This window comes from Oryzias latipes, chromosome 21, assembly GCF_002234675.1.
Source record: "Oryzias latipes chromosome 21, ASM223467v1".
Lineage (NCBI taxonomy): Eukaryota > Metazoa > Chordata > Actinopteri > Beloniformes > Adrianichthyidae > Oryzias > Oryzias latipes.
The window spans coordinates 8,874,745-9,015,024 of record NC_019879.2 but is presented as its reverse complement, the minus strand read 5'-3'; the positions used below and the strand labels follow the sequence as shown (position 1 = coordinate 9,015,024).

The 140,280-nt window shown below is 39.7% G+C and overlaps 4 protein-coding genes across 13 annotated transcripts; 3 read left to right on the top strand and 1 right to left on the bottom strand.

Annotated features, from left to right (window-relative positions):
• The first annotated feature begins 26,566 nt into the window (after positions 1-26,566).
• Positions 26,567-47,363, top strand: col8a1 (collagen type VIII alpha 1 chain). Its single transcript, XM_004081468.3, has 3 exons — positions 26,567-26,673; positions 43,431-43,734; positions 43,911-47,363. Exons 2-3 carry the CDS (start codon positions 43,440-43,442, stop codon positions 45,836-45,838), a joined length of 2,223 nt encoding a protein of 740 aa, XP_004081516.1. The 5' UTR covers positions 26,567-26,673; positions 43,431-43,439; the 3' UTR covers positions 45,839-47,363.
• Positions 47,364-48,095: 732 nt separating this feature from the next.
• On the top strand, positions 48,096-51,343 carry LOC101164850 (protein jagunal homolog 1-A). The gene is made up of 3 exons (XM_004081467.3): positions 48,096-48,197; positions 49,910-50,004; positions 50,103-51,343. Exons 2-3 carry the CDS (start codon positions 49,922-49,924, stop codon positions 50,563-50,565), a joined length of 546 nt encoding a protein of 181 aa, XP_004081515.1. The 5' UTR covers positions 48,096-48,197; positions 49,910-49,921; the 3' UTR covers positions 50,566-51,343.
• Positions 51,344-52,978: 1,635 nt separating this feature from the next.
• tfg (TRK-fused gene) lies at positions 52,979-77,278 on the top strand. Of its 3 annotated transcripts, none has more exons than XM_023950745.1 (8): positions 52,979-53,145; positions 56,959-57,172; positions 57,273-57,356; positions 60,147-60,293; positions 63,394-63,558; positions 63,640-63,786; positions 75,974-76,060; positions 76,160-76,581. In XM_023950745.1, exons 2-8 carry the CDS (start codon positions 56,989-56,991, stop codon positions 76,579-76,581), a joined length of 1,236 nt encoding a protein of 411 aa, XP_023806513.1. In that variant the 5' UTR covers positions 52,979-53,145; positions 56,959-56,988. The 3 variants fall into 3 exon arrangements, with proteins under 3 accessions (XP_023806513.1, XP_023806514.1, XP_020568570.2); XM_023950746.1 differs by having other exon boundaries at positions 52,986-53,123; positions 76,163-77,278; XM_020712911.2 differs by having other exon boundaries at positions 52,986-53,123; positions 76,160-77,278.
• A 2,404-nt stretch (positions 77,279-79,682) lies between these two features.
• On the bottom strand, positions 79,683-115,838 carry LOC101170798 (target of Nesh-SH3). 8 transcript variants are annotated; one of them, XM_011489329.2, is made up of 21 exons: positions 115,578-115,838; positions 105,648-105,827; positions 105,503-105,571; positions 105,266-105,398; positions 102,931-103,121; positions 101,819-101,862; positions 101,429-101,477; positions 100,198-100,263; positions 99,958-100,035; positions 97,930-98,052; positions 94,996-95,064; positions 89,575-89,637; positions 88,825-88,947; positions 88,572-88,661; positions 88,273-88,485; positions 84,397-84,502; positions 83,775-83,854; positions 82,126-82,155; positions 81,892-82,050; positions 80,532-80,654; positions 79,683-80,453 (listed from the first exon to the last, which is right to left on the bottom strand). In XM_011489329.2, the coding sequence occupies exons 1-21, from the start codon at positions 115,651-115,653 to the stop codon at positions 80,338-80,340; spliced, it is 2,181 nt and encodes a 726-aa protein (XP_011487631.1). In that variant the 5' UTR covers positions 115,654-115,838; the 3' UTR covers positions 79,683-80,337. The 8 variants fall into 8 exon arrangements, with proteins under 8 accessions (XP_011487631.1, XP_011487632.1, XP_011487633.1 ...); XM_011489330.2 differs by having other exon boundaries at positions 97,930-97,983; XM_011489331.2 differs by lacking the exon at positions 94,996-95,064.
• Between the last annotated feature and the right edge of the window lie 24,442 nt (positions 115,839-140,280).

The following is a 140,280-nucleotide window of genomic DNA, read 5'->3' as shown; positions in this document are numbered from 1 at the left end:
TGAACTCAGGTATGTCCTTTAATTGACATCACAGCTGTTTTCAAACCCATAATCAGTCAGTCTGCCTATTTAAAGGGAGACAAATAGTTACGTTGCTGTTTGGTGAAAAGGTGTGAACCACACTGAACATGGACAACAGAAAGCCAAGGAGAGAATTGTCCCAGGACATTAGAAACAAAATTATAGACAAAAATTGTTACTTTAAAGTAAAGGTTATAAAACCATCTCTAAGCAGCTTGAAGTTCCTGTGACAACAGTGGCACATATTATTCAGAAGTTTAAGACCCACGAGACAGTAGCCAACCTCCCTGGATGTGGCCGGCAGAGGAAAATTGATGACAAATTGAGGAGACGGATAGTTGGAACTGTATCCAAAGAGCCCAGAACAACCTCCAAAGACATTAAAGGGGAACTCTTAGATCAATGTGCATCAGTGTCAGATCGCACCATTCGTCGTTGTTTGAGCCAGAGTGGACTTTATGGGAGACGACCAAGGAGGGCACCACTGTTGAAAGGTAATCATAAAAAAGCCAGACGGGAATTTGCAAAAATGCATGTTGACAAGCCACAAAGCTTCTGGGAAAATGTCCTTTGGACAGATGAAACAAAACTGGAGCTCTTTGGTAAGGCACATCAGGAATGATGATTGAATGCTTGGTATATATTGTAAATCCACACTGGATCATTTATTTTAATTTTGTAAAAATGAGAAAATCTGCAGCCTCTAACTTGGACATATGAGAGTTCAAGATGTAAAAGAAATTAATATGGAAAAACGTTTAATTTAATTGGAGTAAAATGACATTTAGTAAGATCAATATGTAAATTTGAGTTGTATAAACAACTATTGAGTTGGACAGACATAAGAAATTAGGCTGAATAAATTTAACTCATTTACTTGTTACCAATTGGATCAGTTCAAGTTTTATAAGTTATAATTTAATTTGAAATAAGATCAGAAACTTGTGCGTAACTCTGTCCGTTATTTTTCTCCAAGCAGAAACTCTTTTTTTTTTTTTGATGATGCAGCCGTATTACTTTTTTGATGGGCGTATAATCTTCGTACGCCATCATCAAAATCTCCGACTCCGTCTCACTGAAGTATAGCGCTCTCTTTTGTTCTCCACGCGTTTCCATGGTGACTTGGGATATCGGCGATCCATTGAGAATGCCTTTATGTACTTGCTGTGCACGCGCATTGACCCAGGGTTACCAAGTCGAGCGTAATTACGCCAACTCGTATCCGGTTTTAGCCAAGGTTCAGGATTAGGCAAGGCAAGGCAAGTTTATTTGTATAGCACAATTCGTACACAAAGTAATTCAAGGTGCTTCACAAAACAGAAAAACGTATTAAAATCACAATACATCATAGAAATAATCAACGTCATATACACGGCTAAACAGAAATGTTTTAAGTCTAGATTTGAACATGAACACAGAAGAGGCCTGTCTTACGACTTCAGGGAGGCTGTTCCAGATTTTAGCTGCAGAATATTGAAACGCTGATTCCCCTTGTTTAGATCTGACTCTGGGAATCAACAGGAGGCCGGTCCCTGAGGTCCTCAGAGTACAAGATGGTTCATATGGCACTAACATGTCAGAGATGTACTTTGGTGCTCGGCCATGGAGAGACTTGTACACAAGCAGAGCTGCTTTGAAGTCTATTCTTTGAGGTACAGGGAGCCAGTGCAGAGACCTGAGCACAGGACTAATGTGATCATACTTCCTGGTTCTGGTCAGGACTCGAGCAGCAGCATTCTGGATGTACTGAAGCTGTCTTACAGCTCGTTTGGAGAGGCCGGTGAGCAGGCCGTTACAGTAGTCTAACCTACTGGAGACAAATGCATGAATAAGTATCTCCAGGTCTGGCTTTGACACTATGTTTTTTTATTTTGGCAATGTTTTTCAGATGATAAAATGCCGCTGATGTTACTGACTTGATATGGCTGTTAAAGTTCAGGTCAGAGTCCATGATTACCCCTAGATTTCTGACTTGATTTGAGGGTTTAAGAGACAGAGAATGAAGGTAGCTGCTGACACTTTCTCTTTGTTTCTGTGGGCCAAAAATAATAACTTCGGTCTTGTTTGAGTTTAGCTGGAGAAAGTTGTTTTGCATCCACGCACTGATCTGTTGGAGGCAGTGGCTGATTAAAGTCGGGATATTTAATCTAGCTTTCTGGAATACTCTCCAGATCGATCATTATTGTTGTAGTTGTTGTCCTCAAGTATTTATTCACTTCTTTAAAGCAATGGGCACTTCAAGGTAAACAACCCATCAAGCAGATGCTTGTTATGGATGGAAAGATCTGTCCTAAGTTATAGTCTTCCACGTTAATGCATCAAACCTTCAGCATCTTCACAGATTCCACCTTTGGTTAAACGCAAACAGCCAGTAGAGGATATGGAGTTTATTGGTCACCTAGATTAAAATACAAACAAACGCACAGATCTGAATATTAAAGTCCAAACTCAAAGAGAAATGTTATTCCACTCATTTTTTATCTACTATAAGCTAAGAAGCACAGAAGAAGATCTTTTCATCGGCCTTCTTCTCCTCCTCCTCTTCCTCTACATCCATGCCTCTGTGTGCGATCCTGTTTCCACACTCATACAGAGACATGGTGGCTGTGGCGCAGGGTGGATGACCTCACCCCAAACACATAAAAGAGCTGATCTCCGACTTCAGGAGGACATTGATCTTCCGCACATGGGCGGAGACACCAGCAGACTGCTCAGTCCGCACTGGGAACTACTCAACATGATACACCAAAGAGCAGTTGAAGGAGACCCAAAAGAAAAGGAAGATAATCCAGGACATTAAATATTCATATGCATAGAACATAAGAGCAGTTTGTATTCAAATGCAAAACATTACAAGTAATCTTACTAAAATAGGTAATTCAGGAACTAAAATGTTGTGTTTGCTTTGCTTTTACAATCTAAAATGACTAAATGTAATTTGGTTTATGATCTATTTACTGCCTTCAGAGAACTAAAAGCTTCAGTAATTCCTCTAGCTGTAATGGAGTCGTGTATATGTCAAAGTCAGCAGAATTCATTTTCTCAGCACCATTAACTGCTGTGTAATGTAATGTAGCGCCGTACAATCTAATGAGACACTAACACCCATAAATGAACAGGCTCCAGAATAGCCCTTTGACCCCCCACCAAGGTGTGGTGCTGATGGAGCACAGCCTCCAGCCAGAAGGGAGGGTGACCACCTACAACGTTCCCCACAAAAATTATAATCTGTTTTTAACATGTTCTTGTGGCATTTTTTCTGATGATGAAGGACATATATAAAGAAAATTAAACTCAGAATTGTATTTCTGAGTATTTATTCAAATCACAACGCTCCATTCTGATGCATCCACTTGTATACAAATAGAACTATGAACATCTTTGTTTTCCTTGCCCGGGCTGACATCTTGCGCACCATTGTTATTGCACTGGTTGTAGGAGTCACATTGAGTGATTTGTCCTGTGGGTGTCGCTATGTCATCTTTGATGTCAATTATAAATGGAGGTCGATTAGCTGACCTCAGACAGGTGGGCAAAGGCAGTTTTTGACTGCAATTATGGTTAAATAAAAGGGGGGGGAGATGAAAATTAATTCCATTTTTGAATATGTAAATAATAATTTAAAAAAAAATTAAACTTGATCAGAGTGCAAAGACTTTCATTTTGTTCGTCATACAGGAAACCAACGGTTTAGTCTGCTTAGTGGGTCAGCCAGGTCAATCTGACATAGCTCGGTAGCTTCAAGTTCTTGACTTGTACAGGTAATGTTAGGTTGGGGGTGTGAGGGGCTGTAAGATAGGTGTAAATCCTGTAAACAGAGAGCTCTCAGTCATGGGTGACGGGAAAGAAGAGTGGGGTTGCTCTGCGCTAATGATCCCGCCTACAACTCAGAGGTGAAATTCTAATTATCTGCTGCCGCTTTGCAGAAACTGTGTCCTAGAAAACAACACATTTTTCTTTTTATTTTGGCTAAAAATGGTATGATCATAATTAAGTTCCACTAGGAACACTTTAAAAAAGATCAAAAGATGATTGGAGTTGGAGTTTAAGGAGTTCCCCCATTTATGGAACTGATAATTCAACCAAATGCCTTTCTGAGATTTCATAAGACTGTTGTTGTACAGTGTCTCCTTACCTGCCTGCTATCCTGGATGTTACCCCAAACGTGAGAAAGCAATGCCTTTTGTTGATTTTGGTCAGGAAAGACTAAACAGAAGGACATGCATAAAGGCTTTTTGTTGCACATTTCTGAGTGAATGTTCTGGAATCATTCATGCAAATCGCTCTGCAATACACCCTCTCTTGGCGGAAAGCTCCAAACTGATGTAACCGTCACAGTGGATGTAACCAATGGTAACACACGCAACACCAAACAGTTTTGAGCCTGCAAGCTTCTGAGTAATATTCTGGGTGACTGGAGAGTGGTTTTGTCCCCCCTCTGAATGCACAGGCCTGTCAGTGCAGACTGTGAGAGCAAGCCAGCATGACTACAAGGATATTTTCCATTTTTCCCCCATGCACACCCCTCAACTCTTATTTCACACTTACATTTTCCATCTATTCTTTTCTGGTTACAGAAGGGGGGATTCCACTATCATGATAACAGTCAGAGAGACATTCTCACAAATGTCCTGCTTAACTTCCAAGTAATACTACAAAAAAATGCCTTCTAATTTGACCCAGTAGTGTCATCCACCAACAACTGATAAGAAAATTTACAAACTATATTTTCATATTAGGTTAATTAGAGTGGCATAAATGTCTTTTGAGCTCTTTACATAGCATTCCCAGTGGTGTTTTTATTATGATTGTGTTGTTTTGAGCAAAAAAAACCAAACATAGTTTCCGTGGACAGGCAGTGTTTCTGAGTTGTGGGCAGGACCACTGCAATGGAGCAACCCCGCCCCCTTTCCCCTCCCTGTTGGCGAGAACTCCTAGAAGGGAGTTTGTGGCCCGCCCAGCATATTGTCTACGTCACAAATACAATCTTTTTCAAACTGCATTTTTCCATCTGCTGTTGATTCACAATGAGTTGAATAAAGAAATACTCAGAAATGAAATTTTGAGCATAATTTTCCTTCTATGTGTCCTCTATCATCTATAAAAAAGGCCCCAAGGACACGTTAAAAACACCAAAAACACAATTTTCTTTGGAGTGGGTCTTTAACCTTCTTAGACCCGAGCTGTTATTTGAGCTAACCCTCAACACAGAAATAACTACTCTGGTAATATAACCCAATGTAATGTCCATGACAAGTCCTAACAAAACTATAATCAGGCCCGAAAGAGTCAATTAGTTCAGTCAGGCAACGTAGAAAAATGCAGAAAAGCGGCTGGATTTTATAGAACTGATTGATCTGAGGATTCTTCTTTCCAAGCAAAAAGTCACTCACTTGTGCTAAACTCTTAAGGCACTAGAAAGGCATGTGAAGCTACAAACAATTCTAGTCCTTTAACATACAAAACAGTGTTAAGGGGCCTTGAGTTAGCTAAATCTCAGTGCTCATTGACCAAAACCAGCCCATTGACTGTATGTGAGAACTGGAGTGAGTGAGTGTGACGTCACCCATAGAAAATGACCTACTTCCAGCTCCAACCAAATTTAGTCAATTCAGTGGCAATTTTTTTCATGATATGGACGTTGACTTGTTCAAGTCAGACGACGGAAGCAAGCAGTGATTGGTCCAAATCGGTCTTAGTCAATGTCTCTATGGCAACCACTCTTGTATGTCAGGTGTGGTTTTTTTTTAGAAGGCCACACTCCTACCACTGAAAGTGGGCTACAAGAAATGTGTCAATTGAACATTTTGAATGTTTGACGTGACCTACTTTTAAGTTGCACTACGGACAAAAATATAAAAAAAATTGGATTATCAAGAACGTGGAAACAAAATGTATCAGATACAGAATGGTTATTCTGACAGAAATAAGGACTGAGTAACAGCTGTTTATCTCTCTAAAGAAGTCTATGGAATTTTGGCTTCTTGGAACCAGCGGGTGCTTCCTGTTTGGAATGCCAAGAGGGAGGGGTCACTCAGTCCAGTTCTCATTTGCAGTCAGTGGGCCAGCTAAATAAGCAAAAATGTTAGGAAACCATCGTATTTACTGGATCAGTGTATGCACACGAGTGCATAAGTTCAGGTGAGTCCACAATTTACCTGAAAACAGACCTTAGGATTTACATATAGAATGAAGAACCAGAGAAAACAGGAGGAGACAAGAATGTATCACTGACACTTAGAGGTACACATAAGAGAATCAGGCTGGAGTTGAGAAAAATGTGTGGTTTTGAGGGAGGTTTTTGTTTTTACAGATGATTCAGAGATGACTGGATCAGCTGAAGGACTTCTTTTTAACAAAACGGCCTTCAGAACTCATTTCCAAAAGTGCGAGTGGGTTTATGTAGAAATAGCACACGTTGCTCTTTGTGTCACATCACATTCGTAACAATACATTGATGATAATTGCATAAATAGTGGATTAAAACTGTAGTTTTGTATAAAAGAAGCTGTTTGGGTCAACATAGTCGTTCATTGATTTAGCACAGGGGTGTCAAACTCATTTTCACCGAGGGCCACATCAGCATAGTGGTTGTCCTCAAAGGGCCAGATATAACTTATACATGTAACTGAATTTTAATGAAAAACAAATGTAACTACTCCTTAATGTTAAATAACTCATTTATTTATTTATAATATCTTTTTACAGTGACAATTACAGTTGCATAGAAAACATGTGTTTGCTTGTTACTAAAGCATAACTGGACTAACTATATGTACTATAACTACATAATATATACTATTATATAATATAAATAATCTATTATATAAACATATACTACTATTTAACTATATTATATAACTTTAACTATATGAACTAAAAGACATTGTTGCTGGTGTTGGCTCAGATTAAAAAACAGAGGGAAGAATTTTAATTTTGTTAAGTATTTATTACTATTTGTATTTTATTTTGGAGCTTTTGTTTTGCTAAAGTTGTTTGTGTAAATGGAGGAAAATGTTCATCTGCAAAACGCAGCCGAACATATTAAACTTTGAATTTTCCAAAAATGAAAAGAGAAGCACATAAATCCATACATGGTGGAAATTGAAACCCTTGACACCAGAATTTATTTCCATCCATTGAAGAAAAAACAAATCACGTATGCTTTTGCTTTCAGGTAGAAGGTAAATTAAGGTCATTTTGAAGTCAAACTGCTTTGATCCTTATTTACGTCAATAGATGTCAAGAGGTTAAAATGGAATTATATGTGCACATTCCCAAATTTCAGTTTTAGATTTATAAAATATTTTGTTAGAAAGTAAAAAAGGACAGGAAGCTGAAGCAACAAGAGATCAGTGTTGGTAAAAAAAAAAAAAAGGAAGAAAAGAGGTGGCAATACATTATATCCACATATCCAAATAATCAATAAACAATGTCTTTTTTTTGGGGGGGGGGGGGTAATATACAGAAATGTTTTTACCCAATTTAAAAAAAAATCAGAATGACTTTGCTGTAATTTATGCCGTAAACACCCTTTTTTTCCAGCCATCTCTGACTTTTCTGCCTCTAAATAAAAGAACCAGGAATCACCTGTCATTGTTGAAACACAGAGTATCTCGAGAACCTGAGTTAGCAGACGTTCAACTAAGTGATTGAATGCTGTCCTCTTGTGGCCAATTCTGGTTAGTTCCTGAAAAGATTTGTCGTTCACTTCTTTGGATGTTTGTGCAGCTCACACACTCTCCTTCCATTTATGCATTTTCCTCAGTAAAGTGGCAGCATTGAAAAAAACAAAAACAAATTTTGATTGCCTTTCCAAGTAATTCTGTATTGGATAATATTGAAATTGATAACTAAATATCAAATATTGTAAAAATGTATCTTATTTTGAATGTACTGTTAGGGCATCAGAAAAATCAAACTGCTCAAAATGAGTGAAACGGCACATAAAGCCACTAAAAACTGTTTTAGTGGCTTTATGGTAGATATACTTAACACTATGCTATACAACTAGTCACAACATTAATAGGTAAAATCACAAAGGACTTTGTAGCGAGATGGTTTTTTAATATCTTCTAAATAAAGTAACTGTTTTATTTTTTAAAGATTCTATGCAAAATATTCTTAAAAACAAATTCAGTTAAGGGTTTTTCTTTAATATCACTGATTTAATTTAGAAAGATATGAAAGAAGAAAGAGGAGAGATTTAAAAAAAAGCAACAAAACAAAACATTTAATTAATTAAAAATAAAGAATCGTAGATTACAAAGTATCGGTAGAACATTTGAGTAAAAAACACCTAGCTCTTTTTTTTCTTAGATCACCAAGTTTTAAGACTTTGATGTTCTATAAACTTTCACACCCTTTCAAAGACATTTCGAAGACATTTTCTTAGTGGATGTTATGTTTTTTGATTCCTTAAAAAATAGGTTACATGTCATGCGACCTATACGGCATTTTAAGAATGTTTATTTTACTAACTAAAATCTTCATAAAATGTACTTTGGAGTCAAAGATTTTTTTCAATTCGATGTTAGTTTTCTTATTTGCCATTGCATTTTGTTATATGGAGTTTTATTTTTTATTTTTTTTACCTTTCTTTGTTTTTTTTATCTTTTTCTTTTTTTCTTGTTTTTGAAACAATTCATAATCAAAAGACGTTTTTGGCTAAAACACTAAAAAACGGTTGTCGGTTTTACCTAAGCAAGAATTTAATCATGTAGCTTTCAAAAAAGAGAAATATTTGCCAATTTGACCAAAAAAAAAATCACATTTGAATATCTGTGATGTCTATGAATGTGTCCACTTGGAGTCAGTATAGAGTCCAGAAAAAGGCCCGTCAAGTTTCTGCTTTTCTTATAGTCGTTTAAAAAAAAAAAACATCAAACATTTTAAGTCCAGCACATTTCAGTGTGACTGATTCGACACAATCAACTAAATGAATGACAATGAATTTTGTAAAGGGGTTGTGAAAATGTAGAAATATTAAAGTCCCGCTCCAGTGAGAGATCCTCAACTAGAAAAGACTCAGGGACCCCCCCCCCACACACACACACACGCACACACACCCACACACACACACACACACACACACACACACACACACACACAAAGGCAAAAGCACGGTTAAAAAGCCAAAACAATCTGTAAAAAAAAATGGGTTAAATACTTTAAAGCAACAATAAGAATATGCTATTAAAATAATAGGCTTAAATAAACAAAGGAAAAGAGAATTTAAATCACACCAAAAAAGTGAATTAATAAATAAATGAAACACAAGTAATAGCTAAGGTCGAATAAAAAGCAGTTTCTTCAGCCTTGAGATATTCCAGCAGAGTTTTAGTCATCATTGTTTGGGATAAATCAAAAACCATCAGAACTGGACAAACTCAGACTCTGCAAGGTCTCATAATTAAAACGCATTACAAAAAAACAGACTTTTTTATACTGTAATCTATCCATCCAAGCATAGGAGAAGGAGGGGGAGGGGGTGTCAATGCAGCATTTTTAAAGCTGGTATGATGTGTTCCCACTCCGAATGGAGTTCTGAGGTACTCGTTGGTTTGAAATAGAATTTTGGGGAAGAGCAGAGAACTGAACAGTGCATGACAATCTGGTGGAAAGAAAACATGCATCAACACCTCCACGCTGCAGAGAGAAAGAAGTTGGCAGACTTTGGGAATTTTTAAGATGATAAAAACCTGTTTTACAGCATTCCGAATGTGGGTGATAAAATTCAGCTCAGACAAGAACAACCATGTTTTTTGACACACGGCGAGGGTTCAGAGCTCTCTAACCCTTGTTTACTGTCAGTGACTTTATATCCAGGATACCCTAAAAAAATTACAGTTTCTGGGTCATTAGGACACAGTGATGTAAAGTTGTGACATTTATTTCCATGTCTCCTGATCATCTCCCAAGTAGCCACATCTGTAGATTCAAATGTATTGGGCCTAATACTGATCCATGGGGAACTCCACACCCAATTTCATGAATTTCTGGGGAGCATTTATCTCTTCTTACCTAAAATCCGTAATACAGGGTTAAACCGTTGACTGTATATGAGACTGCAGTGAGTGACCTCTCTCTCCTGGCATTCCAAACAGGAAAGAGCCACTGACTCCAAAAAGCCAAAAATTCCAGATTTTTACAGTGAAATCAAGAGCCATTTCCCAGTCAGTGTCTTTTGTCAGAATAACCGTTCTTGATCTGATACCTGTTTTAACATGTTCTTGCTAATCCTCTTTTTTTTATTTGATTTGATTTATTAGTTTAAAGGAATGTTTTCTATGAATATGAATAATTGTAAACAGTGCAACAAAAAAACAAACAGATATTATCAAACTCATTTTTAGAAACAAAGCAATGCCTGACTGAAGCAATTGACTGAAAAATAAAGTAAACATAATAAAAATGTAAGAAAGAAATAACTGTATTATTACTCATAATAGTAAAAAGAGTTTTTTGCAGTTAGGCATAAAATGGACAATTAGGCCACATTAGATTATTTAAATATGATTATTAGCTAAAGTCAAGTATGGTTTAATTTATTGATTGAAAAGAAATGGTAAGAAACTAATTTATATAATCCCAACCCTACTGAGTTATTTTATTTCACATTTTTGTCTAGTTTTCATAATCCAGTTCTGATCAGATCAAGTGAGATTTTTTTGTCAAGTAAGAAAACCGAGTGCTTATTGGTTATCCTCAGCAAATATTCTTTCAGAATTTCCTCAAACAATATCATGCATTGCATGTCATGTAGCAGAAATGTGATACTTGTTGATTATCATGAGAAGACATGATCACATCCATTCAGAAAACATTATCACACGTCACAAATGTAGAACTGATTCATTATTTCACAATGTTCAAGTTCACACATTTGGAATGAGATCAAATGGCATTTTTAATTCCTCTTATCTTTGTAAAGTGAAACTAGAGTTTCCTTGTACGTTATCTTAAATGTATGGATATTTTGATATATAAGTTCCTATACCCCCTTGTAACCTCCTTTCATTTTCTAAAAACTGTTTTTGGATATTTTTTCAAATGCCTCAATAAAAGTATGTGGTCTCACGTTGAACATTTGAAATGTTAGACTGACAGATTCTCCGGAGCCCGCATTCATGTAGTAGGTGTGTGGACTTTTAACAGGCTCACTCCTGATTGGTGAAAGTGGTTGCCATAGAAATGCAGACTCAGACCGACTGGGAACAATCACTACTTACTGATATCTTCTGGCTGCAATATGGCCACTGAATTGACTTTGTTTTGTCAGTCGAAAGTAAGCCATTGTCTAGGGGTGACATCACACGTACTTGGTCCAGTTCTCATGTCGAGTCAATGAGTAAATGAGTAAAGCCACTGAGTCTGCGTCATAAAGTAAAGGCGTCAAGCCATAACACTTAGATTCAACAGCGCCAAGTCAGAAAATTTGCCTGTTTCCAAGTTAAATCTAAGGTCATTCATAATTCTGAAGTGGGTCTGTCCTGGTGTAAAACTGACTGATATTTTTCTAAAATATATTGTCTGTTTATTACTGGGAAAAAGGTATTCTTTATGCGTCGCCATCAGGTAGTTTGATTTACATTTTCTGGACTTTTGGCATCCAGAAGTTTTGCATTCTGTGGTTCAGGTTCAGACCTGGCACTGACTCGGCCTATAAAGTGTTCGGGAACATCATGTCTCAGTTGAAGGCCCGCGCACTTCGTTTGTGGCTGAGCTACTTGAACATGAACTGAGCTGTGGCTGCTTCGCTACCCAGAATCCTCTTCCAGACTGCGCTCACATTCCTTGTCCAGGTGTTGGGTGTTTTCTTTTCACTCTGCGTGTGCCACCCATGTAAACGTTCCGAAATGAATTTCATTCATTATTTCAGCCCACCAGCACACACTTCGATCTTTCGAGTGACAAATTCATAAGCTAGACCTTTAAATGCTTCCATTCAAACCATTTTGAAGTTAAACTAGAATCTGAGGAAGAATACACTGAATCTGAAAAAGCCCAAACAGATCCCTCTTTTCTCCTTCAACAGCAGGAGCCTGTACTTTATTTAAACTCTGACATTTTTACTGCGTGTCGGTTGTTCTGGTGCTAGTTTTTAATGGGGGGGAAGGAAGCATATTTCATGGGGGCTCCATGTTCCAAGACAGAGCAAATAAACTCTAATATCTGTCTTCTCTGAGGTTCAGAGGTCAACTCGTAGGAGGTCCCTGTGGCGTCCCTTGAACTGTATATGGGCCGTGTTAGCATGTCCACTTGAGTAAGTCCTTTTGGCACAAGTCATTGAAAGTTTCAATAAAGTAAAACACAACATATCTCTGACTATACTCTGAAAAAATGTTTATATGAATGATACTGACTTTTTATTATCTACTTTTTATCTACTTTTGTACAATTTGGCAAATGTAATTAAATGTAATTAAATGTATTCTTGCACATACTATTAGCTTAGTTAAACCAACAGCTGAGAGTGTGCAGTACCAGTTTAGAACATTATTTTGGCATAAATATTTTGTATTGACCTGTTAAAATGTCTAATGATTTAACACTGGAAGACAATGCCTTTCTTTATTTGTAAAGCAACATCACAAAGACGTTATGAAAAATTACCAGTGTTAGCTGCCATGCTTATTTTTAGCAAATTTTCAGCTTCCTTTTTCTAGGGAATGATGGGAGATGGCATCAAAAAGGAATTGACCAATACATCAAAGGTTAGTGCATTCAAAGACAAATAAAAACTACAAGTTAGCAGGTAACATTTACTTCATGTGTGAGCAGACAGACGCAACATCCCATAAAGAAAAGCAAAAAGCAGATTGGCGGGCAGATGGCACCAAACAAAGAGTGATTCATTTTGATCATACATGCAGACCTGATTTCCTTCTTACAGGGTTCAATCATCTTTACAATGGTTCTTCATATCTGGGGTTGTGTTTCTAAAAGGGTAAGCTGCCTCAATATTGAGCAGGTCACATTGTGAATTCTGAAGGCACATTTTCTTGTGGGCACCAAAATCAGGCTTTTACTGAAATTTCGGTACAGATGTGTGTTTAACAATGTGTGAGTGTGTGTGTGAAGGTCTTTGTTTTTGCTTTTGGTTTTTAAATTGAAAAATGTTTTTGCTACGTACTATACTGTAAAACATTTTATGATTATTTTACAAATAAAGTTTGATTTGATTGATGACAGAAAAGTGAGTCTACCACTCGGAAAGTACTGGTGCAGCAGTTCTGTTATTGTGATTTTTCAAGCCTTGTTTGCGTCAGAAAAAGCAACATCACTGTTCAAGATAGCAGGACATGTTTTTCCAAAGTGGAATATTCTTTCTTTCTTAAGCTTGTTTATCAATGGATTTTATTTTACACTCCATACTTTCATCCCTGAGGAGAACCGCAGAGAATGACTTTGAACTAACCATAAAGTTTTGATGATCAGTGCATAAATGGTTAATGATGCTGCACTGCCTGACCTGCTTGATGTCTTGTTGTATTTGACGAGGTGAATGTCTTTTTCCCACCTTAACCCTTGTGCTATCTTAGATGACCCCACCCTTACATTGACATGTTCTCCCTACCATGACAAAGGTGGATAAAGGTGGAAAGATTTCATGTAATCCATGGACACCAGTGAAGATCACAAATCATTAAAGAAAAAAGGTTCAGAGCACTGTCTAGTGGGTCTAGATCACCCAACTCCCAATGTTAAAGTGCCTAGGATAGCACAAGGGTTAAAGACCCACTCCAGTGAAAAATCATGTTTTTGGTGTTTTTTAACATGTTCCTGTGGCATTTTTCTGATGATGGAGGACATACATAAAGAAAATTAGACTTACATTGCACTTCTAAGTATTTATTCTAATAGCGATTCAGAAGAAAAAATGCTGTGTTTGTGATGCAGAAAATATGCTGACTGGGCCACTAGCTTCCTGCTCCGCTGCATTCTGATGCACCCATATGCAGACAAATAGATCCATGTACGTCTTGTTTTCCTCGTCTGAACTGGCATCATATGTTTAGTGAACACAACACACAATCCTCACTATTGTTCACTTTCAGCTAGTTGTAATTGTACTGACTTGATCAAAGCAAGCCGGTGATTGGGCTTCTTTTTGCTTTCATCACCATCCATCCATCTTCCTCCGCTTATCCGGGACCGGGTCACGGGGGCAGCAGTCTAAGCAAAGATGCCCAGACTTCTCTCACCCCGAACTTCCTCCAGCTCCTCTGGAGGCCAGCTGACAGACATAGTATCTCCAACGTGTCCTGGGTCCCCCTCCGGTGCCTCCGGGACATGCCCGGAACACCTCCCCAGGGAGGCATCCAGGAGGCATCCGTACTAGATGCCCGAGCCACCTCAACTGGCTTCTTTCTATGTGGAGGAGAAGCGGTTCTACTCCAAGCTCTTCGCGGGTGACCGAGCTTCTCATGCCATCTCTAAGGGGGCGCTTAGTCACCCTACGGAGGAAGCTCATTTCAGCTGCTTGTATTCAGGACCTCGTTCTTTTGGTCATGACCCAGAGCTCCTGACCATAGGTGAGTATTGGAACGAAGATCGACCGGTAAATTGAGAGCTTTGCTTTATGGCTCAGCTCTCTCTTCACCACAATGGACCGATACAGCGACCGCATAACTATGGATGCCGCTCCAATCTGCCTGTCAATCTCATGCTCCGGTCTTCCCTCACTCGTTAACAAGACCCCAAGATATTTAAACTCCTCCACCAACCGAGAGATGGAAAACTACCTTTCTCCGGTTGAGAACCATGGCCTCAGATTTAGTGGAGCTGAATCTCTTCCCAGCCGCTTCACACTCTGCCGCAAACCGCCCCAATGCACACTGGAGGTCCCGGCTGAATTAAACCAACAGGGCAACATCATCTGCAAAAAGCAGAGAGGAAATCCTGTGGTCCCCAAACCAGACCCCCTCCGGCCCCTGGCTGAGTCGAGAAATTCTGTCCATAAAAGCTATGAATAGAACCGATGATAAAAGGGCAGTCCTGCCGGAGTCCAACGTGTACCGAGAACAGGTCTGACTTACTGCCGGCTATGCGAACCAAGCTCTTACTCCGGTCACCCTCAGTAAGGCTCCCCAGACCCCATACTCCCAGATCACCCTCCACTGGATACCTCGGGGGACGCGGTCGAACACTTTCTCCACATCCACAAAAAACATTTGGACTGGATGAGCGAACTCCCACAAACCCTCCTGCACCCTAAAGAGGGTGTAGAGCTGGTCCACTGTTCCACGACCAGGATGGAAGCTTTCATCACATGAACATAAAAAGGCAAAGACAACAAAAGGAGACATGAAATCGATTATTTTCTTCCTGATCGATTGTATACAGTATCAGTTTTTTGTGGTTTTGAACTGATACTGCTCCTAGTGGTCAATCGACTTTTTCCATAAGTATCTGTATCTTTTATGTCCATAGTCAAAACCCTTTTGACAGTCTAGTGTAATGTACATAAATGTTGTACATACACTAGCATCCTGCAGATCCTCTCAATATTCAGTTTTAAAAAACGATCTTTGGAGCGTATGCTCCAAAACCAGCTATTTTCATTAATGAAACGCGACAGGTTTCAGTCAACCATCAGTTTAAATTCTCCATTCATTTCTTCCTAAATCCCTGTTCAGGGTGTGTGTTAGACCTCAGAGGTGACTGCGCACGAGGGATCCAGGTCCTAGACAGGTTGCCAGTCCATCACAGGGCCACACAGAGACAGACACGCTCTCTTATGGACAATTTGTTTTCAGCAATCCCCCCTAAACATGTAAGCTCCTCACATAGCTCAGCCTGGGATCTGAGGAAGGGTGACCCTGCTGTGAAGCAGCAGTGTCGACCACCCCACTGCAGTGCAACACACATGGTGTTTCCATTTGAGTTAGTCTTTCTCACTCTTCATTTGTGAGATGTAACTTAAGTGAGACACAACACCAAAGTTCTGGAGGGGGTCAAACGTTGACAGCAGTTTTGTTCAGCATGAGGAGAATTGGGTATTTGTGTCTTGTATTTTCATTTTACTATTGATAGTAATCCTGCTATATTTGAAAATCTGGTCTTCAGGCTTTCATCTTTGCCAGAGATAATGTATCCCAGAATGTAATCTGTTTGTCCTAGTTCAACAACGAGAGTTGTGAACATTCCTCACATATCATCACCTCTTTGCAGAATCCCCTATCCACAATGCACCTCAGCAAGCACTGCTGTTTATGCTTTCTATCACGCCACCTAACCTGTAGGTGCCTGTAACAAGTACAGAATTATAATGTGTCACAGAATGCAGCTCGTGCTCAGCTCTGACCTTTAAGCGTCTCGGTTCAGCTGTAAACGGGATGTTTTTCAGAGTCTCAGAAACTTTGGTTTTGTCTGCAGAGAACAAACTCTATGAACTGCATCCAGGATTCCACTGGACACCCAGAGTGCAGTTCTTTAAAGTCCCAGTCCAATCATCTTTGGATCTACTGTAAAGGTGTTCCCAGTGGTCCTTTAATTATAATTATGCCATTTTTAGCCTAAAGAAAAAAACAGTGTTGTTTTATAGGACATAGATTCTGCAGAGCAGCTATAGTTCATTAGAAATTTGTTGTGGGGGGGACTGTTGGCCTGGAGTACGCCCTCCCCATTCCCAGCAACTAGCTTCAGCCCCTCTCAACCCCGACCTGACATTACAAGTGACACAAAAATGGGGAGCAATATTGGAGCTGTCCAGTTTTGAGCCAGAAAAAAACACAATTTTCATCTGAGTGGGACTTTAAGAATGATTGGGTTTAAAAAAGATCCATGGAAAACTCCACACTTGATTTCATGGATTCCTGGGGAGCATCTATCCATTCTTACAAAAAATTGTTAATCTGTAATATAGTAGTAAAGCAAACAAAACCTGAGAGGCCTACCTGATTACCAAATGATTATTTACTTTTCTGAAAAGGTTTCTAACCAGGTTGATTTTCCTAAAACATTTTGTTTGCTCAAGCAATTGTCTGGAAAGTGGGTTTTCATTATGGATGGTTTTGAATAAAGAAGTACTCTTAAATGCAATTTAAATCGTAATTTTCTTTATACATGTCCTCAATCATCAGAAAAAATGCTACAAGAACATGTTAAAACATCAAAAACACATTTTTTTTGGAGTGGGTCTTTAATCAGGTAAAAAACAGGCCATGAGGAAACTACACAATACCACTGGCAGAATGAAAAGTCACTCAGTTGACTCCTCATTTGAGTTGAAGAACTTTTGATTTACAATGTGTGCACAACTTGCATTTGTTTCTTCCTTTAAACACAAAAAGTAAAAAAACATATTTGGATACTTTTTCAACATACAGCTTCTTCCTAACCTTTAAATTTAAAAAAAAGGAAGAAAAAAAATCTCTCAACAGTCAATAAACCAGCATGTGTGGTTTAGGAGCTAAAAATAATGTGCAAAAAGTGGCACAAAGCAACAAAAGCTATCATTCACATAAGTCCAGAGCAACAACGTCACTTGTGAAGTCCATTTGTGTGAATTCATGGGTATTTAGACAGGGATATTAGGGCAGAATAAAGGAAATTAAGTCTAATAAGTACATAAAACCACAAATTTAATATTATGTTTATAGGGACAAACAGGCCTAAGGTTAGATATTTAGTGCAGATTTCTTAAATCATTCAATCATTTATATTCCTTCAACCTTTACTAAAAGGGTGGAACCAGGATGTGCTGACGCCCCTGTCTACATCATGAAAAGAAGGCAGAAAAAAATCAGGCCAGACTGTAACAAAACTTAAGACCAGAACGTTGTGTTTACCTTACTGTCTGACCTCTGTCATTTATCACTCACATGTTGCTCCCACTCAGCTAAAATATGACAATAAAATTCCACAACGCGAACCCACAGACTGCCCGTCTCCAACGGACATGGCAAATTACTCATGGGATGCTGTTCGTAAGACAGTAGCACTACTGTGTGAGGAGAGAGTACATGGGACATTAATAACTTTGACTGATGAGTCCTGAGAATAATGAGCAAGATATGTGTTGCCATTAACACATAAAGTTCTTGAAGTTTTTGCTATTTGTTGTTAAATACTCACATCAGCACTTATTTTCACTTTTTTTCCAAACCAACTTTTCTTTTAAAAAAAATCATTTTTTGCAATTTAAAATCAAAAGGATTGTAACCATTTATTTGGTGGATTGTTTCTTTTTTGTAAAGCAAAAAATGTAGCATGAGCCAGTTGGACAGCCACTCCATTTCCCTCATAAATGGAAAATGACCAACAGCAAATATTTTGGTTGTGCTCAATAAGAAGGTGTTGAATGTTTCCTGTCAATGACACCCTATCATATTTCAATTATTTTATTTTATTTTTTTGCAGATTTAAAGTTTGAATTCTGAAAATGCAAGTTAATTGTCTTTATTAAATGTTAAATCTTTGCTATGAACATGGTCCAAAAGTCCAAATTTGAGTTTGTTTTGTCTTTAGGTAAAGCTGCTCTTCCCCTCCCTGAAACAAGCTTGTATAGGTTTGAATCTTGTGATTCCCTAATGTCAGAAACTTAAACCGAGACAAGCCAAGGAGACTACAGAGAAGCCATAACAGTATACATCAGGTTTGGATGTGTTGGCTTCAGTCTGGGGAAATTCATAAGTATATCTGCTGTGACGTCACAATTTCCTGGATTTATCAAGATGCAAAGAAGCTAAAATAATTGGTTTTGCTTCTTTGCATACTGTGAGCATCTCACGTGCACTTGTGCATGCGGCCTTGTGCATATGGCCTTATGCATGTGGCCTTGTGCATATGGCCTTATGCATGTGGCCTTGTGCATATGGCCTTATGCATGCGGCCTTGTGCATATGGCCTTATGCATGCGGCCTTGTGCATATGGCCTTATGCATGTGGCCTTGTGCATGCAGAATTTGCTAGAAGTCAGTAAGGAGTCGGTACTCCCACCTTACTAATGACTGTGGTGTAAGGGCATCATTGGCCAGCATCATCCTTGCATCATAAATGCATTCAACTTATATTAGCCTTACTAATACTTCAATATACGCTTACCACACGGATGACAATCAAAAGTTCCTTTTTCCATTTTCAATGAGCCTCAAGGGAACTACAAGACCCACCTGTGCTCCCCCTAAGATGTGGCCACTCTTTTCTACGACCCTCTAGGGGTCTGAACAACCCAAAAACCAGCAGCACCTGTGTGGTTGCGTGTGACTGAGACCTAAGACAATTCACAAGACCTCTTTAAAATGTATTAATTCGACATACAAACAATGGAGCCTCACGAGTTTGGTCACACACACCTGTGAGATGACATCTCATTACTCAATCAGCCTTGTGGTTGAACAATGACACAGCGTCACAAATAGCACTGGTGGGCTGATCCCATCATTGTGCAGTGGGGTTAATGAGAACAGGACTGCAAAAGGCTGTTCCACCTTCTTCACTCCCAGATTCCAGAAGGAATCTATGATAAACAGAAAAACACATGAATAACTATTAAAATGAAGGACATTTATTGTTAAGAAGAATCACAACAACAAATACGTAACTTATTAAACACCAATGAAGGAAAAAGGGAAAGATGTTTAAGAAAAACGTGCTTTAAATGTTTGGAAATGTTACTCTCATTACAGCAAAGATGCTAAAACGTGGCACAAACATGTGAATTCTCACCATGACTCGAGTCAAAAATGAAGTTACTTCTGTTTGCTGGGCTCAGGCCATTTGCAGTCATGTCTGTCTTAAAACACAAACTGAGAAGTTTGCTTATTTTGACACCATGTTACATCTTGCTGACCCATCTGTCTGAGTGCAGTGACGTCATCCCCGGATAACTTTGGGCGAGACAACCGACCCGTTGAGTGAGGCGGCAGACTGTGAGGTAGGTGGCGCTTGCAGATGTTTTCTTTTTAACACATGGAAAGCCCATGGAGGACAGACTGTTCATGAGCCTGTGTACTGCCTTGCATGTGAAAGTATGGGGGGGTTTCAGGCTGCGACACCCCTGTGTGAAGACTTGTCTGGGTCAGCACTGCGTGGAGGTGTGCGTGGACCACCTGTGCCTTCACAGCAAACTCCTAAAGCCAAACAAGACCTTTACACCCTGAGGGGCCGACATGCATGTACAGTAGGATTGTTACCAGACAGCCTGTGTCGCCTCTGCTGACATACGCCGCAGACTAAGAGGAGCCCGTGCTGTTTCAGGTCCTCATTACAAGTTATTCTATTATGGGAGTGAAACCATTGGAGCCTGAAACTTGAAAACATACGTATCTTATTTGGTGGTAAATTGAGTTAAGAGATTCGAACAAATATGGTATATTTCTAATCATTGATAGTAAATTAATAGGAGTTTGATGATCACCACCAACAGAATTGAAAAAGAAAGGAAGTCATTCAATCTTGTAAGCTCATACCTTTGTCACAACTCCACTTATGGATGGATAGGGGCTTTCTGTGGGCGAAAAATAGGGAAGCCTTTACGCGGCAGGTAGGTGACCTGCATATGAAATTTCAAGATCATAAACCACTTGGTTAACTCATAGAGTGAAAATTTTCATGTGTATTTTTGGGGGGAGGGGCATGCTGTTGGCTGCACGTCATAGTAAGCACTTATACAACACGTATTGGTACATAAGGGTGAATTAGATGAGATGCAGGTGTCTATGTGCATTAAAAGGGAGACCATCCATACATCCCCATTATATCCAAGTCTCTGATTGGTCAAAGTTTGACCTGGTTTAACTGGTTTCATGTCCATGCATTTTGTACGTAGAGCCTGAAAAAAGTCTGAAAAATGTGCATAGCCACGCGCCTGAAATGCGCATATATGCACATTTACATAGACTTTTCATTGTAAGTGGTCGCTTGAACGTGTGTTTGCTGAGGGATATGTGAATGTAGCCCAAAAACCCACTTCACTCATTTGGCTCAACTCCTACAGGTGCATATGACTAAGACATAAACGGTAACAAGATTGCTTTTCTAAAAGCTAAAACAAATGAAAAACTTTTGACCTTGTTTTTAAAAAAGTGTTTTTCGTGCCACTAGAGGACTCTAAAATGTACAGTTTCAGAAACAGAAAGGCCCCTCCCCAGATGGCTGCAGGTGTGAGGTTAAAGTGCAACACTGCACATTGTTGGCACCTTGTAGAAATAGACGGACCAAAAATGTGTTCTCATTAGGGTTAAATTTCAGAAATTGTCCATGAATATATCTTGACCGCCCATTTTATATTTATTATGTGTATTAACTGGATTATAGTGGCAGGTGGATTCCTTGACAGTGTCTCCAGTCCCAATGTCTCTCCTTCTCCAAATGACACCATTATTTGGAGAAGGAAAGCAGCGTTTTTAAGAAGTTTTCAGATTATTTCTACTATTACGGTAAGTTGATTGCAGGGTTCATGAAACACTAACGTTGTAAGCCCTATAGATGTAGCCTTGATCAGGTGATTAATGGTCATTTGTCGTGGTGCTCAGTAGTTACTAATGTCCTCTGTGTTCAAAAGGTTGTAGCTTGTCTCATCTTTAAGCAAGTTCTAACCTTCTGTTTTAGCATTTAACTAGAGCTTTAGCTCCAGTGTTGATATTCTTTTGACTATCATAACTCTTCAACCGTTCATTCAAGAAACGTAAATCCAGTAGATTCCGAAGCAAAGGACAGCAGCCTTGGGTCAATGGTGTCAAAGAAGAGAAGCTAGTCAGAATCAGGGAAGAGTTTAAAATCTAAAAGGGAAAAAGCAGATCCCAAAGTTGTTGAAAAGCGTTGTGTGGCTATAATTTACTTTTCCTCCCCTCAACCATGGCAACATCATGAAAAAATAAATCTGATTGAGAAATCAAACCAGGCCAAGAGACTTTTATTTTGAAAGTTTTTATTTTTTGTGTTTTAAAGAAAGGAACAATGTAGTTTAGTTATAAGTAAATAAACATTGTTGACATAGTGATGCAAGCTGGCAGGGCCAGCACATCATCAATGATGGGGGGGTTCTTCCAACACGTCCAAATTCCACAGCCCTCTGCGTCTGTGGATGAGGTGACCTAGATTGTTTTAGATGTTTACTTCTGTTTGCAATGCAAACTCCAGGATTGCCTCATGCTGAAAAAGGAAGGGTAGAGGAATGTTACCAGTCTTACTAAGTAGCAAAACCATATTGTCATTCAAAAATGAAACCAAGGCCAACACACAGCCTCCACCGTATGAAATTAGTGGTGTGATCGTTTGATTTAAAAAGACCCAAATAAAAAAACTAGACATATCCCATCATTACAGCACCTTTGGAGGGTGGCTGGTTCCAATGAAGCCAGAAAAAGTTACAAATGACAGTTAGGTGTCATCACGTTTGGCTAATTTGGCAATGACCCTGAAGCTAAAATAAGCTGAAGCTGGCTTTAGATTGGTCCATTTCTTTTACAGTTAGTTCCCATATGAGGTCAAATTAAATATCCAAGTAAAAATATTCTGATACTTGACATCAGCTCTGTTGACTCAAAGTACAGTTTTGATCAAATTGGTTTCGCCTTCACTAATTGTCTTCAGTAAAAGAAGCTGGACCAAAGAACTAATTTGACAAACAACTGTCCATTTTTAAACCCAGATTTGACACAAACTGCGTCCAGTCAACTGCTATACTCTGACCAAACGCTGCACTTCATCATTAAGGACCCACTCCGATCATCTTTTGATCTATTTTAAAAGGGTCTCCATTGATCTATTAATTATGATTCTGCCACCCCCCCCCAAAAAAACCTGTTGTTTTCCGGAACATAGTTTCTGCAGAGACACATTAGAAATGTGTCGACCCTTCCCTGAGAAACCCAACCTAACATTACAGGTGCAACAAAAATAGTGAGCAACATTGAAGCTATCAAACCGTACAGTTTTTTCCAGATTCCAACTCAGAAAAAGAAAATAGAGATGTACATGCATCTGTTTGTTTGCAAGTGGATGCATCAAAATGAAGAGGAATTTGTGGCCTGACCAGCCTATTTTTTATGTCACTAATACAACCTTATAAAAACTGCATTTTTTATCTGCTCCTGTTTCCCAACAATTTAAATAAAGAAATACTTTAAGAAAGAGAGCTTAATTGTCCTTACAAATGTACTTCTTTATTAGATTAATGCCAGAAGAACACATTAAAAACACTCAAAACATGATTTTCATCAGAGTGGGTTTTAAAAATAAAATAAATTCAAGGCCCTCCAATCTTTGATTTCATGTGAACATGTCAACATTGGTGTAACAGAGATACCTTTCTATTTTATGTGAACATGCATCTGATTTTCTTCAGCACTGACAATCTGAATGTGTTTTCTCAGAATGGAGAAATGAGGAAGAAGGAGAAGAAGAAAAACAAGCCGTCCTAAAATTGAGCACTGTGGAACCCCAAATTACTGTTAAAATGATCAAATTCAGATGAAACCTTAACTTTAATCTTACATACTCAGAAACTTGAAAAAAAAAGCTTGTTGCTAAACACTGAAAACACATAAATACCGTTTTCAGAACAAATTGCATTGATCCAATGAATAATCTGTAAAAACATAAGCATATAGATGCTGAAAGACTTTGAAAAAATAAAGAAATAAAAAAATCAGGAAATTTAAAGGTGGAATTTTTAGGGTTTGCATCTGCCTAAACTCAAGTGGGCTAAACGTCTTTTTCTTACAATACTGCTTCATTTTAGCTCATTACTGCCAAAATATAAGAATGAAATATGGGAAGAATTAAATAAATATTTTTGCAATATGCAATAGCCAATAAAACATTTATGGGGAAGCTCAGCAAAGTATTGGGAAAGTCCTTTAATTTGACCTGATCACAGTAAAACAACTGTAATGGGAGGATTTAATGTGAGTGAACTAAGTAGAACTTTAATTTATTTAACTAAGCACACATCAGTCATTAAGCCTTTATGTTATTGCAATTAGTTTAATGATTTTGTTTTTAATTACTATATTTTTAGAGTAAAAGAATAATCCCACATTCGGCAGTGCAGAATCTAAGCCTGTAAGATGACTAAAAGTTGACACTTGCATGTTGGAGATGCAGGGAAATATCCACGCCTCACACAACTGTGCAAATGTGGAGCAACACACTGTCTCTCACACACACACACACACACACACACACTGCGACATTAACGTTCAGCGCTCAGAGATGTTTCCTGTATCTTACAACCAAAGAGTAAAAATGAAGCAGTTTGCTGTTTGACATGAGACAGAGCCCATGCAGTGGATGAAGAGTAGACCTGTGCTGCATAGAAACCAGCGTTTTCTGAGGTGGTCTGGCACCTCCGTGCTTTCTACGCAGATCTCCTAACTGCCCTGGAAAGTGTTTGTCGTCACACACCAACCAAGGACCTTTAGGAAAAACTGCACTTTTCGCCTGTGGGAGAACACCCTGCAATCACTAAAGTTAGTGATGAGGAAGACTTTCACCTTGTTAAAAGAACACATGAAATCAGGAATGACACCAACCCACCCCACCCTACCCCATTAGTATGGTTTGCAGTCAAAGTTTTAACATTTAAGACGTTTGTAGCTTAGAAATATTTGGTTTCAAACAAACATAACTAGAGTTGAAATAAATCTATCATATGTAGTGCAGTGGAGCTTCACCTGGTTATTTAGACATAATTCACGGTTTTGACTTTATCTTTGCTTTGTTTTTGGATGTACACAATTTTGTTGTCTCTATATGTTTGATCTTTGTTTTAAAACATAAAAAAACAGCTTAATCCCAATTCTTGCAGTATAAAAAACAAAACCAAATTTACTTCTCAGAATTGCGTTTTTTGGAAAGTTTCAGGTTCACTGTGGAATTATTGTAGAAAATAAAATGAAAAATATCTGTAAAAAAAAAAGAAGAAGCTTGGGTTGTAAATGCATTGCCACAAAACTGTTTTAAAGCTAAATTATCAAAGTAAATTGTGAAGTATTTGAAAAAAAAAAAAGCTCAAAAGGTTTACTTTTTGCACCAAAACTACCCAACCGTAAAAGCAAAAAAACATGATTATAGAAAGCTCTGAAAACTTAAATTATTTTAAAAGAATTAAGAAAACATCAGATTAAATTTTATGCAAAGTTTACACAACTGAATTTACTTAAAGTTCACGTAAATATTGTACTGAATCATTTCCCAATGCTTACTCTGAAATGATTTAGCTCTCTTTTGAGCAAGAAATGTATTTTAAAGCCGTGTCACACAGTACATTTTGCGCATTTTGCACGTATGAAATTTCAGTCTGTCCTGCTACATGCGTGGGTCTACGCAATTCATAAGTGTTTCTTGCGTTCGTCATTTGTGCGCAGATGTCCATTGAGGGTTTTGGCCAATGTGTCTCTACGTGTATTCAGTTTTGAGCTGTTCCAAATTATGGTCGGTTAAGAATTACTCAGTTTACGCATATTTACTTCATTTACTATTTACTTTATGCAATTACTTCATAAATCTTATGCAATTGTGGGTGATTTTAGTGAGAGACATACGCAAATTTGTGGCTTTCCACGATTGTTCTACATTCATGTCCTACCAATGTAGAACTTTTATATCACGTGTACAGACATCACACTCAAATTACATAATTGACACACAAATTACTAAAGAATTGCATATAAACTGTACAATAATCTTGCACGGTTCGTTGTTTACGTTTATTTATGTGTGTTTTGCGTGGTTTATTCGTAATTCTTCCGTGGTTTTAACGTGGCTCATTCGTGACACATCTGTGAAAACTTAACATAAAAAGACCACAACTTTTCTCACTTTTTCCACGGATATTCATGTCTGACCAATTTTCATCCTTGCAATATGTGCAAAATGTACGTCGTGGCTGAGTGACACGGCCTTTAAGACATTATTTCCAATTACCTTCATGTAAATGTAATTTTCATAACTAATTTCAAGATTCTATTTTGTCTAAAAAGGCAGAACATAGAATTTTATTTGATGAAATCTTAAATCTACTAGTTCCATTGGCAGATTTGTTCAATTATAACAAGGAAAAAACGTCTATTTTTTTAATTTGTTTTGAGAAGCAAATTTTTTCCACTGTATTTATTCGTCTTTTTCCAATGAACTTAGATGCCTTATTTTGTCAAAAAATAATATCTGGGCAAAAACTGTAAAAATATACATGATAACCTCCGAATATTTGGTGGCAGGTAAAAGCATGGAGTGCCTGTCATTATTGATAAATACAGCTGAATATGATTTTGCTGGGACTACATTATTATTATTTTTTCTTTAATGTAATCTTAAAAAGTCTAAATAAAATGTAATAAATGTAGATGAGCTTTTTTTTCTGCATGCAGCTGTTAATCTCAGTAATGTTTCCCAAAACTCATGTCCATTATTGCAGCCGCTGGAATTTGAGTGACATGAGCGAGTTTCGGAATATCCTCTCTTGAAGGTGGTGTACACCCCATCCCTCTTATTCATCATTCATCCCTCCTTCCTCCATACGTCCGCCTCTCCCACCCACCCAACTGACTCCACCTTGAAGCAGATAAAAGCCGGGTCCAAAAGATGCGCGTTTGTTACATGCATGTGTGCCAGCGCTTTTCGTGGTTGTCCTGTCGCCTGCCGTTTCTCTTTCCTTTGGTCCTGCAGTGACCATTCCCTCACAAACGGCCTCAGGAAAAGGTAAGCCGCTGCTCCACTGTGCAGTTGATGTTGATGTTTATTTTTTTACTTAGTTTTTTTCTTTCTTTTATCTAACTTGTGCATAATTAGATACAGGGCTTTGTTTTGTCTTAATCTGAAATGTATTCACTCATGTCTATTTTTGACAAATGTTTAAAAAAAAGAATGATTCCTTCACGTTAAGGGTTAAACTTATCATATTAACCCAAATAAATCTGCTTGTCAAGCTGCTGCCTGCATAGCATCCCTGCCACTGTGAGTTATGCATGCGATTGCGAGACAGATATTGTGCTTGAGGCAAACGCTCATTCAAAGACTCCGTCTGCAGGCATGTGCAGAGAGTTCAGGCTGAGCCAACAGACCACTAGGGAGGGGAGCAGCAGTTTGGTGAGAAGCGCCAGCCGAGCAAACAGCAGCTTTTCCAAGAGTAAATCTGTCGTTTAATCAACCTAAGGAGGCTTTCTTTCCGTGACTTTAATCCCTATTTTACCTTGAATCCTTCACGTTTCAAATTTGAGGATTAATTGCTTGAACTTCTTCACTATCAGACCAGCTGTTAAAGTTTGTTGAAGGTTTATTTTGAGCCACCCTAACTTGATTCCTTAAAAAGTATGAAAATAGATATTTTTTTAAAAATCCCGGTTGAAAGAAAGGAAGAAATTAAGTCACAGGAGCCACATAATTATAAATGAGAGAACAAAGCTGCATTGTGAAAGCTGAATATGAAGAACTTAAAAAGCCTATTGTTTCAAAAAAAAGTTGTCTTATTTTCTGTCATGCAAGAAAAATAATCTTATCAAAAAAGTATTTCAAAAGCAAAATAAAGTTTGAGAAAACATGTTGTAGTGACTAGAATTTTTTTTAAATTATTTATAATGTATTAACTTATTATTATTATTATTATTATTATTATTTTGCTTATCTGAAGAACATCTACCAACGGGGTACGAATTCCTGACTCATTTCTGAGGATTTTTGCAGTGTGCTTGCATCATTTTCTATGTTTGAGTGCATGTACTAAAAAATAATTAACCATATGTTTATTTATTTTTTTCTGTTTAAGATTATACAAAAAAAACATATTTTGATAATTTAAATTAATAATGAATATGGGATCTTCTTCTATGCCTCCCTTAGACATTTTAAAACCTGTATCAAAGGGGGTGCTGTAAACTGTTTTGTTAGGTCTTCCATGTTGTGATTATTGTGCAATTTTTTGTTCTTTTTTCAGATGTTTTTGTGTTTAACAAACTGCACTTGTCTGTGTGTTTTAATACTGCTCTTTACATGTTTACGGTGTAGGGAAATTAACAAAATTAATGACAAGATATTGATTTCAGAAAGATATACTAGTCTAATCTTTCAAAGTGGGCATTTACTCAATCACTTACTTATTAAAGGAACTCAAAACAACTTGAAAAAAAAGTTTTTCTCATAAAAATCTCTAAATTTTGATGAGAAAAAACCATCCATCCATTTTCTGACCCCGTTTTATGCCTAATGGGAACCCAGGACTGCTGGAGTCTAACTGGACCATTGTTGGGCGAAGACATTGTTCACCCTGGGCCGGTCATGTCCCGAATCTCTTGTTTAATTTAGGCTGAGAAGCAATTTGTTTTTGTTTTCTCCACTGTTTGTGGCAAACCTGTTAAGTTCTATCATTTTACATTGTGTCCTTTAAACACTGCAAAAACATGGGTGTCAAAAGTTTCCAAGCCAAAAAGCTGCAAACGGGGTAAGAAAAATAATAAAATGTTTTTTTTTTATTTCAAAACTTTCTTATTAGGAATATTTTTCAAGCGAGACAGAAAATAAGAATTTTTTTCTTAAAATAAGGGTCTTTTTACTTGAGATTCCGTTTTTTATTTTTGCAGTATTTCTCATGATGTTTTCAGGGGTTTGGAAGAAACCAAAACAATCTAATAATAAAAAAGAAGAGGTGTTGGAAAAGATGAGAACTTCATCTTCTGCTGGGTCCCTGCAACCTTTCCAGAGGAGTGTGTGCTCATTCAACATTGCACCCCCTTGTGTGTGCCAGTCAGCAAACAGGAGGAATGAACGGGACAAAAGGCCAAAAGAATGCCACGAAAACCAAGAGTTATGGTCGGGTAAAGGAGAGCGAAAGTGAGGCAAACAGTTTGGTCATTTAAGCTGCACAGCTGTGCCCGTGTATGCGTGAAGTAGCTGTGTTCCATGGTATGTGGACAGGGTTTGTTTGGCGGAGGGCGTTTGTAGCGTGACCAAAAGAGGTGTTAATTTTACAAGGTGTGCTTTAGAAAAGCTGTGTTTGGGGAGGCGAGGAGCAGCATTTTTGTTTCCTTTTGCTGAGAAACCACAAGGAAACAGCAGTTGGAATTGAGTGCGTCTGTGCGGCAGAGCAGATTTGCGAAAAATTTGCAGACATGAATTCCGATTAGGTTGTATATGAGGTTTGAAGAGGGCAGCATGGATTCCCATGAGAATCCCCCTCAGCTGTCACGTCTTACAACCCCCCCCCCATGTGTGTTTGCATGGTGGCTCACAGTCTTGACCTTTGACTTCCAATGCGGCCTGCAAGCGCCCACGGGTCACCGAAGCAGTGTGTCTCCAAACTCAGGAAAGCGTAGAGAAAGGGCAAATCCCCCAGACAGGAGACACGGAGGAAAGGAATGGGGCAAACCGGCTGCAGCTCCGCAGCCACAGGAAGGAGGAGAGACTGCCAGATCAAGAGAGGAGACGTGAGGAGGGGGTGCTAAGACGTCCGTCTCGGTCTGATGCGAGGGAAGAGGAGGAATTTGTCACCGCTGAGCTTTGTGTACTCGACTGTCACATCCATCAGCTGGGATCTGCCACTGTGAGCATTTGTGTGTGCGCAATAGAAAGCCAGGACACCAAACACAGGTGTTTTCATGAGTGAAGAATCCGCGGGTTGTGATACTTCATCAAGATCTGCATTAAGATGCACATGATTGTAGCTTTTTATTTGCACCGAAGACCACTTTTTGGGTGTTGTAAAACGTATTTTTTATTTTTTGCAGCATAAATGAATGCTGTTTTAAAAGAAATTGTTGAGGCATTTTTCTAACGATGGAGGACATATAAAAATAGGTTCAGCTGAGTATTTCTTTATTCAAATCGTAGTGAATCTGGAGCAGAATAAAAAATGTCATTGGAAAAAGAGCTTATTTGTGGCGCTGAAAGTACACTGGGGGGGCTGCAAGCTCAGGTAGGCGGGGTTGCTCCACGCCAATGGTCCCACCCACAACTCAGAGGTGAATTTTTAATGAACTACTGACATCCTTCAGAAACTACATGTGTCCTAGAAAATGATAGTTTTTTTGTTTATGGCTAAAAACAAACAGCACACAATCATAAAAATATATCCTAAGATTATCAGAGTGGAACTTTGATGGTTGCAGAGCTTTTTCCCTCTAATAATAATAAATAATAATAAAAACAAAATCTGTGTAGCGCTTCAAAATGCACATAAAAACGCTTTACAACACTTAAGTTAAAACAGTAAATATAAACAAGAGCTAATAAAATAAAAATACAAAGAAGGAATTCTTTAAAGACATGTAAGGCGTAAAAGGTTGAAAGAACAAGAACTATCAGAAAGAAAAAACACAAAAAGATGAGTAAGCCTAAGAACATTCAAAGAATGTGTGCTTTGAATGTCATGCTGCAGTCCACCTTAACCTGGAATGACTTTCTCACTTTGAGGAACCAGCAATCCTGGGAAGTTGGGGATACATGGTCAACCAAAATGACATTGGTTCAAAAATGATCCTCCTGATTGTGTTTTTCCCTCATAGTTAATCTGATGAGGCGTCTCCAGGCAGGAAGTCTTATACACTGCAAAAACAGCCCCCTTAGAAATAAGTAAAAAAGGTTCAGTTGAAACATTTGAAACATTTTCTTTAAATGGGGTTAGAAAAATTGGTTTTACCATCTATTCTTATTTCAATAACAATTGTTATTCATTTAGACGTGTTTTCTCAAACTAAGGTTTCTTGCAACAAGGATATTTTTACTTTCTTAAGATTCAGTTTTTACAGTGTATTTGTTGGAGATAGTTCTGTCTAAATATGTTTTTTGCCTTTTAGTCCTTATTAAACAAATGCGTTTTTAAAATCCTGTGACGAGCTATAGGCGTCTAGTTCTGATTTGAGGATAAAGTTTTATTGATTCATAAATGCCCTAATCCGGATTGGGTGAGAATAAATTATGGATGGTTGAGAGAGACAGCTGACAGACTCAAATCTGGAGAAGGAAAGAATATGATTATAGAATTTCTGAACTTATATGGAAATTCTTCTCTAAATGCTTTGACAACAACCAATGATTGTTTCACATTTTTTACTCTTAATTATAGAGGTCATACATCCTCCTTTCATAAGAAGGAATTTGACATGAAGCTAAAGGAAGGTGTGATTTGCAGTAATTATTATAATAATGAATAAAAGTGTTTTTATCTTTTCTTTATACTAAAAAACAATTACTTCTAAAAAGCTAAAAACTCAAAAATGATTGGTCCAAAATGAAAAATCCTCTCTTCTTCGTCTAAACCGTTTGATCATTTTTGGCATCACAAGGATGCTGGAGCCTGTCTCAGACACTGGTGGGTTAGTTTGAACTCATGTTGGCACGTTTGATTGATAACATAAAAATTCAGTTTCTGGATTAATAGATGTGATCTTAAAATAATTTAGAGTTTTTTTTTAGTTTACAGAAGTTAAAGATGTTAGCTTTGTTGGCTACGTGAATCCCCTATCGTTGAGTCACAACATCATAAAAGGTGTTTATTTAATGGCACCTCTGCTTGGAAGCGCATTAACCTGCGACTTTTTCTTTGCACTTTTTTACTTTGGCAAAAATTTAAGTTTTAGACGTTTCTAGACATTCTAGACATTAGACATTTTCTTCTTCTTGAAAAAGGCTGAATCGTCCACTTTGAGTGGAGATGTGTGTGGACAAAAACATCAGCCATCAGCGCACAGCGTTTTTAATCTCTTAAAAACTCAACCTTCAGTAATTTTGAATGCAAAATTACTGGACAATTGAAACGTCACTGTTCTGTTCAATGCTAAAAAAAAAGGCCTAACTACAGTAGCCCTAAAGTTCAAATCACATCAACAAATCACTCAACGCAGAAACATTTTAAAGGTAATTTAAAAAGTAAAACAAATAATAAAAAAAGCATTACATATTAAAAATCAAAACAAAAGTAATTTCCAGAAATCAAATGGAAATGTTAAAAAATGAACAAAAGAAAAAAATGGAAAAAATACGTACTATGGGACGCCACTGATTGGATGATGACGTTAAAGTTCTGAAGAAGCGTGTTTTACCCAAACTGTGGTAGAGAGTTGATTGATTGATTGATTGATTGATTGATTGATTGATTGATTGATTGATTGATTGATTGATTGATTGATTGATCACTGAACCTTTCCAGTGAGCGTGGCTGGAAGCTTGAAGGAATATCTTCTGTCGGATGAAACCAAATGAAAAGGTGAACAAACATCATCATCCATTCAGTGACATCCCATCTCTGGAAATTACCGTACTTTTGTTTTCCGAAACGTTTTATTTTTTTTAGCGCTTTGTCTGGAATTCTTTTTTTTTTTTTGTAATTACATTTTTGTCTTCTCTACTTTTGTTTTGATTTCTAAAATAAAATACTGTTTTTAATTATTTGGTTTTGCTTTTCCACTGTCACTGTGATATTTTATATGGTTTTGTGTTGTCATACGTTGACATGATTTGTTCTTCAGGGCCACTGTACCAAACAGAGCAAAGGTTTTTCCATCTTTCTGGAGTTAACAAAAGACTTAACGCTCAGAGATGTGTGCAGCTGCAGGATCTTCATAATATTTAAACATGCAAAAACTCACCCTAGAGAACACGTATGCTGAATTCTAATCAAAGCGTGCCTCAAAGCTCATAAAACAGTAAAATGTAAATTGGCTGGAAATGAGAGAATCCTGAATAATTGACTGTTAAGTTTCTGTGAGTTTTTCCTCTAACGTCTGCAAAATATCTTTGACACCCTAAAGCTAATTCTCTGGTGTGTGCACTCCTCAAGTGAGCATTAAAGAAGTGTTCTGATCCTTCCTGGAGCCACTGACTCTGAAATAACGAAACAAAGAAATAGAGACATTCTCAGTGTGGGTGAAAAAAATTCCACTCGCAAACATGTGAAAAAGTATTTAAAATATTTTTTTTAACGTTTCTCTGAGGAAATATTAGTCTGTTTTTATGTCCATTTTTGGTCAAAAAACCATTTCCTGTAGCACAGTTCTAGACAGTCTACAAATTTCCCATCCATGGCTTTTTGATTTTTACTGTCAAAAGAAGAGGAAAAAGTCTCAAGAAGTTATTCAGCAGTTGCAGGTTTTGCTTCATTTGTTTATGATGCAGCAGATTCATTTTAACCTCCTCACACTCTTGTTTTAAATCTTCAAATGCCTTTTTGTTGTCCCCGTCCATTAGAAGCTTTTTGGATCATTCCACCCTTTGACCTTTTCTCGGGCCTCTGGTGATTTTGACAGGACTGTGCCACTGTCTGTCCCATAAGAGTCGTCTTTGAAGGAAGTCCACCTCAGTTTGATGGAGATGGAGACCAGAGGTGGTAAAGAGCGCAGAGCCTCACCAAGGTTCTTTGAAAATGAACCCACATGGTTTTAATCATTCAAAACAATGAGCAAATCAGATTAAGGATCAAAAGTTTCTTGAAAGGATTGATAATGATGTTTAAAACAAGGTTAAATAAAGTCCACATGAACAAACACTAATAAAATAATAAGCAATTTACAACCTAATCTATCACATTAAAACATAAAAAGAGCATTTTGGACTTACTGGATGGATGTGCCTAGAATGTGTAAGCATATCAGTGAATGGCATTTAGCTGGAAAACAATATAAATAAAAAAATATTACTATAAATAAACAACTAGATTTAAGACATAGTTAGATGGAGGAAGCTGATTTGCTGTGCCAAACCCTGAAGGACAAATGCTGAAAGGAAATGAAGAAGATAAACATTTTGATTCTAAATATTCCGATACATTTGTTGCATAAGGATGTTGGTTGGCTCCTGCTATAATCTACAACTACCTTAACTCTTCAACCATTTATGCAATCAATGTAAATCAACTGATTCTGTCATGAAAAAAAACGCTTTGCACTACAAAAGTCGCTTTTGTCCATGTTAGAATAAGCTGATTCACGACAATTGCGTTAACGATCAAGGAGTTCCAGTATATCAAAGAGTGTGTGGTAATTACGTGTCGCAGACGACCGATCCGGTGTTCAAGGGTTAGTCTTGCTGTGAAAATTGCCGTGGTGTTAAAACACAGTCCAAGCACTAATTTTGGCATGGATGTACCTTAGGATCCCATCTTTCAGGAAAGCATGTTAGCCACAAGAAAATCCTGGATGAAAAAAAAAATGTAGGGATCTGTTGTAGCCACTCCTCCAGCTTGGGGGTTACTGCCCCGAGTGCTCCAATTACCACAGGCACCACTGTCACCTTCACTTTCCAGACTTTCTCCAGTTCCTCTCTGAGTCCCTGGTATTTCTCGTTTGTCATGTTCCATCTTCCTGATGTTCCCATCGCTTGGCACTGCCACATCCACCGTAACGGCTTTCCTCTGTTCTTTATCCACCACTACAATGTCTGGTTGGTTAGTCTGTACCATCCCATCAGTTTGGATCTGGAAGTCCCATAGGATCTTTGCTCTCTCATTCTCCACCACTTTCAGAGTTGTTTTCCATTTTGACCTAGGGGTTTCCAGTCCATATTCTGCACACGTTTATGTATATTATTCTAGCCACTTGATTGTTGCGCTCCATATATGCTTTACCTGCCAGCATCTTACACCCTTCAGTTATGTGCTGGATTGTTTCAGGCACCTCTTTGTACAGCCTACACCTTGGGTCTTGTCTGGTGTGGTGTGGTAGATCTGAGCATTTGCTCTGGTGCCTCCCATGAGGATCTGTCCTCCAGCACTGCATCCTCTGCTCTACATTGTCTGAGACATTCACTGAGCAAACTGTCAGTTGGGGCCTTGAGCTTGATGTATTCATGCATCTTGGATGTTTCATCCTGGATAGTGGCTTCCACGCTCACTAGTCCTCGGCCTCCTTCCTTGCAACTTGCATACAGTCTCAGGGTGCTGGATTTGGGATGGAACCCTCCATGCATGGTGAGGAGCTTTCGTGTCTTAACCCTTGTGCTATCCCAGGCACTTTGACATTGGGAGTTGAGTCATCTGGTTTCTTCAATGATTTGTTATCTTCACAGGTGTCCATGGATTACATGAAATCCTCTTCACCTTTATCCACCTTTGTCATGGTTGGGATAACATTTCAATGTGAGGGTGAGGTCATAGAATAGCACAAGGGTTAACATCCGTGGTCTGTATCTCTTCCTTTGGCCATCTTATTATTCCTTCAGGGTATCTGATAAATGGCAGTGCGTAGCTGTTTATTGCCAGGGTTTTGTTGTTGCCATTGAGCTTGCTTCTCAGGACTTGCCTTATTCGTTGGAGGTATTTAGCTGTTGCAGCTTTCCTTGTTGCCTGCTCCAGGTTGTCATTTGCCTGTGGAATTCCAAGGTGAATGTCTGCTATTGTTCCTTCTGGGAGTGAGATCCCTCCTGTGTGGACTACCTTGCCTCCCTTTGTCACCATCCGGCTGCATTTCTCGAGCCAGAATGACATCCCAATGTCAGTACTGTAGATCCTGGTGGTGTGGATCAGGGAGTCAATGTCACACTTAGCATATAGCTTGATGTCATCCATGTTAGAGGAGGTGACAGATGGTGGACCCATTTCTATAGGACTTGCCGTTTGTGGTTGTTAGAGCATTGAGCTACCAGTTGCTTGGCAGTTAGCCTTCATTGTGGGTTTCAAGCATCCATTCACCACATTCTCTGCATGTAACCTCTCTGAGTAGGATTACTTGAGAAGTAGCAAATAGACATTGAATATTTTTGTAAAAATTGAGGATATGGCCACCATTTTTACAAATAGCAGCCACTTTGGATTTTTCTCGATGCCAATGTTCTTTTCTGAAACAGGGAATCCTTAGGGACGTCCATGCCGAATTTGGAGCTTGTACCACAAAATGCACAATTTATTTAAAATATCAACCTAACCGGCTCCACTACATGTTTAGTAACTGTTTTAAGGCCAAGAAAGTACCAAATGCTGCAGTTTCTCAAATGACCACTAGAGGCTGGTGTCTTAAGGGAATCATTTCCTATTGAGTCCTATGTTATAAAAAACATCTGTTTTACAAAAAATATAAATGTATCTACAGCCTGGTGCCAAAAATTTTAATAGGTACTGCTTTCGACAGAAAAACGGTTGGGGGTGCATTTTAATAATTTGTTTACAATATAGCTTGTTGAGGTTTTTTTTTTTTTTATCCCATGAATGGATTTAACAAAACTTTCAAATACTTTGTCCCACCCAACTAGCCCATTATAACATTGTTTGGTGTGTGGAGAAAACCCTGATAAATGTCTCCATTCCCCCATCAGGCTTCCTTTTAGTGTTCAGAAAGCTATAGGTGTGTGATAGATTATGGCAGGGCTGGTTAACCCTGGTCCTCAAGAGCCACAACCCTGCCTGTTTTCTAGCTTTACCTGGCCTGCTTGATGCTGACAACCTAAATCAGGTCAGCCCTTGATTATGGGTTCAGTGATCCTAGTGACCACCTCCTGGGCTCATACTCCGCTGTGGTCTGTGTTTATAAGGGGCTTCCTGTGTTTGTTGAAGAAACAGATGAGGAACTGCTCATGAAAACCCATAAGAAGAAGAAGTTTTTCTCTTTTGTAAGTGGTTCAAATCCCAGCTGGGACTTTATGTGGAATTTGCATGTTCTCCTCATCCATGTGTTGGTTTTCTTCGAGCACTCTGGTTTCTTCCCGTCCAAAAACATGCTTCATAGTGTATATGCTTGTCTATCTATGTGTGGCCCTGTGATGGACTGGTGACCTGTCCAGGGTGTACCCCACCTTTGCTTTTCAGAACCTGGGTAGCCTTCATCAACCCTATGACCCAGTACAGGAATGAGCAAGTTGAGAAGATATGCAGGTGGATGGATGGATGGTTTAAGGAAAAGAATACACTAGTGTGCAATCAGAATTCCTCTAAATGAACAGTTTTAAAGTTTTTAAAGATATAAATTGCAAAAAGAGATTGTGCTCTCTTTGTCCTGTCATGTCTGCCGTGACCTGGAGCCTGAACTCTTCATTCTTTCCGCAATCTTCCCCATCTTGTTATATTGACGTGTATCTTTCTATAGTTTGACTTGCAGAACTCAAAGTCATAAGAAGTATCATCACTATTGACTGTACAAGAGAACTGGACCAAATGAGTGTAATGTCACCAATAGAAAACAACTCGCTTATGGTTCAACAAACTGAAGTCAATTAAGTCGCCATTTTTTTGTCATATGGATGCCAACACGTCGGTGCCAGACGATATTAGTTAGAAGTGATTGGTCCGAGTTGATCAGGCATGAGTGATTGTGTTTTTAAAAGGTTGTTGGAAGTCAACACCCTACCACTTTATAAGTGGGCTGAACAAAATTTGTCAATTCACAAAATCTGTTAATCAAACGTTCTGAAGGTTTGATGTGACACCACATACATTTATAGAGGCATCTGATTAGTCAGTTTAAAACTTATAGTTTTAAGTATATAGTTTTATAGTATAGATTGCACAAAAAAAGAGGATTATCAAGGTCATAATCTAAAAGGCTATCAGAAATCCCAAACATGATGGCTGAGTAATAGCTGTTTCTCAATATAAGTCATTTTGGGATATTGGCTTTTTGCCTTCTTCCTATTTGGAACCCCATGGGGGAAGGGTCACTCAGTCCAGTTCTAATGCACAATCAATAATCAGTTGAGGTATGGAAAACAGCCTTTGCTCAACAAAGCCCTTGTTTGTGTGTGTTAAGGGGGCTGGGGAAGGTACCTGTGAAACCCATGATTTAAGGTGGAATGGGCAAATTCTAGAGAAAAGAACAAACCCTGAGAATGGGTCAATCAAAATTTCAGGTGGTTGTAAAAGCATCCAAAAGCCTATAAATGGTGGCTTCTAATGGAAAAAAGAAAGAGAGCTCATAAAACCTTTGCTGGAAAAAGCCAAATTCTGAACATGGCAAAGATGCCTGTTCTGTGAAAGAGAGAACTGATAAATATAAAGAACATAAACACATGACATACAGTACATGCAGGTCAATAAAGAACATGCATGTCAATCATTTTGCAGGTTTCTTAAGATGAAGGATGACACAAATTTACTGGTATTCAGACGTTTTAGGGAAATCAACAGGCGAGATGTAGCACTGTTTTCCGACTGGTGTCACAAAGATACCACAGACCTATTTGTCTGTTTAATTAAGACTTTGAATAATTCTGACCAGCAGAGCCGTTTATCTTTTTCTCTCAAGTTCCTTATTTCCATTATTATCAGTGATAGAAAGAATAAATAAAAACTCCAGAGGTGATCCTTAGTTTCAAAAATGGAGAGATTGTGCTTTAAAGCCTTGATTCAGGTCCACAGGTCTGAATAAATATTGCAAATAAGATCCAGAGAAGTCCAGAGAAGATTTCAGCTCTGAATGATGTAGAGCAGAGGAGAAAGAGCCCAGCCCAAGCTTCCTCTTTAGCAGCTCCTCTGATCCGGACCATATTTTTATTGAATCATATCTCCTTTTCCTGTTTCAGATTTCTGCTGTGTGCATGTAATTCCTTGTTTTTCTTTTCCTATTTCTGACGACTTTAAAATAAAATGTGTTTCTTTGGTTAAACCTGGGATAGCCCTGCGAAAATATCAATGTACTCCTTTTGTAATTATTTCATCCATATAGAAGCTGATAGAATCGATCTCACAGCTAATCGGGGTGTGGCGGTCATCTTAATGTGGCTCATGAAAACGCATCTCCCCCTGCGGCCTTAAAATACTCCAGTGGAGTGACTGCACTTACAATCTCTGTACAGTTATCTTGTTAACTCTTAAACAATGTTAAAGGAAGGACTGGCACATGGGAAACCAGGGTTCGATTCCCAGAAGACACGATGCATCATCCAGAGCAAGACCCCTCGCGCCACTGCTTAACTATGTAGCCAAAAGTGTGTGCCGGTCACTGGAGGGGCATCCGACATAAAACCACCCGTGCAAATCCCAAGGATATGCTGAAATGTGAACAACTACAAATAGACAAATCAACCTACAACAATACATTATCAGTGGTATTGTAGAAAGGCATATAGTAGTTGACTGTGAAAAGACTTTTCTGTCTACAGATTACAATAAATTATAATTATAGAGACATAAGGATTCAGCTTTAATTGAATTAAATCTGATCCACCAGTTAAATCTTAAATCCAGGATTTAATTCAAATAAATCTGAATACCTCACAGGAAACTATGTCAAATTGAATTGCCAACCCACAATGATGTCGGATACTGATTTGTAAATCAGAGGAACAAATCTCTGTCTGTAGTTGTCAACTTGGTTAATTGTAGCCAGACACAACAGCAATACTGCAGGAAAATGTCAAGAAGGGGATCAACCAAGGCTTTGAAAAACAACCCTGTAAAAAGGGCTTTATAACAGAAGAAAAAATTCAAAATGGAGTAATACCATTAAAATAATATGATTTGAAGACATTGAAGAGAAAATGAAACTGGGATAAAATGTGACTTTTTTTGGTTCCGCTGCTACCTCTAGATCTGCAAACTTCTAGAAACAAATAGGTACTTTGTGAATTTTGCATTCCTTTTTTCCTGGTCTTAAATGTTTATTGAATATTGACAGTATGGAAAGTTTGTCTGATTTATTACCTATTACAAAGCAGGGCTCCAGACTGCGAGCAATTGGTCGCATTTTGCGACCAAAATTTGAGAGTGTGCGACTGAATTTTACATCCAGTCGCACATGCGCGACCAGTAAATTTGCTTCCCCCACCCTTCGTATTTCTTATACATTAAACGTGGAAGGGGCACGTCAATGATCAATGAAATAATTAATGAGACGCAAGCGCACACGGACGCAGGCAGACACACACACTCGCGCACATACTCATGAAACGCGAGCACGTACACTCTCGCGTGATGCCTGTGTGCGAGGCGGCCACTGCGTGTGAGAAGAATAGGGACAGCCACTGTGAGTGGCTAAAATGCGTGTAGGGGGAGGGGCCTAGAGATAATCGAGTGCGCGTAAACATCTGTGGGAAGGAAACGGAGAGACAAATATCAAAACCTGATATGTGCGTCTGAGCTATGAGCAAGCAAACTATTGATTCGTTCTTCCCACCTGCGGCTAGTGTACCAGTGCCAGAGTGTACAGCAGGGGTCTCAAACTCGCGGCCCGCAGGCTATTTGCGGCCCCCAAGATGATATTTTGCGGTCCCCGCCTTAATATGAAGGTTTAATGTTACTGCAGCCCGCCAGTTTTAATGAATGACACTTTTTCATTGTCGTGCGCGAAGCTGACCAACCAATCACAGTGGGGTATATGACTCTTGGGGGCGGGACAATGACAGGGCTTGAAAGCAGGAAACCTGACAGCTCCCTCCCCGGACCAAAAAAAAATAAATAAATAAATAAAAAAAAAAAAAAAAAAAAAAAAAAAAAAAGCTCCCTCCCCGGACCACATTAAGGAGTTCCTTACTTTCCTTTAGAACGTATCTATTCGCTCGTAATTTTCTAAATACATGCAGTCCGTGCCGAACTTTTCTCTGGGCCACACAGAACCGGAGGAAGGTTTAGGTTTTGGTTACGGTTACGGCGGCGCATAAAACAGTCCTGCGCGGTTGTTACGGCAGCACACCGCTCCCGTCCCGCGGGTGTCGGGTCAGCTGAGGAGAATAAATGTCCCACACCTACATGCGTGACAGCTAACGGGGCTTGAACTTTAAACACGTGCGAGCAAAAACAACATTAGTTTTAGACACACTGAAAATACGTGGGGAAAATGCAACGATCGACGTGTTTGAGATGAACCAGCGGCTCGCCTAGATCGTTGGGGAGACCGGGGGGGGGGGGGGGGGCTGTGAGATGAAAGCGAATCTGCAGCAAGACTGAAGGAGTACAGGAAGTTGGAGTTGTCCTTAACATTCAATTTAGTTTTAATATTCTTCTCCCCCTTAGTATGATCTGTGTTATTATATATTTTATGATTATTTTAATGTTTTGTGATGTATGTAGCCTTTTTTTAATGAATTGGTATTTTAAATTATTTTAATTAATCACTCCACTACAAAAACCATCAGGACACATGTCCCATAATGCATTGTTTTGTAGTCTGTAGGGCAGCTTTCAGTCAGTTCAGTTTCCAGCTGTGTCCGGGTAGGTTTGCCCCTTGCTCCCACCCCTTTCTCGCGATATTTTGTGATGATTGACAGTTGATGTTGGAGCAAAAACAAAAATATATGTCACACACCAGGTGATCTGCGCAGCGTTGAGTTCACCTGGGTGATCTCAAACACGCTTATTGTGCATCTTGGCTGCACCTATTTGGTGTCACAAAGATAAATTTGTACTGTCATGACAGCGATGCTTTTGTTTTGTTGCATCTTCAAAAGTGCAGAATAAAATGTGACACTGAATTTGAAACAGCACATTGTAATTTCTGCATCTATTATTAAAGTATTTATTAGTAATACAGTGGAAATTAGTAGATTTGGTTAGAATGTTGATTTACGGTATGCGCCCCTAAATTTTCTGGTTGCGCCCCTAAAATTTTCAGTTAGGGGCCACTGTGCTCCTAGTGAAAAAAGTTAGTCTGGAGCCCTGCAAAGGTATCCATTAAAGTATGCTTTGGGAATTAAAATAATGTCCTGTATGGGGTTCTGTTTGTGCAAAAAAGGGGTTTTTGGGTCCAGTGTTTGTGGATTTGATCCATTGTTTCTGCTGATGGTCCACCGTCTATATTTACCGAACAAGTTTATTGAACATTTGTTTATGTCTATTTACTTCTAAGTGATATTAATAACAGAATATCTGGGGATTTTCCAAAACCCTTTAGAAAAACATTGTAATTCTGTTTTGGAAGTATATTGTATTTACTGTGGCTGGGCTGTGGTACAGTGGTAAGCACTCTTGCCTCACAGCAAGAAGGCCCCCAGCTCAAGTCCCAGCTGTACCTGTAATGCATAGATTTTCTCCGGGGACTCTGGCATCTCCCCACCATCCAAAAAACATGGTTCATTGGTTTATTGGTTACTTTAAATTGTCCCTAGGTGATCTGGAGATCTGGAGATCTTCTACCAGTCTGTGGTGGCCAGCACCTTGTTCTCCTCTGTGGTCTCCTGGGGAAGCAGCATAGCAGTCAGTGACGTCAACAGACTGAACAACCTGATCAGAAAGGCGGGTTCTGTCATTGGCTGCAAACAGGAAATGTTTGAAGCAGTCATGGAGAGGAGGTCACTGAACAAGATTGTATCCATTATGGACAACCCAGACCATCCTCTCCACCCTGTTCCGGACAAACAGCGGAGCTCCTTCTCCAGGAGGCTCAGACAGCTCCGCTTCAAAACGGCCAGATACCGGAAATCCTTCCTAACAAATACAATAACCCTGAACAATAACTCACAATGCAACAAATAACCTTTGCACATTTTTTTTTTACCTGAACTGTTTGTAAATAGCTGTTTAAATTTTACCACCTTATTCTTTACATTTATGTTACATTTTTTTTGTTTTTTATATTATTCTTATTCTTTTTTCCCTCTTATGTTTACAATGCTGTCATTTGCAATGGTAACGAACAAATTTCCCACGTGTGGGATCAATGAAGTAATTCTGATTCTGATTCTGAATTGTGAGCGTGCATGGGTGTTTGATTTGTGGCCCTGCAACAGACTGGCGACCTGTCCAAGATGTCCCCCACCATTGCCCACAAGTGGCCAGGATAGGCTCCAGTTTTGTCGCCAAAAGCGACTAAACAGCTTTGAAGATGAATTCATGAATGACTGTATTTACTGTTGAAAACATATTATCTCTGAAAATCTACCAAATGACAAAAACTGAAACGTTTACCAGTTTTAGAAACCTAAATGTTGGCTCTAAAGTATAACTTCAACTGTTGTTTAACACAAAAAGAAAATATAACAACTTTTAAGACTAAATCTATTGGATGAAATTGCAACAAAAGAACAACAGCTTACAAAATCAGTTGTCCATTTACAATTTTTAGCCAGCAGGGAGAGACAAAGATTGATCTCACAGCTGTCTGGAAGTAGAGGTGCACATAGGCTAAGACAGGGGTGTCAAACTCATTTTCACCGAGGGCCACATCAGCATAGTGGTTTTCCTCAAAGGGCCAGATATAACTTATACATGAAACTAAATGTAATGAAAAATAAATGTAACTACTCCTTAGTGTTAAATTACCCCGCTATTTATTATTCTATATTATTATTTATTATTCTATACAGTTGCATAGAAAACATATGTTTGCTTGTCACTCTAACATAAATCTTTTTACATTTGATTCTGACAGGTTAGGTTATATAGATAGTGTTTAAGTCCTAATGTATAGTTGCCTAATCCGATATTTCTAGTCCGATTCCCCCTAGATATGAATAAATACACAAAGATTTTTAAATTTTATTTTAAGATATTGAAAACTTTTATGCTCTCGTGGGCCACATAAAATGACATGGCGGGCCACATGTGGGCTAAAGCATCAGTCAAACATATCTGCAGCATCACTCAAATCATTTTCTTATTTTTTTATGTCCCACAGGCTTTGGCCATGTCTTCCCTACCTGTCCTGCTCTTCCTGAGTCTGTTCCACTTTGTCGTTCTGACACACATAAATGGTGGAGCGTTCTACGGACACAAGCAACACCCTCAGCCATACCAACCAAAGCAGCACCATCAGCACTTGGGCAAAGGCAATGGTGGCTTCCCCCAACAACAGTACCTCGGCAAGGAAGTGCCCTATATGCAGTATCCCCATTATAGGAAGGAGGTCCCCCAGATGCCAACACTCAAGGGCAAACAAAACATTCGAGATGGGGGTGCCTATCTAGGTGGACAAGACAAAGGTGAGAAAGTCATATTTTAAGTAAGGATCTGCTAATGCATGATGACATTTCCTTATTTTAAGAAAATGCACTAAATTAGTTGCTGTACTCTGCGTGCTTGACCATTTCCCACCTCAGTGGTGTGAGTTTTTACCATTTTTCCCACTTGAATTTTAAATAATGTTATTTCCGGACAGGTCAGACAATCCCTAGTGGAGTTGAGGGTGGTTTGCAAGGAGAACCATGTCCAGCTGGACCACCTGGACCGGCAGGACCTCCTGGACCTCCGGGGCATGGACAACCAGGTCCTTCAGGTCAACCTGGACCTCCAGGACCGCCAGGAATACCTGGAGTAGGAAAGCTGGGTTTGCCAGGCTTGCCAGGGAAGCCAGGAGTAAATGGTGAGGCTGGGCCTCAAGGAGGAATGGGCCCTAGGGGTGACGAAGGTCCGACAGGACAACCAGGGCCTCAGGGACCCCCAGGACCACCAGGACTTCCAGGATTAGGCAGACCTGGAGCACAAGGATTACCAGGTCAACTGGGACCCAAAGGAGAGCCTGGTCACAAGGGCTTTCCTGGATTACCTGGGTTACAAGGACCCAAAGGAGACAAAGGGATTGGGCTGCCAGGACAACCTGGGCACAAAGGACTTCCAGGGCCACCTGGAATTGCTGGTCCACGAGGGTTGCCTGGTTTTGGGAAACCAGGTCTAAATGGAGCTCCAGGTCCACAAGGTCCAAAGGGGGATAAAGGATATCCTGGTGAGACAGGACAGCCAGGGCAGCCTGGAGAAGACGGTCAGCCTGGTCCACCAGGGATTCCTGGTCTGGGAAAACCAGGTCAAAATGGCCTGCCAGGGCAGCCAGGTATGCCAGGTGGGAAAGGTCACCCAGGACCAACTGGTTTGCCAGGAAAACCAGGGTTACCAGGATTAGGTAAACCAGGATTACCTGGTCCAAAGGGTGACAAAGGGATTATTGGGCCACCAGGACTTCCAGGACCTAAAGGAGATAAAGGTCATGGTGGATTACCTGGCATGCTTGGATCCCCTGGACTAAATGGTCCACCAGGTCCTCCAGGCCTTATGGGACCCCCAGGAAGCATTGGTCCACCCGGTTCTAAAGGAGAAGATGGAGATGCAGGACCAAGAGGTCTTGATGGGGCCAAGGGTGACCAAGGTCTTCCAGGACTACCTGGAGACAATGGTTTGCCTGGGGATCCAGGAGAACCAGGACCAAGAGGTTCACCAGGAGTAATTGGTCCCAAAGGGGAAGTAGGGCCTAAGGGTTCACTTGGTATGTCAGGTCCGCCTGGGGCTCCTGGTCCAAAAGGTCAAAGTGGATTACCTGGTGAAGTTGGGCCTCAAGGTCCAAAAGGAATCCCAGGTCGAAATGGTGCAACAGGACCAATTGGTCCCCCAGGTTCTCAAGGACCTAAGGGTGATACGGGCCCCCCTGGTCCACCTGGCATAGCAGAAAATGGAAGTCCGGGTGTACCTGGTCCCATTGGAGCTCCAGGAAGAGAGGGTTCTCCTGGGACAGCTGGACAACCAGGTCAACCTGGCCCTCCAGGTCCACCGGGGCCACCAGGAGTACCTGGCTTCTCTCCTGAATTGGCTGGAGTTCTCTCTGAAATGGGTCCAGGTCTGGATGGTGTCAAGGCTGGAAGTTATGCTAAAAAGAGTAAGTATGGTGAAAATGGAGCAGAAGTGATGGGTGTCAGCGGTCTGGAGATGCCCGCTTTCACAGCCATAGTGACCACTCCTTTTCCACCTGTCGGAAGTCCCGTCATATTTGACAAACTCTTGTACAATGGCCGCCAAAACTATGACCCCCAAACAGGAATCTTCACCTGTGACGTGCCTGGTATTTACTACTTTGCCTACCACATTCACTGCAAAGGAACCAACGTGTGGGTGGCGTTGATTCGAAACAATGAACCAGTGATGTATACCTATGATGAATACAAGAAAGGTTTCTTAGATCAAGCTTCGGGAAGTGCAGTATTACCTTTGCAGGCTGGGGACACGGTGCACATCATGCTACCCTCAGATCAGGCTTCAGGACTCTATGCTGGGCAGTATGTGCATTCATCCTTTACTGGGTATTTGTTGTATCCAATGTAACACATTTCAGGCTTATCACAGGAAAAACTTAGGGAATATGTTGTACAGTACATAAACAAGAATTATTCTTAGACATAGTCAGTAAATAACAATATGGTTAACAAAGGTACAAGAAAACATCAACACTCTGAAACCTTGTAGCCATTTTAAATGGCACAGCAAAGAATGATGCAGTTTTTCTTGCAATCTAAACAATACAAATACATGGAAAGAACATCTCAATGAACCTAAGCAATTGCAAAAAGAGCATATTTGAAAATACAATTGCGCAAATATGCAACCGTTGCTGCAACAAATTAAATCTCTAGTTTTTTTACAAGTTAAAAGTTGGCAGCTAATTTAAGTCATGCAAAAACACCATGAAAAATGTATGATACAAAAATCAAGTACAAATAAAGAAGTAAATGCAAAATGTGCTCTTGTCCACAAACCTTTGCACAGATAACAAGCATAGATTTACCACCTGAAAGTGACAGCGCTGATTACAAGAACTGCATAGACATTAAAAAGTTAATATAAATTAAAGAAGCATAGACATGCTTGAAATGTCACTTAGTAGTAAATAGACATTCAAAGTTGTTTTCTTACCTTCTTTCAGCTGACAGAATTCACTCAATTGACTGCTACCATAATTAGATCACCAACAGTGGATGCAATTAAATCTAAATATGTTTGAGAAAGTGCTTGTAATTGGGATTACATTGGTGAGTGACTATAATTATTTTACACTGTGCTCATGTGGTGTTTTAATTAAACATTTTTAGTTGTCCCTTTCAGTATAAATGTACTGTTTTGAAATTTAAAATAATCTTATACACATTTTTTACATTTAAAAAAAAACTGAACTGGTTATTTTTAAGTTTTAGAATTTTTAGAGCCGAGGAATTTGTGGGTATTCTTCACAATATAAAACCCAAAACAGTGCACAAAATTAAAATGTCTGTAGTTATCAGAGTTAAAACACAAAAAAGCAACTATCTTTTAAATGAAATCCAGCATGCATGTCCAAACCCCTGCTCACATATTAAAACTTAGAGTTTAAAAACTTTGTGTTTCTGTTTATTTTTGTTCAGCTGCACACTTTTTTTGGGTAAATATTAACTAATGACTATCCTGCTATTTCTTTTATCACAAAATCATTTTTAAAAAATCCATAATTGGATAACGTTTTTATTTACTAATTAAATATAGAAGGTGCAAAAAGTCAGAATGTGATTTCAAAATAAAAGCAAGTGCAATTCACTTTAGTTGGACTACAGTATGCATGTTTTAGGGTGGTATTTGTTTGAAAGTACCTGATGTTCAAGATGTTGCTGTCTTAAAGCCACATTTCACAAGAACATTTATGTCAATAATGTTTAAAATTCACATATTTGACTGTTTTCTTACACAAATACAAAAAGAGAAAACTGTAAAGAATGAAACCATAAGGGGGAGTGACCATGGTCCTGAAAATGTATTTGTAATCAGATAATATGTGTAAAATGTTTTATGTTTGTCTGTTTGTTTGTTTTCTAAATAAAGTTGTTTATTTAATGAGATTATCCTGGATTATTATTGCACAATTTGCATGATTGAAAGTATTACTGAATAGAATAGAGTAATACGTTACAGATCCCACAATGGGGAAATGATCTTGTTACCATCACTCTATTAAAAATAGCAGATAGAAATAAATTTACACTACAGATACAATTCAGAATGTGTCCATGAGGTGTTGTAGTATAATAGCTGACAGGAAGAAAGATTAGTGTGACTTCTTTACAGCGAGCTGTTCAGGTCTCTGATTGGAGGAGCTCCTCAGTGCACCCATGGTCTCATGCAGAAGATGATGATGGATTCCAGTTTCTGTAACACCCTCCTCTCACTCACCGCTGTCACAGACTCAAGACCAGTGTGTGTGACCAGAACAAAGCCGGATCTCCACCCAGTTTGTCAACCCTCTTCCTGTTCCTGTCAGTGCATCTACCCCACTCGTAATTATACAGTATTATGAGTCAGGTCCTTTATTTCTAAAAAAGATTCTTGCATAAAGACATTTAAAAGACAATGGAAACACATGCAGATAAACGGTTTCCTTCATTGTGACATAATTGATTACCTAAAATAAGACTACTCAAGTTAAAATAAAAAATTGAAGTGACAGAATGAGATCAATGACAGTTTGAACCCAGTCAATTGAAATTGCTGTAGTAAACATATCCAGTCTGCAGATGGTTTGGCCCAGAGATGCTGATGCTGCGGTCAACAGCGCGCATGCGCAGAGCTGCAGTCATCCCTATTTTCTTTCTTGTTCTGTTCAAACAAGCAGCCTTGAGCATTTCCGGGCAGCAGGGAGGACGCGGAGGTAACATCGCCGGTGAGCCAAATTATTCTCTGTAATATTACGGTTCTTCAACGTCATCTGTAATGCTGTAAAGACGTTTTATTAACATGTTCGCTCGAAATGTGTAAATAAAGCTAGCATCAGTCAGAGGCTGAGTTACTAGCTTACAGCCTAGCTAACCACCGTGAATTCTATATGTGTTTTTTATTAGGGCGTTTACATTTAGATAAGAACCGGGATTTGCTTAAACTCGTTAAAATTGTACTATGGTTTCCAACTTCATTTATTCTATCTTTATTTTCTATTGAAAATATTGAAATTCATACTTTTCAAAGTGTCCTGTTTGTCTATTGCTAAATTAAACCTGGTTAAATAGTTTAGCATTTCATCCAAACAAATACTATATATAAAATAAAATAAATGGTCCTGAAAAAAACTCAATCAAATCACATCAGTGTTTTTCACCAAATTTCATATAATTTTGCCTTTTCCTTCAATAAACAGAACAAAAAATTGTGACATGGTGGATATTTATAAAATTGAAAAGAAAATGAAAGAAAATAGAATGTCATAACTCATTATAAAAACGTCAATATCAAAATACCTTACAAATAGTTAAAAATTCTCTGATCATCATTTTATCTATTTTAAAAGTGTTCCCAGTGGTCTTTTAATTATGATTAGGCCATTTTTAGCCAAAATCAAGAAATCTGTGTCGTTTTCTAGGACATAGTTTCTGCAGAGCGCCATGAGTTCAGTAGAAATTCTCCTCTGAGTTACTGTATGCGCAGACTTATTGGCAAGGAGCAAGTCAATCCCTTTATCCCCTTCCTGTCTCTAAGCACTCTCGGTTTATACACTTTTTCGCTAGCTTACAGCCCATCACAGCAAAAGCAGTGAGCAATATTGGAGCTGTCCACCCGTACAGTTTAGAGCAGGGCTGCTTATTCCTGGTCCTCGAGATCTACCACCCTGTCTTTTTGTCAGCTCTTCCTGCACAACTTGCTGCTGGATACCTGGACCAGGTGTGCTCATTCAATCAGAATGTGGAGACATCTGATGGAGCCAATCAGCAGCTAGCAGGGCTTGGGTGGGGATCTGGAAAACAATCAGGGTGGTAGATCTCGAGGACCAGGAATTAGCAAGCCTGGTTTAGATCCAGATTCCAGCTCAGATGAGGAAAGCAAAGACGTACATGGATCTATCTGTCTGCAAGTGGATACATCAGAATAAAGAAATACTCAGAAATGCAATTTTCATCTTAATTTACTTTATATATGGTCTCCATCATCAGAAAAATGCCACAAGAACAATGTTAAAAAACACCATTTTCATTGGAGTGGGTGTTTAATACTTAACAGACGGTTTTTCACCCACTGTAACTCCTCAACCGTTCATGCGATCAATGGGAATCAGCGGATTCTGAAGCTGGGAAAAGCGGCTTTTCACAACATATTCTTTACCCAAAGTGTTGCATATCAGCGAAAAGTTGTTTTTCTCTACTTCAGAATCCGCTGGCAGGACATTAATTGCGCAAACGGTTGAAGAGTTGAAAGAATGTCAATACTGGAGCTGGAGCTTCAAGAGTTACAAAAAAAACAGCATTATAATAATGTTACACAAAAGCAAAATGATCAATAATGTGGTTGTTCGGCTCCATTTACTGGTGTACATAATGGATGAAATACTAGGAACAGTGGCTGAAGTGCTTGTGTTGTGTTGCCATTGCTTTTGTGCGTTTGTAGTATTCTGTCATCATGGCATCGCGTGTCAGAACCGCTGGAACCAATGGAGGCGGCTTCAAACCCAAAGAGAAGGTGGCTCCGCTTTATCAGATGAGGCAAGTTTCTTAACTGGCTGATTTTAAAAACTTGATCTTCCTCCTTAAATACTAAGCTGCATTTATTTATTCATTTATCTATTTTTCACACTCTGCAGTGCTTCGCTGAAATCCGAGGTACGGAAACTGAACTTGGTGCATCTCCTGATCTGGCTGCTCGTGGCCGCTCAAGTGACTGTTAGTCATTTCCGCCTGGTGTCACATGACACCGTGTCCACGCCATACCAGTGGGAGTATCCGTACCTGCTTAGCGCCCTCCCTCTGCTGTGCAGCAGCCTGTCTCTCCCCAAGAACAATATCAGTTACCTGGTCATATCCATGATCAGCGCAGGGCTGTTCTCCGTGGCGCCGCTGATCTACGGAGGCATGGAGATGTTCCCTGTGGCGCAGCAGCTGTACCGCCATGGCAAAGCCTATCGGTTCATCTTCGGCTTCTCTGCAGTGACTGTCATGTACATCATCATGGTGGTTGCTGTTCAAGTGCATGCATGGCAGCTATATTACATGAAAAAACTTTTGGACTCGTGGTTTGATGCCACTCAGGAAAAAAAGAAAAAGTAATAATTTGCTGGACTAGACATGAAAACAAATGTAACACTATCATAAATATTATTTAGATCATTTTTATTTTGTGTTTAGTATAATGCAATACCTTGGCATCTAGTGATTTTTAACAGGTTTGAATAAAAATGGGTAGGCTAATTATTTTTCAAAGGCTTAAAATGATAGCATTTTGATGTAATATAAAAGCATTTCCCAGTGGTCTTTGAATTATAATTATGCTGTTTTTGGCCAAAATCCTAAAACCTGTGTTGATTTCTAGGACATAGTTTCTGCAGAGCGGCAGTAGTTCATTAGAAATTCCCCTCTGAGTTGTGGGTAGGACTGTTGACCCACCCCCCCTCCATTTGTAAAAAGAAATACTCAGAAATGCTATTTTGATCTTCCTTTTCTTTATCCATGTCCTTCATCATCAAAAAAATGACACAAGATGTTCATTGGAGTGGGTCTTTAAATCAGTGAAAACAGTCATTTCTTGCAAAGACAAAAGTAGCTTTGAGGTGACGATGCAATTAAGCACACTGTCACATACATACATGTCAGGTATCTGTTTTTATTTGTACATTTAAAAGCGGAATCAGGTCCAAGATGACGATTGACAATTTAAAAAAACTGCATTTATTTGTGGTGTCAACCGAATAAATGTGTCAACAGAAAAACAATGGTGTGATTACTAGTCCCCTAACTGTTTGATGAAAGGCAGGGTTTTTTATGTTGTCATGATTATATCTGCTTCTCATATATGACCATTTTAAATTAAAAGACAGTTTAATAAGAAGTTTCTGACTCATGTTAATCCTAGTTTTTTTATTCATTTCTTGAGTTTTATCCTAGCTACAATAAAGATTTCTGGAGGTTTAATTCAGTAGATCTGAACATCAATTAAATACATATTTGAGGTACTCAAGGTAACACTGGGTGTGTTTTAGTAAAGGCATCATTTTTGACTCTCAGATCAGTTGCACCCCACAGCTCAAGTGGTTTAAAAGGATAGATTGAAATCCTTAGAAGGAGCTTAAATTTGTAGCTTGTAGTAAAGGTGATTTTTTTTTGAGAAAAATTCAAGATGGGGGGGCCTCTTATTGAGGCCAAAGGTCACCAAACTTTGGTCGTGGTCTTATCCTGGTGATGTGTCTGGGGGCTCTTCAAACAAGTTTTCTTTTCCAACTTTGTGGGAAAATGTGAAATTTGTCAAATTTCACAATTTTCTACAAGATGGCCACCAAGCCATCTTTTTTTGTTTTACGGTTTCTCCTGCTGTGATGCCATTTTTCCCCGGGGAAGGGTGGATGGTTTCGCTATGTCAAAAATTCATTTTCACTAAGTACTAGGTGTGTGCAGGTTTTTGAGAATGTGGCTGGGACAACTTTTTCGCTTAAAGGCGCAGTAAGATAGAAAAATTGCAAAAATACAGGCTTTGCAAGCCAGGACTTCTGTGGGACATCAATAAATTGTAAAAACCAAAAGTTGCATTCAAGATATGCATATTATTGGAGAGGTGTTTGTATTTATTCTTAGGTCTACAGCAATTGACAGTGAGAACATGTTGTTAAAGCTTACATGGTATTATTAAAAATAAATTAGGAGCCAAACATAGCAAAGTGACTGTAACTAACATGCATACTTATGGCTGTGTTTTGAATTAGTAAAATGCAAACACGGTCGAGAAATTATGTCATGTTTAAAAAGAGACAATTTGATGTTTTTTTTTTTACGGTAAACCTCCTTGGCTAGTTGTAAAAATGAAGAATTGAACAGGATTTACACTATAAATGGAGAAAAAACGCATAATATGTTTATTTTGAGTGCCCAGAAAGGCCCCTTATAAATAAAATTATTATTATTATAAAATAATTTCACAAAAGACGATGGAGGGGGAAATTTGCTCTTAACTATATTTATGAATATATAATCAAATAACTGCGTTAAAAGGTACCTATGTACTCTTTTTTTTTTTTTTTTTTATTGAACAATTGCAACATACAAAACAAGAAAATACAACAATTATGCACATATAATGTACAATAGAATTCTGAATACAGAACAAACGTGTTGCATTCATTAAAAAATACTAATTATTAATAACAAACACAAAAGGGAATAAGAAATAAAAAGAAACAAAAAAATAAAGAGAAAAGAGAAAATGCGAGAGTAAATCTATGTCAGCAGTCCAAAAGAATTACAGATGCTAAATGTTTTTTGAGCTTTTGTATTTTTTGAAGCAGAAATTAATTTTAACTAACGCTGCAGTTCCAGTTTGAACACAAAGAAATCAGGTATTTTATTGGAAAATTTTCTTTTGTGTTTATGAAATTTAGCCAGCTATGTACTCATTTTTACAATTGACCCAGTGCTGATGTTTGATAAACTCAAACGCAGGACTTTGTTCCGCCCATCTGCGCCTGCGCGTCAGGAGTGCCACGTACTGGTTGACGTTGACAGTCTGGAGGCCACTTCCTGATGCTGCTCCCCCGGTCTAGCTAGGTTAGCTGAAAGATTTGGCTTTCGCGGCCTGGCGAAACCTTGGAAACACAGCGTGGTGAAACGTCTGGTGATAGGTAAAATACGCTCTTTTGTTAGGTAATATCAATATCTTGAAAGCACGCCGGTATGTCTGTCTGCTAGTTTGGTTGCCAAAAATGAAACTTAATGGCTAACAGTCAGTGCACCAGCCCAGTAAGTGCTGAAGCTAACGCTACGTTTATGCATCAAAACAGGTTTACAGGTCAATTCGATGAAAAGTTACGATTTGGAAAACACAATACGGCTTTTTAACATTTAACTAGTAGAGATAAATTTGAATATTTCTAACCTTAAAAAAAACTCACCTAAATGGTCATAATGTGCGGGGTCAGCATAGTTGACCCACAGAACAAAGTCTAGTATTGGACTATTAGTTAACTTAACCCAGTCATTTTTATGCTACGCTTAAACTAAATTCATATTTTAAAAAGCTATAATCCATGTACAGTTTTCCTCTGAACTTGCAAGGCTAATTGCATAATTTCTGAGAGTTTCGTTGTGAAACACCCAACCACCCTCCTGGACCGTTAACATGCTAACCACAGGTTGTTTACTAATTTACAATAACCGCACAGCAAAGCCGCAGTAAACATCATCAACAGTTTGATTTTTGGGCCGCTTGAATTGGTTTGGCGCAGCCATTCCCGCTGGGAAAGAAAGTGTCTATTGCCCTCAATTTCTCGGTGACTGAGCTAAACATTAGCTACCACACAATCCTTAGCATCTGGCTAATTATGCATCTGTTCAGGACAGCCAAGCACGAAGAATTCCCGGCATTCATAGCTGTGTATTGTTCAGCTTAGGGCATCAAGTGGTGATGCCACAGCAAAATGCAAAAGGAGGCAGTGATTAAATGCTTTTAACAATGACTGCTAAATGAAGCTGAACAAGCACTCTTATTATCTTATTGTTTATGTTTGGTCATAGTCTACTAGTAGATCTAACTGTAGACTACAGTCAACCACATCATGGGGTTAGATATGACCTGAATACTTTGGAGCTGCATTTAATTTTAATCTTTCAATGTGGGTCACTTGGAACGTAGAGAGCTACAGTTCATAGAACCTATGATCGACAAACTTTTTTTTCTTGAAGATCATTTTATTTGGAACTTAAATGGCTGTCTCCGCACCTGCCATCTGCTATCCTATGTTCTATACCAGCCGACTGCTTTAGCTTTTATTCATTTATTCTGTTTTTTCTCGAAGACCAACTCTGATCAAAATTGTGTTTTCAACATGCTCTAGTGTCTTTGACATAGAGTCTTTGTTTTCCTCGTCTGAGCTGGAATCTGGATCTAAACTGAACAGCTGCATGGCTCCAATATTGCTCACCATTTTTGGTGCACCAGTAATAATATTTTGGGGTTGTGAGGGGCTGTAAGCTAGTGGGAGAGCATGTAAATAGATGGGTTACAGGAAGCGGGCCACGCCAATTCGCAGGTGAATTTCGAAAGAACTCCCGCCGCTCTATAGAAACTATGTCATGGAAAACCACATGATTTTGTCTTTTATTTGGCTAAAAACAGTATTTGGCTAAAAACAGCACAATCATAGTTAAAAGACCAATGGGAACACTGTGGAAATAGGTCAAAAGAAGATCTGAGTTCTTTAAAATGGACAAAATCCCAAACTGTAATATTTCAAAATGAAGCATGCATTTGTTTTTTTAATCTCTTTCAATCAATGGTCTATTTTGTTACATTTTAACTTTAAAGGCTACATTAAAATTAGGGCTGCACGATATGAGGAAAACTTGCGATATGCGATATTAGTGATCAATATTGCGATAACGATAAATTTGCGGTAAATAAACAAATAGAAAAATAAACAAAAACATCATTCCCATTTCATTGCAACAGTTTAAAAATTATACTCCAATTGACCTTCATCGACATGGGGGACAAACGTCAGGGTGGCTAACCCTGGTCCTCAAGAGCCTCAACCCTGTCTGTTTTCCAATTCTCCCTAGACTGCTCGATAATGATAACCAAAATCAGGTGTGTTCAGTCAATCAGGATGTGAAATCACTTGAGTCAGCCAATCAACAGCAAGCTGGTTAAGGAGAGCCGGAAAACAGGCAGGGTTGAGGCTCTTCAGGACCAGGGTTAACATAATAGGCCTCCATCTGATTGGTGAACAATGGGAAGGCGTCCATCTGATTGGTCAAAGCATAAAGGGATTTATTTGATTCGTTAAATGCTTCAAGCTGCTAGAAGATTGTTTTAACACATTTTGGGTTTGCGATTTATTGCGATATTCGCAGTCTTTTGCGATATGCATATTGCAGAGCTGGATATTGCGATAACGATAAATTTGCGGTATATTGTGCAGGCCTAATTAAAATGCACTTTTTATAAACGATGTAAAACAAAAGCAGTGCCAGAGGGTTTGCAAAAGTTCTTTGTCTTCAATCTTCAATCGTAGAAACAAACTTAACTTTAAACATTAACTTGCTCAAATAACTTTGAAGCAAATGTTCTGTTGTTATTGCTGTAAAACTTTGGATTTTTTTTACATGTTTATAAAAAAAATAATGTTCAGAATAGAAACATTTAAATGACTGAAAAATTAAATGAATGATTAAAAAAATTAGAAGTGGTGTTTTCTGGCTGTCTCATTGACTGTTAAATTATGGTACTTAAATTTGTAGTAAACTGTAGCAGAGCCAATCTAAAGTTGTTGTTTTTTTAACTAAAATTAATCAAAAGAAGAGAATTTTTTCCCCCTGTTTAATCATGGGTGCTTTGTAATTTGTGTGAGATGCATTATGGGTACTTTTGGGATTTGTGCAGCTTTTGGAGAGATGCACATGGTTGTATTTGTGTTTTTTATTTTATTTTTTTATGAAGAGAATAAATGAAATAAAAAGTAAGAAAAATAAAGGCTGCTTGCCCAAAACATCACTACATGTTCCACCTTCAAGTTTTTGAATTATAGAATTATTTTTGTTTTCTGTGTTTTACTAAGTAGTAGACTTAGTATACCTTCATTTAACTAGGATTTTTAAAGGAGATTTTTTATTTTAAGTTATAATTTAAGATTTAAGACAGATATAGAGTCAAATTAGGATCAGCTTAAAGTTCATAAAAAACTAGAATGTAAATTTGAAGAAAATAAACAGTTTTAAACTTTATGTAAACTTGAAAGAAATATATAAAAAAATAATTATAAATTATTAAAAGATTTAAACCTAAGACTGTTACAAAAAAGTTTATATGTTTTTTCAACTCTTTCTGTTTGTTTCTTCCTCTTTACTTTCAGTTTTCTGTTTTCTGACTCAGTTCAGATCAGGGACAGATGGGAAAAAAAGTTGAAAATAAAATAAAAAATAATTTCTGGTAACAGTTTTAGGTTTTAGATTTTTCTTTTTTGTCAAGTTTTAAATTTTCAATTTTTTTTCAATTTTTCAATATTTCTTTTAAGTTTAAAATATTGTTTTTTCAAAAGTACAAATGTATTTTTCCTATTTTCAATAATTATTTCAAGTCAACTCTAATACTTTTTTTTTAAATTTACAATGTCTTGTTTTCCCATTTTTAATTTTCTCCCTCAAATTCACAATCTTTTTTTTTCATTCTCTTAAGCTGATCCAAATTAGACGGATTTATTTACACAAGTGAGCTTGTATTCTTTAATGCCATGATTTAAAAAAGACTAACTTGGAGAAGTCATAAAACATCTGATTATATTTCTAGAGCTTAAGTTGTGTTTCAGTTCAATCGTCTTTAAGTTGTTTGATGTAAATAAGCCGTGGTGGTCATATTTGTCTGTTTCTTTTCCTTCTAGGCTAAGCTTTAAACTGCTGTAGATGAAGAAAGAGAAACAAAGCTGTTATTCAGAACTTTTTCTGGGTTCTTTGTCTTCTCAGCAGTGGGAGCAGAAGAGGTCAGACGGCACCATGAACGGCCAGCTGGACCTGAGCGGGAAGCTCATCATCAAAGCCCAGCTGGGCGACGACATAAGACGCATCCCTATCCATAATGAAGACATCACATACGACGAGCTGGTGTTGATGATGCAACGCGTCTTTAGGGGCAAACTGCAGAGCAGCGACGAAGTTACCATCAAATACAAAGATGAAGGTCGGTCAAAACCCCAGCCGAGCTTTGCTTTTGTCTTAATGCAGAAAAGTGTGGTAACTATGAAATAAATCATCTGCTTTTACTTTTTGCATGTCTCCAGATGAAGATCTCATCACCATCTTTGACAGCTCCGACCTGTCTTTTGCCATCCAGTGCAGTAGAATACTCAAACTGACTTTATTTGGTAAGATGACATCTGTCTCTTGCTCCTGCCAAAGCCTTATAACATTTTTTTTTCTACTCTTAAAACTCAAACATATTAATAAAAATCTTTTTTGACAAAACATTTGAGTGATGTTACAGCTATGAAGCTGAATTTTAGCCTTTTATTCCAGCTGTTCCAGTGGCTGGTCACTAGAGGGCAGTGTTTATTAGAGCAAACTTCTCATCTCCACTCATAATAAAGGTTTTTCTCACTTCCACTGACCAATACAGGATCCATTTTTAATGTCACCTTGGATCAGCTGAATAAGCAAATAATGACGGTTCTTGGCATATTTTAACAAAATCATTTGTTCAAAATAAAGTATTTTAACTTGATTTAGGCTATTAGCAAAGGCAGTGGGGTTCAGATGTAGCTCCTAGGAAAATTAACAATCAAATGCAACATTTCTAACATTTTCAAACACTGCTGAGGTTGTGTGATTTTATAAGTATCTTTTGGAAAAAAGACTTGTAGTTTGTAAGTCATTCCAATTGACGAATCTTTGTCATCCGTGTGGAAAAATAATCTTTAAAAACCATAAACTCGATTTGGTATTCAAGCTAGGACATCTTGAAGAGTTTGTCGTTGCTTCCAGGACACATTTAGTACAAATCTTAAGCTCTGACAAAATAAATTATCATTTTTTTCTAAACTCTGTCTCAGATCTGAACTGGCTTGGTCTTTTTCTAAAAACAGAATAAAATAAGAACATAAAAAGAAAGATGCAGAAGAGAGATGAATCAATCAAGAGTTTTGGCTCAGCATCACATGCTAAGACTTTATGGAGATTATGATGTCCAATATATGCTGAGATTTAAAGGCATGCAGGATGTCATGATGGCCTCAAACGCACAACTCTGCCTGCATTTACCAGCCTTCCTTTGTTCTGCGTCCTGAGGTCGGATAGAAAAAAACTGCTGGCAAAAAGTTCTGTGTCTCTGAAAAAGTACTTTGTATACAGATGGTTTGGAGTGATTTACTCTCTATTGTGGGACAGACTCCAGGGTGCCAAAAATGACACAGAATCCTGTCAGAGAGCTTTTTTATTTGCTCCTCAAGAACTCCAACAATCTGCTTTAGCTTTTTCCAAGGAGTAGATTTATTCCAAAAATATAAACGGATGATAAGAATCGTCTGAAATCCATTAATGAGCAAAATATGCTACGACTGGTTTGTTTATTGTTTAAATTCTACACATAAATGTGGGTATAAATTGTTGGAAAACTTCAAACATTAGGCATTAAAACTTAAAAGAAATGTCAATCATCTATAAAATGACAATTAAAAATGGGAATACACAGTAATCACACCAACGTAATGAATGACCTGAAGACTTTATCAGCATAATAGTTGGTAAAGTTGATCAACACTTTCTCCTAAAGTGAGCTTTCACAGGTCTCCATTCACTGCAAAAAAGAATATATATTAAGAGGAAAATCTAGAAAATGTTAAAATGATCTGAAAATTGTACTTTACAAGAAATCTATAAAATATCAAAGTGTAGAAAAGAGGAGTTCCACAAGCGTTCATAAAGGGAAAATAGTTAACTGTTAAATAGAATTACTTCAAAGTGAATGTCATACATGTCATAAGCATTTCTTTGCCAGTTCTAAGCACATGGTTTGTATTTTTCCATGTACCTAATTGCAGTTTATTTTGACTACAGTGTCAAAATATGAGTGTAATAAGTGGAATCGACTCATTTTAGAACTAAATGTGAACAAAATGAGAAAACCATCTTAGCACAAGTTGGCCCTGTTTTATAAAACCTAAAACTAACACTTGTTTTTAAACTTACAAACTATTTTCCCCCCAAATAATGGAAATTAATACCACTCTAATATGTCAACATTAATTGAACTTTAAAATAATAATTTAAACCAAAGAATACAGCACAATTGCAGTTATTTTTGGGGACTTACAGCAAGTTTTTCTGTTAAGAGTTTGGAGCTAAAGGATTTGGATTAATTTTAATAATAATACAATTATTTCTTGATTGTTGATGTCAATCAGACAAAAAATTGCTGATTTTGAGAAAACTTTGTAAAGCTGTAGAGCAAAGAGAAGTTGAAACAACCTGTCAAATTTCTTAAATGTCTAAAAACAAAGTTTTAAATCTTTGCAAGCATCAAATAATTTTCATTGTTCCTAAGCTTTTCTTCAGGCTATTTAAGTTAAAGGGGCTTCAACTTGTTTAAATGTTACTTTGTTTTTCTGAAAACCCTTACATCCTCATGTTTTACAATGAAGTAAGAAACTTCAAAGAGGATAAAATGTCATCTGTTTACCTGTTCAATGGAAATGAGGAATGATCGGAGTTTAAAAGCGCACGAACTTTGAGTCTGGAGTCTTTGGGAGTCATCTGCCTGGGAAGATCAAATATGGACATGTTGCTTTAAATGTTAAACTGCTTAGATGTGTCTTTTTCTGCAGCATTTCCTCATTTCAGGAATGTTCAGGAGCAGTGATTAATCAAATTTAATCCAAATTAGAGAGCAGCAAACTTGACAAAGCACATGTGCTGATTGACTGTTTAATGTAATCAATAGATTGTTTGCGTGACCAAACAAGCCACATAACATCTGACTGAGAGTTGAGGGAGAAAAAAAGCAAACTCAACCGTTTCCGGTTTATTGTAATGACCGTAAAGCCAAAAAGATGGATGCAGAAATGGTTGTTTAAGATGCCTACAAACCATATAGACAGTTTTTTTTATTTAAATGTATTTGAAGTTTCTTATCTGGTTGTCATTTCCTCTTTAATCTGCAGTGAACGGTCAGCCAAGGCCTCTGGAATCGAGTCAAGTCAAGTACCTCCGCAGAGAGCTCATCGAGCTCCGAAATAAAGTCAACTATCTCCTTGACAGCTTGGAACCCCCCACAGAGCCTGGTCTAGCTGCTACTGCACCAAACGCCGGTAAGCATCTCTTCTCTGATGACGCCAACAGTCAGAGTACTTTTACTCTGCAGTTCTGAGATCAAACCAATCGCATCCAAAGACGACAGATGCTTGGCTTGTTTCTTTCTCCAAAATGAAGCTTTACCAGGAGAAAGACGAACAGGAAATAGAAGAATAAACAAGGCTAGTAGTCTTAGCTTGTGGTCCTTTAAACAATCATCGGTACTTGTACGTTAGCATCCCACAAATGCGTTTCACTAATGGGTATTAGAGCATCAACATCTGCTACTATACTGCTAATGATTTTGGTTAATGCATACCTCCCTTAAGATTCTTAAACTGAGGAACTTTCTCTGCAGTGACATTGATGGCATTAGAAGCAAAAGTTGGCAGATTCTCCCTTTAACCCTTGCAAGACACTAATGCACAAGTAGCCAAACATTCAAATCGTCTTTCTGTCTTAGCCTCAGACATTTTCCTTTTTCTGGATTCCTCACTCCTTTAGATTATGTTTTTTTTTCTTTTTCATTCTTCTCCAAATGCACGCCGCAGGAGAGCCACTTCCTCTCTCTGACTGGCTAGATTGTGGTTAACCAATCAGGGTTCACTTGAAGGTAAACTGACAGCCTCATTTTAAGGTGAACCAGAGTTGGCCTCAGTTGTGACGTTTCACACTGATCTCATGATAAAAATCTGGTTTGGATAAATGCTTTGCTATACAGTGATCCCTCGCTATAACACGGTTTACTTTTCACGGTTTTGCTACTTCACGGATTTGCATCCTGCATTGTGTTCTGCATTCTGATTGGCTAAAAAGTCACTCCGCTTCTTCTCTACCTGTGCGTCAATAACGTTGCAGTTTAATATGTACACGTACGTAAATCAGCTTGCCAAATTTACAACACGTACGTGCAAACTCTCTTGCAATTTCGAGTTTCTCTCAAACCCATAGAAAAAAGAGCAACAACAACTGTCAATCACTATGTTCTTCTCCTGAACAAACACAGCTGCACCGCGGGCTTCAAAAGAAGAAAACACTGCAGAGCGGAGTCAGGATGCAGCGGCTCAGTCTGAAGATCAGTGAAATACACCTGAGTCACTATTTGTCCAACTGTACTTTGTATTTTTTTTAAATTTCATTTTAATTTTTCTCCCGTTTAATTCAATTACTCTCGGGTCGCGGTGGGCGGGGCTAATCTCCGCGATTTGAAGCCTTCTGTTCACATTGATGATTAAAATTATTATTTGACAGTACAGTACAGAAGTTATTTGTTGAAAAAAATGTTTCTAAAGTACTTTTATTTGAGAAACAAATGCTTGAGCCTGTAAAATGGTTTGTTCTTTCTTTTCAATGTATAATAGAGTTTATAATTGTATAATACTTGTTAAAAAAATAGAGGTTTCTACTTCACGGATTTTGCCTATCACGGGTTCTTTTTGGAACCTAACCCCCGCGAAAAACAAGGGTTTGCTGTACTGTGTTCACATGATATATCGCTGTTCACCTTTCAAGGTCTCAAGGTTTGGCACATTTTTACCGCAATTTTTGCATGTAATACTTTTTCAAAAGCAGTCTTCTGCGTCCTGATTGGATGTTGACCTTGTCAATCTCCTCCACGGCGTGCCGCCTGTACAGAATGCACATTTATATTAATCTTTTATCACAAGCAGATCTTTGCTTTTTTCTATAGAACTGGACATATTTTTCCATGAAGGCTTGAACTTTGAGTTTAAACAAGACAGAAAAGTGAAAATGTTCACGTCTGTCTGAGAAAAGCGTATATGGTGTTGTGAGAAGTTTTACAGTTCCATAATCCTACTTTGCGGATTTCCCCATTCACTGATTATTTTTAGAACGAAACTCCTGTGATAAACACTTGAATTATTTTGACAACATTGAAGTCCATCATCTGCCTCCAAAGTGGGCAGCATTTCTAGGATATGAATCAGCAGAACACGTCCTCTCTGCTTGCATTTCAACTCTTGCATTAGTGCTGCACTTGGTTTTTGCCTTAAGAACCAAAATTGTGAAGAAAAACTCATAAGATCCTCTGCTAGTTTTTAGTTTGCTCAATAAAAACAGAACAAGGGGGAAAAAAACAGCCACAACTGTAAAAGCTGAATCCCATATGGACTCTGGCAGCACAACGAGACAATTTATAAGAGCAAAAAGGAATTAAATGGATGTAAAAAGAATATTTGTCTGCAAAGATGCACTAACTTTGTTACACACCACTTCAGTCCAGTTCAGCTGTGGTCGGACTCGCCCAATTCATTTCACGGCAGGCAAAACTCCCTCATCATAGACCCAAATATCAAAGACCAGAACCTATTTCAAAGAATTTTGACCATTTTTAAAGAAAAATAGTTATTGTTGCTGGATTCTATTCTGGCAATATATATTTTTTTCTCAGCCACAGATCACTGACTGTATGTGAGAACTGGACCGAGTTAGTGCAATAGAACATGACTTAGTTCAGGTTCCAACCAAATAAAGTTAATTCAGTTGCCTTTCTTTTTGTGATTTGTCGATAAGCAGCGATCGGTCCAAGTTGGTTGAGTCAGTATTTAAATGCCAACCATCTCATCAATCATTACGCATTATGGAAAAAATCCCATGAAAATTATTAGGATTAGGAAGAACGTTAAAAAATTAAAGGTAGCAGAGCAAGAATGGTTATTCTGACGAACAAAATGACAGAGTGACAGCTGTTAATTTCTATACAGAAATTATGGGATTTTGGCTTCTTGTACCCACTCGGTACTTCCTGTTTAGAATGCCGGGGGGAGGGGTTGCTCAGTCCAGCTCTCATTTACAGTCGGTGATGCCAATTAGAATGAGAATGTCATGCTTGTTTGAGCCTTCATTTCAGCAGTAAAATTGATGAAACGGTCACACCCACATGCTGGAGCCAGTCAGAGAAGAATAGTTTTAGTTTGGGGTTAAAGTCATTGTATTTGGCCTTTTGAGTTGGTTTTACTTTTATCAAAATGTTTACTTTTACTCCTTTGCATCTCAGAAGTCTAATGAATTGTTTGATGGTAACCCATTGAACATTTTGGAAGTCTTTACTGCAGTTTTTTTGATCTGTTTGTGTCCCATTTGTCTTGTTTGTAGAGTCAGTAGATGGGCGTGAAGGTAAAGTCATGGCGGCCGACCCCTCAGTGAAAGGCCCCCCCGTCAGTGCAGCCAGCATGTCGGCCTTTGACCCATTGAAAAACCAAGATGAGGTCAGCAAGAATGTCATCTCTGCTTTCGGCCTGAGTGAGGACCAGGCTCCAGGTACTGGGAGCTTCACCATCACAAATGCACAAACGCACAGGCTACAGCGATCATGTTCTGCTGTTCACCTGTCACCCACAGCTCCCCCTGCTGTTGCACCAGAGGAGCGCTCTGCAACCCCTGACAGCATCGCCTCATCCTCATCTGCTGCACCTCAGCCGGGAGTCCCCCCCCAGCCACAGCCTGCCTATGCTGGAGTACAGCAGGGACCGCCTTCTGGGATGGATGGTGAGCTGGTGCAACCTAAACCTGCTTAACCCAGTAACACCAGGGCTTTAGCTCCAGGTTACATTCTCTCGGCTACTCTTCAACACAATTAACCCATTTCTAAAGAAAAGGAAAGTGGACTTGTGCTTAGGGCTGTGACAATAACCGCATCACCGCATCACCGCGGTGATGACCTCATCACCGCGGTGATGACCTCATCACCGCATCACCGCACTTTTTTTTTTTTTTTACGTTTTGCATATGGTGCGTTTGGAACTATAATAAACACATTCATCTTTGCTGATAATTTCCTTTTTATGCTAGTCCTGTGTTCAGACTTTCTTTCTTTCTTTCAGACTGTTGTCTCCTTTTCTCCCACCGCGCGTGCTCTCAGTGTCTGCCTTCGCGCTGCAGGTGGCACGCGGCTCCGTTTACCCAAACAGGCGCGCAATTTCAGAAGCACACATCCTTATTTTACACCAGAAGTTTCCGTCTCGTGAGGAAATACGATAAATTTACTGCTTTCTAATTATTAATTTTCATTGTATTCATTTCCATTACAAGCTGCGTGCGTTCCTAAGTGCGCGACACGGCCGCCCACCGGAGGATTCTGTGTTTGGGGGGGGTGTAACTGTCCTCCTTCAATCCGTAACACCAAACAAGAACGCGCACTGTTAGATTTCCATGAAAATCACCACATGTTTTGTTTGGGAACTATTTTTTGCAGACGTTTCTGTATAAACAAAGGCGGAGCAGTTAACCGCGACACCGCGCCCCCTGGTGGTTCATCACCGCGGTGATGAAAAATTCGACACCGTCACAGCTCTACTTGTGCTGATTAGCAATACTTTATAGCAGTGAAGTGTTTACACAATCAAAATAAATCGTCTGATTCTGTTGTAGATAAAAACAGCTTTGGGCTGTTATGCATTACTTCATAAAGTGTTGTTTATAAAGTGTAGCATATCGGCGCAAAGCCGCTTTTTTCTGCTACAGAATCCATTTGGATTAACTTGTTTGTTATTTAGATGCTGCCTGCAACATCTCCAGTGTTAAAGGGTCAATGCAGTAAAAAATACCTGAGCCATCTTCAGGGTTAAACTGGCATTAGTATCTGAAGAAGCAATGCAATTCTAAACTCTGATGCCAAATGACGTGAACAGCTAAAAACCTGCACAGAGTTCAGTGCTTCTCGCATAGCAACATGTATTTAGTGTGTTGTAACTTTGGCTTATAATTAGTCAGGGCTCCAGACTAACTTTTTTCACTAGGAGCACAGTGGCCCCTAACTGAAAATTTTAGGGGCACAACCAGAAAATGTAGGGGCGCATACCGTAAATCAACATTCTAACCAAATCTACTAATTTCCACTGTATTACTAATAAATACTTTAATAATAGATGCAGAAATTACAATGTGCTGTTTCAAATTCAGTGTCACATTTTATTCTGCATTCTTTTGAAGATGCAACAAGAAGGTAAACTGACAGCAGCATCTTTGTGACACCAAATAGGTACAGCCAAGATGCACAATAAGTGTGTTTGAGATCACCCAGGTGAACTCAACGCTGCGCAGATCACCTGGTGTGTGACATATATTTTTGTTTTTGCTCCAACATCAACTGTCAATCATCACAAAATATTGCGAGAAAGGGGTGGGAGCAAGGGGCAAACCTACCCGGACACAGCTGAAAACTGAACTGACTGAAAGCTGCCCTACAGACTACAAAACAATGCATTATGGGACATGTGTCCTGATGGTTTTTGTAGTGGAGTGATTAATTAAAATAATTTAAAATACCAATTCATTAAAAAAGGCTATATAGATCACAAAACATTAAAATAATCATAAACTAGAAGGAGCTGCATTTCCAGAAGAAAATGCAGGGTTGAATGCTGTACTGCTGAATGAAAGCTGAATTAGCTGAAGAAATAACTGAACTGTACTGGAAGAACCATGAAAAGTTAAAGGTGCAAAAGTCCTAGCAGGAATAAGCTGAAAAAGTTGAACATTGTAATAGTAGAATGGCTGAAATAGGTCAAAATTTGTAGGACTTAAGCATGAAAGCTGAAATTGTTGAAAAAATGGCTGAATTGTTGAAAATTTGAAGATGTTGCTAAAATGGCTAAAAGTACTAGCATTGGAATCAGCATCATCAACTGAATCCAAAAAACACATTGTTTGAGAGTATTATATTGGTAAAAGCTACATGTTATAAGTTGATAGAAAATCCACTTTTTTCAAAATGGCGGCTTTTCTATTGATTTTATCTCCATAGCAACCATTTTATGTTTGGGTCGCCTGGAGATGAGGAACAAATCAACGTCGGTTTCAGATGAATCGGAAAAAGTAAATTTTTGGACGTCCTTAGCAACGAGGTTTGTTTGCTAACCACGCCCACATTCCTTATATGTCCAGATCCAGTGAATTTCAATATGTTCAGTTCCAGCCATGGATGAAATTTATTGCAACATTTGCTTCAGATTTTGTCAAAAAATGCCCACCAAACAGTAGGTTGTGTTGCCATCCCATAATAATTTCAAAACGTATGTTGAAGTCCAAAGCCTTGTGAGCATTTCAATGTCTGAACGGTGCCTCTAGCTGAAAGCATGTTAAAGTTGTAATGCTTGAAAGCAACAAAGGTTTTCAAGGATTCTCCATGTATTTAAATGAAGAAAAAATCTTGGAAAATCCTGGAAAATCTTGGAATATCTTGAAAAGTTCAAAGATTTGAAAGACTAAAAGTCGTAGCTGAAAGGAATAAGATGAAAGGGTTGAACATTGTAATAGTAGAAGGATTAAAATACGTGAAAGTTTGAAGAAGTTTAAAATTGCCTCACATTTTGGCACAAAATGGCCGCCAAACTGTAGGTGGTGTTGCCATCCCATAATAATTTTGAACTTTATGTTGAAGTCCAAAACCTTGTGAACATTTCAATATTTGAACGGTGTCTCTAGCCAAAAGAATGTTAAAGTTACAATTGTTTAAAGAAGCAAAGGTGTGGCCAATGGAGCAAAAACATTGGAAAATCTGGGAATATCCGGGAATATCTGGAAAAGTTCAAAGATTTGAAGGACCAAAAGTCATAGCTGAAAGGAATAAGATGAAAGGGTTGAACATTGTAATAGTAGAATGGTAAAAATAGGTGAAAGTTTGAAGAAGTTTAAAATTGCCTCACATTTTGGCACAAAATGGCCGCCAAACTGTAGGTAGTGTTGCCATCCTATAATAATTTTTAAACCTTATGTTGAAGTCCAAAACCTTGTGAACATTTCAATATTTGAACGGTGTCTCTAGCCAAAAGAATGTTAAAGTTACAATTGTTTAAAGAAGCAAAGGTGTGGCCAATGGAGCAAAAACATTGGAAAATCTGGGAATATCCGGGAATATCTGGAAAAGTTCAAAGATTTGAAGGACCAAAATGTCATAGCTAGAATAAGATGAAAGAGCTGAACATTTTCATAGTCGAACGGTTAAAATAGGTGAAAAATTGTAGAAGGAGTTTAACTGTGAACTTCTGAACGAAAAATTCTCCATGTATTATAATGGAACAAAAATTCCCGGAAAAACTGGAATATCTTAAAAAGTAAAAGGATTTGAAAAACCAAAAGTCATAGCAGAAAAAAGGTAAAAGAGCTGAACATTTTAAAAGTTGAATGGTTACAAACGGTTGAAAATTGTAGAAGTAGTTAAACGCCAAAAAACGGCGGAAGATACTATAAGATACGATAATTCAACAGCATTCAACCAATAAAGAGAAACAGGAAAACAAAGGGTTGAATGCTATACAGCATTCAACCAAATATATAATAACACAGATCATACTAAGGGGGAGAAGAATATTAAAACTAAATTGAATGTTAAGGACAACTCCAATTTCCTGTTCTCCTTCAGTCTTGCTGCAGATTTGCTTTCATCTCACAGCCCCCCCGCCTATTGTCCCCAACGATCCAGGCGAGGTGCTGGTTCATCTCAAACACGTCTATCGTTGCATTTTCCCCACGTATTTTCAGTGAGTCTAAAACTAATGTTGTTTTTGCTCGAGCGTGTTTAAAGTTCAAGCCCCGTTAGCTGTCACGCATGTAGGTGTGGGACATTTATTCTCCTCAGCTGACCCGACTCCCGCGGGAGCGGTGAGCTGCCCTAACAGCCGTGCAAAAAGCCTTTGATGCGCCGCCGTAACCGTAACCAAAACCTAAACCTTCCTCCGGTTCTGTGTGACCCAGAGAAAAGTTCAGCACGGACTGCATGTATTTAGAAAATTACGAGCGAATAAATACGTTCTAAAGGAAAGTAAGGAACTCCTTAATGTGGTCCGGGGAGGGGGCTGTCAGGTTTCCTGCTTTCAAACCCTGTCATTGTCACGCCCCCCAAGAGTCATTTACCCCACTGTGAAGGGAGACCCCTGCTTCAGTTCATTTCCTTTAAAAAAACGTCAGTGTTTGTAACATGGTTAAGTTACAAACAGCTTCGCACACGACAAGGAAAAAGTGTCTTTCATACAAACTGGCGGGCTGCAGTAACATTGAACCTTCATATTAAGGCGGGGACCGCAAAATATCATCTTGGGGGCCGCAAATAGCCTGCGGGCCGCGAGTTTGAGACCCCTGCTGTACACTCTGGCACTGGTACACTAGCCGCAGGTCGAATCAATAGTTCGCTTGCTCATAGCTCAGACGCACATATCAGGTTGTGATATTTGTCTCCATTTCCTTCCCACAGATGTTTACGTGCGCTCGATTATCTCTAGGCCCCTCCCCCTTCACGCATTTTAGCCACTCACAGTGGCTTTCCCTATTCTTCTCACACGCAGTGGGCACACACAGACGGGCATCACGCAAGTGTGCTCGCGTTTCATGAATATGTGCGCGAGTGTGTGTGTCTGCCTGCGTGCGTGTGCGCTCGCGTCTCATTGATTATTTCATTGATCATTGACGTGCCCCTTCCACGTTTGATGTATAAAAATACGGAGGGTGGGGGAGGCAAATTTACTGGTCGCACATGTGCGACTGGATGTAAAATTCAGTCGCACACTCTAAAATTTTGGTCACAAAATGCGACCAATTGCTCGCAGTCTGGAGCCCTGTTAGTCTTAGGCTTGCACAATATACCACGTAATTTATCGTTATCGCAATATCAAGCTGTGCAATATGCATATCGCAAAAGACGGCGAAATTTGCAATAAATGGTTGCCTTAAATGTGCCAAAACAATCTTATGGCAACTTGAGGCATTAAATAAATCATATAAATCCCTTTCACCAATGGGATGGAGCCCTTTACGTTGTTGACCAATCAGATGGAGCCCTATTATGTTAAATGTTTGCCTCCTATGTTGACGAGGGTCATTTAAACTGTTGCAATGTAATGGTAATGTTGTTTTTGGTTGTTTTGCTCTTTGTTTTCTTATACCGCAAGTTACCGTAATTTCCGGACTACAAGCCGCTACTTTTTTCCTGCGCTTACAGTCCTGCGGCTTATTCAGTGACGCGGCTAATTATTGGATTTTATTGGCGGCCGCCGTGTACGTATTTTTGGACACAGTGAATAGTTTGAATTCTCTAACATCAAACACAAGTCATTTGTTTTTCAACACACCTCTAAGCAGCCAAACAGCATGGACTTGACTTCAGGTCTTAGACACTTCAGTCATGGTTCAACAAAACGAAACACGCATGTCCAGCCGCATCCCAGAATCCTTTGGTGCCATTAGACCCAACGTGCACGTGATCGCCGCTACAATATGATGAAGCTTTCAAGTTAAAAGCAATCGTTAAAAGCAGCGTGAAAAAATCACCAACGGGTTTGGAAAAGCCGGTCAGCTGCGTGACGGAGAGAACAGCGCATGCTCAGGAGTGCATTTACCTCTGAGTCATAGTGACTCGGCTGGCTGCACGTAAATATGTGGCAATAATATCAGCCTTTATTTTGTCGGGACACGACTGGAAACACAAATTGACGTGGTCGTGTTAACGGTTTCTAAGGACTGAGCAGAGATTTGCATTGAAACGCTCACAGCCTCCGTGTGAGCTGGAGACTGCGTGTCGTGTGAGCTGCGGGGCCGATGGCAGTCTGAAGGCTCCCACACGTAACAACGCATCCGCTCCTCATACACAAAACGTACAGTATTAAGTCCGATTGCTCTGCACAGACACGATTTGCTCCGTTCACCGGCGCAATGGGGACGAAGCGCTCCTCCCTGTAGCCGCGCTGGCCAGAGCTGTCGGAGTAGATAGGAAGGGGAGACAAGGAGCGCGCGGGAGCGCGGAGGCGTCGAGCCATTCTGCAGGCTGCAGCCAGGGCTTACTCGAGGCGTCCGCGGAGCAAGTGTTTGTTGTGGAAGGAAACTTCTGACCCACGCGCCGCGAGGAGGCGCGCGTATCGCGCTGAGGCGCGCGCTTTTCAGTCGTCGCTGCTTTATTTTACTAGTGTGTTTTTTAAACAGCCCTGTTACTCCCATAACGCTGCCGCGACACAAGCGGAAGGAGAGCTTTACCCGTTCACCCCTCCATGCACTGCTGCTCATTCTTAAACACGTACAACAGTATGGCGAGCCGGGCGTTGGCCCCGCCTTTAGCCCCTAAGACTCATGGGAAATGGGGGATCGGGGATGTAAATTTCCTCATCATAACTGAGGGATGTAATGTTGATTATATGGTTACTGTTTGTAATTTTATGTGTGATACCGAGATTGTCAATAAGTTAAAAAAAAATAATAAAAATAAAAACCATAACTGAGGAACTTGTGAACAGAATAGAGGTGCATACTGTTTGGCAGATGCAGATAGACTCAAAGACATGAGCCTGAGGCAAAAATGACTCCACCCACTGTGTGCTAATAAATCACACTTACACTCTGAGTCAGGAAGTGATCCGTCAGGATGACAATGTTGCCTAATTCATGCGGCTTGTACCCCGACGCGGCTTGTGTATGTCTAAAATTAGTTAAACACGTGAAAATGGGTGGGTGCGGCTAAAAATCGGGTGCGCTTTGTAGTCCGGAATTTACGGTATATCATTATCGCGTTATTAATCTTTAATATCGCATATCGCAAGTTTTCCTCACATCGTGCAGCCCTAATTAGTCTAAAAGCTTATTTCTCACAATAGCTCCTCCCACTGTGTTCTGATGACGAAAATTAGGATATTTATATAAAATAAATGTACGTAATTTTTTTTTAAATGACAAATCGTTCAAATGCAATGCATTGTGGTCTATATTTGCCAATCTGATTTTTCGCAGAGACTTCAGGGAAATTCCAAGGCCTTTGACTTTTGGAAATGTAGATTCAGACAGCTCCTGCTAAATGGGGAACAGCCTATATACTGCAACAACCAGGGAAGTTACACAAAGAAGAACTTAACATCTACCAGCTAAACATCTCTGTAGGTCTCTGTTGGAATCATTACATCATCTAATAAGCAAATTACAAGTTAGGATACTAAGAATGAAATTTAGGCTGGTACAGGCTAAAAGCCATGTTTCTGGTTTCTCTTGATTTTTTTTACAGTAAATTGACAGCAATAGTTGAAAAATAATTTCTTGGTCATTACCCACAAATCATTGCAGTAGCTCCTTTGTTAAAACTAGGACTCTATCTGTTTGATCTCCTCTTTAACTATATTTTTCCATTTTCTGCTATTGCATAGGAATTTCTGTTTTATTATGGTTGCTTAAAGCTAAATTAAAGCCAATGAAGGCCAGTCAGTCAATAAAAAGGTAAAAAAAAAAACCTAAGCATATATTACCTGGAAATGTGTCCAAAAGCTTCCGTTAAATGCATGTTTATGTCGCTTTATACCATTAGAATGTTGCTGACAGGATTTACAGGGAGATGGTACCAATTTCACCTTGTTGTTTGATGCTGACTCATTTTCCGTTGCAGTTCTCGTAGCTCACCATTACTGGAGCAATTAAGCTAATTAAAGCCACCTCCCACCATCATCATATCCCCCTTTGCCCCCTGCGGCTTGTTAGCTGTCTTGAGACCACGTTAACAGTCTAAGTGCAGTTTAGTGTATAGAATGTGTAGAGTTCTATTAGGATTCAAAGCAGGCGACCTCCTCAAAGCTGATGGTCTCTATGCAACACAAATGTTTAGAGCATTAGACATCAGGCTCTAAGATTGCCTGATGTCAATGTGCCAATAAGATTGTTTTGGCACATTTAAGGCAACCATTTATTGCAAATTTCGCCGCCTTTTGCGATATGCATATTGCACAGCTTGATATTGCGATAACGATAAATATGCGGTATATTGTGCAGGCCTAAGACTAACAGGGCTCCAGACTGCGTGTCTAAGGCCAGGCTTTTTTAAGTAAAAAATGATTCAATGAGCATTTATTACCATCCACGTACAATATGCCTTAAGCTTCCAACAGGCTTTCATTTTTCCTGAGTCTCAGATGACCTAAAAGTTCCCTTTGTCATATTCACAACAATTTTGGTGCCTTCATTGTTATCAACTAGGGCTAGGTTGAAAAAAATGGATTTATCGATCTTAATCAGTCCAAGCTTTATAAATCAATAATCCGTGCATAAAAGTAGTGATCAATCTTTTATGCCTTTCCTTTTCCGGTGATCTGACGCTACACTCGTGAGATTTGGTGAGATCAAGCTTTAAAACAATCATTGTATACAATTGTAAAACTGCTAGACCGTTTTACAAAAGGCAATTGGAAGGTTCATGGAGCAGTACTAATATACTCTGATACATCTAACGGGTCATGTCAACAAGATATAAACGTTATCTGCCATATGTAACTATACAAGTCAGTCAATTTTCCTTTAATTATTGATTATATTAATTTCGCTATTCTCGCTGAAGAGGGGAAGTCTGTCTGACTATCTGACTGTGCACGGGGGGCGGGGTAGTACCAAGCAGGTAGAAGGAAGAGAGCAGCATAAGCACACGGAGGGGTCGTGTCTGCAGCCGTGAACGCCGGCAGAGTCAGTGGCGATCCCATAGGGGACATATGAGCGCCAAAAAAAAATCATTTTATCCCCCTAGACTAAGACCACCCATTTCCGCGTAAAATGAATTAAATTTGCGTCACTATCCTGTCACCTTGCTGCTGCGATGACCATATGATGCGGGAGAGAGGCGGGGGCGGGGCTAAGACTCACCACTTATGACTCCAGACCCACAACAAACTAACAGCTGCTTCCTGATAAAACATAGTTGTCATCCATAAAATTAATATAATTTATTGGGTTTACTGGATTTAAAGAAAAATAAACAGAAAGCAGTCTGCATCAAAGTGAATTTGTTTCCATCATCTTCATCATCTGAACTCTGGTGTTTTACAGACAGAAAAGTCTATTCAAGGTTGTGGAAAATGGACAAAAGATCAAAGGAAACATTACGCTCATAAAGAATACAAATAATTAAACAAATAAGTAAATATCCTGACAGCATTTTGAATCAATACAAGTATTGCCAAATGAATTATCACAATATATCGGCAAAAACATTTTTCTAACACACCTAGTGTTGCGGCTCCCTGTGCTTTTATCTCATTGGGAAACTGATCCAAATGGCTCTTTGAGAGGTTCAGGTTGCAGACCCCTGGTCTAGCACATCCACGTGCATTCCAGGGTTGTACTGTAACATTATCATGTATAAAGTAAATGTTTTGTTAAAAAAACAATGCTGTTGCATAATGAGGAAATAAAACCCTTTATGGTCTTAATTTGTTATTTATTTGTTTATTTTTCGTCCTCAAAAAGTATCGATAAGAGTATCGACACCGCAACTCCTGCTGCTTCATCAAAAAAAAATTCCACACTGTCACAACTCTATTCCAAACAGTGCCTGTAACACGGCAGCAATATGGTAGTACCAGCACTAACAGGGCTGGTTAAAAAAAAAAACATACCGGTAAAAGTCACTGAGAGCAGCAGTAACTTGGCACGCGCCTCTTGTGCACTGAAACCATGGAAGTCCTCCTCTCAGTGTCGGATTGGAATGGCATCAGACATTCTTCGCCACACTCTCTGTGTCTTCTTCGTTGTTGCTGTCAGTGTCACTCTCATCCTGAGGCAAATTCTCTCCTGAGCTTGTGCTGTCCTCTCCGTCACGCAGCAGACCGGCTTTTCCAAACCTGATGGTGGATTTTTTACACTGCTTTTAACTTGAAAGCTGTTCATATGCATCCTTGACACATATACCATATTACCATATTCCCCCTGTCTCGCTCTTTCCTTTCTGCTCGAACGCCCCTAGCCGTCGTTAGAAAAAAAATGCATAAAAAAAAAAAATTAGAAAAAATGCACAAATTAGCCGCATCATTGAATAAGCCGCTAATATGAATATCTTCAAAACATATATATATATATATATATATATATATATATATATATATATATATTATTGTTGTGTTCCTATACAAACATGTGTAAACGGTGTAAACGGTGTAAATAAAAAATTGAACCGAGTGGATCGAAAGAATAGAAAATAATCATGAATCAAATCGACGCAGGCTCTGGTGAATTGAATCAAATCGATTCTAGAATTTATTGGTGATACCCAGCCCTAGTGGCGACACCATCCAATGAGCAGTTTTTAATGGAATTTTAATTCAATTCACTGACCAGGAGCTTCATGTATAAAAAGCCTCTTTTCCTTGGAAATAAACGTACCTAAAACGTCAACGTTGTTCCAGACGGTTCACCTCTGTGCTGCACTAAAGTGGAGCAAACCCCAAAAAGCAGAGATGTCGAGCAGCCTCCCACCCCCGTTCCTGATGGAAGACAGATGATGAGAACATTGGAGGAAACCAGTTTCACACACGTACCTCCTCTCAATGAAGATGGCAGCACACTGATTAAAAGAGATAACAGATGAACACCGCATTATTTCACAAACTACACCTCTGAGTCTTTAGTTTTCAGGTCTTACTTAAAAATCCAAAAGATTTCCTTCTGTTTGTTAATTATCTACAAAAATGCAATTTATACAAAATGTTCCTATTGGCGTTTACCTGAGGGTTTCTATACGTGGTGGTTCATTTTAGTTTCTCCCGACACTGTCATCCATGAGGTCTCAATAAGGTGGAGTTTGTGCAAAGTCTGCGGGATCCTTCAGCAGTCAATGGGAGGATGCCATGAACGCCTGATAAAAGGCAACACGCACAAACGTTTTAGACATTACTGTTAAGCCCGTGAGACGATGCTGCCGGAGCTCAACAGCTTTTCCTGGAAATTTGGAAGCATTTTGAGAATTTTTCTGCAAAACTCACATCACAGAGATCAACTCCTTCCATCTGTCCACGAGGGTTTGTGGCGCGTTGCGGTCAGAGGTCATTAAAGCCGTCAAAAGCAAAATATGAGCAAACGCAGGATCTGGTGATGCAAATACAGACTCATTGTTTTAATAAAGACAAACCTCGATTTATTTGATGGTTTGCATCCGTTTTGTGCTGCCTAGCCTGAAAGCTAGTTAGAGCCTGCTTTTTGAGTGCTCTGACTTTTATGCATTTATTTTCTGGTAAACCTGTTTTCTGAAATGTCCAGATGCTCAGGTGTTTCCAGAGACTCCATCTCCCCTCTCTTTTTCACATGTGCTACAGGTTTATGGAATCATGTGTTCACTGATGTCTCCCAGCATCTTGTTCAGTTCCTTTTTTTTTTTTTCTTCCATTTAAAAAAAATGTAAAAATGTATAACATTTTCCAAAGGTTGGTCTGATTCCACAAACTCCCAGAAGGCACGATGCCACTTGTGTAACTTTTCTGGATTTGGTATCCACTATACCGCCACTAAGCTACTCATGCTAGTCAAAGACCCTTTAACACCGGAGCCATCGCTTCAGTCTTGACGCTCTTTGAATTTTACACTAATAATGTCATTCCAACAGGTTGTGAAGATGATAAAAGCTGCTTTGCACTGATGTACGTCACTATACAGTGGTGGTGTATTTAATGTAAATGATTCTAACTGGAAGAGTCTCAGCTTCAGAATCCATTAGAATTGCATTTATTGCATAAACCGTTGAAGAGTTACCATAGTTCAAAGAGCACCTTCCGGTGTTGACATATAACGCTTCAACCAGGTTTTGAAGCAGAGAAAATAAGCTTCCCGCCTTTTTGCAGCACTTTCCGGTAGGAATGTATCGGTGCAAAGCTGATACGAAAGCTGCTTTTCTCCATGTCAGAATCCGCTGATTCAGGTTGATCTTGATGATGATGACATTTATCTCGCCTTTCAGGGCAAGTGTACCAACAGTACCAGGCTCCTGGGGGGTACCCGCCCCAGCAGCCAGGCGGCCCCTCGCAGTATGCGATGCAATATCCTGGTAAGAGTCCTGAGAAATGAAAACAAGATGTGGTTTTTTTTTATTCGATGATGTGTTCTTTGCTTCTTTAGAGTGATTAAGACCTTCTTCTTTTGTCAGCAGGATATAATCCTCAGTCAGGAGCCCCCCAGCCAGGACCTCCTCAGCCTGGCCCCCCGCAGCAGCAGCAACAGCAGCAGCAGCAGTTTCAGAACTACCCTCCCCCATCCTCCCAAGCTCCAGCTCCTGCTCCAGCCCCAACCCCTGGCTTCCAGGCAGGGCAGCAGCAGCCCCACCCATCACAGGGAGCTCAGCAGTATCCACCAGGAGCCTTTGCTCCCCAAAATTTTAACTCCCAGGTCTCCCAGCCTGCCAACTACAGCATTCCGCCCACCTCCCAGCCTGGCTCAGGGTACCAGCCCCGCCCGGGGTACACCCCACCCCCAGGAAGCACCCCTCCACCCGGAAGTGCTAACCCCTATGCCCGTAATCGTCCTCCGTACGTTCAGGGCTATGCTCAACCAGGCCCTGGTTACCGGTAAAGAAGAGCTTAGCTTTCACACCCTTAAACCCCCCCACCCTGTATGTGGCCGCAAACTGATTGGAGTGGGTGCAGACACGAGACCTACCCGGGCAGCCCCCCCACACCCCCTCATTCAAATATTAAGCCCGCAGATGAAACAAGCATCTCCCCCCAGTCTGATGGTTAGTGTTTGCTGTTTCTGCAGCCCGCCGCTCTGTTGTGTCTGCCCCCCCTCCCCCAGCCCTCCCTTCTCTGGTGTACTTTAGTCGTTCTGTAAGCTCACAGCAAGCAGACACGAGGAAGAAGTTGAATGTCCTCCTCATGGTAGGGTTTCATTATGAGCATCCAAGTCCCACCTCTGCTACAGAACAGCTGTGGAGGAGCGTCCACAACACACCGTCACGTCCAAATTTCCCCTTTATGTTTGGTTTCCTCTCCTTGATCAAGTTCACCACCTCTTTGTTGATGAAAGTGCCCGATGACGGGGAACACTAACTAAGTGATGGCTTATGGGAGGTGTAGTTTTGTCTTGAAAGCAGAATCTTTATTTTAATCTCAGCTTCTTATTGTGTTTCACTTTCAGTGCAGGTTGTTTTTCCTCTATCACCGGTTTTTACTAATATATCAAATCCAATTCCACCTTGAAGTGATATTAGTTGTTTATGTATAAACTGTAACATTTTTGTTCTTGAAACTAATAAATGATTGAAACCCAGTGGCAGTATGTTGCCGTCTCTGTTCTCCTGTGTCACGCCTACGTCGTATTTCTCCTACAATCTTCATCTGTGGTCCGTGAGGTCACCTCTTCAGTTTGGCTTTCTTCTCCCACTCCACCCGGATCTGGAAAATGGCGGTAATTCTGGGAATGCTCCTGCGTTTTCCTGCCTGCGGGTTGTGCTTGGCTGGTCATGGGAGTAGTTGTTTGGTCTTTAATGTCAAACTGCTTGAGGTAAAGAATTAGGCACACATGCTTCTTAATGACAGTTTAAAGAAGCCAGTGGGAGGAACGGCGTTCCACGCAGTGAGAGCCAAACCAAAGTCTGTTCACTTTGGCTGCCTTAATGGACTGTCTGATCAGCGGTTTGCTGGACGCTTAATAACCTGCTTTCATGTCTTTGTACAGTAAATTCAATTTTAATGTCATCCACTAAGGTTAAGCAACATTTTATGGCATCACACTTCACATTTAAAAAACCGTTTGGCATGTTTGTAATGTTAAAATGAGTCTAAATGGACTTAAATGCAGGTTAGGCGATTTAATAAACGTTTGGTTCAGCTTCAGAAGCAAACTTAATGCATCAGCTGCACAAAAATGTTTTACTTTGCCCTTTGAAGGTCACTGAAGAAACCTTCAGTGACCCTTCATTTGTGACTACAGCGCGTTCCAAATTATTATACAAATGATCATTTTCTATGATTTTTCTAAAAAGTCAATGCAAATGACAGTCTGCGTAATTTTTAAGTCACTAACCATTACTGTATACATTAAATGTTATTGAACAAACCTAAAGACAACAGTTTCTCTGAGGGCGGGAGGCCGTTCACGTCCAAACAGCAGCTCTGGGAGGCTTTTCTGACTTCCTGCAAAGAAATTTAAGCAGAAACTCCAAAAACTAACAAGTTCAAGCAAGAATTGTGAAGCTGCTACAAAGAAGTGGTCATGCGTTCAAATGTAACTTGACATTTGAATATGTTTTTGATTGGAATAGCTTTGGAATTCAGGAAATATGACCACCTAGTGCAGTGAATTTAGACAATTTTCAGTTGTATAGAAATATCAAATGTTGTGTAACTCTGTTGTGCGTAATAACGTGGAACCGTGCATTTGAAGGTTTTTATTTTTGAAAAAAATAGTTATCTTTTGGAGGTTTGTTCAATTAAATCCAATTTAAATTCTAACGCTTAGTGACTTGAAAATTATGCTGACTGTTACTTGCATTGACTATATGGAAAATATTATTTGCATAAAAATTTGGAACGTGCTGTTAAATGATGTGAGGTTACTTTTTCTTGAATGAACTTTAAATTTAAGGGCAAAATAAAACATTTTTGTGTAGCTACTGCATCAATGCTTTGTCGTACACTTAAATACTTTTTTCTACATTAACCAGTCAAATGGAAATTATTCATGCCATATGTATAGTTTTTATTTTATTTTATTTAAGGTAGCATTTAAGGGTACTTTTTTGACCTGTTCCCCACTGTCAGTTTCCTAGTGCCTCCCACATAAATAAAAGCACTGAGTTCTGTTTATAGCAAGTAGAAAACTTACAGCTTGTGAAAACTTTACACATCCTTGGGGTGCATTTTTAAATTCAATAGTAGGCAAGGGGGAAAATGCTGATTTCTATTTTTTTTAACCCCAACACAAATAAAATCCACTTATTTTTTAAAGATTCTTTGAAAAAGAAAATGTGGGCTTAACACCAAACTATACATTTTGTTGATATTTTTTAAAAACCAAGCAAAAAGTCATTATGAAGCTTTGGTGCCATTTCAATGAGGAAGATCTTCTTCATCTTCACGTCTTCACTCCACACAATAGCTAAAGTGCATTATTTTTTCACCTCCAATCACAATCTTTATATTGGTGGAAGTTTTTTTTTTTTCAAGACATTTCGCCGGCCCACCTCTGCCCCGTTTTCCCCCTGGCTCTTCTCTTAACCACCATCAGCGTCTGGGCTCTCCTCACACGGTCAGAGGTCACAAACATGCAAGATGTCTCCTAAGCGCCAAAGACTATGGACTATTTCATGCTCAAATTCCTGTTTCACTAGGAAATCTTTCCAGATCTCTCCTTACTGATATCATGAATGTGTTCATTTATTTGTCTGCGTGACTGATCAGCAGATTATATTGAAGAATTTAACATGCAAACTTTACACTGATCATGCATTTAGGCATATGTAAGAAGGGAAACTCACTGCTAAAGGAACAAACCTGCAGGACCCTCGGGAACAAAAGCAAAACCTCAAAATAGTCTCCTTTAGGAAAAACATAGATGTGTCTCTATAAACCAAAATCAAAGATCTGTGGTCAGCCTTAGACCTTAAAGTTCTCTAGAATGATAACATTTGCACTCTATTCGTAGCATCAAAACATAAATGATTCATTCGGATGACGAGTAAAGCAATAGTCAGTTCTTTATTTCAAACATGTCCATAATGCAATACAAAATTATTTGAGTTCCTTTATTGTTTGCCTTTCTTAAAATAGATATACAATAGATTGACAATGTCGCAAAGTTACCTGACACACATGAAAACATTTGAGTACAAAAAAAACAAACTGTATTTCCCACTATTTACATATGAATACAAGTTTAATACTAAGTATTGTGCAAACTGCAACTGCTAAAAATCTTTTGGGTCCAGCCGAAGATCAATTCTGCATGTCTTTTGGTATCGAAGTGCACACAAAAATATCTCTAAAAGGCCCGTTGATAAATAAAAAAGGAGCAGAACTTTTTGGAAGCCAGCTGCCCTCTGACATCTTTGTGATGAAAGTATTTTGAGCCTTCTGTTTTACCCAAACCATCTTTTACCCCTGATTTTGTGATATTTCTGACAAATATAAAAGTTGTTAAAAAGTGTTGGGTTTTTTTGACCCCCAACGATCCTTTAAAACTTTCTGTGCGGAAAACTGAGAGTTCAGACAGAGGTATCGATGGTATCCATGGTAACACAAAGGGAAGACTCTGTCTTGGGGCCCACTAGGGCATCTTATCTTCCTCCTGCCTGCAGAAAAAGTCCTTATCCTGGAGCCTTGTGGGGTTTTACCACTTTCCAGGTATGGGTGTGCCACACTCATACCAGCCAACGTAAGTCACGCGAGACTTTCCTCCAATCTCTCCAAAGTTAACGGGTTCTTGTCTTAGAGCTCTGAAAAACCCTGACGTAATAAAAAAAAAGAAACAAATCAGCATTTTCTCTGTAAAGTGGCGATCAGTCAGTGGATAACAGCTCTTACCTGTTCTGCTTGGTAGCTGGTCAGCCAACATCTGAGTTCCAGTCTTTCCATCCAAGAAGGAGTCCACAAACTGACAGTGGTCCTCGCCAAACCCCGTCTGGTCTCCTATGTTGTAAAACTTTCCTGCAGTGCAGAAACAGAGTTTTTTTTATAAAACCAGAGCTTTAGATCCAGTGTTGATATTCTTTCGACTACCGTTTATGAAACTAATGTAATTCCAGTGGACTCTTAAGCGGTAAAAGCAGCTGATAAACAACACTGCACAGAAGAGAAGTGCTTACGTAATCCACGTAAATCATATTACATTAATAAAGTGATGCATGAAGCTACGTCCACACCGATCTCTGCAACACGCACTCAAGGGGAAACGTCCAATGAAAAGTCTATGGAAATACGCATAAATGAATGTTTCAGGCTTTTACCTGCAAAACTCTTGCATTCACTAGTCAGCATGTACATATTTACGACCCTTTTCAGGAACTACGTCCAAAACACGCGGCCATTGAACGCAGGTGGAAAGTTAAAGCACATCAGACTTTGACCAATAGGGGACTTGGATTTGCTAGTGACATATGGATGGTGTTCTCTTTGATTCACGGAAGTGCCAACTGTTTGCGAAATGATGTTGGAGGAGAAATTGAATATTGCAGTTTGTTCCCAGCTAGAATTATATGAGATCAAGTCTTTCATACATCAGAGTAGAGCTGTGACAGTAAAAACCTGGAGAAAGATTTGCACTGCTTCGACAATTTGCACCAAGACTCTTCCAACTGTAGATTGCGGACGTGCGATCTACAGAGGAAGCCCCTTCCTGCACTTCCATTGTGAACTTTTCTCTGTATCAGAATCAGCGGATTTACGTTGATCGCGTAAACGGTCGAAGATTTACTATATGTCAAACAGCATGTTTTATTTAGATGTCAAAGACGGCAGCTCCGGTGTTAAAGTGTTAAGCAAAACTAATAGATCTCAGACTTCCAACTAATAACTATAAGATATTTGACAGATTTTGATCACAAATTAATTCACTCTTCAGAGTAGGTTTTCTTATGACGTTTCTTAACATTATTGTGTGGTAGTACGCATATTCATTCGTTCATTCATCTTCTAAACTGTTTTGTCCCTTTCGGGGTCACAGGGTTGCTGGAGCCTATCCTGGCCTCTTGTCATCAGCGAAGGCAGGGGACATTCTGGACAGGTCGCCAGTCTGTCACAGGGCCACAATCACACGCCCATGCACACTCACATTCACACCTAGGGACAATTTAGATTAACCACTTAAGATATGAAGCATGTAGTAATAAGTAGTACGCATATATCTTCAAAAATGTCCAAATTCAGTCAGGTGATGAGTAAATACCCATTAGCGAGTCGCTCAGGTAGATTTTGTATCTCAAGGAGTTGCAAAGCTGGATGCCCACAAACTTTCGGTACCAAGTCCGCTTCACAAACTGCTTCCCGTTGCACTCAGAATATTCATCAGCCTTAAATGGAAACTGAGTCCAGATAGCGTCTTTGCCTGTTAACACAAAACCTTTGTTTGAGATGCAAAGTTTAGAAAAGCTGAATTCTTCCGTTGAGAGATATAGTTTACCTGAAGCATACTCGCTCACACGGGGATCCGCTGCAAATAGAAATACATTGAAATGAACACAAATTATTCGACTTCTATTGATAATACTTTTCACACTACAAGTGGGAATTTCAATTTTACGTGAAGAGGTTACATTTTTTTTAAAAAGGGGACAAGTCTAAGTATCTTAAAAGGCAAATTGTGATATTTGCACACTTCAATGCCGTAACACACTGATGCTTATTTAGCTTCTTGAAACATCAGAGCACTCTAGTATGATGGCTCAACATATGAACAATTATTCAGAGAACCATAAAGATCATGCTAACAAGTCAACTCTTTAAACCACTTGAATCTGTTGAATTTTTCATCCTCAGTGTCACTTTGAAGCAATTCTGCTGAGCTCATTTACACCAAGCGCAATTCGTGTGTAAAATTTGCATCACATGCCTCTCTTTTGATGTGCATCAAATTTGCTGCTGGACGCTTGTTTAAAAATGTGTTCACTGTGGTAGGAGCTACTGCCAAATTTTTTTAGCCTGATGGCTACATGGAGCGGTGTCTGTCTGTGTACATCTCATTACAATGCATTGGAAGACACGGATGATGTTGAGAGATCAGGTTAATTTATTTTTACAAAGCTCTACAAAAGCATCGGTCATCACGTCTCCATGTCTGGGTTCATTTCATCATTCAGAGACTCTCCCGGGTCGGTGATGTTCACCGTCCATTGCAGGAGCTTCGCCTGAATGACGGCTGCTTTCAGCAGTACATCCGTCTCTCTGTGACCCAGTCGACGCGCTGTCCCACATTAGCCCAAGGAGGAAAATATAAAAATGCAAATAAAACTAGGTGATCTTTTTGTTATTGTTTCGACGCAAACAAGAAAAATACCATAAAGTTCAATACAAGAATGAACAGCTTCTCCCCCATGTTGGTTTCAGACTCCACCCACTGATCGCGTCTTTTAAAACATCATGTGCCCACAGTTGAGTACCCAATTGGTTGATGCGATGCATCTTCTACGCCAAAGTTAAGAATTTTTGTACATAAATCGCACAAATCGTGCGGCTGACAGATCAATGCATTGCATCCAACGCTCAAATTGCGCCACAGGACCTCAGATTGCGTCTTGGCATTACATTGAAACTGGACACTTGCGTTTGGTGTGATCCCAGCATAAGCCTGAGCGGTGCTTCTTCTTCCGCGTTGCTCGCAGTAGCAAATACTGAAACAGACACCTATAGTGCCCTCTAGAGTTTGTTGCACAAATAGGTTGCACCTGAGTATAAGTTGCACCCCTATGCAAAACACGATGACTTGTACTCTGTTAGATACCGTACACTTTTTCTACAGCCTCTAGCCACATTGTCCATGAGAAACCTTAGGTTTTGTTTTCCATGGAATCCATATCTTCATATTACACACATTTAAGTCTCACATTTCAGTCTGAAAACAATAAAAAGCATGTTCAAATGAGTTCTTTCTTTCTTTAGTCTGAAATTATCCAAATAATTCACATTTTTACAGAAAACATTAATTTAAAAAAAGGTGTTGACTGTCATTTGCAAGACTGTAAAACAACATCGACCCATAACGAAGTCGTCTTTCCTTCCCCTTTTTAGGAGCGAGGACATCCAGGATTAGATCATATGTTTTGGAAAACTTGCCTGACTCAGTGCTGAATGTGACAGGATCACTTGAGGGCCCACTTCCAAGCTCATTCTTTGGTGTAACTTTGAATTCATAACTAAAACAGCAAAAGAAGTAAGTGTAAACATTTACCAAATATGTTCAAGTACATAATTAATTGCAAAAAAACAAAGAACAAACATTGATAAGATTCTTATCTGAAGTGCCTTAATCTCTAGAGTGTGAAAACCTTGAATCTGGACGGCCCCTGACTGTTGTGTAAGGGCTAACGTTTACACACGCATGCACACAGCAGAGTTGATTGTTATTCCACGTGCTGCGTTCAAATGTTCCAGCAGAATCCAGTGCAGCAAACCCGGCCCAGGAGAGGGCTGTGGTGAGTCTCATGACTCCAGCTGCTGGGATCTAATTACAGCCTCAGAAAACTTCTGCATCTTTAGCTCCATCTCTTCTGGAGGTTTTCTGTGTGAAAAACTGATGAGGTTTATTTTCTGGACTGTCACAAGTCGCCAGTCTCCCTTTTTGTAAATGTTTCCAACAGCTCTGCTCCATCTTTCACCTTTGTCTACATTGATTAAGGAGGTCTGCGTTGCTGGGTGTTAGGTTAATGTGTTCTGCCACAATGTCTGGGATGCATACTTGGTTGCTGGTGAGAGATTCTCCACAGCTGTGTGGGTCTGGTTTGTCGTCAGTATGGACACTTCCTTTCCATTTGGTCCGGTTGTAGTAGATACAACTTCATACTCTGAAACCAGACAGAAACATCTCAGTGAAGCCGGGAACTTCAAAAATGTCTAAATAAATACTACATACAGCAGGTAAAAAAGTATTTAAGATATTTTTCTGGATAAAATTATTTCCAATAGTTGTATAGACATAAAAGGTTTTTTATTTTAAAAAGTATGTTATTTATCGGAGTGTGCGGCGCATTTAGTGAAACAAGACAGTCAAATAGGTCAAACTTTATTCAACATATTCACAAACATCTGAAGCACAGTACGTTTTACTCCAACAGACTCTGACTACAGTACCCATAATGCACCAGAAAATTCTTAAGCGGCACAGTTTTGTAGTTTACCAAAGTCAAACATTTTAATAGTCAGTAAGCACAACCAGAATTCATACTTAAAGCGCACCGGATTGTAAGGCGGACTGTCTACTACTGAATTAAATTTAAAGATCCACTTTATAAGCTCTGATTTCAAAAGCCTACATCACAAAATCAACTTTTTGAGCTTTTAAGTGTATTTTAATGTTCATTTCTCACGAAAAGAAACTCCAAAATGGGATTTTGAACCATTCCTGCATTTCTGAGCATTCCTCTAAAAACCTGCGCTCTGACCACCAGTTCCTCCCAATCCACTAAAACGAGAGGGTCCTCATATTGTGACGACACAAAATGAGGAACAGGCCCTTCCAGAAAGAGCCTGTGCTGCCAGCTCTGCCAACCGGGTAACAAAATGCACGATATGCACATCCATCTTTGCAAAAGTTCAGATGTTGTTTGTTTTCACAGACAAAACGCAGACACGCTGCCGAGGAGAGAAAAACGGTGCCTCAGAGATCCAGTTCTCTTACTTTCAGGTAGGAAAATGAGCTGCGAAAATTACATTTCATTAAAAAATCAGTCTTTAGTGTGCCAAAGATAATATATTATCATATATACATCAGTGGTCATGTGTTAGTTATATTTTTTCCATGCATAATCATTAAATCATTCCAAATGGTCTGTCCATTCTCTTTTATTGTGTTTATGATGGCTATGCTGCTTCCAGACAGACGTATTTTCACGTTGGACTATTTAACCAATCGCATTTCAGCTGTCCTCTGTTGCCAAGCAGGGTAAGGGCCTTCACCATGAGTTGTGAAGGCCTCCTAATGAGAAATCAGTGTTGATCATTCATTTCTTTCAACCAATCAGATTTTGAGTTGGCGTCAACATGGCCTTCTAGCAGGCTTAGGCAACGTCACAGTATTCTGACCTTCTGATTGGACAGAAGTTTCAGGAAGTCACACGCGGCTTTGCCCAATTTGACACAGAGACACGGAGCACTTTTTGATCCATCTCGGTTAAAAACAGAGCTGACTGTAATGCACTCCATGGAGGATCTTGCAGGAAAATCTCCCACTGATCTCCTTGATTTCTTTCATCAGAAAAATCTGAGTGAATCGTGAAGCAGCCGTACAGATTTGTATGTCTGGCACTGACCACCCCCACGTCCACTGCGTCTGTTGAGCGGACATTTTGGGCTCTAAACTGAATTTAAACCTACGCAGAAACACAACTGGACAGACTCTGCTCTCAGCACTGGCCTTGATGGCAAAAGAAAAGGACTTCTTGACGGAACTGAAGTGCAATAATCTACATGACAGTTTGATAAAGTGTTTTTGAGGAAAGAGAGGACGATGGATTTTGTCTTCAAATAATCGAGTGAAATGATAAATATCATAATGGATAATATTCCAAACGTATTTGGTTGTTTTCAATGTTTTTAGCTGGCTGTAAAAAAAGAAAAAGTATACCAAGGCTACTTTTGGTTAAATCTAGAAGGATATTAGGAAGGAAAGGATCTAGAGCACTTAGCACAGGATAGACTTTAGAGAAAGAACACACAGCTGATTAAAAGTCCCAATTCACTTTCTGATTTGAATCCAATATTCGTCTTTATAGATATAACTAAAGATTATCCACCTGAAGATAATAGTGTATCCCTACAGAACGTGGGTACAAATCAGGATTTTGTTCAAAGTTTGACTGATTGTCACAATTCAAATCATTATACCTAACTACTAGGCCTGCACAATATACCGCAAATTTATCGTTATCGCAAAATTCAGCGCTGCACTATGCACATCGCAAAAGACGGCAAATATCGCAATAAATCGCAAACCTTAAATGTGTTAAAAAAAATCGAATGGCAGCTTGAACCATTTAACGAATCAAATAAATCCCTTTATGCATTTGACCAATCTGATGGAGCCCTATTATGTTAGATGTTTGTCACCTATGTCGACGAATGTCATTTGGAGTAGAATTTTTAATCTGTTGCAATGAAATGGGAATGGTTATTTTGCTATTTGTTTATGTACCGCAAATTATATCGTTATCGCAATTTTAATCTCTAATGCCGCATATCACGAGTTTGCCTCATACCGTGCAGCCCTACTAACTACTGAACATACAGGGTTTGTTTTCGTTAAGTGATTCCATACATTTATACCACTATAGTTTCACATCAGTCTCACCTCTATACAATAAATGTACTAATGTATTTGATACCAATTCAATCACTAAAGTAACTTAAAAGTCCTACAATGCCTGGAGACATAATACCATCTTTGGTATTGAAAGATGCAAATTGAATGAACATTTTGGATTTTATTCATTGGAACTAAAATCTCAATGCTGTAGTTGTTCCATACAGGTCAACCACCATTGACCAACACGGGCCCTACGGGTTTTTTGGGTTGTCCAGGGCTTTGGAGGGTTATAAACAGGTGTGGCTGAATCTTGGTGGTCTTTTAATTATGATTTTGCCATAATCTAAAAATGTGTGTCGTTTTCTAGAACATAGATTTTGCAGAGCGGCAGGAGTTCATATCAAAATTCACCTTTGAATGTTTGAATGTTGGCACAGAGTAAGCCTTCCCTCATTTCCCATCATCCCATCACTATTTTAATCTCAAATTATAAGTCCTCCAATGAAAAAGAAAAAGAACTTGTTAAAAACACCATTTTCATTCGAGTGGGTCTTCAAGGTGACTGCAGGTCATGAAAAGGGGAGTTACCATTGTGGTACACGTGGTAAGTGTATTGTGACGTATTTATAAGGATAATCTTAGTTATACACACTTATGATGTATGGGGGATGCTGTCATGCAGTGCCCTTATGCTGCACTCCAGTCATCAGTAAGGTGTGAATACTTACTGATCGTGCGCAAACTCTGCAATTCTCTACAGGTAGACGCACGTATGCCCATATGAAACACCTGTGTCTCACCTACCTTGCTAACCCTTACATGTTGTATCTTTTTTCTATGACCTGTCGCTTGCAACATGCCAGTAGAAAACTACAGCTCTACAGGCTCACCAAGCAGTGCATGCCCCGACAGGTTAAACCATTTTTCAGCCACAGACAGCCCGTATCCACCCATAAGGGGGGTTGTGACTACGACCTACATTCAATGGCCAAAATGCAAATTTTCCTCTAGCAAATTTTTAAATTTTGAGTTTTTGGTTTTGGTGAGAACAAGATGAACTTCACATTTTAAGGGAATTTTTCAAGAAAATGCTGCAAATTTTTAATGATATAAAGGTCACAAAAACCTTCTTTCAGCATTGACTGTATATTTGAAACATTTTATGGTTTAATGACAAAAAGGGATTTTTTTTCATGTAGGAGATTTTATATTAGTTGACTTAAAACTAACATGTCAAAATATCAAAGCAGTTGATTCAGTTCCTTCATCTGGGAGACTGGACACACATTTTTGAACACAGACACTGTCCCTTACCTCTGGTTTCGTTGTCGGATTTCTCCCAGTCAAGAATGACGAAGGACGGGCAGCCCTCCACAGTCACCACTGTGAGGTTGGAAGGTGGCGCTCTGGGAGGCCCCGTCACGTTCTGATCACCACCTTCATCGTTGTCAGGGAAGTAGGACAAGGACGAGGTGATGGAGCACGGCTCATCCGGCTTCTTATCCGTCTTGTATATCACATGAGGAGCTTTGGAAAATCACACAAAGACCTGGACTGTTTCATTTGAAGATCAGACTCTCAGAGGTGCAGGAACGTCGCTGAGGAAGTCCTACCTACAAATCGCTTCCTGCCCATGATGTCCACGTCTGATGCAGGCAGGGGCCTGAAGATGGAGGTGTTTTGGTTGGTGTCAACACGGCTGCCTGGAGAAGACAGCTGGAAGAATTCAGCTGCACGTTTCGGGCAGTTTACTTTGTTATCTTATTTTTACAGTTTTGGCTGATTTTTCAGAGCACCTGCTCTGACCAGCCCTCACTCTGCTGTGGCTCTATAAACATCACAAAAATGTGATAAATGTACTCGTACTGTTTACTGCTGGCACCACTGTGGTCGTCTGCTGCCTGTCCTCCTGCTTTGGTTTGGTTCTGTCCCAAGAGATGGGCTTCAGGAAGGACTCTTTCTCTCCCCGTTTCAGGTCCATTGGTTTATCTGCACAGAGAGATCAGTTATTCTCTGACTCACAGTCACACACAGCTGTAATCCAACTTTCTCATCTTTTCTTGACTGCTGACAGAAGAAACAGAGCTCGGTGAAAATGATCTTCGGAGCTCTTCAGTGTGGAGAGAAGAGAAACTCAGGTGTGTTGCAGCAGCTGCTTCTTGCTCACAACTGCAACTGTTTGGTCAAAGTCAGACTCTGTGTTTAAATTCAAACCCCACTGGCACATTTCCCAAAAATAAGCAAAAAAATCTGCCAACACGGTAAAAAATTGTCTTACCAAGAATACTAACTTGAAGAAAAAAATTATGGTCTCTAAGACGTGTTCTCTCAAATTAGGACTATTTGGCTATTTAAAAATGTTATAGATAAGATTATTTTTCTTGCAAGAAAAAAAATCTTTGAATTTTTAATTGAGTCTTTTGAACTCCTGAAGACATATCAGTACATAAAGATAGGGTGGGAATTTGGGTGATGAGTTATCTCTTTGTTTTCTCTTGGGTGGGGGACTGCAAACTACCTTTAAGCTTATAGCCTTTTTTTTTCTGACTGTCAAACAAGTGCAGTTGGAATGAAGCACCACAGTAGTCTGTGTACGTCCACTGCAGTTAACCTCACCGCTGTCGGACAGTTTCCCCACCAGGTTAGGTCTCTTGTTGCCGGGGACAGAAGGACGCAGGGCTGCAGGAAGTCATGGGAAATGAGAGTTTCTTTCAGGTTAAATTAATAAACAAAACTGTAAGAATTGGCCAGCACTGGAACACAGATACAAAGCTGAAAATAAGAAAAAAGCATGATGACAACAAAATGAGAAAACCTGAAATACACATACATCCTCCCACACACACAAACACACATATATACATATGTATATGTATACATATATATAGACATTTAAAAGGATGAATGGTTGACAAAATGATATTTGCTGATGAAAAGCAATGAAAAATGCAAGCAAAGGTGATGTGAGTCTTGTCAAGGTTGCTTTGTGGAAATCTGAAAACAAATCCAACATGTTTGACGAATCCATCCTAAACCCAAAGAAAAGCAGGAATGCTTTAGTGTTGAAGAAACCAGAATTTAAAGTCCCACTCTGGTCATATTTTGATCTATTGTAAAAGCATTCTCACTGGTCTTTTAATTATGATTAGGAGGTTTTTAGCTAAAATCTAGTTACCTGTGTCGTTTTCTAGGACGTAGTTTCTGCAGAGCAGCAGCAATTCATTAGAAATTCACCTTTGAGTTGTGTGCTAACAAACCCCGCCCCCACTTCCCCTCTCTGTTGCTGAGAGCTCTCTGTTTACGCTCTCTCCCGCTAGCTTACAGCCCCTCACACCACTAAACTAGCATTACCAGTGCAACAAAAATGGCGAGCAATATCAGAGCTATGCAGCCGTACAGTTTGGAGACGAGAGATTCCAGCTCAGACGAGAAAAACAAAGACGGACATGGATCTATTTGTCTAGACGTTTTCTACAAGCCCAAGACAAATTACCCTCACGGGACACTAAAGTATTTATTGACTGATTGAAGTGGATGCATCAGAATGGGGCGGAGCAAGAGCTTGTGGCCCACCCAATGTGTTTTCTACGTAAGGCATATGCTCTTTTTATAACACAATTTTTTCATCCGTGCCTGATTCATGATTTGAATAAAGAAATACTCAGAAATGAAGTTTTAAGCTTGTTTTCTTTATGCATGTCCTCCACCATGAGAAAAATGCTAAAATTTCATCTGATTGGGTCTTATGGAACTACAGAGAAATAAACAGTCAGTGCTCCTCACTAAAAAGTTAAAATAATATTGAAGCAGCAAAGTAATAAATTGACCTTCAGTCATCTCAGTCAAACTGGTTAGCTGTGATGCATTGCTATATTATTCTAAATCAGCAGAAAAAGAATTGGAGATGGCCCGTTGGAACATGAAGTTTCCTCTGCTTGTTTTCAGATCCAAGTTGCTAAGTGAAAAATATTTCAGAGTTTAGGTTTGTTGCCAAGGCTTCCCTCTCAATTCAGTTTGTCATTTCATATCTTGAAGGCTAATTAAAGGTCATTCGAGAGACAAGATTGAATATTTGTGGATGTTCTGAGGCCATTGCTCATTTCTCTTGGACCTGCTTCCACTTTTCTGGGCTGACCTGCTTCTTTTCGGCATTAATCAGGCGTATCTGGCATTTCTCACCGAGACAAAGCTGGTGAAAATGTCAAGGATGTTTGCAAGAATCCCTGATGATCCCAGAGAAACTACAATCCGAGATATAACTGCCAACTAATGGAAATCATGTGCTCACTTGTAAAGACACAAGGAATGGAAGACACAGACGTGCAAAAAAGAAAACGAGATTTTAAAGAACAACAATGACAGCTATGGTTGCCACCTGGAGAGAATGGAGCAACACTGAAATGGTAAATAAATCAAAAAAGTTCCTGGATGTTGGATTTTTGCTTTAAAACTTGACTTTGTTCAACCTTTGTAAGGACGTTTTTTTCTATCTTTTTTACATTTTAGGAAAAGAAACAGACTTTTTCAAGTACCATGTAAACTGCAATCAAGGAGTAAAAATTTAACACCCCCGGGTCAGCAAATTTCACATAAATTTAACATTTGCTGGTTCTTCACTAAAGCAAACCAAGGAAAAAAAAGAGGCCAATCACAGGAGCCAGTTTAATGCTTCCACAGGACCGAAGAGGCTGAGTTTCAACTGAGTTGTGCAATTTACCAGGTGTGCAGGCACTTCTAAAAGCAGATGTTAGTCACTTTGCTGCTCTGGAACATTCAGCAATGTTCACAGGGATACTTCCATTTAATGATTTTACAGATGCATTTGCTGCTGACCAGTCAGGAAAAGGTTTATGGAATTGTTTTATTATTATACCAAGAAGATGATCATTAAATCTTTATGATGTCCAAGTATATTAAAGACCCATTCTGATCACCTTTTGATCAATTGTAAAAGCATTCCCAGTGATCTTTTATTTAAGATCATGCCATTTTTAACCAAGAAAAAAAAAAAACCTGTGTCATTCTCTGGTTTCTGCAATAGTTCAGTAGAAATTTGCCTCTGAGTTGGTGAGTTGTGGTTGGGACAGTTGGCGTAGAGAAATCCCGCCCCCACTTCCCCTCTCCACTGCTGAGAGCTCTCTGTTTACACAATCTCACAACTCCAACCTAACGTTAATGGTGAGCACTGTTGGAGCTATTCAATTCTTCAGTTTTGAGTCAAATCTGGTCGTCTACCAGCTGACGCATCAAAATGGTTGGGAGATTGTGGCACGCCCAGCGTATTTTCAAAGTCGTAGATAAGCTACGTGGGGGGGCAGCTGTACACACAGCAACAGGAAAGCCCTGCAGCGCATAGTCAACACAGCCAGGAGAATCATTGGAACACCACTCCTCTCCCTGCAGGACTTATACACCACCCGCCTCACCCACAAAACACTAACAATAATCAAGGATGCACACCACCCTGCACACAACCTGTTCAGCCTTCTGCCCTCAGGGAGGAGGTACAGGAGCCTCTGCTCCCGGACCACTAGACTCAGAAACAGTTTCACACACCAGGCCATCAGGATGCTAAACACCCTCTCCCCTCTCCACCTACCCACCACCCATATCCCCCCATGAACAGTGCTCAAACGACCCCCCCCCCCCCCCCCCCGCTGCCTTGAGACACTGCCTTAAGTGCACTCGCACTTTTATAGCAAATTGCCTTTGTTGTATATTGTAAATTGTATCTTTTTCCTTCTTTTTACTTATTTATTTTATTTTAAACGTATACTTTGTTTTTATTTTTCTTCCCTTAACAGACACGAGAGAGTAAGAAACGGATTTTCGATTCATTGTATGTGATGCACATGTGAAGAATTGACAATAAAGTTGACTTTGACTTTGACTTTGACTTTGATAAGCTCTCTTTCAAAAGGCATTTTTTCATCATTCATAATTATCTGAATAAAGAAATGCTCATAAAAGCATTTTTGAGCTTGGTTTTTTATACATGTATGTCCTACATCATCAAAAATATTCCAAAAGAACATGTAAAAAAACACCCAAAACAATTTCCATTGGATTGGGTCTTTAAACATTGTGGGACAAACAAAAACAAATACTATGGGGGAAATCAGATTTTTGGCATGAAAATAACTATGCAGGAATGAATGGGATTCAAACACTAAACAAACCCTGATACTTTAACAGTTTCCCATCTAGAAACCAAACCAGACTAAAATAATTTGGCCTTGGTTACCCAGCACCATTCGTCACGCAGTCCACCAATTGAGCAGGAAAGCCCCATGTTAATTGTTAAGAATGGTAGTGGGAGTGTGATAGTTTGGCTCCTTAGCCAAAAATTCTAAAAGTGAATGTGGGGAGGGGTTGTCTGTTTGACAGCTAAAGTTAGATAAACACTAGATCATGCAGCAGAACAGGAACCTGAAACAAGCCAACCAATTCACATCAGAACAGCAGGAAAATTTTAAATGAGAAATTTGTATACAAAAGTAAAAAGTTAATTTATTCATGTCAGAGGCTATGTCTGATTTCCCTCACTGATCCCTAACTACCAAAATACTATATATTACAGGAAATATGACACCACCAATTTTACAAAGTGAAAATCTTATTGATATGAGCGTTTTGCGATGACCATTATGAATCCCCTGTGTTCTGAAGATGAAAACATTGATGATTTATTAAAAAAATACATTTAAATAAAAAATTTTGGCAAAAATTGTTGCATTGCATTGTAGTCTTTATTCGCCAATCTAGTGAGCATCAATGTACACTGGCTTTTCACAGGGACCTTTTGGAAATTTCCATTTCCTCGATTTTGGAATTGTAGATTCGGACAGCACTACAAAATGGCAAACACACTATATATTGTGTTATGTAGTGAGTAGCATAGGAATTCAGACATAGCCAGAGACTTATTTATTCTGCGCAGTTAAAAATTAATCTGGAAGCTATTTAGTTTTAAAGTGCTACATATTGCCGTCATTATTTCTGTTTGTTTTATTTTTAGGTATAAATATCTATAGTTTAAAAACACACTTGCCGTTTGTCTAAAACTGAATTTGCTCAACACTAAAACCCACTACGACTTCACAAAGACTTTTAAGAGTGTGCACTAGCTTTTGTCTTAGATTGATTTGATTCATTTTAAGATGAAAATAGACAATAAAAACCAGATGTCTGGGCGTCACCAGTCATAATAACTGTTACTGTTCTCATTTAGGAAAGCACAGTCTCACTGTGAAGTCTGTCCCACTCAATCGTAAAGAGGAGACAAGCTTTGCAAATGAACAACCAAACAAAATGTACGTGTGGTCACGTTTTTTTCAATTGCCCAAGCATAACAATGTGGTATTGCATGAAACCGTTTCAACTTAAGCCTTAAAAGTCATTGAAATGTGTTCATATTTTGCGACTGTAACATGCATTTTGACCAGCGTGGCCCAGACTCTGGATAAAAAAAGTATTTTTCAGCTTGGACGTGCAGAATGGAAAGCAAAAAAAAAGCTTTTCTTTCCTGTAGAGTTGCTTCCAGTGAACCTTGCGACTCCTTGAAGACCTCTGAAACTCTCCAAGTTTCCAGCAATAACATACACCAGCTGTGACATGGGACTGAAGCACAATCACTCTTCACAACTCCAAGTAAAAAAGGAGTCCAGCTGGGCGTCAGCAGTAATGCATGCCTTGCAGCACTGGTAGTTGAAATGGTTTTAATTATTCCAATAGACTAAACCTGCCTGCAGGAATGGAAATAAAGTAACAGACTGGGCCAAACTGGGAGGCTAGTCAGATCTCTGACTCCTCAGCACTGGTTGAAGCCAAGTGGTTCCAGATCTGTATATGCTATGGGCCAAACAAAACCAAATGCTGTACCCCAGAGTTGCAATAATATGCCGCTTCAGTCTCAGTCAAGTATAAATGATGATGATTTGATGTATCAGACATGAGAGGACTACAGCAAAAGCACAGATCAGAGCAGCCATGATTGACAAGATGAGAAGTTTTCAAGTTAACTTGGTCAGTCTTTACCGGGTTTTGCTTCAGATCGCACCACCGCTTTAGAGGGAGCATTGCCCCTCAGAAAAATCCCATTGATGGCTGGAGGAAGAAGAAGTTCAGTGTAAGTGACATTAGAAATAAAGAGGTCTATGACTTTACTCTGATGAAGAGAAGACCTATGGTGAATTTGTGCCAAAGTTCTTGCTTAAATGTTTTCATTTTACAATAAATGTGTCAAGCTGCTGGAAACGGCACGTTGTAGCCCTGATACTTTGAGCATTTACTCTGTGGAATTTCCTAAAGCTACCATCACACCGAAATGCACCTTCAAGTAGCCACTTCCACTGAGAAATCTATGTATTTCAGATATTCGTGTTCAAAACTCTCACACTCACACATAGCTACACAAGTTTTACGACCGTTTTTATGCTCTAAGTACAAAACACATGGTAATATTTAAAAGTCCAGTCTGCTGGACTTTAGATATCTAGTTGTAGAGTTAGATACATTAATTCTTCTCCATGAGTTCTGGTGTATCGTCTGTCCGTCCTGGAGGAGGATCCCTCCTTAACGTGGAGACCCCTGAGGTTTCTTTGTTTTTTCCGGATTCCGTTTTTTTTTAGGAGATTTTCTCACCGCGAAGGAGGGTCTAAGGGCAGGGATGCCCAGTTTAGTTTAGTCTGTTTAGTTCAAGTTTAGTATTCTCCTATTGAATTCTATGCATCTATGATCCTTTTGATTGTATGTTTACTTTACAATTACCGATATGAAGCCCATTGAGACGACTGTTGTTGTAAATTTGGGCTATACAGATAAAATGCAATCGAATTGAATTGATCATGCATTGAAAGTTAAAACAGGTTAAACTTTGACCAATCAAGGACCCAGGTTTGGTAGTGATATGGTATGTATTTGGTTTATCTGGTGAACCCAGACACAGCAACACGCCTGACGACGTCTGCATTTGTGTTCCAACCAAAGATAAACCAAGGCCACTCTGCTGGCACGATGGTCATCCATATCCGCCATTGCAAGGAAGTTAGCAAGGAACATTTCCTTTTTCGTGCCCAAATCGCTAGATTTGCACCACCTCGACATCTTACATCGAGCCTCTTCCAACTGTAGGTGGTGGACATGCGCTAGTAAACAGTAAAAAAAGAGAAAAAGATAAAGAAGCCCGTCCCTGCTTGTACAATGTGAACACTATAGGCGTTCACAAATGCACGTCAAATGCCTGAATATACATACTGTAGCATAAATGTGTCCACTGTGCTGCTTTGATTAAGTAACAGCATATTTTCTGATTTATCAATGTGGTCATGAAGTTTGTTTTTTGCTGAGAAAGAGAACCAAGTCAAGAACAGTTATCAAATAAATTGTTCTGCCCACCAGGAGTGGATGCAGTTTATTTTTCCCACCAATGCAGCTGTGAAGATTTTGCTTACTTGCCTTACTTAACAAAGGACAGCTTCATAAAAAAAGACACTATAAAGCTGGATTTGCCTCAACGTTGTTCTTTTTAAACAGGAAGGGTTCTCATTGGCCAAAAAGTAAATCTGCATGCACATCTGGGATTGTGAAAACCAGGGTCATGGCTGAACAGTGTGGACGTTTGATTGGAGATATACACAAACACTTTACAGGGATTTGTAACAAACAATAAGGTGAAAAAATTGTACTTGAAGCTGCAACAACTGACAGCCTCAACATTTTCTATGTCCGTCCACAAATTGCCCCTCACCACCAGTGGTTTCTCATGGAGAAGACAACAGCAGCTTCATATTGGCTTAAAAGGCAGTGACTGATACTGATACTGTGACACGTTTTCAAAACACTCATTTTTTTCCATGGTGTTCACACTAGACAAGCAGGGAAGGCTTCTTTTTCTACTCTTTACTAGTGCACGTCCTCCACCTACATTGGGAAGAGGTTGGGTGCAAATCTCGTGAATCTCGCTTCAGGCTTTTTCTTTCACAACTCTATTTCGATAAATGAGACTAGGTCGATTCTTGCCAGGCACAAACTGCAATTATTAATTTCTCCTGCATGATCAATTTACCAACGGTTGGCACTTCCATGAATGAAAAGGGTCATCATCCATTCATCACCACCAAATCCGAGTCCCCAGTTGGTCAACGTTCGACCTGGTTTAACTTACAACATGTGTTCAATGGCCATGTGTTTTGTACGTAGCACTCGAAGACGGCCCTAGAAACTTATGTAGTGATGCGTGAACACTAGAGTTTTGAACACAGAAGTCATTTACATAGACTTTTCATTGGAAGCGGCCGCTTGAACGCGCAATACCGAGGGCAATGTCAACGTATCTTGTGAGGTTTCACTCTGATCAAAATAGATCTGAACTCAAAAACTGCTTGTGTTCAATAAGGGAAAAATATGATGGTAGCAAAAAAAGATCACTTTGCAATAACATAGAGATTAATACTCATATAAAAGTATGAAATTGCTTTTAAACAGACTATGTTGGGATACTATGGTCTGAGTGAAGTATGTTTTTCTTGTCTGTAAAGACTTCGTGCTGTTTTCTCTTTAGAACATACACGTGTTTATCAGAGAATGTGGCAGCTGTATTATCCACAACCCTCTTGGCTTGGCATGGCTGGTTTGTAAAGTTTCTGTCCCCCGGCCAGTTGCCGTAGCCAGATTACCCAACAGGCCAACAAGAGGGATTGTAAATCAAATCAAATAAAAATCTAACTGCATCTAGGCCTTTGCAGCTCATGATGTTTGTGTAAAATGCACTCGAGGCACATGTGGCTGACTGAGGAGAGAGTGTGTGTTATGTATGAGGAGAGGGAAGTCAGAATCAGCAAGGGATGGAGAAAAAGTCTGTTGAAGATGTCTCAAGGAAGCTGCTAGAGGAGGGGTGGGTGGAAGCTTTACCACCGAGTGTGGAAGACTGAGAAAAGATGGCTGTCTTGGAGGAAGATAATTTTCGGACACCTTGATTAGTGAGACGAGGAGTCTTGGAGAGAGACAGTGTGCTGTTCCTTCCTGCTGTAGAAACAGAAGAGCTAGTGGGAGAACGAGGAACTTCAGAGATGGGTGACCTCACGACATCTGTGGCTACATGAGTAAACAGGAAGTTAGAGAGGGTTTGTTTAGCAGCCTGAAAGGGCAACCTGGATGGAACAAAGGATAACACACTGCATTCAAAGTGAGACAGATGAAAAAGAAAGTCAGCCAGGCTGCCATGTTTGGGGCAACAGGCCACAACAATTGATTGTATTTATTGGCAGGACAGAAACAAAGACTGCGGATGCTTGAAAGAACAGCATTGAATAGGTAATGGGACACATGCCCCAGCCATTGACTATATATGAGAACTGGACTTAGTGACCCCCCTCCCTTCTGGCCTTCCAAACAGTAATTCCGCCATAGAGCCTCTAGAGATTTAAAAAGCTATTACTCAGTCATTGTACTTGTCAGAATAACCATTCTTGCTCTGTTAGCTTTTTTTAACATGTCCTTGAAAATCCTAATTTTTTTGATAATATTTTTTCTTTATTGCAAGTTATTCAAGTTATAATCAGACGCCTCAATATACGTGGTCTCACATTTAAAACTTTTGATTGACAGATTTTCCCAAGCTTACTTTCAAGTGGTAGGGGCGCAGACTTCCAACAAGCTCAGTCCTGATTGGTGAGAATGGTTGCCGTAGAAACATCGACTAAGACTAACTCGGACCAATCACTTCTTACCAGTGGCGATTTCTTTAAAACTGCAAGGGAAGCTCGGCTTCCCTCATAATGTCACAAAATTAATGGTCAAATATGTACTATTGTATTAACATTTTATTGACTAAAAATGTGTTAGAAAACGTTCATCTCAAAGAGGAGTTCGTTCAGAATCAGTTACATATAGCAGGTCGGCTGACTCGACTTCCTTCTCATACAGTCCCGCAGCGTCAAAGTGCATTTCCCTATTGAAGCCCAGCGTCCATTGACTTCAATAGGGCTGCTTTGAACGTTTTTTTTCAGCGCTTCGAAACTAGACGGTCATTTGATAAACACTGTGATTATCCCGCCCACGGACGCTCAGCGTCTCTGGGGGTGAATGGGGAGTGGGCTGGCCCGGACTCCGAGCTTCTGCGTGATGATTGGAGGGTCTGTCGAAAGACTGCATCTCCTTTTGACTGACAGCGATTTTGCACTTCAGGAATCACTGAAGCTATTCGCGTTCAGTCCCATCGCAGATTTCTCAAGTTCAGTCGAAACAAAAACTGCTGCAACCTATTTCTTTGATATTTGCTTGGCAAAGTTGCTTGATTTTTTATTTTTAAATAAATACACAATTTTATGATGTGGGCCGAAAATGAGTTTCCCCTCTCTGACAAACCAGTAGCAGCCACTGCTTCTTAATTCTTTATTCAACATGGCGACATCCGTGTTGCAAAAAAAATTGTGACTGAATTGACTTAATTTGGTTGGAGCCTGAAGCAAACCATTTTTTATGGATGACGTCACACTCAGTCTGTCCAGTTCTCACATACAGTCGATGCTGCCAGCTAGGAGGCATTGACTGTAGGGCAACTAGGAGCTATGCGAAAGAATTGCAAACTGGGAATAATTTTAAAAATGGTTTTCATTCGTAAGTGGGGAGTAGTGTTTGGTTTATAAAAACACAACAATATTATTTATCCCAGTCAATTCTGGTGTAAACACCTGTAGATATAAATTAAAGCTCAATAAAACTTGACTTACAAATGGCAATGCCTCCTTCAATCTTAAGTAAATGTGTTATTTAAAATTCAAACCATGACTTTATTTAAACCTTTTTGAAGTTTGTCTTAAAAAGCAACAGCAACTGAACCTGCATCACTTCCAGCTGGGGTTGTGTTTTAGCTACACTGACCCCTCACAGCATGGTGATAGTTCATGCAACATAAAAATGAGAAAAGAATTACAGCTTTTTAATTGCCATTTTCTTTTCCATGTATAATTTTTTAAACAACCATGATTTTCTCTTTACCGAAGAGCTGTTTGGTGGCCGCAGGCACTCTGAGTCCAGGGGTCTGCAGAATTTCCTGTTTAGTAGTTGTGGCAGGAGCTGAGAAACATAGTATTCATCGTTAGTAGACCTGGAAAAGGGTTATCATTTTCTGTCCAGCTGGTGAAGGAGAAAAATGATTTCTTTAGGACAATAATGTTGAAAAGAAAAGGTAGAAATAAAGTCCAGAGTTTTGTGGTTTTTAGTCAGGAGAGACTTTACCAAGAGTTGTATAAGAAGCTATGTTCGGAGAAACAGGCTGTCCACTCCGGCTTCTGTTTTGTGAAACTGAGAAGGAAAGGAAAATATTAAAATCAAATTAATGTGTCAGCAGGGGAAAATGACAAGGATTTTTGTTAAATTCCACAACATTCAAGTGTGTGTGAGAGTGTTTTTTGCACATTATACCTAAACCTAAACCCTGTACACACATACAGATCATGTCATATATTTGGAAGTGTTTTATGGAAGTTAAAAATCACTATTTAAGAATTTCATAACCATCTGCTAAGTCTGCTGAACTTTGTATGTTAAATTTGTTTTCCCACTTTGATTTTAGGAATATTGATTAAATCATTTGCAAGATATTGATCAACGAGGTTGAATTACTAAGGAAACATAAATCCATTGCTATGGTATTACTTGTTTTGTTATTAGCAAAACCGTATTAATTTTGCAAACACCTGGTGCTGCAGATGATGGTATTAATTCTGCAACCAATCAGAAAATCCCTCTGCAGCATCATAAACTCTGCACAAGACTGTCTAGTGCAGGGGACTGCAACCTTCAACACTTACAGAGCCATCCAGGTCACTAACCACAACCCAGCAGGAGCCACAAAGTCTGACTTCACCCTTTAAAAAACAAGACCCTGACTTGCATTCATGTTACAGTTGCTATTATGATAAAAATGAATGAGCTATTGTCTTTTTCTTGTTGGGATACATAAAGGAAACATAAAGAGATATTAGACTTTCTTCAAAATAGGAAAAGGTTTAGTAAAGGTAGTAGGTAGTGTAATGCCAGCAGAGACAAAAAAAAACACATATTGCCATTTGTGGTGCATCTCAGCAAAGATGAATAAATTAAACTACCGGTAACTAAAATGAGATCAGAGCTAATTAACCCTTACTATATTTCTTTTACCTTAAGGCGCATTTAAAACCCTTGAATTTCCTCAAAAATAGTTTGAGTTCTGCTTGTGCTGACTGACTTCAAATTGTTTTCTCTGGCCATGTCTTTTATGGATGAAATAATAATCTAATTTCTAAAACAGCTGCTACAAGACACTTATTTCTGTAATAAAATTAATTAGATCTAACAGTTTAAAAACTGTTGTGCTTGAGAAGGACTGCATAAGTCAGTTAGACGTAAATGTCTCTTTATAAAGCAAAAATCAGCCTCTGATTTTTTTTGGCAAATTATAAATAGACATGTGCATTCAGGGACTCACCATGTTGTGTAGAAAATGGAACAGAGTTTGAACTAGTGGTCAAGGGTTTCTGAAAAACATAAACAAAAAGACAGGAAAAAGTAAATATTCTAACACAATCCTGTGAATCTCTCCTCTGCTTTAAAAAAGGTTTTCCTTCAAAGGGATGTTTGACAAAACTGTTTCCAGTCATGTGATAGAAAATGAGCCACTTTTTCCCAACTATTTCTATGATGACAGTTTCTATAGTGCTCTCTTGTTCGGAGTATGTTTGGCTGCTCTGATGCTCTTTCCATTCCTCAGTTTGTTTTAAAAAATAAACACACAGCTTTCAAGATTACAATCCACTGACCAAACCATTTTTGTAAAACAAATCCCTATAAATAAAGTTTTGAATGATCACCTACATACCTTAGAGTTGATGGTTCTCTGTATGGTCCTTGTGACAACCCTTTCTGTAATCATCAGAGAAAATCATCATTGAAAGGATAAACCCCCCCAAAAAACATGGATTTGTGTCTTCAAGATTAGTATTGGTCTATATCTTTTTTGTCGTTGTTGTCGTTATGTTCGAATAGTTAAAATGTGTTTTTTCAGGTTACGTTCTCTGCAAACAAATAATAAAGTACTGATTAAAAAGCATTAGATAGTATTCAGAATCACTGGTTTGGTTGCAGGGGAGGAGGCTATAGGGGGGCAGCTCCCCCCCAGCAAAAGAATTACACCACAATTTTTTAAGTCAATATCAGCATCATCAATGACAAAGGTTAAAAACACATCAATACACATCTCTGAGCATTGTGATTTGCTACGCCCCAATATTTTGTATAACGGCCCATCTCGGCTGTCAGTACCCTGGCCTTAAGCAAAATCTGCACAGAAAATCAGTATTTTCATACCCAATTTGATTTGATTTGATCCTATTCGATTCAATTTGATTCGATTAGATTCGATTCGATTTGAATCGATTCAATTCAGTTTTGATTTGATTTTTAAAGAGTAAAATAGTTAGTCACAGCAAAAAAACATAACACAATAAAGTGCTCAAAGAAGGCATTTTAACAAAAAGAAGTTAAAATGTATTAATCTCCCCATCTCACCACATATTACACATACATGTTTATACTCTAACAAAGATTATTATTTACCTAAAAACAAAGGAATTGAAGACAGAAAATTACTACATTCTGACAAAAAGCATTTAGGCCGAAAAACAAATCCCAGTACATTTGATTATTAATAAAACTGTTCTCATATGTACTTTTGATCCTTGCATTTACAATGGCCTACCACTTTGCTGTTGTCATTTGTGCTACTGCCCCCATATAAAATGTTGAAGATCTGCCCCTTTTTGGTTGTCAAAAATTTTTATATTTTGACACAAATCTGAATGATTAACAAATATCCGTCTATTCCTCCTCTATTACAGCAACGCATAAGAAATGAGCATATACTGTAGATGAAAGACAAAACAACTACCCATTACAAGGCTTAGACTCCTGATGCAGAAGAATCAAACGTACCCTGTAAGCTTAGGCCACTGATGTTGTGAGTGACCGACTTGCTCCAAACCCCGCTGCCATCTTTGGAGTTGGGCTGCACGCCAAACTCATAGACCGTGTTTGGCTTCAGATTATCAATGACCGTGTCACTGGTGTGGCACGTCTGATAGTTCCACTTCCTGTTCCTCTCACGATAACGAACCACATAGTGCCTGAACCCAAACAGAGCAAAACAAAGGAAGTATATCCTGAGAGCAACGGCGACAGCTTCACTGAAATTACCAGATGTGAAACGTATCTGGATTTAAGCTGTCTAATCCATTTCGAATTTCATAGTGATTAAAATCTGGGTTTTTTCCTTCCCTTGGTTGGATTTTTCATTGAACCTGTTTGTGGTTTGGGTGGTTCTGACAGTAAGCTGAGAGCCTCCGGGGAGTCTTTGACTGTATATGCACAGCAGACACACGCGTGGATGCATTGGATCCAGACACAGTGACCTAATCCTTCAGCTGTTTCCAGACTTACTGTTACAGCCAGACTCAGAGAAAAGCAAGGGCTGAAGAATAAATTTGCAGGTTTCAGTCTCACACTTGCATTGCTATAAATCTATGATCCCAATTATTACCCTGAAGGGAAGGGAACTTGCTGATATGTTTACATAGTACTCTTTACATTTGTTCCACCAAGACTGGATTCGTATAACTCTTATATTACCCTGCCATTTACAAACGTATCTCAAAGGTCTCCAGATAATTTAAAATACAGCAATTTTGGCAAGACATTTATCAAAAGACTCTCTCTCATTTTAGCTTTACCTTAGTTCAGAGTTAACCCAATATTTCCATTCATATCATATCTTATACACACATTTCTGAAACCCCTATCTCATTATAATGATCAAACCTTTTCTAATAAACGCATTGTTTGAAACTTGGTTCATGTTTTCTGCCCTGCAGCTCATCATCATTCCACTAGAGGCAGTGGAGGGGTTTTTCACTACCTTCATTTCAAAATGGCTGCCCTCATGAAATCTCAAAAACACTTGGCGGGAAAAAGTTTTGCTAATTTTCCAAACATTATGGTGAGACTAACACATCTATTGTTATACATTTTTTATGACTGATGTCTGTATTGAAATTGAAATGCTAAATGTGTTGATAAGTAATTCTTAAAAATACAGTTACACCATGTTGAAAATGTGTGGATCCAATTTGGGACATGAGGTGTTTTTGCTATTTCCTGAACACAATTTTGCATCTTAAGCTAACATTGTTGTGAACAAAAACCTAACAAATCCCTCGTGTTTTAACTGATCACATCTCATACAAATAATAATTTGCAATGTTTTGTATTTGTGGATTTGAATTTTCTGTCAATTATCCGATGTAGTGGGCTTCACAGGGCTAAGTGAAACTTTTAAATGGACTACAACAAACATGTGTGAAAGACTTTAGGTAGCACCTGTTGTTTCTAAGCCATATCTCATTTCAACTGGTGGTCACTTTTGGCTAAAACCTCTCTATGGAAACCTTTAGTCGACCTATAGGTTATTAATTAAAATATGATTACAATATTTCAAAAAGTAACAATAACTTCTCAACAGATTAAATGCCAATGATTGGTCATCCATTCAGCTCCATACAATTGGAGGGATGGTGAGAAGCCGGATGGGTAGGGGAAGAATTCGGATTGGGCCAAAGTCTTATTTTCTCTTTTTTTGTTGTTGTTGTTTGTTTGTTTTTGCTGTAATGCTGCTTTAATGCTACCTAAGTTGCTTGTACATTGGAAAAGTCCCGTGATTTTGGTTTGTGCTATTAAATTTTACTCTTTTTTTTTCGGTTAAGTACACCTTCAGAGAAAAATACCGCTGATGTTGCTTGTCCTCGGCCTATTTATTAACACACCTTCATCTCCACACTCTGTGGGATTAACTGTTTGAAAACATTTCCATGATTTAAGTGTTAGGTTAGGTCTTTAGGTTTGTACTGAGTTTTTTCAACTTGCAGTAAACATAACTTTTTCTGTTTATTCTCCTTGCTTCACTTATGCAGTTGCCCCTCTCTGGATCATCTATGAAGCGTTCAACACTGAAGTGAACTGCACCAGGGTTCACTTGTAAGTTAATTGAGACTGAGACCATGGCTTCTTTGCTCCACACCAGAGCTCAGGTGAGCTTTCACACTTTTCAAATGAAAGGAACTCTCTAAGTCTTGTGAAGATCAAAGCTGCTGGTGTCGATGCAGGTTAAATGACAGGATTCAACCCTTAACCAGGGGGATCCATGGGATCCATGGCCCCACCATCAGAGCCATCTCTGCTGCACATCAAGTTGTTGACAGATACATTTCCAGCTCACCCATCTTCTAGACAGTCATTCATAATGTTGCCCTCATAGGGGGTTTTCAGCAGCATCCCCCACGACAGAAGAACTGAGTTTGGAGTCACTGATCCAATGACCAAGTGCAGTGGCTTCTCCATCTGCACTTTACCTGCAAACATAGAATTTTGCTTTGATATTAAATTGACTAATGTCCAAAGCCAAAGAAGGACTTCTGCCGCATTAACATAGTACAAAACATTTTTACAAATATACCTGTGCATGTCTTTTTCACTTCATTGGCAGGGATTGGCTGAACAGCGATGAGGTACTTTGGCTCTGCATCTACAAGCCAATCAACAAGCAGATGATTGTAAATCGCTGCTTGACTTTGGAAGTACACATAAGTTACTGATCTTACCAAACTCAGTCTCATAAGGTTGTCCATTGTCAGGCAGCTGGATAAACTGCTTGTGGAACATGCTTCTGCCGTAACCCAAGATGTAGCCCTCAAGTTTGGTGTCAGCACTGGGATGCAAAAATTTCATCACAATAGTGTCTCCTGTGGCGCTGATGCGGACTTTGATGTTCTGACGCCGGACTGAGGAGACAGGAGAAAGTACACACAGCTTCAGTTTTCATCATTTTTGTTATACATTTGGCGATTTCCATCTTTATATGGAGAATAAAAATGTTTGAAAGAGTAGAGGATAAAAAACTTGTTTTAATTGCACACATTTAAACTTGTTATGGTAGGGGCGGCCGTGGTGAAAAGGTATAGAGGTCAGCCTCTGATCAGAAGATCCCAGGTTCAGCTATCCCCCTGCCGGCCCATATGCCAAAGTGCCATTGGGCAAAACACTGAACCACACATTAGTCCAGGTGGTTACAGGTTGTTGCCAGTGTTTGGCAGTGGAGCTGCCATCACTGTGTGAATGTGTGTGCACATGGATGAATAGGACTCTCACTGTAAACCCCTTTGGGCCGTCTATGAAGGTAGTACAGCGCTACACAAGCACATGCCATTTCCATTCGTAAAATAGTTGATCATAACAGAATTTTTCATTGTCATATTAAATAAACACCAACTGAGAAACCATGTAAACATTTAACTGACTTATTGAGTACACATTTGTGAATTTGGCTCCATTTATTTTGTATTAATGCATTTTTTAGCATTGGTTATAGTGTAAACAGTTCATCAATGGGTTTCTTCTCAGCAAGTCTTTCCGGCTGTTCAAAGGTTTATTTACTGATAAATAATCGTTATGTACATTTTATTTCTTACAATATATTTACATTTAGATGTTAAATGACTAATCATAATGTTGATGTTCCTTTATGCATTAATGAGTGGCAGTTCTGGAGTGAGTGCGGTTTTGGGGCAGCTGCTGCTCTAGAAAGGGTTCTGCAGGACAGATGGCGCTCTAGAATGTGGGAGGCTGGTAGAGATAAAAATCCAAGTCCACTTCTTCGAATAGATCTAGACTACTCTGCATGTGAGCTTTGATGTTTTCTGCTAACGTGGCGCCAACATTGTGTCAGTTTACAACCTTTATGGCACCTCAAATAACCGAGATGAGTGGGACTAAGTTTAAGTTAAAGGGATGAGTGCTGCACATGTCTACGGTGGCCCAGAAGGGTCACAACACAACACATTAACTTTATACACAACACACTAACTTTACACACAACACATTAACTTTACACACAACACATTAACTTTATACACAACACACTAACTTTACACACAACACATTAACTTTACACACAACACATTAACTTAACACACAACACAATAACTCACAACACAACACAATAGCTCACAACACATTAACTCACAACACAACACATTAACTCACAACACAACACAATAGCTCACAACACAACACATTAACTCACAACACAACACATTAACTCACAACACAACACATTAACTCACAACACAACACATTAATTCACAACACAACACAATAGCTCACAACACATTAACTCACAACACAACACATTAACTCACAACACAATAACTCACAACACAACACATTAACTCACAACACAACACATTAACTCACAACACAACACATTAACTCACAACACAACACAATAACTCACAACACAACACAATAACTCACAACACAACACATTAACTCACAACACAACACAATAACTCACAACACAACACATTAACTCACAACACAACACATTAACTCACAACACAACACAATAACTCACAACACAACACATTAACTCACAACACAACACATTAACTCACAACACAACACAATAACTCACAACACAACACATTAACTCACAACACAACACATTAACTCACAACACAACACATTAACTCATGGCCCAGAAGGGTCACAACACAACACATTAACTTACCTCACAACACATTAACTCACAACGGAAGTAAAGCAGCAATTGAAGTGCTTTTATTCGGAAATTTCTACTGGGCTGAGCAGCTAACTACCTAACAGAAAGTAATGTCACAGTGAGCTGTGGAGGGAGCATGTTATTGCTACAAGAGAAGCTAGCAGCAGTGTTGCTAGAAACTTTGTCTTTACTACGGTTCTCCTTCCTCTAAACACACACAATATGAACGCACACTCCTCCCTCCGTCTTCTCACACAGGCACGTGCAGTCCCCAACACACACGCACACACAGGACGGAGCGGAGCGGAAAAAAGAAGAGGAGAGGAGCGCGCGTGCAGCAACAGAGGGGGGTGTCAGAGCAGAGTTTAAATGTAAGAACCAGTAAAATCATAAAAAGCTCTCCTATTGAGGTGGGTTTTTTAAAGAGATTTAAATACTGGTAGGGGCTCAGGGAGCCTGATCTCTTCAGGGAGACTGTTCCAGAGTGTTGAGGCTCTTACAGCAAAGGCCCTGTCTCCCCTGGTCTTCAATCTAGATTGTGGGATTGTTAGAAGGCCTTTTGCCGAAGATCTAAGATTGCGACCAGATACATAAGGAATGAGGAGATCTGCTATATATTTAGGGGCCAGACCACAGAGTGCTTTAAATACAATCATTGAAATCTTAAAATCTATTCTAAAACGTACTGGGTGCCAGTTCAAAGACGCTAAAACTGGAGTGATATGGTCTCTCATTCTGGTTTTGGTTAGGAGTCTGGCGGCAGCATTTTGGACTAACTGGAGTTGATACACACTCTGCAGTGAAAGGCATGTGTAGAGTGTGTTACAATAGTCCAGAAAGGAAAAAATAAAAGCATGAATCCCCATCTCAAGACATTTTTTGATTGGAGAGGGCTTATCCTGTATAACCTATGTATTTGCCAGAAACAAGATTTGACCACCGATTTAAAATGGGTCTCCAAATTCAAATTGGTATCAAATATTACTCCCAGATTTCTGCAGCTTGAAGAAACATTGTTAGACAAGGACTCCAATTTCTGAGCCACACCATTTCGGGCCTCAACTGAGCCAAAAATAATTACATCAGTTTTGTCCATATTCAACTGCAGAAAATTTTGGGCCATCCAGGTTTTAATATCAGCAATGCAATATTTGAGATTCTTTAAAAAACCATGGTCACCAGGTTTAAAGGATAGGTAAAGTTGAGTATCATCGGCATAAAAATGAAAATTAAGGTTATGTAGGCGTATTATCTCCCCCAGTGGTAGCCTGTAAATTGAAAATAACAGAGGTCCCAGTACTGAACCCTGGGGAACGCCACATGTCATTTTCACCTTAGATGAGCAAGAATTGCCGATGAAAACATTAAAAAACCTGTCCGATAAATAAGAATAAAACCAGTTAAGAACTGTTCCAGAAAAACCAACCCAAGATTTTAGACGTTGTAATAAAATTGAGTGGTCAACTGTATCAAATGCTGCACTGAGATCTAAAAGAACTAAAATCGATAGTTTTCTTGAGTCTGCAGCCATTAAAAGATCATTCATTACTCTCAGCAAGGCAGTCTCTGTGCTGTGGTTGGCCTTAAAAACAGATTGAAGAGTCTCAAATAATTTATTTTTATTTAAAAAGTGTCCTCAGCTCATGTTTCAGCTCCAACTAAAACAGTGGTACTTTGCATGAACAGCTCTGCCAGAAACTACTGGATGCCAAGGCAGACACTGACAAAAGGGGAAGCCCTAGATTTGAAAAACACTCTCACGTGTTCCCGGGGATGTGATTCTTATGATAACTGCATTTGTTTCACATCTCCCATAAATATTGCTGAAAAAATCTCAAGAGGAAGGAAAGTGTTTTAGTCATTAAAGAAAAAAATCCGGCTTCACCGTTTTTTATTTCAAGTACAAGTAAACTCTAGCCCTACCATGTGACACCAGTGAGCAGTCCTGCCATCTGGCTCATCCATGACCAAGCAGCTGTTTGGACTTTATCAGCATTTCCAAAATAAATCAATAACTTTGAGAAGTGAACCCAGAGTCCAGGTAATCAATCAAAAACAGCATAAAAGATATTAACTGACACGCAACATCACATAGACACATCTAATCATCTTCAAACCTATGTTTAGGGATGAAAAACAACTTGTGTTTTGTTATTTCCTTAATAATTTGAATGAAAGCTTTGACGAAGATATATAGATCTAGCTACAGTTGAGTAATTTGTGTCATTAAATATATTAATTTTCTCCTTAGATTCAAAGAAATCTTATTGCACTGGTACACCTAGTAAGAAATTTTATATGAAGAATAGGGGAGGGTAAGACATATTGAGCAGCAGTGAGGGCAGCTGAAAGAGGCGTGGCAAGGGCGGGTAGTGCCTCTGGGCCATTCAATGTTTTTCATGGCTTTAGTTTTATTTTCGTGTGTATTCAGATTGGAAAAAATCTTTGTTCCGGATCGAGTCAGTTTAATTTGTTCTGGATTGAGTCCTGAACCTTGCGTTTGGTATGTATTCAGTCTGGCATCAAGCAGACCATTCTGTTTTGGACCTAAGCTTGAAAACAAAACCACGTGACTGAAGATCTCTGCAGTCATTGGCCAGGAATTACAAGGGCGGGTCAAAACAACAAGAGGAAGACAGACTTTACTATTCTTATCAGGATAATTACATTTTTTAAATTTTACATGTTGATAACCAATTTTAAACGTCTAGATAAACTTTTTTCTTACGGCTGAGGCATGCTGCGAGGCGGTTACTGGCTAAGAGACGTGCTGTGTATTCTTTAACTCAGAGGATGTTTGCAACTGCAGTGATGAAGATACATCGGATATGAAGGTATGCTGATAAGTGTTTATGGCATAGTGATTGTCAGGAAAAAAGGGTGAAAACCAATGTGTGTCATGTTAAAAGTTGTTGTAACCCTTGTGCTATCCTAGGCACTTTACCTTTGGGAGTTGGGTCATCTAGACCCACTAGACCAGAGGTGGGCACTGAGGGCCGCATTCCTGCATGTTTTCCAGCATACCCTGCTCTGGCATGTTCTAATTGGCTGGACACACCTGAACCAGGTAATCAGCCATGAGTAGGGCAAGACTATCTGGAAATCATGCAGACACACCGGCCCTCGAGACCTGGAATTGCCCACCCCTGCACTAGTCAGTGCTCTGAACCTTTTTTCTTTAATGATTTGTGAACCTCACTGGTGTCCATGGATTACATGAAATCTTTCCACCTTTATCCACTTTTGTCATGGTAGGGAGAACACGTCAATGCAAGGGTGGGGTCATCTAAGATAGCACAAGGGTTAATGAGCCTGCATTCATCCGATCACATTTTAATGAGTTGCTGTGTCTCACTGTTGTTGTTTAATTGCATTTTTTAAGAGAATTCTCTTAAGGAACTACAAGGTAGCTTTTAGGATGACATCATAGCAACACCAGTTAGGTGTATGCTGCGTATCAAGTCACAGAAAAGCAGGTAAGAAGTGTTTTCGTCTGTGTTAAAATAAACGTTATTATAAATAAACAATTTGACCCATTTTTCTGTTTGATCACACAACAATCGTTGCTTTACATTTGTCCGCAGCTCGTCTGTTGCTACATTCCTACTCTGTTTATGATGGTTACGATGGCTATTTTGGTTCAGTTGCTCCGCTCCGGGAACAGATTGCATTTAGACTGAGGAATCTCAGAGTGAATCGAAGCTCAGTACGATTGGAAACAAACCATGACCACCTCAAAAGATGGGTCCAAGAGCGGTTCCCGGTCCGCTTGTTTGAATGTTTTCAGACGGAAATTTTGTTTCGGATAATTGGCTGAAACAAACTCTAGTTCACTTTAAGCAGACCAAATGTGTCCAGTCTAAACACACCTTAAATCTTCATGTCCAGATGCAGAAAATATCAACAAAGTAAGAAAGCATTTAAGCTCAAATCAAATGAATCAATTCAACCACATATTTTTAAAATTCCCAAAATGAGCAGCTTGATGGCTGCGTGTAGGACTGGCTCATGGGAACTCAGGGTTGGTTTCCCAAGGGCCACGATGAGCTTTATCCAGTGTTGGTCCCTGGCAAAACCCCTTCACACCACTATATATATACAGTAGCTTCAAGGGGACCTAATATGTCTGGGTCCACCTGTGCTGGTCCCCAGGCCAGATAAAATACAGGGTTGTGTCAGGAAGGACATCCGGCATAGAAATCTCTGCCAAATCACCTGAGAGAATCAGTGAAAGCTAAATCACTGTGGCAACCCCTGAAGAGATATGCCAAAAGGTGAACAACATTTAAAAATTCTCAAACTATGGAGAAAAAGATCTGTCAAATAAGAGCCAAAAAAAATAAATAAACCAAGCATGTGTACGTGTGCTCTGAAGAATTCATGAGGTGCACACATTTCCACATCACAAAGCAGCTTGTCTTTAGAGAAACACGTGTGGGAGCATTGCTCATCCGGGCCCTGGAGTCAGCCAGTAAAGTTGCCAAATTGGCAAGAAACGTCTCCTTTATTAAACAGACCTCGCTGTAGTCACCCTGACATGCCGTTCTGGTCCAGGAGAACGTAGTCCAGTGGGCTGGAAAAAAGAAACATCAGCAGGCAGGATTCCTTCATGCAGCTACTTTCAGTCGTCATCATGAATAGATGAAGCTCCAAACAACAGAAATACGGTTGAACGGTCAGTTGATGTTTTCAGCTTCGCTGCAGTCCTGCAGTCTGAGTTTTGAAGCCAATCTTAAGAATCAAAAGTGTGGTCCACACAGAGGAACATTTTGAACAACTGGCATAGATTTCCGTTAGTCTTGTCTGTCTCCATGTGTTAACATGAAAAGGGTTGCACTGAGGTGTGTATTCTGAAACCATTTAAACGTTCCTACTCTTTTAAAACTAGTAAGATGCACACTTTCTTACTCTGCTGTTGAGTTTAAAGACTCACAGTAGTTAAAGTGTTTTGACGTCTGACATTCTGGCCTCTATCCTGAACACAAGGAAAAAGTCTTGGCCTCCCTGACTGTGAAAACAGACACAGATGTGTGGCACCACTTAATAGAAAAGTGATCATTTAAAACAATGAAGTGCAAAAGACTATCAAAGTCTTCTGCCAACATAGGCAGTGGGAGAAAAGCCTGCTTGTACATTAATAGGCTAAAACTGAAACTCTTACATGTTATGATAGAAGTCCTTGAAATATGCACAAATACAAAAAATGGTTTGTGAGACAAAAGGACTGGACTAGAGAAAGGAAATAATCATGCTAATCCAGTTGGGTACACTATCTATTGATAAGCCTGCAAGCTAAACAATTTGTTAGTTTATGCAAGTTTTATATTTGCAGTTAGCAATTTTAAAATACTGGAATAAACACTGTGAGCTAGCTTTTTTTTAAACTAAGGCTGTGTCAGAATTCCTTCACTACTCAAATCAAATCAAACTTTATTTATTTAAAAAAAGCACTTCTCATACATTGCGCAACTCGAAGCTCTTTAACATTTAGAACAAACAAAAACAAAACCACAATATTACATTAAACACCCAACCCACCCTTCACCCTTCCCAATCCCCTCCGTTAAAACATACGACCCATGACCCCACACACAATGAATACTGGTAAAAGTAACTACTAAAAGAAATTTATGGCGTAGCTCTGCTGTGAGGAAACAATATTTGGGAATCTCTTCATACCAGGAGCCAGCTCGGCCGTAGGAGCATCGCACACAGTGCCCACCCAGACCGGGACAGCGCTGGGACTTAGTGCACTGTGTAGGAAGAAAACTTAGAGGATTTATTTTAAAAAAAAGTTTGTCTTTTTCAATGACAAATTGTTCAAACACAATGCACTGTGGTCTATCATTTCCAATCTAATGAGCATCAATGCCCACTAGGGCTCTCCAAATTCCCGTCATACTCCCTAATTTCTAAAAATCTATGTAGTGCCCTAGATACTAATGTAAGTCAGACACATGTTCACTACAATTTTTTCAAGCAGCAAATATGACATCACAGATTTCCCAAAATAAAAATCGAATAAATATGAACATTTAACACAGATTAGTTATGAATCCACTGTGTTATGATGTAGAGGGATTCTAAAAAAAAAAGAAATTGAAATACATTGTTTTCACAAAAATCTTTCAAACACAATGCATTGTGGTCTATATTCGCCAATCTAGTGGGCATCCATGCACACTGATTTTTGCAGAGACTTCTGGGAAATTTCCAGGGCATTGGATTTTGAAATTGTAAATGCGAACACCCCCCAAAAATGTTGAAAAGCCATGGTGCACTGAATAGTGAGCACTGAAGGAATTAGGAGACAACTTTGGTTTTAAAATAAACTAGCTTACAGTGTTTATTTTAATTGTACTAACTGTAGCTATAAAGCAAAGATAATAGTGCAATAAACTTTCTGAGCTGCCAACTAAATAATGTTTTTTTTTCTGTGCTAAAATAACCCACTTTAGGCTAATTTAATGAGTAAAATATCAGCTTAAGTGTCTTTAGTTGCATCCTTAACTGGAACAACACACTATTAACATTCTAACAGCTATTTCTGGTGATATTCTCCTACTTTTCTTCCATGAAGATCTCTATACCACTGTCAGATTTGATTGCAAACAGCAGCTGTTTCCTTTTTTCCACTGTTCCACCATGTCCTTCATCCCCTTCGCTCAGTATCTGTTATTTACATTATTGACTGCCAAAGTTCCATAATTCTGCTTTCAATTTTACAGTCCTGAAAACGTATCTTTGGTAAAACAAAAAAAACAACCAAAAAAAACACATTTCTTCTGCAGCTGAATTTGTCTTTTATTTATCAAAAAGCAACTTAAATTATGTTTATAACTCATGTGATGTGGAGGTCAAGCATTGTTGTCAAGGTGATTTTTATTTTCTTGTTTCATAAGAGGTATAACTTATGAGCAATCAGACACGTTTATCTGTACAAAAAATGTACAGATAAACAAAAAATGTCATTTGTTTATTAAATTCACAAAATTTAACATTCAAACACCAAATTAAAACTTTTTATCACAGTTTTTTTTCCAAACACTGCAATTTTATAAAATACTCTGCCAAACTTTAGCATTCATTTCTTTAAAAACAGAAACAAATGCTTTATCAGGGTGATAGGGTGACAACACCATGCTTTATGGTTGCACAGATTAAATATGAGCCTAATTTTGGGGCATTTTGCAAGCTCTTTTAAGGAAATACTTTAATAGTCTTTCAAACATTTTGGGCATTTTAAATAAAAGAGCGAAAGATGTGAATCCATGTTTGTGAGCTGTGAGAGGAAAGTGAGAAATGTTTGAGCTGAGGCGACATACCAAAGCATCAAACTGTAACTCATCTGGTGGGAATAGTTCCAGGAAAGCTGTCCTAACAGGCTGTCTTACAAGACTGACCCCCTGACCCTCTTAGGGGGAAAGTTTTCACTCAAACCATTGAGCAGCAGCTGGATTATTTCACAGCCTCTTCACTTTATTTCAGGGAAACACGAACAAACCAAAGTTCTTGTTAAAGAAATAGCACACATAGTTTTAATTAAGATACTATGACATGTGATTGATAGATGTTGGGAGGAACATTGGATATGAAACAATATTTTGCAATATTTACTGTCATATTTTGCCTAATTGTCAAAGAAGATGTCATAACATTACATTTGTTGTACTGAAAACATACCACAATTATGTGTAAAATAATCAACATGTATAAACAACTGTAAAGCCTAAAATAATTTTTGGCTTTTTGTGAACTCTTAGTTTGGTTAAAAAAAAACAAAAAACAAAAGTCCCAGCATGCAAGTGGCTGAAGAAAAGCTGAAACCAGGGAAAACCCAGTCCAATAAAACCCTCTGGCACTGGTCTTGGACAATTGTTGGACGCCCGTGAGGCGAGCACTCATGAGCTTCATCATCAAAACCAAATTCATGTCATGTCACCCAGAGCGGTAAGAAGTGAAATGTACCTACCTCCATATGAAGTTAAGGGACCAGACAACGCTATTCCCACCACGAAAGTCAGGAGGACCAGAAGCTGGAGCTGCATCTTCTTTACTCTAAGGTGCAATGATTTTCTGCAGTCTTAAATAATTGAAATCTAGAAAAGGGGTTAGGTGCAGAAGCTGTTTCTGTTGGAGAAACAAGTGCAGCAGAAGCTGAAATCTGTCTAGATGCTCCTCTGAGTTGTTGGGTCTTCTCTCTGGACTGAACTTGTGGATGCTGCAGTCTTCTCCAGCACAATCTAGACCTCCACAATGGAGGGAGGAGACAAAGAGAGAGAGGCTCACTCACTCTCTTCCATTTTCCAACTGTTTCTTTTTCACTCACACACTCTTTGTCTAAAAGTCTACACATTACCTCCTAAGCAACCCTCCGTTCAGGCTTTCTTCTCCTTTTCCATTTTACTAGAACTTTCCTAGGAACCTTCCATAACTGTGATTTCTTTAGGGAATTGTTTCAATATGAAGTTAAGAAACCTTTGATCACTCATTTTGTGTTCATAGTTTTAATATAAAAATAGAATAATGAAATAGGAAGCCAGAGGTGTAAATCAAGGATTTAATGTCACATAACTTCCTGACTGTAAATGAGGGCTTAGCTTTCTTCCTCCTGATGATCAGAAGTCTGTATTTACCAATCTAGTGGGGATGCAACGCTTAATCAACCTAATCAATTAATCAAATTATTTACCAATGATCCAACCACATTGATCTGTCTGAGGCAAGTTGTTAACCCAATCAGCCTGTACCATTATAAAATCATTTCATGTAAGAAAATACCATTTGGATTGATGCACAGTAGGTTTGTTTTGCTTTTGCATAAAAAAGGCATTCTACTTCTTCACTACAACTATAGCTGACTCTATATTGCAGTGAATCAGGTATCCGTCTGTCGACTTCAGCTGGTACAGCAGAATATCCACACACACACACAAAGTCCACTGCTCCAGCTTTATCTTTTCTTCATTAGTTCTCCATATATTTAGACTTTGTTTCAAGATTCTGTTTTGAAATCATTGTTTGGCCAGCCTTGTCCCATATTATCTATCTGATCTTCCCCATCATCACACCCTTTCCCAATCCTCAAGTTTGGGAAAGAACTCCTGCTTTATGCTGAGGACCCTCCGCAGACTCAGGGATGACTACACATTTTCTGCTGTTGGTTTAAGACTATGGAACGAGCTCCCTCACCAGACTAAACATTTTCCCTTAGTTTTTTAATTCTACTGGAAAATGAAGGATTTGACCACATGGTGTATACTCTACAGTGTTTTGTTTGTGCAGTATCAAATTTCTACTGTTTAATAGCTTTGATTCTACCTGTGGTGCAACTCAAAATAAGTTTATAAATTCTTTGTCATCCCAAGACGCCATCACATTTTCCTCTTCTAGCTACAGAACACATCTCCTGAATACCAGTTTCCTCCTGGACAATAAACGGACTATAATGCATTCAAGTGTCCGTGATCTTTCCGGGTTGCTAGCATCTCGGTCTGTTTTATTTTCTCCCCTAACATGATATATCGTACAATAAATGCTTTACTTTACCCTCAACTTTTTCTTCAAATGAAACTTTGATGAAACAAAATGGAAAATGAGGGATTTTGACCACATGGTGTATACTCTACAGTGTTTTGTTTGTGTATTATCAAATTTCTACTGTTTAATAGCTTTGATTCTACCTGTGGTGCAACTCAAAAGAAGTTTATAAATTCTTTGGTTCATCAAAGTTTCATTTAAAGATAAAGTTGAGGGTAAAGTAAAGCATTTATTGTATGATATATCATGTTTGCGGTGAAAAGAAAACAGACCGAGATGCTAGCAACCCGGAAAGATCATGGACACTTGAATGCATTATAGTCCGTTTATTGTCCAGGAGGAAACTGGTATTCAGGAGATGTGTTCTATGGCTAGAGGAGGAAAATGTGATGGCGTCTTGAGATGACGGGAAAAAAACGAGTCCAAGTGCAAGATGCAGTCCAAGACGGTCAGTGGCGTATTCCTTGTCCTGTTGTGATGGGCAGTCCACAGGTGGAGCGAACCAGTTATGCTTGTCCTGTGGTGTGATATTAGCGGCTGCATGGTGAGAAGTCGTGGCGTGGCTGGAGGTCGAGTCCTCAGGCGAAACCAGACAGTGAGTTGAGGTGTGGACCCAGGTCTGCACAAATGGTGGTAGATCGTAGACAAGGACGTAGACGTGAGAAAGTAGGAGAGGGTAGGACGAAGAACTAGGGATAATTTCATGCAGTACTAGATTATCGTGAGACAAAGTACTTTACCATAGTGGGGAAAAAAATGGTGATGAATACTAGAGCAGGCACAACTTAAATAGGGGTCCCGAGCAGGAGTTCTGAGTTTGAAGTTTGAATGAAACATTGGTTTGAAGTTTTTATTTGATGATACTTGTTTTAGGCTAAGTTTGGAGAGCTTCATGTCTGCTTTGCTCATTTACAGAACAGTTTCAAAAGCTTTTCACTTGATCACGCAAAAAGATACCTTAGAAAAACTTCCATATAACAACTGGCATGAGTCCAACCCAAATTGTTTCTCATCATCACTGTTAAGACAACTGTTTGACTTGGAAAATCCAAAGACCAAAGAAATGCAACATTTCTTGGCTCTCTGAAATAAACAACACATATTTGGCATTTTGAAACTAATACATGATTTGCAACATCCTCACATGTGTTTTTCGTTGTCAGATTTGGTCAAGCAAAGGTGTACTTTATATGAGAACTGGACTAGGTGACCCCTCCCTCTAGCTGTACTAATTGGGGCTGGGTATCCCTCTGCCGATAGGGTAATCCATGTTGCACTTGTGGCGTGGAGGAGAAATTATTTTCTTTGTGTGGGTGTGCTCTTTACATTTAACTATAAGTGATGACTTTTTGACTCAATGACTACTGATGACGTCATTGAGTGCTAGTATCATGCACAATTGAAGACACTTTTTTTTTCATATCTCCCCGCTTGGAAGGATAAATGTCGGGATAGAGAAAAGCCGTAGGGGTAGGAAATGAATTCCGATTTGACGGTTGACTCAGACCCACTGCTTACTGATGATTACAGGTTACAACCATTGACTGTCAAGGAGAACTGGACTGATCGCTTGTAATGTCACCCATAGAAAATGCCTTCTTTACGGCTCCCGCAAAATGAAGCCAATTAAGTTTCCATTTTTCCATAATATGGACGTCGCCATGTTGGAACCAGATCATGTTAATGAGCAGTGAATTGTCCGAGACATTTTGAGTCAACGTTTCTATGTTAAACTAGGTTTGGTGTTAAGGTGAATATGCCAACGTAGCTAACTAGTAGCAGTGTCTGACTATGTTATTTTTACGTGTTTCTCACAAGGTGTGGAGTTAGCCTGGACTAGTCACAGTAACGTTTGCTTTAGCAGTATCAGTCTGCTTTTTTACGTTTGCAAACAAGGTTGTGAGTTGCGGGATTTGTGAATGCGCTAACCTAGCTAACACTTTTAACCCTTGTGCTATCTTAGATGACCCCACCCTTACATTGACATGTTCTCCCTACCATGAAAAAGGTGGATAAAGGTGGAAAGATTTCATGTAATCCATGGACATCAGTGAAGATCACAAATCATTGAAGAAAAAAGGTTCAGAGCACTGTCTAGTGGGTCTAGATGACCCAACTCCCAATGCTAAAGTGCCTGGGATAGCACAAGGGTTAAAGTTATGAAGATGTAGCATGTTACAAACATGTTCTAGGGTTACTGTGAATCCAGTAAGTAAAGTCTCAGTGACTGACGGGCGTATCTCTGGTTCTTTTATCTCGCTTAATGCTCCTTGTAATGCATCGTGCACTCTAGTGCAGAAAATGCAGTAGTTGTCCAAATTAAAGAATAACTAAATCACATGTTGCAAAGATGAAATACAGACTGACAAAAAAAAGACTTGTTGCCATGTGTCTGGCATCATGCTGCACGTGATGATGTCTTTGAAGTCAAATTCACCGTCAACCATTTCTGATTATTGAGACTGAAATAACTCCATGAAAAAGCAGCAAATTTTGTTTTTCTTCGTCTGTTTGTTTTGCAAGGAAACTGGGTTTTTTTAAGGTCTTTTTAATAAGATTCAGACCAGAAGGACATAAAGTGTGTGTGTGCGGCCTTCACATGTCTGCGTGTGTCTCCACCCTTCAAAGCAGTAACCCACATGTCATCACACGAGACAGGAAATAGTACTGCTTGTCAAAGGAGGGTCCTGAGTAAGCCAGAGCAGACTGCTGCAGTCTGCAATATGCCTGAACTCATTAAGCCCAGATGAATCATGGACTGCACACGTGTAATGTGATGAAAAGGCTGGGGTGCGACGACTTTGACCGCTTGGCGGACTGGAATTATTTGTTGACGTTGCCACAGCTTCCCTGAGATGAGGGGAAACACGATCCAAAGCCTTAAATCGAAGGCCAGGGTACTTCTTTTGTTGGTTTTTGAACCTGTCATCCAAGATTCTTCTTCAGTTCTGTTGGAAAACTTCACGCTCATGAGCTGCTGGTGTGGAAACATGGTGAAAAAAGAGGGTTTTGAAGTGTTTCCTTATTTTATATTGACCAGAATGTGTCCCAGTTATTTCATCTAGGAAAAATACTCTACATTCCAAGCTTTTTGTGGCTTTTGTTCTTCCTCTTTGTTCCAGCTTGGTGTTTCCAAAACCTTTGTCTCTCATTTCCCTGAGCATATTTTAGCTGTAAGTCTGAACCACATTTGTTGACCTCTCATTTATCAAGCTAACTCAATTTTTAAGCAAACAAAAAGTAGCCCTTTTGAAAAAGGTTATTGATGACTTATTGATTAGTTAGGTGGGTTTGCAGCACCGTTTTCTTGGTCTATTTTGATGTTCTCTCTCTTTACAACCAACAATTTAAGTGTTTCTGTCCTTTTCCCTATTTCTCTATTTCTCATGCTGTGTCTCTTTTCCATACAGTTCATAACTAAGTAAAAAAAAGTCTCGTGTGAGGAAAATTTAAAAAGAAAAAATGAAGGTCCAAATTAAAAAAGGGGTGTAAAGACCCTTTCTGAGGAAAGTTGTATTTTATTTTAAGCGTTTTTAACCCTTGTGCTGTCTTAGATGACCCCACCCTTGCATTGACGTGTTCTCCCTACCATGACAAAGGTGGATAAAGGTGGAAAGATTTCATGTAATCCATGGACACCAGTGAAGATCACAAATCATTGAAGAAAAAAGGCTCAGCGCACTGTTTAGTGGGTCTAGATGACCCAACTCCCAATGTCAAAGTGCCTTGTATAGCACAAGGGTTAATATGTTCTTGTGGAATTTATTTTTATGCTGGAGGACATTTTTAAAGAAAATTAAGCTCAAAATTGCATTTCTGAGTTTTTCTTTATTCAAATAGTTGGGAATTAGGATTAGACGAAAAATTTCTGTTTTTGAAAGAGCCTGTGTGTGATGAAGAAAATAGAATGGGTGGGCCACAAGCCCCCTCTTTCGCTCCATTCTGACGCATCCACTTGTAGACAACTAGATCCATATAGGTGTAAATACAGAACTCTCAGCCACGGTAGGGGGAAGGGGAAGGGGGGAAGGCTTGCTACTCGCCAACAGTCCTGCCCCACAAGTTGGAGGCAAATTTCTAATAAACTCCTGTTGCCCTGCAGAAACTTTGTCCTAGGAAATGACACAAGTTATTTAATTTTGGATAAAAACAGCATATTCATAACTAAATTACCTCTCGAAACACTTTGACAACAGATTCAAGATGATCGGAGTGGGACTTTAACACACACATGTCTGGTTTTCCCAAAAAGTTTATATTAGAACCCCAATTGTGAAAAGGAAGATCTGTGCAACACAAGAGTTTCTCAGCCTCTGTCTGTTTGCTCAGCTGCTGGACAGGCCAACACAGAAAAAAACTAAATCTCTTTTGATTTCACTCCTCCAGCACTGTCTATGTTCTGTCTTGACCTTAAGCTTGTTTTATTTTTCTTATCAGGATGGGAATTAGTGTGTGAACCAGAAAAATGACTTTGAAATGGCAACTGATAGCCTTTTTCCTGATGAGAGCTTAAACTTTTATCCCTGTAAAAGCAGGCCACTTTTCATCACAACTGAAGGAATTTTTGACAAAAAGACACCAGGCGTTGGAGCTACTTAGAAGTTATTTTCTCTCATTTTTTCTAACAAACTGTTTATGATGGGAGCATTTCTGCTTTTCCTTTTTACAAATGTTGCCTCAGTGGATTCTCTCTGCCGTTGCCAAATGACAGACCAGAGTACAGTCTTTGTTGTAATTTTTGACATTTATTAAGATAACGTTCCCCCAAGAGAGATTCTCTGAGGTGAAGAGTGCCAGTAGCCCCTCTTTCACACATGCTGCCTTTTACGAGGAGAGGAGAGTCTGGGGCTTGTTTCTGTCTGAAATTCACCTCATCCCTGAATGATCTTTCATCTCCTCATAAAAGGACTATAATGATGTTGTCTGTGAATTTGATTATGGATGACGAAGCTGGTTAACAGTCAGCTCGCTCAGGGGAGCAGCCTGTTTACTGTTTGTGTCTATGAACAAGACATCTGAGAGTAATTTGTTATTTTGGCAAAAAACTGAACGCTTTGTCATGAAGAAATGCATGGGGGTTGAGCACATAGGTGGTGAGAAGCAGCCACTTTATTCTCCAGTCTGTAATTTATCATAGCAAATAAGGGGTTGATTTCCTGTTTGCCTCTGTGCACAAGAATTAGTGCTTTGAAGACATCAGCATGACAGAGCTGCCTTAAAGTCCCTTTCCAATCATCTTTTGATATATAATAAAAGCGTTCCCAGTTGTCTTTTGATTACGATAATGCCATTTTTAGACTAAATCAAATAACCTGTGCTGTTATGTAGAACATATTTTCTGCAGAGCAGCAGAGGTTTATTAGAAATGTATTTAGTCATGGGCCATCTGCTCCTAATTCACGATTTCAATAAAGAAATTATTCTTAATACATGTCCTCCATCATCAGAAATATGCCACCATAACATGTTAAAAACACATGGGTCTGTAAACACTTTTAGCCACTAAATACAAAGGAAGATCAAATGATTCACTATGAGTGTATGGACATGGAAATCTTTCCCCTCTTCATCTTTTGTTGCTGCTTCAGAAGAACATGATCAGTCTCCATTTAACCCCACTGTGCACCTTCTTCTTCAACAATGTTCCTTCACCACATCAGCAAACGTCTTGTCTGTTCTGTCTCTAGGCCTCCTACCTGACTGCTCTAACATCAGCATCCTCCAACCCTCACAGTGTCTCCTGAATGAGCACTACAAACCATCTCCATGTGGCTTCCCAGTCTTCACAGGCTGTCCACTCTTGTTGCTCCTCATCTTTGTCTGCTAAAGTTGCCTGCCTCCACTCCTTTTAGAACCTTGAGTGTTTACATAAACATTTTGTAGGTCAACAAGACCGATGACAGTTTTAATAACCAGACCAGGGCCTTGTGTCGTGGTTGTTTGGCTAATATGGTGCAACGGTGGAGTGGCGTATGTGTCAAAGTGTCCTTAGGCAAAAAACTGAACCCTTTGTTGTACCTGGTGGTGTTTTTTTTGCTTTGGTTTTTTCGAATCCAAACTTTCCAGGGAACGGGGGGAAGGGGGTTTGCATTAAAGTCAGAAATGCTTGCTAGAACATTTTCAAACACATTTGGAGGGTTTAAGGTTGTCATCAACTCCTGTGCCATCATTCCCTCTTCCTCTAGTGTCCTCGATTCCAATTTTCCAGCTGCGATCCTATGACGGCTCCACTCTCCTTGAGTCTGGCTTTGTGAGGGAAGAACTGCAGACATGGTTGGCCACGCTGTCCTTTTCTCTGGTATTGTCATCACAGTCCTGTCCTCCCTTTGCATCATTTTACATCTTTTCACCATATCATCAGCCGGTGCTGCCAACATGCACCACTTTTTTGCCACTTAGTAAAGGACGTAGCACTCAAACAAATATTCACAGCTCTTACTTTTCCTAATTCATTTTGCGTGCATTTTTTTTTAACAACATGTGTTGGCATCCTGATTGGTTGCAAGTCATTATTAATCAGTTTCCTTCATGCTATGTCTCTTGTAAAATTGACATAAATCTTCAGTCACTAACAGATCCTTGGTTTCATTCTATAAAACTGGACAAGTGTAAAAAATGTCTCAGGTATGTCTGAAAAAAGTGTATAAAGTGTGTAGTGATGAGTTTTACAGCCTTAATAATTGTAAAAAACTGCTTAAAGTTTAAAGTTACGTTTCCGCATTTGACCCATTTCCTTAGTGAGTGGTGATCTGCAGATACCGCCATACCCAGGGAACTATAAAGTGATTTAATCCTCCAATTTGACCCCCTTACTGCTTACTATCAAACAGGAAGGACCTGAGATTCATTTGTAGAGTATTTGGTTCGATGAGACAGGGGATTTGAACTCAAACCTTCCAGTATCAGGACAGACACTTTTTAACAGGGCCACAGAGTTGGCTCATCTGCTGCAAGTTATTTTTCAAACGTAACCCAAATTAACGAAGGACCTCTGTCCATTCAACTAATCAAGTACAAAATTTAAACTTTAAGGAGTCTTAAAACCAATGTCCCCAATGTAAATCTGAGTGCATTGTGTATTGACAATAGTCTTTATAGTCCATTAACTCCAAATGTCAAGAACCGATGGTGAAGGACCCTCAAACTAGTGTGTGACGTTCTATGCCGAGGTTTTGAGGCATGTGCCAGGTAGTGTGCGTGTGAAGGGGGGGGCATTCTGTGATGACTGTATCGAGGCTTGCTTCATGTAACCCTTGTGCTATCCTAGGCACTTTAACATTGGGAGTTGGGTCATCTAGACCCACTAGACAGTGCTCTGAACCTTTTTTCTTCAATGATTTGTGATCTTCACTGGTGTCCATGGATTACATGAAATCTTTCCACCTTTATCCACATTTGTCATGGTAGGGAGGTGGGGTCATCTAAGATAGCACAAGGGTTAATATTGGAGCTGAAAACGATGACATCCGAATGCTCACTGCCATGTTACTTGAATGCATTGAAAGGCTTCAATGCTTCACAAAGCTTCATGTGCCCATCCCTAGCAGAAACTTAGATATTTAATAACCATTGAAGACTGGCAGAGTGCTATCCTAGGCACTTTAACATTGGGAGTTGGGTCATCTAGATCAGTTTTTTTCAACCTTTCTTGAGCCACGGCATACTTATCCTTGACAAAAATTCTGCGGCACACCAGCATCCAAAAATTGAAAAAAAAAGGAGAAACTCGTAGTCTGTATTGATCTACAGCCCCTCTGCAAATTCACATGCATTTATGTGATAATTGTGGCAGAAAAAGCTGGAAGTTGCAGCTGTTTTTTTTCTAAAAGATGTAATAAAAGTTGAGTTGGAAGATTAAAAAACTGTTTGATGTGTGTTCGTTGTTGTTTCAAGATGTTAAGGGGAGAGACTCATTGTGCGCCAAGACGCTGTCACTTTAACCCATTGCTTCATGGGAGATGTAGTGCAAAAATCCGCCGAACGCAGACAGACAAGCGTCTCTGAGCTTCATGGTTTTGTTCACTCGTTCCACGGTCTGACACCGGATCCCGAGGAAAGCTAGACCGCTAAAGGCCAGCTTTAGCTGGTATCTTTGTCAGAACTGAGCGACTTTATGAGCAGAGTCAGAAAAGGGAAGTGAAGACTTTAACCACTTCTTGGTCAGACTGATGACGTGTGATTAAGCCTCCAAGAATGATTGGTGGAGACAGTTAAAGGGCCAGGACTTTTCCGAAAACGTCTGAAGCTAGGGCCAAATCGCGGTACCGTCATTCTTATCAAAATGTCTTTATTAAAATCAAATAAACACAAATTTTTTCATATTCCAAACTGCTCAGTGTTTTATCAGGGCCTGTTTGGATGAACAAAGAGCTGATATCGTGGAGATGGAAAATGTTTTTAGATAATTTAATGAGGGCAATTTCCCACGGCACACCTGACCATCTCCCACGGCACACTAGTGTGGCGCGGCACACTGGCTGAAAAACACTGATCTAGACCCCACTAGACAGTGCGCTGAACCTTTTTTATTTAATGATTTGTGATCTTCACTGGTGTTAATGGATTACATGAAATCCTCTTCACCTTTATCCACCTTTTTCATGGTAGGGATAACACATCAATGTAAGGGTGGGGTCATAGGATAGCTCAAGGCTTAAACACCAGGACGAATGTGGGGTTAAGTGTTTTGCCCAAGGACACTTTGACATATGGCAAGAACATAGCAAGACATGGCAAGATCAAACCTCCAATCTTCCTATCAGAGGTTGATTGCTCTACCTCTGCACCACAGCCACCCAAATAGCAAAAGGTTGGAAGACGCCTCATGGCTAAAGGCGCCTAACAACCCTAGAAATATCAGGACTAGCCATTTTTTTTTTTTTATTACTTGTCCTGTCCAACAGCTAGGCAGGCAGATGAAAGCTGAGGGCCTCTTATGTTGGACATATTTTAGTTTAACAAGAGGGGTTGTTAATCTTCAGACAAACCAAAGGTCTGTCTGAATAAACCCCTTTTGTAATTGAGGCCAAACTTTATTAATTTCAACCATGTCTGAAAATCTTTGGTGTTGGAACGGACGGAAAAGGAAAAGAGGGAAGAAGAGGGAGGGATGTCAGAGGGGGGGGGGGGGGGGGTGATAGTGAGAGGGGGGGGTAAGACCTTGAAGCAGCATAGAGCAGACAGGTTTACTGGTTGTTTATCATTACGGTACGGTTCAAATGTAGTACAAAAAGGGCGGGGCCTGTTCACACACACACTCAAATATTATCAACACACCTGCTAGCTGCAAAAAAATGTTCACATGTCAACATGTACACAAAACAGATAGTGTTCACGAACGCATACCTATGCCTTTAAACCAACTAGTGTGAAATCTTTCATTCATTCAATCATGCAAACTATTAGTGCAAAGGTGAGCTAACACCTGTGCTCAGGTGAGTGTTTATGTTCTTCTAAAATGGATGGTGGAATGTGAAAAGAAGGAGGAGGAGCGCCCAGCCACCCCCACACCCAGACCCCCGCCGCAGCAGCAGCGGCAGCCGGAATTCCCCCAACGCCACACGGGAACAGGCAGGGAACAATCGCCCCCCGGGCGACCAAGACCGCCACCCAGGCCAGGGCCAGCAGGACCGCCGCGAGGCCCCCAGAGCCAGAGAGCAGGGAGGCGCGGAGGGAAAGAGAGTGCCGCCCCAGCCCAGCCAGGAAAGCAGCCCCCCCGCCGCGCCGGAAGAGCCCAACGCAGGGCCCCACCGGAGAAGGACGCCCACAGCCCCAGACGAGCACCCCACCACCACCCAGGAGTTCCGGGCATCCCCCCGCCCCAACCCCAGGTACGAGCCAGGACCCCCCAAGGGAGACCCGCTCCGCACTCCAGGCAGCCACCCACCCGGCCCACGGTTGGTCAAGGGAGGAGCAAGGCAGGGGCCCGCCGCCCCCGCCCAGGAGGGCGGAACCCCGGGGAAAATAGGGTGGCCCACAAGGGGTGTTATAAATATAGCCCGACCAGGCTCGGCCATGTTGGAAGTTTGGCGGGGCCCAGCGCTCAGGGGCAAGGACCAGGACCCACCCCCCAGGGACACGAACACCCCCGGCTCAGGTGTAATATGAACCCCCCCACCGTGTGGAGAGAGCACCGCCGGGCCCAGGGAGCCGGCACCCAAGGGACACGGCCGCCGTCGCCAAGGGGCCCGCACCCCCCACCAGGGAGGGGGTAGGGGACAGATGGACCCAGGTCCCACCTTCCTTGCAAGATGTGTGTGCGTGTATGTGCGTTTGAGAGGGTGTGTGTGTACATGTGTGTCTGTTTATGTTGGAATGTATATATTGAAGGGGGAGGGGTGTGTGTACTAAGGGGGGTGCAGTTAAAATTGGCGAGTAGGGCACTAAGGGGACATCTCCTGATTACTCACAGTGATGTCCCCTCACCCTCCCCACCAAGGGGCCCTAAATGTCTGAGGTGCGGTTAAAATTGGCGGGTAGGGTGCCAGGAGGACATCTGCTGCTTGCTTGCAAAGATGTCCAAGCACCCCCCCTACCAAGGACCCTACATGTCTAAGGTGCAAATAAAACCGAAAGAGGGGGGCCCCACTCCATACGGCAACCATAGGAGGGGACCATAGGACTAGCCATTTTTGTCCACTTAGAGATAGTTTGGGGCAATACTTCCCCCCAAATGAACAACTGTTGTAACTGCAGGATTAGTTAAGCCACTGTGGTCGTCCAACTATCTAAATGGATCAAAGCAAACCAAGGCTAGAAACCTCTCAGCCTTTCTGCCAAGTTGAACTCAGCCAGCCAGACTGTTCAAGTGTGAAAGCACACTTAAAGCCATGACCTAACTTCATTTTTGAGGATTTTATTACTTTCATTTTGTGAAATGTTACAAGTGTGCTGCATGAACAGGCTCTTTATTCTGCAACTCCTACAAAGCGTGATACATGAAATATTGAACTTTCGTCATCATGCAGGATCACCATAACAGCAGTTATCTTTTTATATACTCCCCCAGAAACACAGGTGAACCACAGCTGTGTTTTTCTCCACATCTTTGGAAAAGTATTTTGAAAAGTGTATAAAAGTCTGATCAACAGGTTAAAAATCTAAGTACGTTTATGAAATATGACCCCCTAAAAAAGTACCATTAGGCCAGGGTTTCTGCCACAACTAATGTGGTAAAACCTTTCCTCTGTGAGGCTCGTGGAAGCAGGATTGAGGTAGGTCATAAAGAGTGGGGATTCAGGACAGAGAAAGGAGACCATCATAATTCAAAAACTCCACATTTCTCTCTCCGACGGCAGAAAAAAGCTCAACAGGCTTCTCATTTGTGAGCCTGAGTTTGTGTAAACTCAGGCATGCTCACTATGCATGCAAGTCTGCACGTTTTCCTGCACTGAAGCTTTGCTGAGGATAAATAACTGCTTTTCCAAAGAGGATGAGACCTGCAGCAGGAAGAAAGCAGCAGGCATGGGACCTTCAACAAATCCAACGAAATGAGAAAAACATCTGGCAGTGACAGGGACACAGTTACACATTAAATTAATAAAAACAAATGTTGAATCCATGAATAAAAGGAAAACTTTTTGATAATGCTGCCAAGTCTTTTTCAGGTGTGACTAAAAATTGGTTAAGTTGAAAGAATGCTGACTAGCAGAGAAATTGTTTTTTAACTGGCTGAAGAACTATTTTGCTAAAATTTGTATAAAAAATCAAGTTAAGCAGTTTTTGGAAAAAGCATGGTACCAGAAAAACTTAATAATATGACGTAGAAACAGTGCAGCTGAAACACATCCAGGAAGGACTACAGTTGTTGTTGTTGTTGTTTCTCTTTCGGCTTTTCCCATCAGGGGTCGCCACAGCGAACGAGTCGCATGGTAAACTTGGCAATGTTTTACGCCGGATGCCCTTCCTGACACAACCCTCTCAAAGAACCTGGGCTTGGGACCGGCACAGATGTGGAGAAGGGAACAGGGAGCAGCCCGGAGTCAAACCCTGGTTTCACGGACGGAAGGCGCCGCAAACCAGCACGAGCTAAACCGGCTCCAGGAAGGACTACAGTAGAAACCTTTAACTGTTTTTGTTCAACGTTCAAAGTACTATTGTGGTTTTATTGTATTTTTATTATTTATATAGCTGTACAAAAGGAGAAGGGCTTATTGCAGTTGCTGCTGAAGAAATATTTACTATTAACTCTGATCAATAAATGTGTACCGACAAACAATTTATTTAATTAATTGGTAAAAAATGTATACATTTATAGACATGCTTTCTCTGTATCATGGAAAAAGGAAAGCAAGACACAAAAACAGGCAACAAACTATTTAACCCTTGTGCTATCCTAGGCACTTTAACATTGGGAGTTGGGTCATCTAGACCCACTGTACAGTGTGCTGAACCTTTTTTCTTCAATGATTTGTGAACCTCACTGGTGTCCATGGATTACATGAAATCTTTCTACCTTTATCCACCTTTGTCATGGTATGGAGAACACGTCAATGTAAGGGTGGGGTCATCTAAGATAGCACAAGGGTTAAAATGAAAGGCTGTTGAATGGTCAAATTTATTAGACATACAGTCATGTCCATCATAGAGAAATTTGAAGGACATAGATCTTTTGTACTGTTGTGATAAACTGTGGAATAACAAATGTCCACCTATGGTACAAGTTTCTGTTGTTCTGGTAAACATCTGGCGTTTAGACCAATATTAGCGCAAATATATAGAACAATCAAGGCTATGTGACCGGAACATCTTTTTGAGGTGTCCATTATCACTTTTTAATGTTGCAACCAGTTAAGTACTCACCTGGACCATGGAATATTAACATGTAATTTTTTAAAGAGAGAATTTATTTTGGATGGATGATATTAAGAATAATTTTAACATAAAATGGAATCTGTTTTTCCAGCAAGATCCAAGTATAGAAAGGTGCATGCTACAGTCTAAAATGATAAACCTTACTACTGAAATCACACAACAGAGATTCAGAGCCAAAACTGTTTCCAGGCTTCCACAGGTTGAAAAGCATTCCGCTCCTCCTTGGTTTCAGCATAAACCCAGCGACACTCCGTCTAGCGTGTGGACACATGCTAAAGCCATTTGTCGTGGTGGAGCATTCACGCTGTTATCAAAGGGCAGTCTTGTCAACAAAAGTTTACTCTGAAAATGTAAAAAAGTTATAATTCATGGCTGACAGTAAAATCTGAGGAAACTGACAAAAGAAATCAAAGCAGGAGATGTTTAACCCTCTAGGATCAAATCAAGCGATGTGTGAGGCACAAGCTGTCACCCGCACATGTGTCTCCCAGTTGTTATTTACACACATTTCTGGCAAAAACCAAAACCCTGAGGAAGCACGAACACGGAAGATGAAGAGACTGCCATGAACTGCAGACAACCCGACATCACGTGCGGTGTGTTTGAGGAATCAACCAGGCCGGCTTTAGAGAGGATTACTTATTGCGCATTAACAACTAACATGCAACATGATTCTGCCTGATTCTGCTTGTTCTAAAGAAACGTGTTTCTGCCATAATTTATCCTGAAGGATCAACTGATCCAGGCCAAAGTCTAAATGAGCCACAGAAAAAATGAGCGTTCTGGCTCCCTCTTCTTCTTCTTTTTTTTCATTTGTATTATTATTCATGCCTGTATTTCTCGTTAAAATAGTTTCCAGCTGCTGAAAAGAAGATTAGAAAGAGAAAACGGCCTCAGGTCATACCTGCAGGGGTTTTGGCCAAACAACTGGGCTGAACATTTTTGATAACTACTCAACCTTTTAGCTCCGAAAGGTTTTTTTCTTATTTTCTTTTAATGGAGAACAAAGCAGGTCCTCTGCTGTTAGAGCTGCTCATCGAACAGCAGAGGACCAAAACAAAGAAGAGCAAAATTAAGACATTAGGAATTCTTTGAGCAACCTCCAAAGAAAGTCTGCTAAAAGAGAAAAACAACATTGCAACCAATAAAAAATCCTCATCCATTCAGCTTGATACTAGTAACTTTCTGTCACTGTTCATCCATCCATTTTTTTAACACACTATATCCCTTTCAGGATCACTGGAGCCATTCCCAGCTACTGTTGGGCAAAGGTGGGGTACACCTTGGACAGGTTACAAGTCTGTTGCGTGATCACTCACATTCACACCTCTATGGGGACGATTTAGAGACACACATGAACCTACAGAGTATGTCTTTGGACTGTGGGATCAAGCCAGAGTCATCAGAGAAGACCCACACATGCACAGGGAGAACATGCAACCTCCACCAAGAAAGGTCCCAGCTGGGATTTAACCCTGGTGCTATCCTAGGCACTTTAACATTGGGAGTTGGGTCATCTAGACCCCACAAGACAGTGCACTGAACCTTTTTTCTTCAATGATTTGTGATCTTCACTGGTGTCCATGGATTACATGAAATCCTCTTCACCTTTATCCACATTTGTCATGGTAGGGATAACACATCAATGTAAGGGTGGAGTCATAGGATAGCACAAGAGTTAAACCATGGCCTTCTCACTGTGAGACAAGCGTGCAACTGTCACTGTTAAACTCAACTGAAATAGTCATGAGACACAACAAGATGAACTCATCACATACATTTTCCAGACTGTACTTTTCTCAGTTGGCTGGGTGGAGGACTCTCACACAGGAAACCTGAGTTCAAAACCCAGTATGTGTCATGACTAGCAGAACTGAATAGACCCAGACGCTTGGAACCCGGAAGGAGACGCAGGTGAGCTCTGAATTGGTTTAGAAAGGGTTTAATATTCAGATCCTGAATCAGAGGTGAGTATGAGAAGCGGCAGACTCCGAGGAGAACCCACAACGAAGATGGAGGATTTCCGTCGGCTCGTGACGTCACTGGTGGCTTTGTCCGTGGCTCGTGGTGAACGGCAAGTTCGGCAGAGGTTTGTGGTGGAGAGGAGGATCGGCAGAGGCTCGTGGTTTGACTGGTGATAATGACAAGGCTGGGTTCCGGATTGGCAGCAGACTGCCACTTGTGGCAATGGAATCCTGGAGACAGGTAAGAGCAAGATTTTAGGTACAGGCTTGAGACAAGGGCAAAAACCGTGACGACCATGCTATGCAGCATCAGGGGCAACGAACTGGTGATGAATACCTGGAGCTCCTTATGAAGGCAGGCGGGTGATGAGGTAAGTGGCAGCAGCTGAGTTGCATCAGGAGCCAAGCAGAGAGGGGAAGGGGAGGAGACTGACAGGGGCACCATGACAGTATGTCCCAGTATGAGCTTAGGCATCCCATTGCATTGCTGCCTATCTGCGTCTCCCTGTCCCCTGATGCAGGGTTGTGTCAGGAAGGGCATCCAGCAGAAAAACCTTCTACCGAGGCATCCGTGCAAATCAGTGGCAACCTTTGACAGGATAAGATGAAAATTGGACAGCTGAAATTACTGTCAGATTCATTTTGTGCATATAAATTAGTATTTTATGCACACAAATTAGTAGTAGGACTTAAAGATAGTGAAATAGGCTACTAATTCCTATTGTGCAAAAAAAATTGTGATTTGTGTGCACCAAATGCTTATTTGTTGCCACTAAGTGCTAGTTTGTGCACACAAAATACAAATTTTTAATTTGAGAGAACAGTTTATCATATATTTTTTATGTCCAGGTAGTTTTGCAAATATTTCCGTTTAAACGGTTTCAAGCAGCCAAAAGGCTAACAAAATTAACTTGACATCTGCTCTGTTTCTCTCTACCACACTTTCCTGAGTTTCACCTTTAGATTATTTTCACCCATCTGCAAAGAATTGGAGCACATTTTCACAGCGATAGATTATGTTCCACAGATTTACAATGGTCCAAATGGGATTTTCAGGACACTGTAAAGCAACGGGAAACCCACACTCACCGGGGAGTCAGGAGATCTGCTGTTTTGGAAAACCCTTGAGCGGAGTTAGAAGAAACCAGTGTGACACTAAATTAATCTGCACTGCTAAAAGCTGTGTTTTTTTGTAAATGCGCCTTTATATTCTTTAAATGTCTTATTGTACTTTTAATTTTTACATTTTAATAGTTTCTGATTAGCAAATATTTAAAGACTTTAGTCCTTTTCCTCTGTCCAAAAAACTCCTCTGGTTGTTTACATCCAAACCTTGGTCAATCCTGATTTTATTTTACTTTCCTTTACATTATTCTCACAAGGTTTGACAAAAGAAACAGAATTAAAAAAACAAACAAAAAAAGGAATTTACGTCATAATAAAATCAAAAAGAAAACTTTAATTCATACAAAATCTGAGATGTTTTAAAAGGCTGAGCTGCGTTTTGGTAGATTTGGTAATGTGCTATTTTCAACGGATTCATCATCCAGTGTATTAAATGTGTAAAGTGAGTAAACTAGTGTATGTATGTTTTTTGCTTTTTTTTAAATGTTGTTTTTGTTTACAGCAATTTTAGCGGAGAGATAAATTACCTTAAAGTCTCAAAGTCTCTTTTTTTGTCTAAATGTCGTTTTAATGAGCCTGCATTCATCCGACCATATTTCATTAAGTTGGGGTCTTCTAGAAGGTAGTAAAACGCTAAACGGTGTATGATTTACCACTTACCCTCTGTGTGGAGAGTAATACTTACTACAGTAGAACCTTTCAGCTGAGGTGCTGCCTGTCATTTTAGGAGGCTATATATGATAGGATCCGCCTTCAAGAACTGGTTCTAAAGTTCTGAAATCGTTCAGCCGCTGCTGTGAGGAATTGAAGTTACGAAATGGACAGGAGACAGGCAAATGGTAAAGATTTGTATTTTACCCATCCAAAGTTTGAAACTCATGATTTATTAAGTTTAAAAGTTCTATTGTTTACTTTATACTTCGAGGTAATTTGTCATAAATTGTATATTTATTACACTCCACAGTATTACAATTGCTAAAAAGAAATCAATGTAACCGGATTAACTGAGAAGCAAATAGTTTAATTCTTGGGTCTAATGAGGTCTGTGTCATAAAATCAATAAAATGTGGCCCCCTGCACTTTCTAGGAACTACGATTTTTCTCGTTTGTGATTGGCTGAACTATGTTATTAACCGTTGTAAACCTGTGACAACGACCTGTGGCTACTTGACCTTTAGGGCCTTAAAGGCCAAACGAGAAGAACAGATTTATTTGTTTCTGTGATCACAACCACAGTGGTTTGTACTTCTAAATTGGAGAACTATTTGTTTTTTTTTTTTGTTGTTCACATTATTTAAATTTAGAAGTTTACTGTGAATATTTAGTAATGAATAATCTGTTACATTTCAAATAGAACAGATTAAATAAATAAACCCAGATTTAATGTTGACAATTTCTTCCCCAGATGGACTTTTACTTTAATTTACTTCTGGTTTTTTAAAAGGGAAATTCACTGTACTTTTAGTAGAAAATGTATTGACTTATTTATGTTCAATGTGAATAAATGAAAAGTATCCCACTACAAAAACGTTTCAGGTAAATTGTTAATATGCATTCAATGTTATAATAAGACTTCAGAGACTGCCGGCCAAACGGTTGGCCCTCACCCCTTTTTTATTCCACAAAATCTGTCCCTCTTTGAAAAGGTCTGGACACCCCTGATGTAATTTGTAATCAATTTATGTCTTTATTTTCCAAAATGAATTATGCAAATGATTTGCACTTCCTTCAAAGACAGGAAGGAAAATAGCTGAAGGGACGAGAAGGTTTATGTCAGTGTTTCTGGGATTTACACAACCACTTTCTAGTGGATTTTACTTTAACGGTTTGAAAAACTGTCACAAAAACGAGGGTAATTTCAGTTTACTGTAAAAAGAATCGTTTTTTTTTTTTTTTTTTTTTTTTTTCTTAACTTGTCCTGTCCAACAGCTAGGCAAACAGATGAGAGCTGAGGGCCTCTTGTGTTGGACATATTTTATTTTAACAAGAGGGGTTATTCATCTTCAGACAAACCAAAGGTATGTCTGAATAAACCCCTTTTGTAATTGAGGCCAAAATTTATTAATTTCAATCATGTTTGAAAATCTTTGGTGTTGGACCGGACGGAAAAGGAAAGAGGGGAAGAAGAGAGAGGGACGTTAGAGAGAGGGGGGGGTAGGAGGGTGATAATAGGAGGGGAAGGGGGGTAAGACCATGAAGCAGCATAGAGCAGACAGGTTTACTGGTTGTTTATCGTTACGGTACGGTTCAAATGTAGTACAAAAAGGGCGGGGCCTGTTCACACACACTCAAATATTATCAACACACCTGCTAGCCGCAAAAATGTCCACATGTCAACATGCACACAAAACAGATAGTGTTCACGAACGCATACCTATGCCTTTAAACCAACTAGTGTGAAATCTTTCATTCATTCAATCATGCAAACTATTAGTGCAAAGGTGAGCTAACACCTGTGCTCAGGTGAGTGTTTATGTTCTTCTAAAATGGATGGTGGAATGTGAAAAGGAGGAGGAGCGCCCAGCCACCCCCACACCCATACCCCCGCCGCAGCAGCAGCGGCAGCCGGAGCCCCCCCAACGCCACACGGGAACAGGCAGGGAACAACCGCCCCCCGGGCGACCAAGACCGCCACCCAGGCCAGGGCCAGCAGGACCGCCGCGAGGCCCCCAGAGCCAGAGAGCAGGGAGGCGCAGAGGGAAAGAGAGCGCCGCCCCAGCCCAGCCAGGAAAGCAGCCCCCCGCCGCGCCGGAAGAGCCCAACGCAGGGCCCCACCGGAGAGGGACGCCCACAGCCCCAGACGAGCACCCCACCACCACCCAGGAGTTCCGGGCATCCCCCCGCCCCGACCCCAGGTACGAGCCAGGACCCCCCAAGGGAGACCCGCTCCGCACTCCAGGCAGCCACCCACCCGGCCCACGATTGGTCCAGGTAGGAGCAAGGCAGGGGCCCGCCGCCCCCGCCCAGGAGGGGGGAACCCCGGGGAAAAAAGGGCGGCCCACAAGGGATGTTATAAATATGGCCCGACCAGGCTCGGCCATGTTGGAAGTTTGGCGGGGCCCAGCGCCCAGGGGCAAGGACCAGGACCCACCCCCCAGGGACACGAACACCCCCGGCTCAGGTGTAATATGAACCCCCCCACCGTGCGGAGAGAGCACCGCCGGGCCCAGGGAGCCGGCACCCAAGGGACACGGCCGCCATCGCCAAGGGGCCCGCACCCCCCACCAGGGAAGGGGTAGGGGACAGATGGACCCAGGTCCCACCTTCCTTGTAAAATGTGTGTGCGTGTATGGGTGTTTGAGAGGGTGTTTGTGTGCATGTGTGTGTGTTTATGTTTGAATGTATATATTGAAGGGGGAGGGGTGTGTGTACTAAGGGGGGTGCAGTTAAAATTGGCGAGTAGGGCACTAAGGGGACATCTCCTGATTACTCACAGTGATGTCCCCTCACCCTCCACACCAAGGGGCCCTAAATGTCTAAGGTGCGGTTAAAATTGGCGGGTAGGGTGCCAGGAGGACATCTGCTGCTTGCTTGCAGTGATGTCCAAGCACCCCCCCTACCAAGGACCCTACATGTCTAAGGTGCAAATAAAACCGAAAGAGGGGGGGCCCACTCCATACGGCAACCATAGGAGGGGGGCCACTCCCAAGTAGCCCCCCCCCAAGGCGCATCGCAGGCTAGACCCCCCACCCCCTCACCCTAATATGAGGTTATATAAGGAAGGGGGTAAGTTGGGGACAGCTGGTAGACTGTCCCCCGGTGGTCAAACAGCCGTCCCCCAGCTCACCCCCAGCAAAGGGGCCAGGGCCACCCAGCCCAGGGGCCCACCCCCGGAGGCGCCGACACCCCAGGCCCGGCACCACCCACCCCACACAGAGAGAGAGGAGCCAGAAAGCGTCGCCAGAATCGCCAGAATCGTTTGCCAAAGAGCCTGATCTGAACAGTGACAGCTGCGTTTGACAGAAACCGTAATGCTGAAATATAAATCTGAGCTGCTTTACCATGTGTTTATATAAGAACTTTGGGGGGAAAAAACTTCCTCTGGGGTATAATTTGGTATAAAATGCATACCATCTGTAAAAACATCTGACATCATAAACAGAAGTGTCGAACACACGATAGGAAAAGATGAAAGAGAAAAAACTCTTTCCAGACTAGATGACAAGAGGCTGTAAAAACCCACTTTTTCTGACAGGTGTTCAAAACTATAGGGCGTCTTCTGTGTTACACAATACACACTCAGCAGAAAAGGACAGCTGCTCATTTTGGAGCATGTGTGTAAAATAAAACCATCACATTTCAGGGTGACTGAAACAATAACAGAGACAGTAACCGCAATGCAGGAAGTGAATGGTCATAAAACACATGATGTCCATTTTAATGTATTGAATGTCACTTCTTCAATGTTTTTTTAAATCTAAGATTTAAAGCTTTTTTTTATCATCTTTTCAGACGTTAAACCCATACAAGCAAGCGATTCTATTTTTCTTTTTTTAGCAATTATTTTAACAGAATCAGTATCGTGGCTGCATACAACACCATCTGTGTGGTGGCGTTTTACCACCAAAGATGGTGGTAAAACCTCATTTTCTTTTGCACAAGTTTAAAATGGTTCATTGAAAAAACAATGTCAACTCTTTAGTTTAAATTTTATACATTTATTTTGTGTTCTTGCAGTACATTACTGGGCGGCCGTGGCGAAGCGGTAGGGCGGTCAACCCATGATCATAAGATTGCAGATTCGATTCCCGCCTTGCGCGCCCATGAGTCAAAGTGTCCTTGGGCAAGACACTGAACCCCACCTTGCCTCTGGTGGGAAATTGGCGCCTGTGTTTGGCAGCGGAGCCACCACCAGTGTGTGAATGTGTGTGTGACTGGGTGAATGGGTCTGTGACTGTAAAGCGCTTTGTCCTTGTAGGAAGAAAGGCGCTATATAAGTATACGCCATTTGCCATTTTACATTATGGTTTGCCGTCAATTTTATTCATACCCAACATCTGTTCTATGTGAAAAACTGCAAATAAATGTAATTTTTTATTTTTTTAGTTTATTTTACCAATAAAACATTTTTTTAAAAGATAAGAAAAAAAGATAACTTAAAAAAAGAGCAATTAGAGTAAAAAATAAAGTTGGTTTTCGTGAATCCACAAATATACCGGTAGAAAAATCAAATACATTAAATTTTTCAGATATTGTGCATGTAAGAACGTTGGAAATTTCCTTTAGTGCCTTTAAAAAAACTTTACCCTTGAGAGTGTAGTCATTTCATAAAAACAATAGAGGAACATTAGAATTTGAGAGGTAACTTTATGTTTGAATCATGCAGAGTAAGAAAATATGTTAAATGGAGATGTCCAGTTTTTGGAACAAAACTTTGTAATTGTTTGGATAAAGATCTTAAATTAGTTAAAACTGTCAAAGAAAAATAGGTTTACTGCTAAAATCCAATAGAAATTGGTCAAATTTGTGAAACTTAATTTTGCATTAGAAAATATGTATGTATACCACGTTCACAAGCCCATTTATAATTTTATTTTATCTACTTTTGAGAGAGGAATTTAATTTACAAATATTTTTTATATTCCTTTTTTTTGGTTATTCCATACATCATTAGTTTGGAACTAGAATGTATTTTAACTTTTGGTCCAAAAGTTCACACTGTCCACAGCCTGTTCCAACAAAAACAATCAAATCACTGAGTATTTTGTACTGGTCACCAAACTGTGGAACAAGCGGCTGCATATAGAAGCAGCACACACAGCTGTCTTCAGTCTCTTCTCAATATACCTTCACCCAGCCAATAAGTCATGAAATAGAAAATTATGTGAGTTTTTTGCATATTATGTGTATTTAAATATTTATAACATTATTTAATAATTTTTTGTGGGTTTTTGTTGTTATCTAATTATTTTGGAGGACTTTAACAGCTTTTTGTTGATAGAAAGTGTTTAACAGTAAATTGTACAACCTAAAACATTTTGTTGTTTGAATTTTTATTTAGCAATTACTTAACGTATGGCAAAGAAGCAAAATGAAAAAGAGGAAGATGGAAATGCTTTTAAAAAATGCAATTTTAGACCAATTCTAACCATTGTAGTCCACATTGAACAAACATGTGGTTACTACCTAGAGAGAGGTGACAGTCAGCCATGAGTAGCCACACACAGCCATAAATCCAACACAAACTGTTGACTGGCTGACATCTGAAGGTGCCAGCTCGTCCTCATACAACATTGTAAATTATGGCTTCACAGATGGCAAGGAGAATCATTCCTCCATCATCCTTAGCCAGTTGGTGATGGCGAGATCATTGCTTACCTTTGCTTTGTAATTTATCTGCTCGTAAACCTGCAGACGTTTATAAGACGCCTCACCAGAGTCTGCGCAGACGCATGTGAGACAATGAACTGAAGACTTATGAAGCTGTCAGACAACAAGTCTGCAGGCCCAACAATATGTTCTGAGGTTAAAAGGAAAACAAAAATCCTTTAAATCCACTGCAGTCGCTTACAGACATAAAAATGGATTTATTGCACGTCACATGTGCAAACAGATGTTGCAGAAAAGAAATTCATTATTACAAAGCTACCACTTCGTAAGTCATACTTGAGGACAGTAAAGACCTAATCCAATCATCTTATATTCTATTTTCAAAGTATTTCCAGTGGTCTTTTAATTATAATGATGTTTTTGGGTCTAGGACTATTGCAGAGCGGCAGTGGTTAATTAGATATTTACCTGAACTGTGCTGAGAAACCCCGCCCCCACTTCCCCTCTTTGTCGCTGATAGCTTGTGAATTGCAACAATTTAAATAAAGAAATACTCAGAAATGTTATTTTGGGTTCAATTTTCTTTATTCATGTCCTCCATAATCAGAAAAATACCACAAGTACTTGTTAAAAACACCAAAAACACAATTTTTATTGGAGTTGGCCAATAAGTGCACATTGATCTATATCAAATCAACCCTAAGGTTACAATTGTCTCTTTACTGCAGCACCTTCCAAAGTTGGATTTGTTGAGGAACAAGAGCATGGTTTGTCCACAAAGTTAACGTGTTGGAAGCAGGAGAAATTGGCAAAGATATGTTCTTGCGTTTGACAAGGGCCAAGAACATCTGTAAAACTACAGCTCCCGTGGAGTATCGCAACCTTGCACATGTTCATACCCGTCAAAAATGAAGCCAAGGAGAGAACAGAGGGTCAAAGGTGGCTCATGCTTTCTGATGCATC

Coding starts and splice junctions, on each gene's coding strand:
- col8a1 (XM_004081468.3), top strand. CDS start 43,440: ATGTCTTCCCTACCTGTCCTGCTCTTCCTGAGTCTGTTCCACTTTGTC. Junction 43,735..43,910: donor TCTAGGTGGACAAGACAAAG/GTGAGAAAGTCA, acceptor ATTTCCGGACAG/GTCAGACAATCCCTAGTGGA.
- LOC101164850 (XM_004081467.3), top strand. CDS start 49,922: ATGGCATCGCGTGTCAGAACCGCTGGAACCAATGGAGGCGGCTTCAAA. Junction 50,005..50,102: donor GCTCCGCTTTATCAGATGAG/GCAAGTTTCTTA, acceptor CACACTCTGCAG/TGCTTCGCTGAAATCCGAGG.
- tfg (XM_020712911.2), top strand. CDS start 56,989: ATGAACGGCCAGCTGGACCTGAGCGGGAAGCTCATCATCAAAGCCCAG. Junction 57,173..57,272: donor CATCAAATACAAAGATGAAG/GTCGGTCAAAAC, acceptor GCATGTCTCCAG/ATGAAGATCTCATCACCATC. Junction 63,559..63,639: donor GAGTGAGGACCAGGCTCCAG/GTACTGGGAGCT, acceptor TGTCACCCACAG/CTCCCCCTGCTGTTGCACCA.
- LOC101170798 (XM_011489329.2), bottom strand. CDS start 115,653: ATGCAGCTCCAGCTTCTGGTCCTCCTGACTTTCGTGGTGGGAATAGCG. Junction 100,036..100,197: donor AGCTTCTTATACAACTCTTG/GTAAAGTCTCTC, acceptor TATGTTTCTCAG/CTCCTGCCACAACTACTAAA. Junction 88,948..89,574: donor GGGGAAACTGTCCGACAGCG/GTGAGGTTAACT, acceptor CTCTCTGTGCAG/ATAAACCAATGGACCTGAAA.